At 44.9% G+C, this 144,179-nt stretch overlaps 3 protein-coding genes across 4 annotated transcripts in view; 1 reads left to right on the top strand and 2 right to left on the bottom strand.

The window, feature by feature from the left end:
- Positions 1-8,826, bottom strand: part of nompB (intraflagellar transport protein 88-like protein nompB) — an 88,686-nt gene extending 79,860 nt beyond the window's left edge. Inside the window, exons 1-3 of one of the 2 annotated variants that reach the window (XM_070079856.1) lie at positions 8,724-8,826; positions 703-1,026; positions 301-381 (exon numbers count right to left, since the gene is read on the bottom strand). In XM_070079856.1, the coding sequence (XP_069935957.1) occupies positions 301-381; positions 703-867 (246 nt within the window). In that variant the 5' untranslated portion in view covers positions 868-1,026; positions 8,724-8,826. The remainder of the gene's footprint in view (positions 1-300; positions 382-702; positions 1,027-8,723) is intronic. The other variant, XM_070079857.1, reaches the window with a different exon arrangement.
- Positions 8,827-10,219: 1,393 nt separating this feature from the next.
- Positions 10,220-26,530, top strand: eIF1A (eukaryotic translation initiation factor 1A). The gene is made up of 6 exons (XM_053794450.2): positions 10,220-10,348; positions 14,357-14,451; positions 15,877-15,972; positions 18,275-18,407; positions 23,987-24,093; positions 25,938-26,530. The coding sequence occupies exons 1-6, from the start codon at positions 10,333-10,335 to the stop codon at positions 25,941-25,943; spliced, it is 453 nt and encodes a 150-aa protein (XP_053650425.1). The 5' UTR covers positions 10,220-10,332; the 3' UTR covers positions 25,944-26,530.
- A 31,478-nt stretch (positions 26,531-58,008) lies between these two features.
- Positions 58,009-130,772, bottom strand: LOC128701037 (protein Wnt-5b-like). The gene is made up of 7 exons (XM_070079865.1): positions 130,627-130,772; positions 115,856-116,112; positions 114,333-114,513; positions 85,812-85,923; positions 77,215-77,317; positions 65,861-66,028; positions 58,009-60,803 (listed from the first exon to the last, which is right to left on the bottom strand). The coding sequence occupies exons 1-7, from the start codon at positions 130,770-130,772 to the stop codon at positions 60,616-60,618; spliced, it is 1,155 nt and encodes a 384-aa protein (XP_069935966.1). The 3' UTR covers positions 58,009-60,615.
- Positions 130,773-144,179: the final 13,407 nt, after the last annotated feature.

Below are 144,179 nucleotides of genomic sequence, written 5' to 3'. Positions count from 1 at the left end.
TAGTGCCAGTATTTGTTACAGCAGTGCCTAGGGACTACTAGTGCCAGTATTACTTACAGCAGTGCCTAGGGACTACTAGTGCCAGTATTACTTACTAGTGCCATTATTACATACAGCAGTGCCTAGGGACTACTAGTGCCAGTATTACTTACAGCAGAGCCTAGGGACTACTAGTGCCAGTATTACTTACAGCAGTGCCTAGGGACTACTAGTGCCAGTACTACTTGCAGCAGTGCCTAGGGACTACTAGTGCCAGTATTACAACACTGCCTAGGGACTACTAGTGCCAATATTACTTACAGCCGTGCCTAGGGAGGTGCCAAGACGCGGTGGTGCAGCAGAGTTGAGTCTGGCAGCGGTGGTTGGAATTCTGCTCTGCGTCTACAATAACAAGTCGAATCGAGAGAGACAATTACAAAAAAAATATTTAAAGTACATTGAGAAATTTTGATACCAGTGCAAAGCCACTTTCTTACAGAGTTTAAATAATATTTGTGTTATATCTATGTACAAGTGCATGGAGGTATGATGTGACAGGGACGGTGGTACATCATACCTCTGTGTTTACAACAGCAAGTCAAACTGAGAGCCAATTACCTAAAATAATTGTCAAAAGACATTTAGAAATTTTTTAAGAGTGCAAAGCAATTTTTACAGAGGTTAGAGACGTGTATGGAGGTACGGTGCAGAGGTGCAACATACCGGTGGACGGCGACCATAGCTGGTGCGAACGGCTTCTTGGAAGCCATGGTCGGCCTCCAGGTTCTTGATGTCGAGTGCTGGGTGAACTGTGTCGAAGCCTGAGTATAAGTCCCCATCGTCGTCGTCGCCACCAGTGCCACTGCTGGCAAACCTAAGCGTCTCCATTCTTGTCTAATGTCCTCTAGCCACTGTCTATTCCACTCCAGCCATTGTTTATTATGGATGGCCGTTGTCTATGGTGCCAGCCGTCATCTATTCCACTCCAACCATAGTTTATTAAGCCATTGTCTATTAAGTCATCTAAATACTTCACAGTGGATGTTCCTGTAAATCACGTAAAAGAACAATTTAAATTGTTCCTGCAAATCATGCAAAAAATGTTGATGCATTCTTGTTGTATTGTACCAAGGTACAATAGTTTTGGACCCAGCATGTTAACTTGACTCTGGCTTAACTTAACCCTAGGATATTAAGATAACTCTAGGATAATACTAACTTAGGATAATACTAAGATAACTTACCATAACCCTATGATAACCTTAAGATAACTTAGTATAATCTGGAGTATACCTGGAGAGGGTTTCGGGGGTCAACGCTCCCATGGCCTGGTGTGTGACCAGGCCTCATGGTGGATAAGTGCTTGATCAACCAGGCTGTTACTGCTGGCTGCAGATAGACTGATGTATGAACCACAGCCCAGCTGATCAGGTACTGACTTTAGTTGGCTGTCCAGTGCCGCCTTGAAGACAGCCAGGGGTCTTGAAGACAGCCAGGGGTCTTGAAGACAACCAGGGGTCTTGAAGACAACCAGGGGTCTTGAAGACAACCAGGGGTCTTGAAGACAGCCAGGGGTCTTGAAGACAACCAGGGGTCTTGAAGACAGCCAGGGGTCTTGAAGACAGCCAGGGGTCTTGAAGACAACCAGGGGTCTTGAAGACAGACAGGGGTCTTGAAGACAACCAGGGGTATTGAAGACAACCAGGGGTCTTGAAGACAACCAGGGGTCTTGAAGACAGCCAGGGGTCTTGAAGACAGGCAGGGGTCTTGAAGACAAACAGGGGTCTTGAAGACAGCCAGGGGTCTTGAAGACAACCAGGGGTCTTGAAGACAGCCAGGGGTCTTGAAGACAGACAGGGGTCTTGAAGACAAACAGGGGTCTTGAAGACAGCCAGGGGTCTTGAAGACAGACAGGGGTCTTGAAGACAACCAGGGGTCTTGAAGACAACCAGGGGTCTTGAAGACAACCAGGGGTCTTGAAGACAGCCAGGGGTCTTGAAGACAGCCAGGGGTCTTGAAGACAGCCAGGGGTCTTGAAGACAGCCAGGGGTCTTGAAGACAACCAGGGGTCTTGAAGACAGCCAGGGGTCTTGAAGACAAACAGGGGTCTTGAAGACAAACAGGGGTCTTGAAGACAGCCAGGGGTCTTGAAGACAGCCAGGGGTTTTGAAGACAGCCAGGGGTCTTGAAGACAACCAGGGGTCTTGAAGACAACCAGGGGTCTTGAAGACAGCCAGGGGTCTTGAAGACAGCCAGGGGTCTTGAAGACAACCAGGGGTCTTGAAGACAACCAGGAGTCTTGAAGACAACCAGGGATCTTGAAGACAACCAGGGATCTTGAAGACAACCAGGAGTCTTGAAGACAACCAGGGGTCTTGAAGACAACCAGGAGTCTTGAAGACAACCAGGGGTCTTGAAGACAACCAGGGATCTTGAAGACAACCAGGAGTCTTGAAGACAACCAGGGGTTTTGAAGACAGCCAGGGGTCTTGAAGACAGACAGGGGTCTTGAAGACAACCAGGGATCTTGAAGACAACCAGGGATCTTGAAGACAACCAGGAGTCTTGAAGACAACCAGGAGTCTTGAAGACAACAAGGGGTCTTGAAGACAGCCAGGGGTCTTGGAGACAACCAGGAGTCTTGAAGAAAACCAGGGGTCTTGAAGACAACCAGGGGTCTTGAAGACAACCAGGAGTCTTGAAGACAACCAGGGGTCTTGAAGACAGCCAGGGGTCTTGAAGACAACCAGGAGTCTTGAAGACAACCAGGGGTCTTGAAGACAGCCAGGGGTCTTGAAGACAACCAGGAGTCTTGAAGACAACCAGGGGTCTTGAAGACAGTCAGGGGTCTTGAAGACAGACAGGGGTCTTGAAGATAGTCAGGGGTCTTGAAGACAACCAGGGATCTTGAAGACAACCAGGGGTCTTGAAGACAACAAGGAGTCTTGCAACCAAAGGTCTTGAAGACAACCAGGAGTCTTGAAGACAACCAGGGGTCTTGAAGACAACCAGGGGTCTTGACAACCAGGGGTCTTGAAGACAACCAGGAGTCTTGAAGACAACCAGGGGTCTTGAAGACAGCCAGGAGTCTTGAAGACAGCCAGGAGTCTTGAAGACAGCCAGAGATCTTGAAGACAACCAGGGGTCTTGAAGACAACCAGGGGTCTTGAAGACAACCAGGAGTCTTGAAGACAACCAGGGGTTTTGAAGACAGCCAGGGGTCTTGAAGACAGACAGGGGTCTTGAAGACAACCAGGGATCTTGAAGACAACCAGGGATCTTGAAGACAACCAGGAGTCTTGAAGACAACCAGGAGTCTTAAAGACAACCAGGGGTCTTGAAGACAGCCAGGGGTCTTGGAGACAACCAGGAGTCTTGAAGACAACCAGGGGTCTTGAAGACAACCAGGGGTCTTGAAGACAACCAGAAGTCTTGAAGACAACCAGGGGTCTTGGAGACAGCCAGGGGTCTTGAAGACAACCAGGAGTCTTGGAGACAACCAGGGGTCTTGAAGACAGCCAGGGGTCTTGAAGACAACCAGGAGTCTTGAAGACAACCAGGGGTCTTGAAGACAACCAGGAGTCTTGAAGACAACCAGGGGTCTTGAAGACAGTCAGGGGTTTTGAAGACAGGGGTCTTGAAGATAGTCAGGGGTCTTGAAGACAACCAGGGATCTTGAAGACAACCAGGGGTCTTGAAGACAACCAGGAGTCTTGAAGACAACCAGGGGTCTTGAAGACAGCCAGGGGTCTTGAAGACAACCAGGAGTCTTGAAGACAACGAGGAGTCTTGAAGACAACCAGAGGTCTTGAAGACAACCAGGAGTCTTGAAGACAACCAGGGGTCTTGAAGACAACCAGGGGTCTTGACAACCAGGGGTCTTGAAGACAACCAGGAGTCTTGAAGACAACCAGGGGTCTTGAAGACAGCCAGGGGTCTTGAAGACAACCAGGAGTCTTGAAGACAACCAGGGGTCTTGAAGACAGCCAGGAGTCTTGAAGACAGCCAGGAGTCTTGAAGACAGCCAGAAATCTTGAAGACAACCAGGGGTCTTGAAGACAACCAGGGATCTTGAAGACAACCAGGAGTCTTGAAGATAACCAGGAGTCTTGAAGACAACCAGGGATCTTGAAGACAACCAGGGGTCTTGAAGACAACCAGGAGTTTTGAAGACAACCAGGGGTCTTGACGACAACCAGGGGTCTTGAAGACAACCAGGGGTCTTGAAGACAACCAGGGGTCATGAAGACACCCAGGAGTCTTGAAGACAACCAGGGGTCTTGAAGACAGCCAGGAGTCTTGAAGACAGCCAGAGATCTTGAAGACAACCAGGGGTCTTGAAGACAACCAGGAGTCTTGAAGACAACCAGGAGTCTTGAAGACAACCAGGAGTCTTGAAGACGACCAGGAGTCTTGAAGACAACCAGGAGTCTTGAAGACAACCAGGAGTCTTGAAGACAACCAGGAGTCTTGAAGAGAGCCAGTGATCTTGAAGACAGCCAGGGGTCTTGAAGACAACCAGGGGCCTTGAAGACAACCAGGAGTCTTAAAGACAACCAGGGGTCTTGAAGACAACCGGGAGTCTTGAAGACAATCAGGGATCTTGAAGACAGCCAGGGGTCTTGAAGACAGCCAGGAGTCTTGAAGACGACCAGGAGTCTTGAAGACAACCAGGAGTCTTGAAGACAACCAGGAGTCTTGAAGACAACCAGGAGTCTTGAAGAGAGCCAGGGATCTTGAAGACAGCCAGGGGTCTTGAAGACAGCCAGGGGTCTTGAAGACAGCCAGGAGTTTTGAAGACAACCAGGGGTCTTGAAGACAACCGGGAGTCTTGAAGACAATCAGGGATCTTGAAGACAGCCAGGGGTCTTGAAGACAGCCAGGAGTCTTGAAGACATCCAGGAGTCTTGAAGACAGCCAGAGATCTTGAAGACAACTAGGGACCCTGAAGACAACCAGGGGTCTTGAAGACAGACAGGGGTCTTGAAGACAACCAGGGATCTTGAAGACAACCAGGGTCTTGAAGACAACCAAGGATCTTGAAGACAACCAGAGGTCTTGAAGACAGCCAGGGATCTTGAAGACAGCCAGGAGTCTTGAAGACAGCCAGGAGTCTTGAAGACAGCCAGGGATCTTGAAGACAGCCAGGGGTCTTGAAGACAGCCAGGGGTCTTGAAAAGAGCCAGGGGTTGAAGACAACCAGGGGTCTTGAAGACAACCATAGGTCTTGAAGACAGCCAGGAGTCTATTGGTAATCCACCTTATGTATGCTGGGAGGCAGTTGAACAGTCTTGGGCCCCTGACACTTATTGTGTTGTCTCTCAGTGTACCATAAGATAATTTAGAATAACTCAACCCCAGGATAACTCAAGATAACCCCAGGAAAAATCAGGATAACCCCAGGATAACTCAGGATAACCCCAAGATAACTCAGGATAACCCCAGAATAACTCAACACCAGAATAACTCAACACCAGAATAACTCAACCCCAGGATAACTCAACCCCAGGATAACTCAACCCCAGGATAACTCAACACCAGAATAACTCAACCCCAGGATAACTCAACCCCAGAATAACTCAACCCCAGAATAACTCAATCCCAGGATAACGCAACCCCAGGATAACTCAACCCCAGGATAACCCAACCCCAGTATAACTCAACCCCAGAATAACTCAACCCCATAATAACTCAACCCTAGAATAACTCAACCCCAGAATAACTCAACCCCAGAATAACTCAACCCCAGAATAACTCAACCCCAGAATAACTCAACCCCAGGATAACTTAACCCCAGGAGAACTCAACCCCAGGAAACTCAACCCCAGGAGAACTCAACCCCAGGAGAACTCAACACCAGAATAACTCAACACCAGAATAACTCAACGCCAGGATAACTCAACCCCATGATAACTCAACCCCATGATAACTCAACCCCAGAATAACTCAACCCCAGAATAACTCAATCCCAGGATAACTCAACCCCAGAATAACTCAACCCCAGGATAACTCAACCCCAGGATAACTCAACTCCAGAATAACTCAACCCCAGGATAACTCAACCCCAGAATAACTCAACCCCAGAATAACTCAACCCAAGGATAACTCAACACCAGAATAACTCAACCCCAGAATAACTCAACCCCAGAATAACTCAACCCCAGAATAACTCAATCCCAGGATAACTCAACCCCAGGATAACTCAACCCCAGGATAACCCAACCCCAGTATAACTCAACTCCAGAATAACTCAACCCCAGGATAAGAACATAAGAACGAAGAAACACTGCAGAAGGCCTACTGGCCCATGCGAGGCAGGTCCAAGTCTCCTACCGGCTTAAGCCAATGCACCCAACCTAGTCAGGTCAGGTCACACTGACTTAAGGGAGGAACACGGCAACCGACCTGGTAGCACAAGCTAGTCAGGTCCAACTCACACCCACCCACATCCACTCATGTATTTATCCAACCTATTTTTAAAGCTACACAACGTTTTAGCCTCAATAACTGTACTCGGGAGTTTGTTCCACTCATCCACAACTCTATTACCAAACCAGTACTTTCCTATATCCTTCCTGAATCTGAATTTTTCCAACTTAAAACCATTGCTGCGAGTCCTGTCTAGGCTAGATATTTTCAGCACACTATTTACATCCCTTTATTTATTCCTGTCTTCCATTTATACACCTCAATCATATCCCCCCTAATTCTACGTCTTTCGAGAGAGTGCAGATTCAGGGCCCTTAGTCTATCCTCATAACTCAACCCCAGAATAACTCAACCCCAGAATAACTCAAAACCAGAATAACTCAAGCCCAGAATAACTCAACCCCAGAATAACTCAAAACCAGAATAACTCAAGCCCAGAATAACTCAACCCCAGAATAACTCAAAACCAGAATAACTCAACCCCAGAATAACTCAACCCCAGGATAACTCAACCCCAGGATAACAACCCCAGAATAACTTAACTCAACTCAACTTAACTCAACCCAACCCCAGGATAACTCAACACCAGAATAACTCAACACCAGAATAACTCAACGCCAGGATAACTCAACCCCAGGATAACTCAACCCCAGGATAACTCAACACCAGAATAACTCAACCCCAGGATAACTCAACCCCAGAATAACTCAACCCCAGAATAACTCAATCCCAGGATAACTCAACCCCAGAATAACTCAACCCCAGGATAACTCAACCCCAGAATAACTCAACCCCAGAATAACTCAACCCCAGAATAACTCAACACCAGAATAACTCAACCCCAGAATAACTCAATCCCAGAATAACTCAACCCCAGAATAACTCAACACCAGAATAACTCAACCCCAGAATAACTCAACCCCAGAATAACTCAACCCCAGAATAACTCAACACCAGAATAACTCAACCCCAGAATAACTCAACACCAGAATAACTCAACCCCAGAATAACTCAACCCCAGAATAACTCAACCCCAGAATAACTCAACCCCAGAATAACTCAACACCAGAATAACTCAACACCAGAATAACTCAACCCCAGAATAACTCAACCCCAGAATAACTCAACACCAGAATAACTCAACCCCAGAATAACTCAACCCCAGAATAACTCAACACCAGAATAACTCAACACCAGAATAACTCAACCCCAGAATAACTCAACCCCAGAATAACTCAACCCCAGAATAACTCAACACCAGAATAACTCAACACCAGAATAACTCAACCCCAGAATAACTCAACCCCAGAATAACTCAACACCAGAATAACTCAACCCCAGAATAACTCAACCCCAGAATAACTCAACACCAGAATAACTCAACACCAGAATAACTCAACCCCAGAATAACTCAACACCAGAATAACTCAACACCAGAATAACTCAACACCAGAATAACTCAACACCAGAATAACTCAACACCAGAATAACTCAACCCCAGAATAACTCAACCCCAGAATAACTCAACACCAGAATAACTCAACACCAGAATAACTCAACCCCAGAATAACTCAACACCAGAATAACTCAACACCAGAATAACTCAACACCAGAATAACTCAACACCAGAATAACTCAACACCAGAATAACTCAACACCAGAATAACTCAACACCAGAATAACTCAACACCAGAATAACTCAACACCAGAATAACTCAACCCCAGAATAACTCAACACCAGAATAACTCAACACCAGAATAACTCAACACCAGAATAACTCAACACCAGAATAACTCAACCCCAGAATAACTCAACACCAGAATAACTCAACCCCAGAATAACTCAACACCAGAATAACTCAACACCAGAATAACTCAACACCAGAATAACTCAACCCCAGAATAACTCAACACCAGAATAACTCAACACCAGAATAACTCAACACCAGAATAACTCAACACCAGAATAACTCAACCCCAGAATAACTCAACACCAGAATAACTCAACCCCAGAATAACTCAACCCCAGAATAACTCAACCCCAGAATAACTCAACACCAGAATAACTCAACACCAGAATAACTCAACCCCAGAATAACTCAACCCCAGAATAACTCAACACCAGAATAACTCAACCCCAGAATAACTCAACCCCAGAATAACTCAACCCCAGAATAACTCAACACCAGAATAACTCAACACCAGAATAACTCCTCACTGTTATACGAGACAAACACGTTCCAAAATCCTATTAATTAGAGTTCACAAAGCTGTCTAAGGGTTCTAAGCTTACAGACACCCAGGATAAAGCTTACCACATAAATCAGCAAAGTTTCAAAAGCTTACTTAAAGCTTGAGGCTCAGTTTTAATATATAAATAACAAGACGTCTGCCTCAGTCACCATTGTTTGTTTACACTTTAGGAATGTTTGTACAAATTATAATCTTACTGATATTTAACCTTAAATAATTAAACTTTAACGTAATTTATGTCAGAATTAAACCAATTTGTTAGTTATTAAGGTAATTACTACATTGTATTTATATTATTTTATTCATGCTTCCTATATTTTATTTATAAGTTGAGATTTTTGATTGCTTATAAATTTGACGCATTGTACCACAAATTATAATCTTAGTCATATGTTAATCTCAAAATAATTCACATTAAATTAAATAGTGTCAAAATTTTAACATGCTGTTAAAAGAAATTTTATTTATGTATTATATCTAACAAATAATCCCATTTTTGTAATTTTTATTAATAAAATGTGATTTTTTTTTTATTGCTAGTAGACTTGACGCATAATCCAGATTTAACTTTTTAGAAGACCTAAGTACTATTATTAATGCCTTAATTGCGCTTTATAAATAATAATTAAATTATTTTATGCATTAGAAACACATAATTTAATTCTATCTGTCTACTTTGCATTTTTAATAAGGGTATTTTGACGAATTATCTACTGATGTTTCCATTAAAAGAAATTTGAATAATTTTTAGAAACATTATAAATATTATAAATAAATATAAAAAAAATACAATAAAAAATTACATATTTTTTTATATATAATTATACCTTCAAATTATAGTTAAATTATAGTTTATGTTCTGAGTTTATTATTGTTTAAATAAAAGATTTATTAAGAATAAATATAAAATAATTTACTAAAAAATTATAGATTTTTAATTAGATGATTATACTGTTAAATTATAGATTAATTATAGTTTATAATTTGACTTCATTGCAAGTTTCTTTTGAAAACTGTAAAATATATGTCAAATATATCTTTAAAATAATCCACTAAAAATTATAGATATTTCGGGATACGTAATTATATTTTTAAATTATAGCTGAATTATATTTTAGATCGCAAATTCATTACTAAAATATTTTCTCCCCAGATAAAAGATTCATGTCAAACAAATATAAAAAATCCACTAAAAAAATCATAGAATTTCCCGGATACTGAATTATATTTTTAAATTATAGCTGAATTATATATTTAAATTATAACTAAATTATATTTTAGATCGCAAATTCAGTACAATAATATCAACTCTCCAAATAAAACATTCACGTCAAATAAATATAAAAAATCAACTAAAATAAATTATAGAATTTCCCCAATACTCAATTATATTTTTAAATTATAGTTGAATTATAGTTTAGATCGCAAATTCAGTACAATAATATCAACTCTCCAAATAAAACATTCACGTCAAATAAAGATAAAAAAAATCAACTAAAATAAATCATTGAATTTTTCCAATACTCAATTATATTTTTAAATTATAGTTGAATTATAGTTTAGATTCTGAGTTGTATAATTATTGGTCCTTGTTGATGGTGTCTCCAGCTGGTGCCAACACCTGCTCCTCCTCGCCACTTTTACTGCCCACAACGCCACAAATACGCTATTATGCCTAAGAATAAGGGTTTGTAATTATAGTACAGTGATGGCTGTATAATTTGAGGTATAATTTGCGGGGATAATTGCTATAATTTGGGGGAAAATTGACGAAATGAGGATTTTTTTGTTTGGTAATGGCCGATTCTGAGTCCTGCGTCTTGGTTATTTTAATGCCCAAAATGTCTTCAAATACCCAATTATGGTCGGAAATAAGGTTGTATAATTATTCTAGACTCATGGCTCTATAATTTGAGGTATAATTTGTTGGGATAATTGCTATAATTAGGGGAAAAATGGACGGAATTGAGTCTTGTCTCGTAATGGCGACCTAATTCATGCCCCTCATCGCCTTATTTAATGCCCAAAATACCCAAAAATACCCCAAAATACCAGGAAATAACGACGGTCAGCCCATCTAGGACCACCCCTCTATAATCCCAGGTATAATTCATGGGTATAATTCCAGTAATTGTCGAATAAATTAATAAAATTAAAATCCATAAGACGTAAATGGATAAAATTCAGAATTTTTTAGTTTAAATTAATATTGTCATAGGCCTATAATGTGGTATAATAGGCCTCTGTGGTATAATAGGCCTATGTGGTATAGGCCTATGTGGTATAATAGGCCTATAATGTATAATAGGCCTATGTGGTATAATAGGCCTATGTGGTATAATAGGCCTCTGGAATTATACCACACTTAATCTGGGGTCAAAATTATAGGTGGAATTAGTTATAATTTTTTTTTTAATTGAAATAAATTTTTATATCGGTAATAAATTATTTAAAATTATATATAATAAATATTTACTAAAGTGATAATATTTCTACTTATTATTAACATTACTTACTACTACTACTAATATTACTAATAATGATATTACTATTATTATTACTAATAATAATGGTAATAATAATAGTACTAATATTACTAATAATATTAATATTACTAATAATATTAATATTACTAATAATATTAATATTACTAATAATATTAATATTACTAATAATATTAATATTACTAATAATATTAATATTACTAATAATATTAATATTACTAATAATATTAATATTACTAATAATATTAATATTACTAATAATATTAATATTACTAATAATATTAATATTACTAATAATATTAATATTACTAATAATATTAATATTACTAATAATATTAATATTACTAATAATATTAATATTACTAATAATATTAATATTACTAATAATATTAATATTACTAATAATATTAATATTACTAATAATATTAATACTACTAATAATATTAATACTACTACTACTAATAATGATAATATTACTAATATTTTTACTATTAATAATAATGGTAATAATAATAATATTACTACTAACTACTAATAATAATACTAATATTATCAGTAATATTATTACAGTCTCTCCTCACATAGCGGCGTGCTCGTTTACCGTCGACTCGGACGTACGATGGTCTCTGTGACCAATATTTATACCTAAATACAGTGGAACCTCGACTTACGAGTGTCCCAACGCACGAGTTTTTTGAGATACGAGCCGTCGCTGAGTCAATTTTTTGCTCCGAGTTACGAGCAAGCTTCCCTTCCCCCCGACACAAAACCTGTGCATCTCGCTTGTTTGATTTCTGCTTTAATTCCATGGGAATCGTCTTTTTTTTCTCTGCTTTGTCCTTTACACTTCCTTAGGACCCACGCTTAAAAAATGGAATTTGGCCAAATGACTGTCAAATGTCAGCAAAGCCGGAGAAAAATATTCCCACACCGAGGTAAACAGTGTACCGAGTTGGTGGCGTTCTGAAGCTCTCATTATTATTATTATTATTATTATTATTATTATTATTATTATATTACTGATGAGCTTCAGTTCTCTAAATTAATAATAATAATGCATAGTATGTAATAATACAGAATGCTGCCGCTAGTTGGTGCAGGTGATGCCAAAACATCGGGTAAGCAGTACACATGTTTACGTCGCTGTGGGAGCAGTTTTCTCGTGCTTGCTTGTATTTTTTTAATTTGGCCAAATTTCTTTTTTCTAACCATGGGTCCTAAGAAAATAAAAGCGAAGGACAGTACTGAAAAGACGATGACGACTTCTACGGACTTAGCCAGGCAGTACCAGCTTCGTACATGTACGATGTGTAAATATTAAAGCTCTACCAGTTATGTTCAACAATAAAGTAGCATTGAGAGTGTACTTAGTTAAGCGATTAAGCAATAGAAATAGGACGGAACACAGACGCTGCCGCTGCTTCCACTGCCTTCATCACTCGTCATATTAATTTATTTATTTATTTATTTATAAATTTTAGCATACATACAGAGGTACAAAAAATACAGGTCAGAGCAGCATGCCAAAGCCACTTATATACATAGCATTACGGGCTGGCTTAAAATTAACTTAAGATTAACTAAGCAATGATGAAATCAGTGATAAAACATTATTGTAAACAGATAACTATAAAATACAAATGAGTATTACAAAGACAGGTCATGTGGTTGCTTGCATTGCTGTTCATTCAGGTAGTGTATTTAAAAAAAAAATAACAAAGTTAGGTTTAACATTTGTGTGATATAATTGTGAGAAACATTTAGGATATACAATTTATATGGTTCAGTTATTCAGTATTTACAGTGGACTCCCGGTTAACGATATTTTTTCACTCCAGAAGTATGTTCAGGTGCCAGTACTGACCGAATTTGTTCCCATAAGAAATATTGTGAAGTAGATTAGTCCATTTCAGACCCCCAAACATACACGTACAAACGCACTTACATAAATACACTTACATAATTGGTCGCATTCGGAGGTAATCGTTATGCGGGGGTCCACTGTATTTGGTTTTGGGTGAGTAAGTGATCTTTGAGAAGAGACTTGAATTTATAAACAGGTTGTGTTTCTTTTATATTTACAGGTAATGAATTCCAGATTTTAGGGCCTTTTATGTGCATTGAGTTTTTGCATAGCGTGAGATGGACACGAGGAACATCAAAGAGTGATCTGTGCCTTGTGTTATGGTCATGTGTTCTGTTGAGGTTGGCAAGGAGATGTTTGAGGGGAGGGTTAATATCAGAGTTAAGTGTTCTATGTATGTAGTAGGTACAATAATAAGTATGGATGTTTTGTATGGTGAGTAGGTTGAGTGTTTTGAATATTGGTGGAGTGTGCTGCCTATTTTATTCATTCTAGAATATATATCGTGTTTCTCTCTTAATCACATTGTTTATTATGTCATATTAGATGAATTGTGATAAATAAGCTGTAGAGTTATATTGAAATATTTTGTCCTGCCGCTGGGATGGGTTAATGGCATTTGGATTAATTTAAATGGGGAAAATTGATTTGATTTACGAGCAAATTGAGTTACGAGCTCGGTCACGGAACGGATTAAACTCCTAAGTCAAGGTTCAACTGTAATGTATATTAGAGCTGATTTCCTCTATTCTATGTATTACAATATACACTACTGTATAAACATTTAAAAATATACCAGAAATGTTTAAATGGTGCAAAAGTGACATAGACAATATCAAAGATGGTCGACACACTCGCTACCATTATAGTATGCTCCTCACTTAGCCACGACTTCGTTTACCGACGTGGTCTTAGGACCGCAACTCTGTCGTTAAGTGACGAGATGCCGTAATATTACGTGTACTATTACAGGTCCACATCCCTTTATACGAAGTTCTGAAATTCAAAAAGTTCCGAAAACCAAAGTTTATTCGTGGAGTGTGGAGCGTCGGTCATCTCCGTGCTGGGTCACGCCACCATGCGGCGGCACCAACTCTTTCTGAAATATGAAACAATACAGGCCCCCAAGGGTTTCATATAAAGGGATATGCACGTGTATTACATATACATATACTGTTATTACTAATACTATTATTACTAATACTACTACTACATATTATTAATACTATTAGTATCACTAATACTATTACTATCAGTAATACTATTACTAATACTTTAATATTGGTGATGATACTACTTCGACTACTGATATAAGATTGATGTACAGGAAAGGGAGGTAAGAACAGGCGGCGAGGTAAGAACGAGAACGAAGCCGAGAAGAGAGAACTGATCTTCAAGGAAGAAGGTCAAGAATATGCCCAGGTTAGTGATACCCTGGTGCTGTGTATACTACCCTGGTGCTGTGTATACTACCCTGGTGCTGTGTATACTACCCTGGTGCTGTGTATACTACCCTGGTGCTGTGTATACTACCCTGGTGCTGTGTATACCACCCTGGTGCTGTGTATACCACCCTGGTGCTGTGTATACTACCCTGGTGCTGTGTATACTACCCTGGTGCTGTGTATACCACCCTGGTGCTGTGTATACTACCCTGGTGCTGTGTATACTACCCTGGTGCTGTGTATACTACCCTGGTGCTGTGTATACTACCCTGGTGCTGTGTATACTACCCTGGTGCTGTGTATACTACCCTGGTGCTGTGTATACCACCCTGGTGCTGTGTATACTACCCTGGTGCTGTGTATACTACCCTGGTGCTGTGTATACTACCCTGGTGCTGTGTATACTACCCTGGTGCTGTGTATACTACCCTGGTGCTGTGTATACTACCCTGGTGCTGTGTATACTACCCTGGTGCTGTGTATACTACCCTGGTGCTGTGTATACCACCCTGGTGCTGTGTATACTACCCTGGTGCTGTGTATACTACCCTGGTGCTGTGTATACTACCCTGGTGCTGTGTATACCACCCTGGTGCTGTGTATACTACCCTGGTGCTGTGTATACTACCCTGGTGCTGTGTATACTACCCTGGTGCTGTGTATACCACCCTGGTGCTGTGTATACTACCCTGGTGCTGTGTATACTACCCTGGTGCTGTGTATACTACCCTGGTGCTGTGTATACCACCCTGGTGCTGTGTATACGTACTCTAGCGCGGTATGCGCGTACTCTAGCGCGGTATGCGCGTACTCTAGCGCGGTATGCGCGTACTCTAGCGCGGTATGCGCGTACTCTAGCGCGGTATGCGCGTACTCTAGCGCGGTATGCGCGTACTCTAGCGCGGGATGCGCGTACTCTAGCGCGGGATGCGCGTACACACGTACAGTTGTAGTACGCAGTGATGCGTCACAGTCAACTCGTACAACAGTTACCTTGGTCAATGTGATCACAATAATTCATTCAACATCTTTTCTTCAATTATTTAAATTCACTAGAATTATTTTTGTAACAATTTGAATTATTTATATGTAACGATTAACTATAATTATGTACTAACTAGAATTATGTAACGAATTATATAACGAGAATTGTGTAACGAATTATTAAACTAGAATTATTTACACATTTCACAAGATTCATTTACATTGTTTTTTAAAGTCATTACAATTTAATTATTTTATTAGAATTATGTAATTTAATAATTTCAGATTTGCACAAATCACTTAATTCACAGATAATTTAAATTCACACGAATCGTTCAAACCAAACAATTCACAAAAATCACATTATGATGGTTTTCTTGGGCTTTGGCGATTGGCTGAAATTGTTGACAATTTTCAGGTGACGAAAATGCTGGGTAACGGCAGATTGGAAGCTCTGTGTTTTACAGACGGTATGAAGCGGCTCTGTCATATTAGAGGCAAGCTACGTAAGAAGGTGAGTCTTACTGGTGGTTAAGTAAGCCAGGGTAACCCAGGGTTGGTTGTTAGTGAGCCAGGGTAACCCAGGGTTGGTTGTTAGTGAGCCAGGGTAACCCAGGGTTGGTTGTTAGTGAGCCAGGGTAACCCAGGGTTGGTTGTTAGTGAGCCAGGGTAACCCAGGGTTAGTTGTTAGTGAGCCAGGGTAATCCAGGGTTGGTTGTTAGTGAGCCAGGGTAACCCAGGATTAGTTATTAGTGAGTGAGGGTAACCCAGGGTTGGTTGTTAGTGAGCCAGGGTAACCCAGGGTTGGTTGTTAGTGAGCCAGGGTAACCCAGGGTTGGTTGTTAGTGAGCCAGGGTAACCCAGGGTTGGTTGTTAGTGAGCCAGGGTAACCCAGGGTTGGTTGTTAGTAAGCCAGGGTAACCCAGGGTTGGTTGTTAGTGAGCCAGGGTAACCCAGGGTTGGCTGTTAGTGAGCCAGGGTAACCCAGGGTTGGTTGTTAGTGAGCCAGGGTAACCCAGGGTTGGTTGTTAGTGAGCCAGGGTAACCCAGGGTTGGTTGTTAGTGAGCCAGGGTAACCCAGGGTTGGTTGTTAGTGAGCCAGGGTAACCCAGGGTTGGTTGTTAGTGAGCCAGGGTAACCCAGGGTTGGTTGTTAGTGAGCCAGGGTAACCCAGGGTTGGTTGTTGGCAAGCCAGGGTAACCCAGGGTTGGTTATTAGTGAGGCAGGGTAACCCAGGGTTGGTTGTTAGTGAGCCAGGGTAACCCAGGGTTGGTTGTTAATGAGCCAGGGTAACCCAGGGTTGGTTGTTAGTGAGCCAGGGTAACCCAGGGTTGGTTGTTGGCAAGCCAGGGTAACCCAGGGTTGGTTGTTAGTGAGCCAGGGTAACCCAGGGTTGGTTGTTGGCAAGCCAGGGTAACCCAGGGTTGGTTATTAGTGAGGCAGGGTAACCCAGGGTTGGTTGTTAGTGAGCCAGGGTAACCCAGGGTTGGTTGTTAGTGAGCCAGGGTAACCCAGGGTTGGTTGTTGGCAAGCCAGGGTAACCCAGGGTTGGTTGTTAGTGAGCCAGGGTAACCCAGGGTTGGTTGTTGGCAAGCCAGGGTAACCCAGGGTTGGTTGTTAGTTGGTTACTAGGGGGGGCTATCTGTTTATAACCAGACTCTAGGGGACTAGTTTTAAAGCTGTGTTAATTTATATTGGGCTTTTGAGGGGGCTGTAGACCCCCCTAGCCCTCCTTGGGGGTGACTCCCATTTGACACTGCAATGTTTTAATTTTTTTTTTTCTAAATTTGATAAGATTAGTGATGAGCCTGTGTGCCTGGGTGGTAGGCTGTGTGCCTGGGTGGTAGGCTGTGTGCCTGGGTGGTAGGCTGTGTGCCTGGGTGGTAGGCTGTGTGCCTGGGTGGTAGGCTGTGTGCCTGGGTGGTAGGCTGTGTGCCTGGGTGGTAGGCTGTGTGCCTGGGTGGTAGGCTGTGTGCCTGGGTGGTAGGCTGTGTGCCTGGGTGGTAGGCTGTGTGCCTGGGTGGTAGGCTGTGTGCCTGGGTGGTAGGCTGTGTGCCTGGGTGGTAGGCTGTGTGCCTGGGTGGTAGGCTGGGTGGTAGGCTGGGTGGTAGGCTGGGTGGTAGGCTGGGTGGTAGGCTGTGTGCCTGGGTGGTAGGCTGTGTGCCTGGGTGGTAGGCTGTGTGCCTGGGTGGTAGGCTGGGTGGTAGGCTGTGTGGTAGGCTGTGTGCCTGGGTGGTAGGCTGTGTGCCTGGGTGGTAGGCTGTGTGCCTGGGTGGTAGGCTGTGTGCCTGGGTGGTAGGCTGTGTGCCTGGGTGGTAGGCTGTGTGCCTGGGTGGTAGGCTGTGTGCCTGGGTGGTAGGCTGTGTGCCTGGGTGGTAGGCTGTGTGCCTGGGTGGTAGGCTGTGTGCCGGGGTGGTAGGCTGTGTGCCGGGGTGGTAGGCTGTGTGCCGGGGTGGTAGGCTGTGTGCCGGGGTGGTAGGCTGTGTGCCGGGGTGGTAGGCTGTGTGCCGGGGTGGTAGGCTGTGTGCCGGGGTGGTAGGCTGTGTGCCGGGGTGGTAGGCTGTGTGCCCGGGTGGTAGGCTGTGCGCCCGGGTGGTAGGCTGTGGGCCCGGGAGGTAGGCTGTGCGTCCGGGTGGGAGGGTGTGCGCCCGGGTGGTAGGCTGTGCGCCCGGGTGGTAGGCTGTGCGCCCGGGTGGGAGGGTGTGCGCCCGGGTGGGAGGGTGTGCGCCCGGGTGGGAGGGTGTGCGCCCGGGTGGGAGGGTGTGCGCCCGGGTGGGAGGGTGTGAACCCAGCCTATACTATTTTGAATCTTTCAGGTTTGGATCAACCAAGGCGACATCATTCTCCTAGGCCTACGTGACTACCAGGACAAGAAAGCCGACGTCATCCTCAAATACAACGCTGACGAGGCCCGCAACCTGAAATCTTATGGCGAGATCCCAGAGTCCGGTAAGTCTACGCTCGGTTTTTGGTAGGTGAAACATGTCCGTTGGGTGAAAAATAGTGAATGTGCCTTTCTTCTTTCAGTGGCCTTGCCGCTGTAGGAAGCTGGCCATTGGGTTTAAAATCTATTGGCGTTTAGGTGGTCCTGCCTTGGCAGAGGACGGCCATCGGGTTTCAAATGTATCGGTGGTCGTTGTGAATTTTGCCGCTGCATTTGAGTTTGTATTTTCAGAAGTTGGCACTTGATGATCACCTGACGGCAACATTGAGTGCTACTGCTTGCAGAAATTATACATATTTATAGTTTTTTTTTTTTTTTTATGGTACAATATTTGTTTTATAGTAATTCTTTTGATTTAATGGCCAATGCATAAAGTTCGTACATTGGATTGCATGCAGCCAACAGTAACAGCCTGGTTGATCAGGCCCTGATCCACCATGAGGTTTGGTCACAGTCCGGGCTGCGGGGGCGTTGACCCCCGGAACTCTCTCCAGGTAAACTCCAGGTAATTGTTGTTTATACACAAATATTATATACGAAATTTTAATCATACTGTCACAAACACGCATGTACACACTGATAGGTGATTTTGCACACCTGGCTGAATCACATTCTATTATCGACAACTATGTACAAGTGCGTATTTACTTGTCCCACTTATGCTTCTAGAACTCCAGGATTGTATGATACTCCATGAAGCGTGAATTCATACGGAGTGCCACCCTACGTTGCTGACACATGAATTGTGTGTCCTTCCGCTGTTGGGGTCATTTTGTGGTGGTAGCACACGCCACACACTTTTTTTGCGAATACTTCTTTGGGGTAGGTGGTATTGGTATTAAATAGTGACAGTTAGGGATGATTCGGTCTGGCACTTTCCTACTGGTTGTTGTTGGGGAACATGTTGCTGTTGAGGGGCAGGTATAGGTGTGGTACCATACTTACTTGGTATCTGTTTTATGACGGGGAGAATTCTGCGAAATGTTGTCATTTTTCAGTATTTCGTACAAATTGAACACATTGAGCACTGCAATGTGTACAAAGTGGAAAAACACTTATATACCACTTGCGACTCCTACGTACACAGTCGGCAAACCCTACCATCATGTCACACTTGTTGACTAGTCGCATATTGTTCGTATAGTCGACCACAACAGCTGGCTTGACAATACGTTCATTGGTGTCCCGGTTCACTTTCTCTGTACCATCTCGTTTTTGTGGATGGTTGACAGCAATGTCACGTCCCGTTTGTCATGGCACGTCAGTGCCATGATGTCATTAGCATGAAACGCTTGCACTGCACCTTCAACACTGCCTCCACTGAACCTTGGCATATGTTTTCTATTCCTTCTCACTGTTCCACATATAACAGTATTGTTCACACGTAGGAAATCAGCGAGCATAGGGCTTGTATACCAGTTGTCTGTGTACAATGTATGGCCCTTGCCAAGGTATGGTTCTATCATCCTGCAAACAACATCACCAGAAATGCCCAACATCTGTCTGTCATCATTGTTTCTCCTGGTGTATACAGTGACATCCAACACAAGACCACTCTCACAGTCACACTCAAAAAGTTTTATACCAAAGATTACGATTGCTTGGTATATATTGCTTGAATGACAGGCACGCCCCCTTGAACAGAATCAGGGACTTGTCGATGACATGTTCTTAAGGGGATAAAAGTATGCACTGAATTTCTATTTCATATACATAAACACTGCCTGGATTTTCTATAGATCATTTCTCTTGGGCCTATTCCTGTCTGAGAAGTGCAACATTTGTAGCAACAGAGTGAATCTGTTGCAGGGAAGGAGGTCATGGAAGACAGGAGTACTGATGTAGTCTCTGGACCAGTAATGTTCTATGTTGTACTTATATGTATGTGGCATAAGCATGACAGTGGCAAGGAATAAATACATTTCAGCCACAGTTGTATCTTTCCACCTAGTCAGCCGTGATGATTCTGCAACCGTTGTCCATGATATATCGGTGATAATTGCTTGTCTGGGTCACTGTCAAGTTCATCAGAGGCTCGTCAAAGTATAACTGGAGTGCTGCCGCTTGCAGAAATTCTACATATATTTATTGTTTTTTTTTTTTCCATTTTTTTTTTATTTTTTTATGGTACGATAATTGTTTTATAGTAATTCTTTTGATTTAATGGCCAATGCATAAAGTTCATACGTTGGATTGCGTGCAGCCAACAGTTAATTATGGGACATTCTGGCAGGATGCCACTTCCACTCGCATCAAAATCAAAAGGCTGTGGCACTAATATACTTTGTGTCCAGTTCCACTCACGGTCACGTGGTGCAGGGTGGACCTGTGGCATGGGGTATGGGGGGAGCTGGAGGAGTGGAGGAAACACATGGCTGAAGGGGTGCCACGCGGTTCTTTGTGTGTCCACCCACCGCGCCATGTGCTCCAGGCACCGTGCCACCCGCCACCACCACTACCTCCATCCCCTCATATTCTCCTTCATGATCACTATCAGCGGCCGGGGTTTTGGATCATGACCTCCCACGACCCTTGGGGACCGAATATGGCACACTGCCTGAACGTAGGTGGCGACACCTTAATGTACACTTCACTGGTGAATAATGAACATCACTGTCACTAGACAAATTCTTTAATGGCATAAAATCAATCTTATTGTCACTTACATCACTTTCACTATCGCTAAAACACCGCGAAAATGATAGTTTCCTCTTGTGTAGTTGCCTATGGGTAGTAACACTGGCCACACTGGCCACCCCAGAAATGTTTGGCCCAGGGTCTGGTGTGGCCACACTGGCCACCCCAGAAGTGCTTGGCTAGTGGTATGGCATAGCCACACTGGCCAACCCAGAGGAGATGGGCTGAGTGTCAACCGGGTTATCGTCAATATTTTCACTAATTCCTTGATCATTAGTGCCCACATCGGTGTCGGATCCACTAAAGTCGCATTCTATATCACTTTCCTCGAATAAGTGTGTTAATGCAATGAGGCACGAGTGAATCATGAGTGTTTGCCATGATGTTAACCCAAGATGGAGCTGAATGTAACTGGTGCTACCATGCAGTACTATGGGGTCCCCGATTTTTTCTTAGGGCACAGAGTGCGCAGACCCATTCTCTCATATCTAGGCCTCTCAGGCCTATCGCACCAAATTTGAAGCCAGGAAAAATAAAACTTGGATCTACGTTTAGAGCACTAGCGGCAAGACCGTAGATCTACGTTTGGACAGTTAATGGGTTAAATGTCGTAGTATATTACGTGTGAGTGGGTTGGCCAGGTGGGCTACCGTACCTACCACGCTTGACTTCTTACAATGAACACTGTTCACTTCTCGCCCTACATTAAGACTACAAATAGTATTTTAAGGTAAGTAATGAGTATACTGTACTGTGTGTGTATTTTTCTTTTTATTATTTTTAATGCCTAGTTCTATTGCTAACTTAATATACACCTACCATCCGACTTACGACAGTGTTTTTTATGCCAAATTTCTGTGAAATAAACAAGTGTTTGTGTTGTACACAGTGTTTATCCTAAACCTTACAGTATAAAATACAATACTAACAACATAAAAAGTAAAGTAAAACATGAAATACCAAAATAAAACAATAAAATAAGTCATTTCAAAAATTCTTTCTTTCTTTCAACACACCGGCTGTATCCCACCAAGGCGGGGTGGCCCAAAAGGAAAAACGAAAGTTTCTCCTTTTACATTTAGTAATATATACAGGAGAAGAGGTTACTAGCCCCTTGCTCCCGGCATTTTAGTCGCCTCTTACAACACGCATGGCTTACGGAGGAAGAATTCTGTTCCACTTCCCCATGGAGATAAGAGGAAATAAACAAGAATAAGAACTAGAAAGAAAATAGAAGAAAACCCAGAGGGGTGTGTATATATGTGCTTGTACATGTATGTGTAGTGTGACCTAAGTGTAAGTAGAAGTAGCAAGACGTACCTGAAATCTTGCATGTTCATGAGACAGAAAAAAGGACACCAGCAATCCTACCATCATGTAAAACAATTACAGGCTTTCGTTTTACACTCACTTGGCAGGACGGTAGTACCTCCCTGGGCGGTTGCTGTCTACCAACCTACTACCTAGGCCATTTCAAAAATGTGATGTTGATATTCAGTAGTAAAGTTCGACTTGCGTCCATTTTGACTTACGACCGGTTGGTCGGAACCAAGCTCGGTCGTAAGTCGGATGGTAGGTGTATATTAGTGTAAACTTATCTGACATTTATGAATGGAAACAAATGGCATTCCACTTTGTACCTGGTTATGTGGAAATTGGTCAGGATCCGGGAAGAGCAACGTTCACTGTCTTAAACAGTCAGGTACAACTTAGTCACTGTACCTACCTCCATCTGTTACTCTCACAATTACTCCTTCAGTTTCTATGGTAATTTCTGTGCCTTAAATTTGTCAGCCACTTCAATTTATTATTTTTTGCTTGATGATAGCAGAGATGATTAATGACAGCCATAGTAGCTTGCCAGGACACCGAATTCTTGATCGTCGGAGAAACTGTGTTTACTGCGTACCTTAGGGTCCATGATGACTTGGTGGGGTTACAACACAAATGCAGTAATGGAAGATAAATGTTCCAGAGTTGGCGTATGCCAGTCGTTGTAGTAGTAGTAGTAATGATGATTAATAATGATAGTTTTACAAGTATACCTCATTAACCCTTTCAGGGCCCTGACCTGAAAATTTCTCTCAGGGTCCAAAAATTTATAAAAAAAAATTTCTCATGGAATGAGAGAATCTTTTTCTGCTGGAAACGACACCAAAAGTATGAAATTGATGGAAAACACTGGGAATTACGCTTTTGCAAAGTTAGCAGTCTTGGCAATATTTATGCACTAGCGAATTTGCCCACTTATATTATCCAAGAAATGGAGTAATTCTTCTGCTTTTGTATGATTTTGAATTCCGTGTGATAAAGGAAAGACCTGGAGACGCGCCTAATGTACAGAGGAAATGTTACTTTAGTACCAGTAATGTTTACATTATGACTTCTTAAATTAACTGTTTTAATTTTGTGAGAAATGGGTCAAATTGCCAAATTCTGAGCGTTTTATTGGGTAGTTGAAATAGTTGGATATAGTGGTTTCTTGTGCTTGATAGTGGAAGACACACCGGTGAAATAGCTTAGAATTTGGTCGACTGGAACAGTGGAATTGACCTACAATAGGTCTCAGGGTGGGTGAAATCGCCAGTGCGTAAGTATCAGAGACTGCTAACTTGCACAAGCGTAATTCCCTCAGTTTTTCATCAAATTTCATACTTTTGGAGTCATTACCTTCAGAAAACATTCTCTACCATTTTTTTTTTTTTTTTTTTGCAAGGGGCAATTTTTGGCCCCCTGAGAAAAAGTTTTAGCTCAGGGGTCTGGACCCTGAAAGGGGTTAGTCTTACTAGAAATATTGACTTGTTCCATTATTCTTACTAGAAATAGAAGATTGTTCCATTAGATAATAGTTTTACCAGAAATGTTGACTATTGTTCCATTATTGTTGTAATTCTTATTACAGTTATAATGATTATTATTACTGTTATAATGATTGTTATTCTTACAGTGAAGGTGAACGAGAACGCCACCTTCGTGGAGGACGGTATGGATGACGACATTGAGTTCGATGACTACTCTGAGGAGGAGGAGGATGTCGTCAATGATATTGATGCTGTGAGTCTTCTCAGCGATGATGCTGCTGCGTCTTTGTCACTGTGTAGAAACACTGGCTTGTTTTTATGTTTAAGTAGTGTGTGGGTGTATGGTTGTGTGTGTGGTTGTGTGTGTGTGGTTGTGTGTATGGTTGTATGTATGGTTCTGTGTATGGGGTGTATGGTACTGTGTATGGGGTGTATAGTTGTGTGTATGGGGTGTATGATTGTGTGTATGGGGTGTATGATTCTGTTGTGTGTATGGGGTGTATGATTCTGTTGTGTGTATGGGGTGTATGATTCTGTTGTGTGTATGGGGTGTATGATTCTGTTGTGTGTATGGGGTGTATGATTCTGTTGTGTGTATGGGGTGTATGATTCTATTGTGTATGGGGTGTATGATTCTGTTGTGTGTATGGGATGTATGGTTGTGTGTGTATGGAAGAGTTTGGTTGTGTATGTGTATGGGGGTTTATGGTTGTGTGTATGGGGTGTATGGTTCTGTGTATGGGCTGAAGAAATACTGTGGCTCATCACTGTCTTTAACTTCCACTTGTGACTGTTCCCATTTCTCTACACCTAACCTGTCCCTCAATATTGTGACATCTGCAGGCGTAGTGCTTAGTTTTCATTGTAAATTTTTTCATCACACCGGCCAAATCGTACCAAGGCAGGGTGGCCTAAAAAGAAAAACGAAAGTTTCTCTTTTTAATTTTAGTAATGTATACAGGAGAAGGCGTTGCTAGCCCCTTGCTCCCGGCATGTTAGTCACCTCTTACGACACATGGCTTACACAGGTATTCTGTTCCACTTCCCCGTGGAGATAAGCGGAAATAAACAAGAACTAGTAAGAAAATTGAAGAAAACCCAGAGGTGTGTGTGTGTGTATGTATATATGTGCATGTTTAGCGTGACCTAAGTGTAAGTAGAAATAGCAAGACGTCCCTGAAATCTTTCATGTTTATGAGACCGGAAAAAGACACCAGCAATCCTACCATCATGTATAGGCTTCTGTTTTACACTCGCTTGATAGGATGGTAGTACCTCCCTGCGTGGTTGCTATCTATCAAACTACTATCACACGATGGTAGTACACCTCTGGGTAGTTTCTGTCTACCAACCTACTACCACAGGATAGTAGTACCTCCCTGGGTGGTTGCTATCTACCAACCTACTACCACAGGACAGTAGTACCTCCCTGGGTGGTTGCTATCTACCAACCTACTACCACAGGACAGTAGTACCTCCCTGGGTGGTTGCTATCTACCAACCTACTACCACAGGATAGTAGTACCTCCCTGGGTGGTTGCTATCTACCAACCTACTACCACAGGACAGTAGTACCTCCCTGGGTGGTTGCTATCTACCAACCTACTACCACAGGACAGTAGTACCTCCCTGGGTGGTTGCTATCTACCAACCTACTACCACAGGATAGTAGTACCTCCCTGGGTGGTTGCTATCTACCAACCTACTACCACAGGACAGTAGTACCTCCCTGGGTGGTTGCTATCTACCAACCTACTACCACAGGATAGTAGTACCTCCCTGGGTGGTTGCTATCTACCAACCTACTACCACAGGACAGTAGTTCCTCCCTGGGTGGTTGCTATCTACCAACCTACTACCACAGGACAGTAGTACCTCCCTGGGTGGTTGCTATCTACCAACCTACTACCACAGGACAGTAGTACCTCCCTGGGTGGTTGCTATCTACCAACCTACTACCACAGGACAGTAGTACCTCCCTGGGTGGTTGCTGTTAAAATCTACATATGACTGTCATTCTTGCCAGACACATTAAGACGTGACCAATTCAGCCCTAGAATATTTAATTCGTGTCTAAAACCTGTTTTATTTTTTCAGATATAAAGCAGTTGATGGCTGTGTGTGTAACGGACGGTACAGGCGATAGGCTCCGAGGGTGGCCATTAGATCAACTCGTTCCGGGAGTGCCATTGGAAATTCGAGTGGGACTTCCCATCAATCCTCGGAGATTGACTCGAGGCAGTTCAGTAGAAATATAAACCGGAATAAACTTAGTTTCCTATTATTTTTTTTTTTCTTGGTAAACCATCCTGTTGGAATAATTTATATCCAGTCAGCTTTATAAAGCGTCTATATCAAACCACTTTATATAAAGCCCCTCTATAGAAAGCCAGTTCTTTGTAAATGCCACTGATAAAGTTTGAGAATTGAACAGCACTTGCTTTAGATGCCCTTTTTGCCCGCTGTTCAATTTGACTATCCTTTTTCAGTCCCATTTACAAAATAAGGCAGTGTATGGAGAGAAGGTTTACAAGCAGTGAGTGCGGTAAAGCTGGGTGTTGCATGCTTGGTTCCTAGTGTTGAACTTTAACCATGGTTAGTGTGTTTGAACTTATCCTTCTCTCACTACCCAGTTGTCACCAAGCTTAATGGAACCTATAATTGATATTTTATATAAAGAATATTATCCAGTGTTATTTTTTTTATCCTTTGTAATAGAATGAAAGTTATTGTACAGTGAGTTCTCTTATGTTTCTCTATATTCGGTCAGATCTGACGGTGTCGGGTTTGCAGCAGTATTTCTGGACAGTGTTGTGTAAGGACGTTTATTAGACTGCTAACATTTTCACAGCTGAACTGTTGCATTACTACACACTCAGATGATGCCTCTAGCACTCCCCTCGGTCCTTTCTACCCCAATCTCTTGCTACCCTCTACCCCTGCACTATCCACTGCCCCGCTGTACTCCATAGCCTATTCATCATCCCTCTCCCTCTTGCTACCCAATACCCCTGCTTCCTTCTTTGCCCTGCTGTGCTGTATGACCCTTGTGGTTTAACACTATTTTATTGTTATAATGAACTGTATGCAGTTCTCATTGCAATTATCCGTATTGTGACCAGACCCACCTCATCATTTGTGATAGTCTCGGACTCCTTTAGTGCTTTGCAAGCTGTTAAAAAATTGGATTAGTCTCATCCCCTAGTTCTTGATATACAACTTTGGTTGTTCCGCATTTCTAGCATAAACAAAGAAACTGTTTTCTGTTGGGTCCCCGGTCATGTTCAGGGCAACGAGCAAGCAGACTGCTGCACGGTCAGTGGTACATGATCTTCGGTTTCATATCGAGGTATTCCATACTCAGACTATCTTGCTGTAATCTCTAACCACCTTCGTAACCGTTGGCAACAACATTGTTCCGATATGACTTAACAAATTACATTCTATCAAACCAAGTTGGGGTTTCTAGCCTTGTTATTGATGCTGAGGTTGGAAGACTCGTGCTCTAACACACTTTATCTTCCCTCCTTACTGATGGGTCCACCTTTGACTTGAACTCCTTCACTTGACTTTTCCTGTAGCACTCCTCACAGCTCTTTCTAACTCTCCCTTTGTTGTCCTCTCCACCCTTGCTACTGTATAATCCTGCACTATTCCCTGCCCCACTGCACTAACCCTTGTAGGTTTAGCACTTCTTTTTGATTACAATACGCTCTCCCGTCTTCACATCAGGCACACCCATCTAACTCGTGGGTATCTCATGGAGAGGCGCCCTGTTCCACTCTGAGTATTGTCAGGTTCCAATTTCAGTTTGCCATATTCTACTGGACTGTCCTGTCTACCAGTGAGCACGCGGAATTTACCTCAGTCACTGCACTAAACCCTTACTTTGTCTTCCCACCTTTGACACACTCCCGCTTTGACTTTTGACAGCAACAGATTTATCACACAAACTTTACTTCAAGTGTCAGATCAACCAGGCTGTGATGAAGACCTCTTGGTCTGAAGAATTTGACCTTTTGCCCCTGGCTGGTGAGGGGCTCTTGATCTAGGAAATTGGATCTGTGCTCCAGTTCCCTGAATTGAACCTGAATACCTTCCATCCCCCCCCCCACAGGTGCTATATAATCTTATGGGTTTAGTGCTCCCTCATTATTATTATAATGCTCCCTCATGATTATAATAATGCTCCCTGCTGTATAGCCCTTGTGGCTTAGCGCTTCTTTTTGATTATAATATAATGCTCCCTCATTATTATTATTATACTACCTCATGATTATTATAATAATGCTCCCTCATGATTATTATAATAATGCTCCCTCATGATTATTATAATAATGCTCCCTCATGATTATTATAATAATGCTCCCTCATGATTATAATAATAATGCTCCCTCATGATTATAATAATAATGCTCCCTCATGATTATTATAATAATGCTCCCTCATGATTATTATAATAATGCTCCCTCATGATTATTATAATAATGCTCCCTCATGATTATTATAATAATGCTCCCTCATGATTATTATAATAATGCTCCCTCATGATTATAATAATGCTCCCTCATGATTATTATAGACTTTTTGATCTTTCTGTTAAGATCAAGCTCTTGAAAGGGGAAGGTCTTTGGCGTGGTGAAGAGGCTCTTGGTTGGAGGAATTAGACCTTTTGGTCTCCTTCAGACCAAATCTAATAACCCCCCAAGCCCCCCTTCTCTATCCTATCCTCCCCAGCCCCCCTTTCCCTTTCCTACCCCTCCCATCCCTCCCTCTTCACTGTCCTGTCCTCTTCACTGTCCTGTCCTCTTCACTGTCCTGTTTATAGCCTCTGGGCTTCCCTCTGACATTATGGGTTCTAGGTAGGGGGAAGTGTGGCGGGTTCTCCCGCTCCGTGGGGTTCCTCGGGAGTTGCAAGCTGTATAGTCCTTGTGGCTTAGCGCTTCTTTTTGATTATAATAATAATCGGGAGTTGCATAGTTTGCCTTGGAACCGGGATCATCTGTAGGTGCCCTGCCCCCTTCCGGGGTTTCCAGGAGGTGTGGCAGTGTGTCCTGCAGGTGATGGGTGCATCTCCAGAGGCTGCCTGTTGGTTCTGGGAGGTGGCAAGCGATGGAGGTAACAAGGCGGGACTCTGACCCCCCTCTCTTGTCCGCCGAGGTGGCTTGGTAGATGTGAGGTTGCTATCCCGGAGTGCTGGTTTACTGGTGTCAAGGGTAAGGTTTGCATGGGTTCCACACTGTATCTCCCCTCAAGGGAGGTTCCTTGATGCTGTTGAGGGGCTCTTGATCTAGGGAATTGAATCTGTGCTCCAGTTTCCCGAATTAAGCCTGAATACCTTCCACATCCCCCCACACGCTGTATAATCCTACTGGTTTAGCGTTCCCAATGATTATATAAATCCACTCTGCATCTGCACTGCTGGTCCCCTCAAGGAAGGTTCCTTGATGTTGGTGAGGGGCTCTTGATTTAGGGAATTTGATCTGTGCTCCAGTTCCCCAAATTAAGCCTGAATGCCTTCCACATCCCCCCCCCCCAGGCGCTGTATAATCCTCCGGGTTTAGCGCTTCCCCCTTGATTATAATAATAATAATCCCCAAATTAAGCCTGAATGCCTTCCACATCCCCCCCCAGGCGCTGTATAATCCTCCGGGTTTAGCGCTTCCCCCTTGATTATAATAATAATAATAAGAATGCACTGCTGGTGGTCTCGAGGTCCTCTTGGATGAGAGGGGGAACTTCCGGCCTTTTCGTGCCTTCTAGTAACAATAAAATAGAAAGTACCACCATCATGACGTATACGTTCCGTCCCTTCAAGGGAGGTTCCTTGACGCTGGTGAGGGGCTCTTGATCTAGGGAATTGGATCTGTTCTCAGGTTCCCTGAATTGAGCCTGAATACCTTCCATCTCCCCCACATGCGCTGTATAATCCTACGGGTTTAGCGTTTCCCTGTGATCATAATGATAATAATAATAATATAGGTTCTGTGACCCTCCTTCCTTTTTGTTACTGCATCCTGGTCTGACTGCTTTATGGGACCATTCTTCAGACTTTTCCCACACCCTTGTACCTCCTGCTGGTGACACTACGTCACCTGCTGTAGGTGCCAAGGCTCCACCCATTTCGTTAGTGACTCTGCCTCTTGCATGCCTTTAACTATACGTCCGGCTTCCCCATACGGTGCGACAGTTTTTGGATCGCCTCGCCTACCTCAGGTTGGGCTGCCCGCGGTCCTATGCCTAAACGTTCTAGACCATATGCTGACCACGGTTTTTCAATTTCTGCTCATTCCACCCAGAAATGACCTACACAACATCCACTTCCTTTACACATTGTTTACCAGTACACAGTCGACCAAATTCTTTTCCCTACAACCGACATCTCCAACTGATTATCTTTCAGACCATAGTATTGGTAAAGTTCTTTCACAACACGTTGGTCAAAATATATCCTTTCACGACTTCAGACCCCTCAAGGAAGGTTCCTTGATGTTGGTGAGGGGCTCTTGATTATAATAATAATCACGACTTCAGAGCTCATGATCTTTGCCATCTTAATTCCATTGATAACGTTCCTATCACAGTTCCCCTCAAAGAAGGTTCCTTGATGCTGGTGGGGGCTCTTGATCAGGGAATTGGGTCTGTGCTCCAGTTCCCTGAATTAAGCCTGAATAGCTTCCAAATCATCCCCCCCCCACAGGCGCTGTATAATCCTACGGGTTCAGTGCTCCCCTCTTGATTATAATAATCCTATCACAGTTCACAAGTACGCTACTCTCAATTCTTGCAGTGGTACGGTGGTCTTACCGTGTACCATTGTACAGTGTGATTTTCTGTCTTGCAGTGACGATATTTTAGACGAATTAGCCCTTCAGGACCTTCCGATTCTCAAAGTGGATACATATGTCCTGCCTGCCCATGAGTGAGGCACTTTCCCAGTAACATTGCCATCTTAATCTTTTGATTCCCGTGAACTCCCGTCCTCCATTTATATCGCGGGACATCGCCTAGGGGTCTGAAAAGTGGTCCCTACACCCCAACAGCGTCAAAATTGTTGGCGCTTTGGACATCCACCCCTCAAGGAAGGTTCCTTGATGTTGGTGAGGGGCTCTTGATTTAGGGAATTGGATCCGTGCTCCAGTTCCCCAAATTAAGCCTGAATGCCTTCCACATCCCCCCCAGGCGCTGTCTAATCCTCTGGGTTTAGCGCTTCCCCCTTGATTATAATAATAATAATAATTTGGACATCCAGCTAAATACTGCAGGTCTGCGAAAGAGTGCCAGTCTGCAGTGCCACAGTTTATGCCAATACATCTTCCCCCCCACTTGTTTTAACTGCAATGAAGCCCGCACTTCTTTTTCCTGCCGATGTCAGGTCTGTCTTAATGAACGTGAAATCCTTGTCTTAAGGAGAGTGAAGGCCTTACGCAATGGCTGTCTCTCGGCTCTGCCTTCAGGGTAATATTCCCCAAGTTCCTTATTCTCGAGTAGCTAGGAGACCTCCAACCTTGGTGGTCCCCCCACCCACCAGCTCCTTCGGTGCCGTGTCTTCCGAGGTCACCCCCATCTCTAATTTTTTTGCAGTTGTACCCTCTGAACCCCTCATGGAAGGTTCCTTGATGTTGGTGAGGGGCTCTTGATTTAGGGAATTGGATCTTTGCTCCAGTTCCCCGAATTAAGCCTGAATGCCTTCCACATCCCCCCCCCCCGGGCGCTGTATAATCCTATGGGTTTAGCGCTTCCCCCTTGATTATAATAATAATAATGTACCCTCTGAAACCCCCACCTCCTTACCTCTTCCTCTCTCTAATTCTCACCCGCTAGTTTCTCAGTCTGCGAGGCCTCGCACGCCTGCATCATCTTCGTGCCTATCACCTGCGAAGTTGAACCTGTCTCCTAAGCCCAAATCTCATTGCATTCCTCCAGTGCTTACAATTCTCCAGCAGTTTTCCTTTTCGGCCTCGGTGCCTAGTTCTCACTCCCTTTCTAACTCTCACACGAAGGTGGAGGTTCACTACCCTCATGTGGTCCCCTCCTCTCCTGTTCCCCTCCTTAGGACTTCTTCCCCAGTCAACCTTCCAGCCTCCTTCCTCTCCTGTTCCATCACAGGACTCTTCTGTCTCTGCTGGCACATCTCTCCAGGTTCATACTCCCTGCCCCTCTCAAACATCTTTGGTTCCCTTCATAGTCTCCCCGATCTCTACTTGCTCTACCTCACCTGTCTCTGAAGTCATGGTATCGGCATCTTCCTTGTCCACTGAGACACTTGGCGCTATATCCGACTGTATTGCGGAAACAAAACCCTTGATGGACACCAGTGCACCTCCCTCTACCCGCTTCCTATTTTTCACAACCCTCGCAGCAATCTTTTCCTTCACAGCATTCTGATTCCTCTTTGCCTACACGCTTTCCGCTGCCTCCCCACATTGACTTCTCTGACCCTATTCGCCCGTAGATTTTGTTGCTTCTTATTTTTGGCATACCTGACTATTGTGACCAGGTGTGGACGTATCAGTGGCTCATTACTTTGTAATTTGTTCAAGAATGTAACCATGTATAGGAGTGAGGCTGATTCATTACCTCTGTAACTTGCCATGATTGTGACCAGATCTACCCGGAGTTTATTACCTTTGTAACTAGTTCAGCTATCATAACTTTGGGGTCCAGTCACTGGACCCATTATGTACCTTTGTAGTCTTTTGACTACGGCCCACAGGATGGGTATGGGGTGCATAATAAAGATATTAAACTAACTGACTTTGTAATCGGGAGAGCTCTAAGTGTTGCTCTCCCAGTTTTCCCCAGTATGTGTCGGGTTACAAGAACTCAAAATTCGTTCAGCTTTTTTATGTCCCGTTTCGGGCTATGTGCTGTTGCATTCTTCTGATCCCTTTCCTGACGAATCATTTCATGAGAGTGTGCGTTGGTGTACCATATTAACAGGCCTTTATTCATGCTCTACTGCATTATACTGCAGCCCGTATTTACTTGCACAGATGGTATACAGTTTGCTCTCTATATCTTTCCCCTTCCCGTGCATTCTGTATCTCTAATATTGCGTTCTTAATTTCTTCTCTTCTGCCGCCCATCTTGTTAGGTGATTTTAAATCTCATCATCATCTTTGGGGAGGGTCCCACTGTTGGGTGGGTGCATAATGGATGTGTTCTATTATGGTAATGATACCAGATTTAATTTTGTGTCTAACAAATGCAATTTAGCACAGTTACCCTTTAGCAATGATAATATTGATTTTCCTAATTTTAATACAAATGACCCCTTGCCATATACTGGAAGGAAGGCGGGGTAGGGGTCGGCCTAGGAAAGGTTGGAGAGAGGGGGTAAAGGAGGTTTTGTGTGCGAGGGGCTTGGACTTCCAGCAGGCATGCGTGAGCGTGTTTGATAGGAGTGAATGGAGACAAATGGTTTTTAATACTTGACGTGCTGTTGGAGTGTGAGCAAAGTAACATTTATGAAGGGGTTCAGGGAAACCGGCAGGCCGGACTTGAGTCCTGGAGATGGGAAGTACAGTGCCTGCACTCTGAAGGAGGGGTGTTAATGTTGCAGTTTAAAAACTGTAGTGTAAAGCACCCTTCTGGCAAGACAGTGATGGAGTGAATGATGGTGAAAGTTTTTCTTTTTCGGGCCACCCTGCCTTGGTGGGAATCGGCCAGTGTGATAATAAAAAAAATAAAATATAATTATTTTATGAAAACATGCCTTCACTTTATTCATGTCAACTCAAGATCAGTGGGATTCTAGCTAACAGAACTAGGGCGGCAGTTATAACTATCTCTGAATCCTGGTTGGATGATACGGTGACTGACGACCAGGTCAAAATAGAAGGTTACAATATAAAACACTTAGATAGGAACAGAAAGGGTGGTGGAGTATGTGCCTACATTAGAAATGACTTATCTTACAACCCAAGACTTAATTTAAATAACAATAAACTGGAGATTCTATGGTTTGAAGTGTTACTTCCCAAGACCAAACCCATCTTAGTAGGAACTAGCTGTATAGCCCTTGTGGCTTAGCGCTTCTTTTTGATTATAATAATAATAATTAGTAGGAACTAGTTACCGCCCTCCTACCCAGGACCAGTTCGTAGAAGACTTTTCCAGAGTCTTGTCTGGACTTGAAAACAATTGCGAGACAATAATACTGGGCCACTTCAATATCTGTTTTCAGCAGCAAATTAATGGGCTATGCAAAAGGTATAAGCAAATTCTATATTTAAATAGGTACACTCAACTAATTAATACACCAACCCGGATCACACAGTTCTCAGCCACCATAATTGACCACATACTTTGTAACCGCTCTGAGAACATTAGTCAGTCAGGCGTCATTACCACAGGTCTTAGTGATCATTTCATCATTTACTGCACCAATAGACCCCTGGTGGTCTTCAGGACCCCTGGCTGTCTTCAAGACCCCTGGTTGTCTTCAAGACCCCTGGTTGTCTTCAAGACCCCTGGCTGTCTTCAAGACCCCTGGTTGTCTTCAAGACTCCTGGCTGTCTTCAAGACCCCTGGTTGTCTTCAAGACCCCTGGTTGTCTTCAAGACCCCTGGCTGTCTTCAAGACCCCTGGTTGTCTTCAAGACCCCTGGTTGTCTTCAAGACCCCTGGCTGTCTTCAAGACCCCTGGTTGTCTTCAAGACCCCTGGCTGTCTTCAAGACCCCTGGTTGTATTCAAGACCCCTGACTGTCTTCAAGACCCCTGGTTGTCTTCAAGACCCCTGGTTGTCTTCAAGACCCCTGGCTGTCTTCAAGACCCCTGGTTGTATTCAAGACCCCTGGTTGTCTTCAAGACCCCTAGCTGTCTTTAAGACCCCTGGTTGTATTCAAGACCCCTGGTTGTCTTCAAGACCCCTGGCTGTCTTCAAGACCCCTAGCTGTCTTTAAGACCCCTGGTTGTCTTCAAGACCCCTGGTTGTCTTCAAGACCCCTAGCTGTCTTTAAGACCCCTGGTTGTCTTCAAGACCCCTGGTTGTCTTCAAGACCCCTGGCTGTCTTCAAGACCCCTGGCTGTCTTCAAGACCCCTGGTTGTCTTCAAGACCCCTGGTTGTCTTCAAGACCCCTGGCTGTCTTCAAGACCCCTGGTTGTATTCAAGACCCCTGGCTGTCTTCAAGACCCCTGGTTGTCTTCAAGACCCCTGGTTGTCTTCAAGACCCCTGGTTGTCTTCAAGACCCCTGGCTGTCTTCAAGACCCCTGGCTGTCTTCAAGACCCCTGGTTGTCTTCAAGACCCCTGGTTGTCTTCAAGACCCCTGGCTGTCTTCAAGACCCCTGGTTGTATTCAAGACCACTGGCTGTCTTCAAGACCCCTGGTTGTCTTCAAGACCCCTGGCTGTCTTCAAGACCCCTGGTTGTATTCAAGACCCCTGGTTGTCTTCAAGACCCCTGGCTGTCTTCAAGACCCCTGGCTGTCTTCAAGACCCCTGGTTGTCTTCAAGACCCCTGGTTGTCTTCAAGACCCCTGGTTGTATTCAAGACCCCTGGCTGTCTTCAAGACCCCTGGTTGTCTTCAAGACCCCTGGCTGTCTTCAAGACCCCTGGTTGTATTCAAGACCCCTGACTGTCTTCAAGACCCCTGGTTGTCTTCAAGACCCCTGGTTGTCTTCAAGACCCCTGGCTGTCTTCAAGACCCCTGGCTGTCTTCAAGACCCCTGGCTGTCTTCAAGACCCCTGGCCGTCTTCAAGACCCCTGGTTGTCTTCAAGACCCCTGGTTGTCTTCAAGACTCCTGGTTGTCTTCAAGACCCCTGGTTGTATTCAAGACCCCTGGCTGTCTTCAAGACCCCTGGTTGTCTTCAAGACCCCTGGCTGTCTTCAAGACCCCTGGTTGTATTCAAGACCCCTGGTTGTCTTCAAGACCCCTGGCTGTCTTCAAGATCCCTGGTTGTATTCAAGACCCCTGGTTGTCTTCAAGACCCCTGGCTGTCTTCAAGACCCCTGGCTGTCTTCAAGATCCCTGGTTGTCTTCAAGATCCCTGGCTGTCTTCAAGACCCCTGGCTGTCTTCAAGACCCCTGGTTGTCTTCAAGACCCCTGGCTGTCTTCAAGACCCCTGGTTGTCTTCAAGACCCCTGGTTGTCTTCAAGACCCCTAGCTGTCTTTAAGACCCCTGGTTGTCTTCAAGACCCCTGGTTGTCTTCAAGACCCCTGGCTGTCTTCAAGACCCCTGGTTGTCTTCAAGACCCCTGGTTGTCTTCAAGACCCCTGGCTGTCTTCAAGACCCCTGGTTGTATTCAAGAACCCTGGCTGTCTTCAAGACCCCTGGTTGTCTTCAAGACCCCTGGTTGTCTTCAAGACCCCTGGTTGTATTCAAGACCCCTGGCTGTCTTCAAGACCCCTGGTTGTCTTCAAGACCCATGGTTGTCTTCAAGACCCCTGGTTGTCTTCAAGACCCCTGGTTGTCTTCAAGACCCCTGGCTGTCTTTAAGACCCCTGGTTGTCTTCAAGACCCCTGGTTGTCTTCAAGACCCCTGGCTGTCTTCAAGACCCCTGGCTGTCTTCAAGACCCCTGGCTGTCTTCAAGACCCCTGGTTGTCTTCAAGACCCCTGGTTGTCTTCAAGACCCCTGGTTGTATTCAAGACCCCTGGCTGTCTTCAAGACCCCTGGTTGTCTTCAAGACCCCTGGCTGTCTTCAAGACCCCTGGTTGTATTCAAGACCCCTGACTGTCTTCAAGACCCCTGCTTGTCTTCAAGACCCCTGGTTGTCTTCAAGACCCCTGGCTGTCTTCAAGACCCCTGGCTGTCTTCAAGACCCCTGGCTGTCTTCAAGACCCCTGGTTGTATTCAAGACCCCTGACTGTCTTCAAGACCCCTGACTGTCTTCAAGACCCCTGGTTGTCTTCAAGACCCCTGGTTGTCTTCAAGACCCCTGGCTGTCTTCAAGACCCCTGGCTGTCTTCAAGACCCCTGGCTGTCTTCAAGACCCCTGGTTGTCTTCAAGACCCCTGGTTGTCTTCAAGACTCCTGGTTGTCTTCAAGACCCCTGGTTGTATTCAAGACCCCTGGCTGTCTTCAAGACCCCTGGTTGTCTTCAAGACCCCTGGCTGTCTTCAAGACCCCTGGTTGTCTTCAAGACCCCTGGTTGTCTTCAAGACCCCTGGCTGTCTTCAAGATCCCTGGTTGTATTCAAGACCCCTGGTTGTCTTCAAGACCCCTGGCTGTCTTCAAGACCCCTGGCTGTCTTCAAGATCACTGGTTGTCTTCAAGATCCCTGGTTGTCTTCAAGACCCCTGGCTGTCTTCAAGACCCCTGGCTGTCTTCAAGACCCCTGGCTGTCTTCAAGACCCCTGGCTGTCTTCAAGACCCCTAGCTGTCTTTAAGACCCCTGGTTGTATTCAAGACCCCTGGTTGTCTTCAAGACCCCTAGCTGTCTTTAAGACCCCTGGTTGTATTCAAGACCCCTGGTTGTCTTCAAGACCCCTGGCTGTCTTCAAGACCCCTAGCTGGCTTTAAGACCCCTGGTTGTCTTCAAGACCCCTGGTTGTCTTCAAGACCCCTAGCTGTCTTTAAGACCCCTGGTTGTCTTCAAGACCCCTGGTTGTCTTCAAGACCCCTGGCTGTCTTCAAGACCCCTGGCTGTCTTCAAGACCCCTGGTTGTCTTCAAGACCCCTGGTTGTCTTCAAGACCCCTGGCTGTCTTCAAGACCCCTGGTTGTATTCAAGACCCCTGGCTGTCTTCAAGACCCCTGGTTGTCTTCAAGACCCCTGGTTGTCTTCAAGACCCCTGGTTGTCTTCAAGACCCCTGGTTGTCTTCAAGACCCCTGGCTGTCTTCAAGACCCCTGGTTGCCTTCAAGACCCCTGGTTGTCTTGAAGACACCTGGTTGTCTTGAAGACCCCTGGTTGTCTTGAAGACCCCTGGTTGTCTTGAAGACCCCTGGTTGTCTTGAAGACCCCTGGTTGTCTTCAAGATCCCTGGTTGTCTTGACCCCTGGTTGCCCTCAAGACCCCTGGTTGTCTTCAAGACCCCTGGTTGTCTTCAAGACCCCTGGTTGTCTTCAAGACCCCTGGTTGTCTTCAAGACCCCTGGTTGTCTTCAAGACTCCTGGTTGTCTTCAAGACCCCTGGATGTCTTCAAGACCCCTGGTTGTCTTCAAGACCCCTGGCTGTCTTCAAGATCCCTGGTTGTCTTGAAGACCCCTGGTTGCCCTCAAGACCCCTGGTTGTCTTCAAGACCCCTGGTTGTCTTCAAGACCCCTGGTTGTCTTCAAGACCCCTGGTTGTCTTCAAGACGCCTGGTAGTCTTCAAGAACCCTGGTTGTCTTCAAGACCCCTGGTTGTCTTGAAGACCCCTGGTTGTCTTCAAGACCCCTGGTTGTCTTCAAGACCCCTGGTTGTCTTCAAGACCCCTGGTTGTCTTCAAGACCCCTGGTTGTCTTCAAGACCCCTGGCTGTCTTCAAGACCCCTGGTTGTATTCAAGACCCCTGGCTGTCTTCAAGACCCCCGGTTGTCTTCAAGACCCCTGGCTGTCTTCAAGACCCCTGGTTGTATTCAAGACCCCTGGTTGTCTTCAAGACCCCTGGCTGTCTTCAAGACCCCTGGCTGTCTTCAAGACCCCTGGTTGTCTTCAAGACCCCTGGTTGTCTTCAAGACCCCTGGTTGTATTCAAGACCCCTGGCTATCTTCAAGACCCCTGGTTGTCTTCAAGACCCCTGGCTGTCTTCAAGACCCCTGGTTGTATTCAAGACCCCTGACTGTCTTCAAGACCCCTGGTTGTCTTCAAGACCCCTGGTTGTCTTCAAGACCCCTGGCTGTCTTCAAGACCCCTGGCTGTCTTCAAGACCCCTGGCTGTCTTCAAGACCCCTGGCTGTCTTCAAGACCCCTGGTTGTCTTCAAGACCCCTGGTTGTCTTCAAGACTCCTGGTTGTCTTCAAGACCCCTGGTTGTATTCAAGACCCCTGGCTGTCTTCAAGACCCCTGGTTGTCTTCAAGACCCCTGGCTGTCTTCAAGACCCCTGGTTGTATTCAAGACCCCTGGTTGTGAAAATAAATGGTATAAAATACCGACACAATGGAAACATAAACACATATGCAGTTTAATGTGATCCTTTATTGACAACGTTTCGCCCACACAGTGGGCTTTTTCAAGTCACACACAGATCTACCTGGGGTGGAAGGTACGGGAGTATTTATAGTCAGGTTCAGAATGTTGAGGTCAGGTGGAGAATGCTGCATCTGATGATCTACCGGGTGGGGTTATAGAGTCTTGGGTAGCTTGGCAGGGGTATTGGACAAGTTGTGAGTAGACCTTCTGCAGTGTTCTATGTTCTTATGTGGGATAGCGATGAAGAAGTTTCTTGGCGAGTGGTTCAGCTATGTTATAGAAGCCATTGTTCTGGTTGAAATTGTTGGTTATAGAGATAAGCGATGACTCCAGGATTCTTCGGTATTGAGTGTTGTCTTCTGTGGCGATAAGTCTTGAGTTTCTGTAGTTAATTAAATGGTTGTGTGAATTGCGATGTTGTACACAGGCATTCCTTGTATTGTCAGTCCTGCTTGCATATTGGTGTTCTGAAATACGTGTTTGGAGGTCTCTTGATGTTTCGCCCACATATAATTTGTAGCAGTCATTACAAGGGATTATGTATACCCCTGCAGAGGATGGAGGCTTGTCCTGTCTACTACTGGTGATGTCCTTGATGGTCGTGGTTGTGGAGGTAGATACTTGGAATGATGTTTTGGCAAAGATGTTGGAAACATGTTTGGCAATGGAGATGGTGGGGAGGACTATGTATCTCTTCTCGACAGTGTCTTCTCTGGGTGTGTTGAAGATGTTTAATGCCCGTCGTCTGCAGTCTCTGATGAAGTGACGAGGATGGTCGTGGTTGTGGAGGTAGATACTTGGAATGATGTTTTGGAAAAAATGTGATGAATGGTTCAGAAAACCGACAAGTTGGAGAATTGAGATACTTATGCAACACATGGGAATCTTTATTGAGGAAACGTTTCGCCACACAGTGGCTTCATCAGTCCAATACAAAGTAGAAATGGGTAAGGAGTGGAGAAGTTCGAGGTTACCTCACTTCTGGGTACCTCACTCATGGGTACCTCACTCCTGGGTACCTCGCTCCTGGGTATCTCCTGGGTTCCTCACTCCTGGGTACCTGACACCTGGGTACCTCACTCCTGGGTACCTGACACATGGGTATCTCACTCCTGGGTACCTGACACCTGGGTACCTCACTCCTGGGTACCTCACTCCTGGGTACCTCACTCCTGGGTACCTCCTGGTACTTCACTCCTGGGTACCTGACACCTGGGTACCTCACTCCTGGGTACCTCACTCCTGGGTACCTCAATCGTGGGTACCTGACACCTGGGTACCTCACTCCTGGGTACCTGACACCTGGGTACCTCACTCCTGGGTACCTCCTGGGTACCTCACTCCTGGGCACCTGACATCTTGGTACCTCACTCCTGGGTACCTCACTCCTGGGTACCTCCTGGGTACCTTACTCCTGGGTACCTGACACTTGGGTACCTCACTCCTGGGTACCTCACTCCAGGGTACCTCACTCCTGGGTACCTCCTGGGTACCTCACTCCTGGGTACCTGACACCTGGGTACCTCACTCCTGGGTACCTGACACCTGTGTACCTCACTCCTGGGTACCTCACTCCTGGGTACCTGACATCTGGGTACCTCACTCCTGGGTACCTCACTCCTGGGTACCTGACACCTGGGTACCTCACTCCAGGGTACCTCACTCCTGGGTACCTGACACCTGGGTACCTCACTCCTGGGTACCTGACACCTGTGTACCTCACTCCTGGGTACCTCACTCCTGGGTACCTGACACCTGGGTACCTCACTCCTGGATACCTCACTCCTGGGTACCTCCTGGGTACCTTACTCCTGGGTACCTGACACTTGGGTACCTCACTCCTGGGTACCTCACTCCAGGGTACCTCACTCCTGGGTACCTCCTGGGTACCTCACTCGTGGGTACCTGACACCTGGGTACCTCACTCCTGGGTACCTGACACCTGGGTACCTCACTCGTGGGTACCTGACACCTGGGTACCTCACTCCTGGGTACCTCACTCCTGGGTACCTCACTCCTGGGTACCTCCTGGGTACCTCACTCCTGGGTACCTGACACCTGGGTACCTCACTCCTGGGTACCTCACTCCTGGGTACCTGACGCCTGGGTACCTCACTCCTGGGTACCTGACACCTGGGTACCTCACTCGTGGGTACCTGACACCTGGGTACCTCACTCCTGGGTACCTCACTCCAGGGTACCTCACTCCTGGGTACCTCCTGGGTACCTCACTCCTGGGTACCTGACACCTGGGTACCTCACTCGTGGAGAAGCGCCCAACGCAGCTGTAACAATTATCATATATCGTTTGCAGTTGAGCATCTACTAAGAGACTTGGTGTACCAGAGATCACACAGAACAGACATCCAGCATCCTCACCGCTCTAACACACTTTATCTGACCACGCTGACAGCCCCACCTGTGACACAGACTCTCTCTTGGACTGTCAGCGACCTCTTGATAATACCATCCACGATGTCCCTTTAGCAGCCCTCAACGCCCTTACTGGCTCTGCCCCTGGCGTCATCTCCCTCCCCCTCGCTGGTCCCTGATCTGTCATGTTACGTCTTCAGCACATCCTGCCTCGCAGTGCTGCATGACTCTTGTGGGTTTAGCGCTTAGTTTTTATTGTAATAACAACGTTATTGGCACCAGGGTCCCTCACATAGATCAATGTTATTGGCACCAGGGTCCCTCACATAGATCAATGTTATTGGCACTAGGGTCCCTCACATAGATCAATGTTATTGGCACTAGGGTCCCTCACATAGATCAATGTTATTGGCACTAGGGTCCCTCACATAGATCAATGTTATTGGCACTAGGGTCCCTCACATAGATCAATGTTATTGGCACTAGGGTCCCTCACATAGATCAATGTTATTGGCACTAGGGTCCCTCACATAGATCAATGTTATTGGCACTAGGGTCCCTCACATAGATCAATGTTATTGGCACTAGGGTCCCTCACATAGATTAATGTTATTGGCACCAGGGTCCCTCACATAGATCAATGTTATTGGCACCAGGGTCCCTCACATAGATCAATGTTATTGGCACTAGGGTCCCTCACATAGATCAATGTTATTGGCACTAGAGTCCCTCACATAGATCAATGTTATTGGCACTAGGGTCCCTCACATAGATCAATGTTATTGGCACCAGGGTCCCTCACATAGATCAATGTTATTGGCACCAGGGTCCCTCACATAGATCAATGTTATTGGCACCAGGGTCCCTCACATAGATCAATGTTATTGGCACCAGGGTCCCTCACACAGATCAATGTTATTGGCACCAGGGTCCCTCACATAGATCAATATTATTGGCACCATGGTCCCTCACACAGATCAATGTTATTGGCACCACGGTCCCTCACATAGATCAATGTTATTGGCACCACGGTCCCTCACATAGATCAATATTATTGGCACCACGGTCCCTCACATAGATCAGTGTTACTGGCACCTTGGTCCCTCACACAGATCAATGTTATTGGCACCACGGTCCCTCACATAGATCAATATTATTGGCACCACGGTCCCTCACATAGATCAATAATATTGGCACCAGGGTCCCTCACATAGATCAATGTTATTGGCACCACGGTCCCTCACACAGATCAATGTTATTGGCACCACGGTCCCTCACACAGATCAATATTATTGGCACCAGGGTCCCTCACATAGATCAATATTATTGGCACCACGGTCCCTCACATAGATCAATATTATTGGCACCACGGTCCCTCACATAGATCAATGTTATTGGCACCAGGGTCCCTCACATATATAAACCCTGCCCCAAAATTCCGACTGTATCTTTGGTTTAAAATAGCAACTTTGAGGCGTTCCCTAGGATGGTTTTCACGGTTTTATTGGCTGTTTCTTGATGTCATTGGATAGAATGGAAGACGAGCGACTTAAATAGCGATGAGTTTGGTTGATTTAAAGAATGAAATCAGCTTTAAATTAAGCTCAAAGTAGCGAAAATACTATATATTTGCTGATATTCCTGAGGACAGGTAAACCTTAGCTAAAAACCCCAGTTTGGTTTATGGGTTTGTAATATATCTGGTTCAGTTTCTGGGGCTTTGTAAACCGCGAACGATTATTCCTGGTTTCATTTCATTATTTTTGTGCGAATAAGAACTGAAAATGGCAGACAATTATAATATATGAGAGACCTAGACACGTGAGTAATGTACAGAGGAAATATTTTAATGTCTTTAAATGGCATTTTCTTTTCATTTTGCTTAAAATTGGCCAAATTACCAAATTTTGGGCACTGAATAGGGCAGTTGAAATAGTTAAATGGGCGATGTATTGTGCTTAATCCACAGAATTGGAGACGTACTGCGGAAACACCTAAGAATCTAACCAAATGGGACAATAAATTTGGCCTAAAATAGGCCTCAAAGTGGGTGAAATCGTCGGCCGGTCCAGAGGCGCTGACAACATTGTCTCTCAGTTATGTATCAGATTCTGAAAAAAATTCTGTATCATATCAGAAGACAAAATATATTAAAAAAAAGGAGTGGGGGGGAGGGGGGTTACTGGGGATAATATTACTTTCTGGGGTCTTGACAGTGAAACAGTTACATTCTGGGGTCTGGACAGTGAAACAGTTACTTTCTGGGGTCTGGACAGTGAAACAGTTACTTTCTGGGGTCTGGACAGTGAAACAGTTACTTTCTGGGGTCTGGACAGTGAAACAGTTACTTTCTGGGGTCTGGACAGTGAAACAGTTACTTTCTGGGGTCTGAACAGTGAAACAGTTACTTTCTGGGGTCTGGACAGTGAAACAGTTACTTTCTGGGGTCTGAACAGTGAAACAGCTACTTTCTGGGGTCTGGACAGTGAAACAGTTACTTTCTGGGGTCTGAACAGTGAAACAGTTACTTTCTGGGGTCTGGACAGTGAAACAGTTACTTTCTGGGGTCTGAACAGTGAAACAGCTACTTTCTGGGGTCTGGACAGTGAAACAGTTACTTTCTGGGGTCTGAACAGTGAAACAGCTACTTTCTGGGGTCTGGACAGTGAAACAGTTACTTTCTGGGGTCTGAACAGTGAAACAGTTACTTTCTGGGGTCTGGACAGTGAAACAGTTACTTTCTGGGGTCTGAACAGTGAAACAGCTACTTTCTGGGGTCTGGACAGTGAAACAGTTACTTTCTGGGGACTGAACAGTGAAACAGCTACTTTCTGGGGTCTGGACAGTGAAACAGTTACTTTCTGGGGTCTGAACAGTGAAACAGCTACTTTCTGGGGTCTGGACAGTGAAACAGTTACTTTCTGGGGTCTGAACAGTGAAACAGTTACTTTCTGGGGTCTGGACAGTGAAACAGTTACTTTCTGGGGTCTGAACAGTGAAACAGCTACTTTCTGGGGTCTGGACAGTGAAACAGTTACTTTCTGGGGTCTGAACAGTGAAACAGCTACTTTCTGGGGTCTGGACAGTGAAACAGTTACTTTCTGGGGTCTGAACAGTGAAACAGTTACTTTATGGGGTCTGGACAGTGAAACAGTTACTTTCTGGGGTCTGAACAGTGAAACAGCTACTTTCTGGGGTCTGGACAGTGAAACAGTTACTTTCTGGGGTCTGGACAGTGAAACAGTTACTTTCTGGGGTCTGGACAGTGAAACAGTTACTCTCTGGGGTCTGGACAGTGAAACAGTTACTTTCTGGGGTCTGGACAGTGAAACAGTTACTTTCTGGGGTCTGGACAGTGAAACAGTTACTTTCTGGGGTCTAGACAGTGAAACAGTTACTCCTTGGGGTCTGGACAGTGAAACAGTTACTTTCTGGGGTCTGGACAGTCAAACAGTTACTTTCTGGGGTCTGGACAGTGAAACAGTTACTTTCTGGGGTCTGGACAGTGAAACAGTTACTTTCTGGGGTCTGAACAGTGAAACAGTTACTTTCTGGGGTCTGGACAGTGAAACAGTTACTTTCTGGGGTCTGGACAGTGAAACAGTTACTTTCTGGGGTCTGGACAGTGAAACAGCTACTCTCTGGGGTCTGGACAGTGAAACAGTTACTTTCTGGGGTCTGGACAGTGAAACAGTTACTCTCTGGGGTCTGGACAGTGAAACAGTTACTTTCTGGGGTCTGGACAGTGAAACAGTTACTTTCTGGGTTCTGGACAGTGAAACAGTTACTTTCTGGGGTCTGGACAGTGAAACAGTTACTTTCTGGGGTCTGGACAGTGAAACAGTTACTCTCTGGGGTCTGGACAGTGAAACAGTTACTTTCTGGGGTCTGGACAGTGTAATAGTTACTTTCTGGGGTCTGGACAGTGAAACAGTTACTTTCTGGGGTCTGGACAGTGAAACAGTTACTTTCTGGGGTCTGGACAGTGAAACAGTTACTTTCTGTGGTCTGGACAGTGAAACAGTTACTCTCTGGGGTCTGGACAGTGAAACAGTTACTTTCTGGGGTCTGGACAGTGAAACAGTTACTTTCTGGGGTCTGGACAGTGAAACAGTTACTTTCTGGGGTCTGGACAGTGAAACAGTTACTTTCTGGGGTCTGGACAGTGAAACAGTTACTTTCTGGGGTCTGGACAGTGAAACAGTTACTTTCTGGGGTCTGGACAGTGAAACAGTTACTTTCTGGGGTCTGGACAGTGAAACAGTTACTTTCTGGGGTCTGGACAGTGAAACAGTTACTTTCTGGGGTCTGGACAGTGAAAGTTACTTTCTGGGGTCTGGACAGTGAAACAGTTACTTTCTGGGGTCTGGACAGTGAAACAGTTACTTTCTGAGGTCTGGACAGTGAAACAGTTACTTTCTGGGGTCTGGACAGTGAAACAGTTACTTTCTGGGGTCTGGACAGTGAAACAGTTACTTTCTGGGGTCTGGACAGTGAAACAGGTACTTTCTGGGGTCTGGACAGTGAAACAGTTACTTTCTGGGGTCTGGACAGTGAAACAGTTACTTTCTGGGGTCTGGACAGTGAAACAGTTACTTTCTGGGGTCTGGACAGTGAAACGGTTACTTTCTGGGGTCTGGACAATGAAACAGTTACTTTCTGGGGTCTGGACAGTGAAACAGTTACTTTCTGGGGTCTGGACAGTGAAACAGTTACTTTCTGGGGTCTGGACAGTGAAACAGTTACTTTCTGGGGTCTGGACAGTGAAACAGTTACTTTCTGGGGTCTGGACAGTGAAACAGTTACTTTCTGGGGTCTGGACAGTGAAACAGTTACTTTCTGGGGTCTGGACAGTGAAATAGTTACTTTCTGGGGTCTAGACAGTGAAACAGTTACTTTCTGAGGTCTGGACAGTGAAACAGTTACTTTCTGGGGTCTGGACAGTGAAACAGCTACTTTCTGGGGTCTGGACAGTCAAACAGTTACTTTCCGGGGTCTGGACAGTGAAACAGTTACTTTCTGGGGTTTGGACAGTGAAACAGTTACTTTTTGGGGTCTGGACAGTGAAACAGTTACTTTCTGGGGTTTGGACAGTGAAACAGTTACTTTTTAGGGTCTGGACAGTGAAACAGTTACTTTTTGGGGTCTGGACAGTGAAATAGTTACTTTCTGGGGTCTGGACAGTGAAACAGCTACTTTCTGGGGTCTGGACAGTGAAACAGTTACTTTCTGAGGTCTGGACAGTGAAACAGTTACTTTCTGGGGTCTGGACAGTGAAACAGCTACTTTCTGGGGTCTGGACAGTGAAACAGTTACTTTCTGGGGTCTGGACAGTGAAACAGTTACTTTCTGGGGTCTGGACAGTGATACAGTTACTCTCTGGGGTCTGGACAGTGAAACAGTTACTTTCTGGGGTCTGGACAGTGAAACAGTTACTTTCTGGGGTCTGGACAGTGAAACAGTTACTTTCTGGGGTCTGGACAGTGAAACAGTTACTTTCTGGGGTCTGGACAGTGATACAGTTACTCTCTGGGGTCTGGACAGTGAAACAGTTACTTTCTGGGGTCTGGACAGTGATACAGTTACTCTCTGGGGTCTGGACAGTGAAACAGTTACTTTCTGGGGTCTGGACAGTGAAACGGTTACTTTCTGGGGTCTGGACAATGAAACAGTTACTTTCTGGGGTCTGGACAGTGAAACAGTTACTTTCTGGGTTCTGGACAGTGAAACAGTTACTTTCTGGGGTCTGGACAGTGAAACAGTTACTTTCTGGGGTCTGGACAGTGAAACAGTTACTTTCTGGGGTCTGGACAGTGAAACAGTTACTTTCTGGGGTCTGGACAGTGAAACAGTTACTTTCTGGGGTCTGGACAGTGAAATAGTTACTTTCTGGGGTCTAGACAGTGAAACAGTTACTTTCTGAGGTCTGGACAGTGAAACAGTTACTTTCTGGGGTCTGGACAGTGAAACAGCTACTTTCTGGGGTCTGGACAGTGAAACAGTTACTTTCCGGGGTCTGGACAGTGAAACAGTTACTTTCTGGGGTCTGGACAGTGAAACAGTTACTCTCTGGGGTCTGGACAGTGAAACAGTTACTTTCTGGGGTTTGAAACAGTTACTTTTTAGGGTCTGGACAGTGAAACAGTTACTTTGTGGGGTCTGGACAGTGAAACAGTTACTTTCTGGGGTCTGGACAGTGAAACAGTTACTTTCTGGGGTCTGGACAGTGAAACAGTTACTTTCTGGGGACAGTGAAACAGTTACTTTCTGGGGTCTGGGGTCTGGACAGTGAAACAGTTACTTTCTGGGATCTGGACAGTGAAACAGTTACTTTCTGGGGTCTGGACAGTGATACAGTTACTCTCTGGGGTCTGGACAGTGAAACAGTTACATTCTGGGGTCTGGACAGTGATACAGTTACTCTCTGGGGTCTGGACAATGAAACAGTTACTTTCTGGGGTCTGGACAGTGAAACAGTTACTTTCTGGGGTCTGGACAGTGAAACAGTTACTTTCTGGGGTCTGGACAGTGATACACAGTGAAACAGTTACTTTCTGGGGTCTGGACAGTGATACAGTTACTCTCTGGGGTCTGGACAGTGAAACAGTTACTTTCTGGGGTCTGGACAGTGAAACAGTTACTTTCTGGGGTCTACAGGGGTCTGGACAGTGAAACAGTCAGTTACTCTCTGGGGTCTGGACAATGAAACAGTTACTTTCTGGGGTCTGGACAGTGAAACGGTTACTTTCTGGGGTCTGGACAATGAAACAGTTACTTTCTGGGGTCTGGACAGTGAAACAGTTACTTTCTGGGGTCTGGACAGTGAAACAGTTACTTTCTGGGGTCTGGACAGTGAAACAGTTACTTTCTGGGGTCTGGACAGTGAAACAGTTACTTTCTGGGGTCTGGACAGTGAAACAGTTACTTTCTGGGGTCTGGACAGTGAAACAGTTACTTTCTGGGGTCTGGACAGTGAAATAGTTACTTTCTGGGGTCTAGACAGTGAAACAGTTACTTTCTGAGGTCTGGACAGTGAAACAGTTACTTTCTGGGGTCTGGACAGTGAAACAGCTACTTTCTGGGGTCTGGACAGTGAAACAGTTACTTTCCGGGGTCTGGACAGTGAAACAGTTACTTTCTGGGGTCTGGACAGTGAAACAGTTACTCTCTGGGGTCTGGACAGTGAAACAGTTACTTTCTGGGGTTTGGACAGTGAAACAGTTACTTTTTAGGGTCTGGACAGTGAAACAGTTACTTTTTGGGGTCTGGACAGTGAAATAGTTACTTTCTGGGGTCTGGACAGTGAAACAGCTACTTTCTGGGGTCTGGACAGTGAAACAGTTACTTTCTGAGGTCTGGACAGTGAAACAGTTACTTTCTGGGGTCTGGACAGTGAAACAGCTACTTTCTGGGGTCTGGACAGTGAAACAGTTACTTTCTGGGGTCTGGACAGTGAAACAGTTACTTTCTGGGGTCTGGACAGTGATACAGTTACTCTCTGGGGTCTGGACAGTGAAACAGTTACTTTCTGGGGTCTGGACAGTGAAACAGTTACTCTCTGGGGTCTGGACAGTGAAACAGTTACTTTCTGGGGTCTGGACAGTGATACAGTTACTCTCTGGGGTCTGGACAGTGAAACAGTTACTTTCTGGGGTCTGGACAGTGAAACAGTTACTTTCTGGGGTCTGGACAGTGAAACAGTTACTTTCTGGGGTCTGGACAGTGATACAGTGACTCTCTGGGGTCTGGACAGTGAAACAGTTACTTTCTGGGGTCTGGACAGTGAAACAGTTACTCTCTGGGGTCTGGACAGTGAAACAGTTACTTTCTGGGGTCTGGACAGTGATACAGTTACTTTCTGGGGTCTGGACAGTGATACAGTTACTCTCTGGGGTCTGGACAGTGAAACAGTTACTTTCTGGGGTCTGGACAGTGAAACAGTTACTTTCTGGGGTCTGGACAGTGAAACAGTTACTTTCTGGGGTCTGGACAGTGAAACAGTTACTTTCTGGGGTCTGGACAGTGAAACAGTTACTTTCTGGGGTCTGGACAGTGAAACAGTTACTTTCTGGGGTCTGGACAGTGAAACAGTTACTTTCTGGGGTCTGGACAGTGAAACAGTTACTTTCTGGGGTCTGGACAGTGAAATAGTTACTTTCTGGGGTCTAGACAGTGAAACAGTTACTTTCTGAGGTCTGGACAGTGAAACAGTTACTTTCTGGGGTCTGGACAGTGAAACAGCTACTTTCTGGGGTCTGGACAGTGAAACAGTTACTTTCCGGGGTCTGGACAGTGAAACAGTTACTTTCTGGGGTCTGGACAGTGAAACAGTTACTCTCTGGGGTCTGGACAGTGAAACAGTTACTTTCTGGGGTTTGGACAGTGAAACAGTTACTTTTTAGGGTCTGGACAGTGAAACAGTTACTTTTTGGGGTCTGGACAGTGAAATAGTTACTTTCTGGGGTCTGGACAGTGAAACAGCTACTTTCTGGGGTCTGGACAGTGAAACAGTTACTTTCTGAGGTCTGGACAGTGAAACAGTTACTTTCTGGGGTCTGGACAGTGAAACAGCTACTTTCTGGGGTCTGGACAGTGAAACAGTTACTTTCTGGGGTCTGGACAGTGAAACAGTTACTTTCTGGGGTCTGGACAGTGATACAGTTACTCTCTGGGGTCTGGACAGTGAAACAGTTACTTTCTGGGGTCTGGACAGTGAAACAGTTACTCTCTGGGGTCTGGACAGTGAAACAGTTACTTTCTGGGGTCTGGACAGTGATACAGTTACTCTCTGGGGTCTGGACAGTGAAACAGTTACTTTCTGGGGTCTGGACAGTGAAACAGTTACTTTCTGGGGTCTGGACAGTGAAACAGTTACTTTCTGGGGTCTGGACAGTGATACAGTGACTCTCTGGGGTCTGGACAGTGAAACAGTTACTTTCTGGGGTCTGGACAGTGAAACAGTTACTTTCTGGGGTCTGGACAGTGAAACAGTTACTTTCTGGGGTCTGGACAGTGAAACAGTTACTTTCTGGGGTCTGGACAGTGATACAGTTACTCTCTGGGGTCTGGACAGTGAAACAGTTACTTTCTGGGGTCTGGACAGTGATACAGTTACTCTCTGGGGTCTGGACAGTGAAACAGTTACTTTCTGGGGTCTGGACAGTGAAACAGTTACTTTCTGGGGTCTGGACAGTGAAACAGTTACTTTCTGGTGTCTGGACAGTGAAACAGTTACTTTCTGGGGTCTGGACAGTGAAACAGTTACTTTCTGGGGTCTGGACAGTGAAACAGTTACTTTCTGGGGTCTGGACAGTGAAATAGTTACTTTCTGGGGTCTAGACAGTGAAACAGTTACTTTCTGAGGTCTGGACAGTGAAACAGTTACTTTCTGGGGTCTGGACAGTGAAACAGCTACTTTCTGGGGTCTGGACAGTCAAACAGTTACTTTCCGGGGTCTGGACAGTGAAACAGTTACTTTCTGGGGTTTGGACAGTGAAACAGTTACTTTTTGGGGTCTGGACAGTGAAACAGTTACTTTCTGGGGTTTGGACAGTGAAACAGTTACTTTTTAGGGTCTGGACAGTGAAACAGTTACTTTTTGGGGTCTGGACAGTGAAATAGTTACTTTCTGGGGTCTGGACAGTGAAACAGCTACTTTCTGGGGTCTGGACAGTGAAACAGTTACTTTCTGGGGTCTGGACAGTGAAACAGCTACTTTCTGGGGTCTGGACAGTGAAACAGTTACTTTCTGGGGTCTGGACAGTGAAACAGCTACTTTCTGGGGTCTGGACAGTGAAACAGTTACTTTCTGGGGTCTTGACAGTGAAACAGCTACTTTCTGGGGTCTGGACAGTGAAACAGTTACTTTCTGGGGTCTGGACAGTGATACAGTTACTCTCTGGGGTCTGGACAGTGAAACAGTTACTTTCTGGGGTCTGGACAGTGAAACAGTTACTTTCTGGGGTCTGGACAGTGAAACAGTTACTTTCTGGTGTCTGGACAGTGAAACAGTTACTTTCTGGGGTCTGGACAGTGATACAGTTACTCTCTGGAGTCTGGACAGTGAAACAGTTACTTTCTGGGGTCTGGACAGTGAAACAGTTATTTTCTGGGGTCTGGACAGTGAAACAGTTACTTTCTGGGGTTTGGACAGTGAAACAGTTACTTTTTAGGGTCTGGACAGTGAAACAGTTACTTTTTGGGGTCTGGACAGTGAAATAGTTACTTTCTGGGGTCTGGACAGTGAAACAGCTACTTTCTGGGGTCTGGACAGTGAAACAGTTACTTTCTGAGGTCTGGACAGTGAAACAGTTACTTTCTGGGGTCTGGACAGTGAAACAGCTACTTTCTGGGGTCTGGACAGTGAAACAGTTACTTTCTGGGGTCTGGACAGTGAAACAGTTACTTTCTGGGGTCTGGACAGTGATACAGTTACTTTCTGGGGTCTGGACAGTGAAACAGTTACTTTCTGGGGTCTGGACAGTGAAACAGTTACTCTCTGGGGTCTGGACAGTGAAACAGTTACTTTCTGGGGTCTGGACAGTGAAACAGTTACTTTCTGGGGTCTGGACAGTGAAACAGTTACTTTCTGGGGTCTGGACAATGAAACAGTTACTTTCTGGGGTCTGGACAGTGAAACAGTTACTTTCTGGGGTCTGGACAGTGAAACAGTTACTTTCTGGGGTCTGGACAATGAAACAGTTACTTTCTGGGGTCTGGACAGTGAAACAGTTACTTTCTGGGGTCTGGACAGTGAAACAGTTACTTTCTGGGGTCTGGACAGTGAAACATTTACTCTCTGGTGTCTGGACAGTGAAACAGTTACTTTCTGGGGTCTGGAAAGTGAAACAGTTACTTTCTGGGGTCTGGACAGTGAAACAGTTACTTTCTGGGGTCTGGTCAATGAAACAGTTACTTTCTGGGGTCTGGACAGTGAAACAGTTACTCTCTGGGGTCTGGACAGTGAGAGGATAATAACAGAGTTTGTACTAATGACTAATATTGAGTATCTTTATTACACAGAGTATCTTTATTACACGAAAAAGTATCTTTATTACACGAAAAAGTATCTTTATTACACAGAGTATCTTTATTACACGAAAAAGTATCTTTATTACACGAAAAAGTATCTTTATTACACGAAAAAGTATCTTTATTACACGAAAAGTATCTATATTACACAGTATCTTTATTATACTATATTAGACAAAGTATCTATATTACACAGCAGACTATTAGACAAAAGTATCTATATTACACTACGTTTATTAGACTATTAAAGTATCTATATTACACAGTATCTTTACTGAAACATTAGACAGTATCTTTATTACAAAGTATTTTTATTAGACAAAGTATCTTTATTATACAGTATATTAAATTATCTTTTTGTCTAATATAGATGCTTTGGTATCTTTTGTCTAGAGTATCTTTTTGTCTAATCGAGTAACTTTATGTAACAGTATCTTTATTTGGCTATTAGACAGTATTTATTAGACAAAGTATCTTTTGTTTACTAGATCCTTCATTAGACAAAGTATCTTTTGTCTACTAGATCCTTCATTAGACAAAGTATCTTTTGTCTACTAGATCCTTCATTAGACAAAGTATCTTTTGTCTACTAGATCCTTCATTAGACAAAGTATCTTTTGTCTACTAGATCCTTCATTAGACAAAGTATCTTTTGTCTACTAGATCCTTCATTAGACAAAGTATCTTTTGTCTACTAGATCCTTCATTAGACAAAGTATCTTTTGTCTACTAGATCCTTCATTAGACAAAGTATCTTTTGTCTACTAGATCCTTCATTAGACAAAGTATCTTTTGTCTACTAGATCCTTCATTAGACAAAGTATCTTTTGTCTACTAGATCCTTCATTAGACAAAGTATCTTTATTAAACAAATAGTATTTTTACTAGATACTTTATTGAGAGATACTATATCTTTTTGCCTAAAAAGTATCTTTTTGCCTAATAAAGTATCTTTTTGCCTAAAAAGTATCTTTTTGCCTAATAAAGTATCTTTTTGCCTAATAAAGTACCTTTTTGTCTAATAAAGTATCTTTTTGCCTAATAAAGTATCTTTTTGTCTAATAAAGTATCTTTTTGTCTAATAAAGTATCTTTTTTGGTCTAGTAAAGTTTATTAGAGAATATCTTTATTAAACTATTAAACGATATCTTCATTAGACAAGGTATCTTTATTAAACAAAGTATCTTTATCAGACAAAGTATCTTTATTAGACAGTATCTTTATCAAAGTATCTTTATTAGACAGTATCTTTATTTGACAAAGTATCTTTATCAGACAAAGTATCTTTATTAGACAGTATCTTTATCAAAGTATCTTTATTAGACAGTATCTTTATCAGACAAAGTATCTTTATTAGACAGTATCTTTATCAGACAAAGTATCTTTATTAGACAGTATCTTTATCAGACAAAGTATCTTTATTAGTCAGTATCTTTATCAGACAAAGTATCTTTATTAGACAGTATCTTTATCAGACAAAGTATCTTTATTAGACAGTATCTTTATCAGACAAAGTATCTTTATTAGACAGTATCTTTATCAGACAAAGTATCTTTATTAGACAGTATCTTTATCAGACAAAGTATCTTTATTAGACAGTATCTTTATCAGACAAAGTATCTTTATTAGACAGTATCTTTACCAGACAAAGTATCTTTATTAGACAGTATCTTTATCAGACAAAGTATCTTTATTAGACAGTATCTTTATCAGACAAAGTATCTTTATTAGTCAGTATCTTTATCAGACAAAGTATCTTTATTAGACAGTATCTTTATCAGACAAAGTATCTTTATTAGACAGTATCTTTATCAGACAAAGTATCTTTATTAGACAGTATCTTTATCAGACAAAGTATCTTTATTAGACAGTATCTTTATCAGACAAAGTATCTTTATTAGTCAGTATCTTTACCAGACAAAGTATCTTTATTAGACAGTATCTTTATCAGACAAAGTATCTTTATTAGACAGTATCTTTATCAGACAAAGTATCTTTATTAGACAGTATCTTTATCAGACAAAGTATCTTTATTAGACAGTATCTTTATCAGACAAAGTATCTTTATTAGACAGTATCTTTATCAGACAAAGTATCTTTATTAGACAGTATCTTTATCAGACAAAGTATCTTTATTAGACAGTATCTTTATCAGACAAAGTATCTTTATTAGACTATTAGATAAATAGTATCTATTAGATTTATGTACATTAGAGATAATTTAGATAATTAACATAATAATGTTTATAAGTTAATGTTAAGCGAGGTTCACTGTATCTCAGTGGATGCTGGTTACTGTGTCACCTGCTGCTTACTGGCAGCAGGATACATGGAGGGGATACATAGCAGGACACATGGAGGGGGATACATAGCAGGATACATGGAGGGGGATACATAGCAGGACACATGGAGGGGGATACATAGCAGGACACATGGAGGGGTAACCAAACCCGGAAACATGATGGGGATACATAGCAGGATACATGGAGGGGGATACATAGCAGGATACATGGAGGGGATACATAGCAGGATACATGGAGGGGGATACATAGCAGGACACATGGAGGGGGATACATAGCAGGACACATGGAGGGGGATACATAGCAGGACACATGGAGGGGATACATAGCAGGATACATGGAGGGGGATACATAGCAGGACACATGGAGGGGGATACATAGCAGGACACATGGAGGGGGATACATAGCAGGACACATGGAGGGGGATACATAGCAGGACACATGGAGGGGGATACATAGCAGGATACATGGAGGGGGATACATAGCAGGACACATGGAGGGGGATACATAGCAGGACACATGGAGGGGGATACATAGCAGGATACATGGAGGGGGATACATAGCAGGATATATGGAGGGGGATACATAGCAGGATACATGGAGGGGATACATAGTAGGACACATGGAGGGGGATACATAGCAGGATACATGGAGGGGGATACATAGCAGGACACATGGAGGGGGATACATAGCAGGACACATGGAGGGGATACATGGAGGGGGATACATAGCAGGATACATGGAGAGGATACATGGAGGGGGATACATAGCAGGATACATGGAGGGGGATACATAGCAGGATACATGGAGGGGGATACATAGCAGGATATATGGAGGGGATACATAGTAGGACACATGGAGGGGGGTACATAGCAGGACACATGGAGGGGGATACATAGCAGGACACATGGAGGGGGATACATAGCAGGACACATGGAGGGGGATACATAGCAGGATACATGGAGGGGGATACATAGCAGGACACATGGAGGGGGATACATAGCAGGACACATGGAGGGGGATACATAGCAGGACACATGGAGGGGGATACATAGCAGGATACATGGAGGGGGATACATAGCAGGATACATGGAGGGGATACATAGCAGGACACATGGAGGGGAATACATAGCAGGACACATGGAGGGGGATACATAGCAGGATACATGGAGGGGATACATAGCAGGACACATGGAGGGGAATACATAGCAGGACACATGGAGGGGGATACATAGCAGGATACATGGAGGGGGATACATAGCAGGATACATGGAGGGGATACATAGCAGGACACATGGAGGGGGATACATAGAGGGGATACATAGCAGGATACATGGAGGGGGATACAAAGGATACATGGAGAGGGATACATAGGAGGATACATGGAGGAGTATACAGGAAGGATACATGTGGGGGATACATAGGAGGATACATGGAGGAGCATACAGGAAGGATACATGTGGGGTATACATAGGAGGATACATGAAAGAGCATAGAGGAAAGACACATGGAGAGGGAGACATAGGAGGATACATGGAGCAGAATACAGGAAGGATACATGGAGGATACATGAAGGATACACAGATGATTCAAGAAGGATATATGGTGGGTACAGGAAAGATACATGAAAGATATAGGAAGGATACATAGGGAACACATAAAGGATTCAAAGAGGATACATGAAGGATATAGAAAGGATACAGGAAGGATACATGGAATATACAGAAAGGAAACATAGAGGATTTAAGGATACAGGAAGGATACGTGTAAGATATAGGAAGGATACATGGAGGATAGAGGAAGGATACATGGAGAACACAGGAAAGATACATAGAGAACACAGGAAGGATACATGGAGAACACAGGAAAGATACATAGAGGACACAGGAAGGATACATAGAGAACACAGGAAGGATACATAGAGAACACAGGAAGGATACATGGAGAACACAGGAAAGATACATAGAGAACACAGGAAGGATACATAGAGAACACAGGAAGGATACATGGAGAACACAGGAAAGATACATAGAGAACACAGGAAGGATACATGGAGAACACAGGAAGGATACATGGAGAACACAGGAAAGATACATAGAGAACACAGGAAGGATACATGGAGAACACAGGAAAGATACATAGAGAACACAGGAAGGATACATAGAGAACACAGGAAGGATACATGGAGAACACAGGAAGGATACGTGGAGAACACGGGAAGGATACATAGAGAGCACAGGAAAGATACATAGAGAACACAGAAAGGATACATAGAGAACACAGGAAGGATACATGGAGAACACAGGAAGGATACATAGAGAACACAGGAAGGATACATAGGGAACACAGGAAGGCTACATAGAGAACACAGGAAGGATACATAGAGAACACAGGAAGGATACATAGGGAACACAGGAAGGCTACATAGAGAACACAGGAAGGATACATAGAGAACACAGGAAGGATACATAGAGAACACAGGAAGGATACATAGAGAACACAGGAAGGATACATGGATAACACAGGAAGGCTACATAGAGAACACAGGAAGGATACATGGAGAACACAGGAAGGATACATGGAGAACACAGGAAGGATACATAGAAAACACAGGAAGGATACATAGAGAACACAGGAAGGATACATAGAGAACACAGGAAGGATACATGGAGAACACAGGAAGGCTACATAGAAAACACAGGAAGGATACATGGAGAACACAGGAAGGATACATGGAGAACACAGGAAGGATACATGGAGAACACAGGAAGGATACATAGAGAACACAGGAAGGATACATGGAGAACACAGGAAGGATACATGGAGAAAGCAGGAAGGATACATAGAGAACACAGGAAGGATACATGGAGAACACAGGAAGGATACATGGAGAACACAGGAAGGATACATGGAGAACACAGGAAGGATACATGGATAACACAGGAAGGATACATGGATAACACAGGAAGGATACATAGAGAACACAGGAAGGATACATGGAGAACACAGGAAGGATACATGGATAACACAGGAAGGATACATAGAGAACACAGGAAGGATACATGGAGAAAGCAGGAAGGATACATAGAGAACACAGGAAGGATACATGGAGAACACAGGAAGGATACATGGAGAAAGCAGGAAGGATACATAGAGAACACAGGAAGGATACATGGAGAACACAGGAAGGATACATGGAGAACACAGGAAGGATACATGGAGAACACAGGAAGGATACATGGAGAAAGCAGGAAGGATACATAGAGAACACAGGAAGGATACATGGAGAACACAGGAAGGATACATGGAGAAAGCAGGAAGGATACATAGAGAACACAGGAAGGATACATGGAGAACACAGGAAGGATACATGGAGAACACAGGAAGGATACATGGAGAACACAGGAAGGATACATGGATAACACAGGAAGGATACATGGATAACACAGGAAGGATACATAGAGAACACAGGAAGGATACATGGAGAACACAGGAAGGATACATGGATAACACAGGAAGGATACATAGAGAACACAGGAAGGATACATGAAGAAAGCAGGAAGGATACATAGAGAACACAGGAAGGATACATAGGGAACACAGGAAGGATACATAGAGAACACAGGAAGGATACATGAAGAAAGCAGGAAGGATACATAGAGAACACAGGAAGGATACATAGGGAACACAGGAAGGATACATAGAGAACACAGGAAGGATACATGGAGAACACCGGAAGGATACATAGAGAACACAGGAAGGATACATAGAGAACACAGGAAGGATACATAGAGAACACCGGAAGGCTACATGGAGAACACCGGAAGGATACATGGAGAACACCGGAAGGAAACATAGAGAACACAGGAAGGATACAGGGAGGATACAACCTCCACATAACTGATACAGTAGCAAGGAATCATCTCCTCCTCGCATCAAACTACATATATACACACACATATATATGTGACTTAACGATAGCTTGAAAAGTTAAGTACAAGTCTGGCACTTGTTACGACCCCTCAGAGTCGTCTTCTGTAACCACCTCGTTGAGTCGTTATGTTCAACGACTGACGTCACACTAGCCATAACACCTCTGGTTAACGACAGTGTCGTTAATACAGTGTCAGGGACCAAGATTGCAGTGTTTATAGTGTCAGGGACCAAGATTGCAGTGTTTATAGTGTCAGGGACCAAGATTACAATGTTTATAGTGTCAGGGACCAAGATTACAGTGTTTATAGTGTCAGGGACCAAGATTGCAGTGTTTATAGTGTCAGGGACCAAGATTACAATGTTTATAGTGTCAGGGACCAAGATTGCAGTGTTTATAGTGTCAGGGACCAAGATTGCAATGTTTATAGTGTCAGGGACCAAGATTACAATGTTTATAGTGTCAGGGACCAAGATTGCAATGTTTATAGTGTCAGGGACCAAGATTACAATGTTTATAGTGTCAGGGACCAAGATTGCAATGTTTATAGTGTCAGGGACCAAGATTACAATGTTTATAGTGTCAGGGACCAAGATTACAATGTTTATAGTGTCAGGGACCAAGATTACAATGTTTATAGTGTCAGGGACCAAGATTGCAGTGTTTATAGTGTCAGGGACCAAGATTGCAATGTTTATAGTGTCAGGGACCAAGATTGCAATGTTTATAGTGTCAGGGACCAAGATTGCAATGTTTATAGTGTCAGGGACCAAGATTGCAGTGTTTATAGTGTCAGGGACCAAGATTGCAATGTTTATAGTGTCAGGGACCAAGATTGCAATGTTTATAGTGTCAGGGACCAAGATTGCAATGTTTATAGTGTCAGGGACCAAGATTGCAATGTTTATAGTGTCAAGGACCAAGATTGCAATGTTTATAGTGTCAGGGACCAAGATTGCAGTGTTTATAGTGTCAGGGACCAAGATTGCAATGTTTATAGTGTCAGGGACCAAGATTGCAATGTTTATAGTGTCAGGGACCAAGATTACAATGTTTATAGTGTCAGGGACCAAGATTACAATGTTTATAGTGTCAGGGACCAAGATTGCAATGTTTATAGTGTCAGGGACCAAGATTGCAATGTTTATAGTGTCAGGGACCAAGATTGCAATGTTTATAGTGTCAGGGACCAAGATTGCAATGTTTATAGTGTCAGGGACCAAGACTAAAGTGTTCATGGTCTTGCTGACAGTCCTTCACACTGTTGTACATGTATGTGCTGACAGTCCCACACTCACGTGCTGACAGTCCTCCACACACTGTCGTGCACAAGTGCTGAGAGTCCTCTACGCTAGCGTACATGTATGTCCCTGACAGTGCTGACAACAGCCGTTTACTTGATGGTGAGAAGTCACAAGCTGACAGCCCTCCCACTACCAGCAAACACACAGATTTTGACAGTGCTGACAGCAGTATTTATCTTACAAGTGTGAAGACGCAGTCAGCCTTCACTCTAGGGCACATATAAGTCCATGACAGTGCTGACAGTTCACTTACAGATGTGAAGACAGTCAGGTCTCCCACTAGCGTACACACAGGTGCTGACAGCTCACTTACAGATGTGAAGACAGTCAAGCCTCCCACTAGCTTACACAGGCACTGACAGTTCACTTACAGATGTGAAGACAGTCAGGCCTCCCACTAGCTTACACAGGTGCTGACAGTTCACTTACAGATGTGAAGACAGTCAGGCCTCCCACTAGCTTACACAGGCACTGACAGTTCACTTACAGATGTGAAGACAGTCAGGCCTCCCACTAGCTTACACAGACACTGACAGTTCACTTACAGATGTGAAGATAGTCAGGCGTCCCACTAGCTTACACAGGCACTGACAGTTCACTTACAGATGTGAAGACAGTCAGGCGTCCCACTAGCTTACACAGGCACTGACAGTTCACTTACAGATGTGAAGACAGTCAGGCGTCCCACTAGCTTACACAGGCACTGACAGTTCACTTACAGATGTGAAGACAGTCAGGCGTCCCACTAGCTTACACAGGTGCTGACAGTTCACTTACAGGTGTGCAGGTCGACCACCCTGACACACGTCTTACACTCAACAAAACAACACCAGTGGAACTTACAATGGCACCTTTCTCTGACTGTCACTTTCTGAGAGTTATACCCTCGTCCACAGCACAACAGTCCACATCCATCCATACCCTCAGAGCTCTTGTTACAGATCCTCTCCTGTGTACCTGTGGCAGACAGTCACACAGGTTAAACTTGACGTATGGTGGTAAAAACCTGACTTATGGGGGTTAAAACCTGACTTATTGGGGTTAAAACATGACTTATGGGAGTTAAAACATGACTTATGGGAGTTAAAACATGACTTATAGGGGTTAAAACATGACTTATGGGAGTTAAAACATGACTTATGGGGGTTAAAACATGACTTATGGGGGTTAAAACATGACTTATGGGGGTTAAAACATGACTTATGGGAGTTAAAACCTGACTTATGGGGGATGAAATCTGACTTGTGGGGGTTAAAACCTGACTTATGGGGGTTAAAATGTGACTTATGGGGTAAAAACCTGACTTATGGGGGTTAAAACCTGACTTATGGGGGTTAAAACCTGACTTATGGGGGTTAAAATGTGACTTATGGGGGTTAAAATGTGACTTATGGGGGTTAATATGTGGCTTATGGCGGATAAAACCTGACTTATGGGGGTTAAAACATGACTTATGGGAGTTAAAACATAACTTATGGGAGTTAAAACATGACTTATGGGAGTTAAAACATGACTTATGGGAGTTAAAACATGACTTATGGGAGTTAAAACATAACTTATGGGAGTTAAAACATGACTTATGGGAGTTAAAACATAACTTATGGGAGTTAAAACATGACTTATGGGAGTTAAAACATGACTTATGGGAGTTAAAACATGACTTATGGGAGTTAAAACATAACTTATGGGAGTTAAAACATGACTTATGGGAGTTAAAACATGACTTATGGGAGTTAAAACATAACTTATGGGAGTTAAAACATGACTTATGGGAGTTAAAACATGACTTATGGGGGTTAAAACATGACTTATGGGGGTTAAAACATGACTTATGGGAGTTAAAACATGACTTATGGGGTTAAAACATGACTTATGGGAGTTAAAACATGACTTATGGGGGTTAAAACATGACTTATGGGAGTTAAAACATGACTTATGGGGGTTAAAACATGACTTATGGGAGTTAAAACATGACTTATGGGAGTTAAAACATGACTTATGGGAGTTAAAACATGACTTATGGGAGTTAAAACATGACTTATGGGAGTTAAAACATGACTTATGGGGGTTAAAACATGACTTATGGGAGTTAAAACATGACTTATGGGAGTTAAAACATGACTTATGGGAGTTAAAACATGACTTATGGGAGTTAAAACATGACTTATGGGAGTTAAAACATGACTTATGGGAGTTAAAACATGACTTATGGGAGTTAAAACATGACTTATGGGAGTTAAAACATGACTTATGGGAGTTAAAACATGACTTATGGGGGTTAAAACATGACTTATGGGAGTTAAAACATGACTTATGGGAGTTAAAACATGACTTATGGGAGTTAAAACATGACTTATGGGAGTTAAAACATGACTTATGGGAGTTAAAACATGACTTATGGGGGTTAAAACATGACTTATGGGAGTTAAAACATGACTTATGGGAGTTAAAACATGACTTATGGGAGTTAAAACATGACTTATGGGGGTTAAAACATGACTTATGGGAGTTAAAACATGACTTATGGGAGTTAAAACATGACTTATGGGGGTTAAAACATGACTTATGGGAGTTAAAACATGACTTATGGGAGTTAAAACATGACTTATGGGAGTTAAAACATGACTTATGGGAGTTAAAACATGACTTATGGGGTTAAAACATGACTTATGGGAAAAACATGACTTATGGGGGTTAAAACATGACTTATGGGGGTTAAAACATGACTTATGGGGGTTAAAACATGACTTATGGGAGTTAAAACATGACTTATGGGGGTTAAAACATGACTTATGGGGGTTAAAACATGACTTATGGGGGTTAAAACATGACTTATGGGGGTTAAAACATGACTTATGGGGGTTAAAACATGACTTATGGGGGTTAAAACATGACTTATGGTCCCCAGGGTACACTCACACAGGGTACACTCACCCAGAGTACACTCACCCAGAGTACACTCACACAGGGTACACTCACACAGGGTACACTCACCCAGAGTACACTCACCCAGAGTACACTCACCCAGAGTACACTCACACAGGGTACACTCACACAGGGTACACTCACACAGGGTACACTCACACAGGGTACACTCACCCAGGGTACACTCACCCAGGGTACACTCACACAGGGTACACTCACCCAGGGTACACTCATCCAGGGTACACTCACCCAGGGTACACTCACCCAGGGTACACTCACCCAGGGTACACTCACCCAGGGTACACTCACACAGGGTACACTCACCCAGGGTACACTCACACAGGGTACACTCACACAGGGTACACTCACACAGGGTACACTCACCCAGGGTACACTCACCCAGGGTACACTCACCCAGGGTACACTCACACAGGGTACACTCACCCAGGGTACACTCATCCAGGGTACACTCACCCAGGGTACACTCACACAGGGTACACTCACCCAGGGTACACTCATCCAGGGTACACTCACCCAGGGTACACTCACACAGGGTACACTCACCCAGAGTACACTCACCCAGAGTACACTCACCCAGAGTACACTCACCCAGGGTACACTCACCCAGAGTACACTCACCCAGGGTACACTACCCAGGGTACACTCACCCAGGGTACACTCACCCAGGGTACACTCACACAGGGTACACTCACACAGGGTACACTCACCCAGAGTACACTCACCCAGGGTACACTCACACAGGGTACACTCACCCAGGGTACACTCACTCAGGGTACACTCACCCAGGGTACACTCACACAGGGTACACTCACACAGGGTACACTCACACAGGGTACACTCACCCAGGGTACACTCACCCAGGGTACACTCACCCAGGGTACACTCACACAGGGTACACTCACCCAGGGTACACTCACCCAGGGTACACTCACCCAGGGTACACTCACCCAGGGTACACTCACCCAGGGTAAACTCGCACAGGGTACACTCACACAGGGTACACTCACCCAGGGTACACTCACACAGGGTACACTCACCAAGGGTACACTCACACAGGGTACACTCACCCAGGGTACACTCACTCAGGGTACACTCACCCAAGGTACACTCACACAGGGTACACTCACACAGGGTACACTCACACAGGGTACACTCACCCAGGGTACACTCACCCAGGGTACACTCACCCAGGGTACACTCACACAGGGTACACTCACCCAGGATACACTCACCCAGGGTACACTCACCCAGGGTACACTCACACAGGGTACACTCACCAAGGGTACACTTACCCAGGGTACACTCGCACAGGGTACACTGTACACTCACCCAGGGTACACTCACCAAGGGTACACTCACCCAGGGTACACTCGCACAGGGTACACTCACCCAGGGTACACTCACCCAGGGTACACTCACCCAGGGTACACTCACACAGGGTACACTCACCAAGGGTACACTCAGACAGGGTACACTCACACAGGGTACACTCACCCAGGGTACACTCACACAGGGTACACTCACACAGGGTACACTCACACAGGGTACACTCACACAGGGTACACTCACCCAGGGTACACTCACCCAGGGTACACTCACCCAGGGTACACTCACCCAGGGTACACTCACACAGGGTACACTCACACAGGGTACACTCACCCAGGGTACACTCACACAGGGTACACTCACACAGGGTACACTCACCCAGGGTACACTCACCCAGGGTACACTCACACAGGGTACACTCACCAAGGGTACACTCACACAGGGTACACTCACACAGGGTACACTCACCCAGGGTACACTCACACAGGGTACACTCACACAGGGTACACTCACACAGGGTACACTCACCCAGGGTACACTCACCCAGGGTACACTCACACAGGGTACACTCACACAGGGTACACTCACCCAGGGTACACTCACACAGGGTACACTCACACAGGGTACACTCACCCAGGGTACACTCACCCAGGGTACACTCACCCAGGGTACACTCACCCAGGGTACTCTCACCAAGGGTACACTCACCCAGGGTACACTCGCACATGGTACACTCACCCAGGGTACACTCACCCAGGGTACACTCACCCAGGGTACACTCACCCAGGGTACACTCACACAGGGTACACTCACACAGGGTACACTCACACAGGGTACACTCACCCAGGGTACACTCACCCAGGGTACACTCACCCAGGGTACACTCACACAGGGTACACTCACCCAGGGTACACTCACACAGGGTACACTCACACAGGGTACACTCGCACAGGGTACACTCACCAAAGGTACACTCACCCAGGGTACACTCACCCAGGGTACACTCACACAGGGTACACTCACCCAGGGTACACTCACCCAGGGTACACTCGCACAGGGTACACTCACCAAAGGTACACTCACCCAGGGTACACTCACCCAGGGTACACTCACCCAGCTTACACTCACCCAGGGTACACTCGCACAGGGTACACTCACCAAAGGTACACTCACCCAGGGTACACTCGCACAGGGTACACTCACCAAAGGTACACTCACCCAGGGTACACTCACCCAGGGTACACTCACCCAGGGTACACTCACCCAGGGTACACTCACCGAGGTACACTCACCCCGGGTACACTCACCCAGGGTACACTCACACAGGGTACACTCACACAGGGTACACTCACCCAGGGTACACTCACCCAGGGTACACTCACCCACTGTACACTCACCCAGGGTACACTCACCCAGGGTACACTCACCCAGGGTACACTCACCCACTGTACACTCACCCAGGGTACACTCACCCAGGGTACACTCACCCACTGTACTCTCACCCACTGTACACTCACCCAGGGTACACTCACCCAGGGTACACTCACCCAGGGTACACTCACCCAGGGTACACTCACCCAGGGTACACTCACCCAGGGTACACTCACACAGGGTACACTCACCCAGGGTACACTCACCCAGGGTACACTCACACAGGGTACACTCACCCAGGGTACACTCACACAGGGTACACTCACCCAGGGTACACTCACACAGGGTACACTCACCCAGGGTACACTCACCCAGGGAACCCACAGTGTTGTTCCTCTTGCAGTAGTCGGGAGACTCGTGCAGGTACACTAGGTCCTCCCCGGTGGGGACGTTAAATTGGGCGTGTTTAACCTGTAGTTTACCTCTGCGGTTAATTTTAACCTCCGTAGCCCCGTCGTACTTGTCCTTTAACAAGTCTCCTGTAAGTTAGCATTGTTAGGTTAAATTCCTGTGGTTAACTTGTATACAACGTTGTTAGTTATGATAACTTGGTACACATGACTTGTTAGCAAGACAAACATGGTATAATACCATGACTGGTATAATACCATGACTGGAACATACAATGACTGGTATAATACCATGACTGGAACATACAATGACTGGTATAATACCATGACTGGAACAATACGATGTCTGGAAGAATACCATGACTGGTATAATACCATGACTGGAACAATACGATGTCTGGAACAATACCATGACTGGTATAATACCATGACTGGAACAATACGATGTCTGGAACAATACCATGACTGGTATAATACCATGACTGGAACAATACGATGTCTGGAACAATACCATGACTGGTATAATACCATGACTGGAACAATACGATGTCTGGAACAATACCATGACTGGTATAATACCATGACTGGAACAATACACACATAACCCACGTTGTTTTGGTCTAACTTAGACCATTACAAGTCACACTAACACTCGAAGGTGACGGGGGACAGTGAATATAGTTGAGGGGGACATAATGTAGGTGAAGGGGACAGGGAGGGACCAAGAGAGGAAGAAGAAGAAGTGGTGGTAATGGTGGTAGTGATAGTAGTAGTGGTAGTGATAGTAGAAAGCAGGGGGAGTAGTTGTGGTGGGACAAGAGATAGGAAGGGGGAATGAAGGCTGAAGTCACTTGTTCTCGGAAGATAGCATTTGGTGCACCACTTACTCTTCTCTCAGACTGATTAGCATCCTCGTGCAGTACCTCTGGATATAATCCAGGTGGGAGTCGGTAACGCAGGTTAGGGCGGAGAGTTTCGGCAATCGGTCCGCCTGCGGGTAAAGCTGCACAAAATGCCACGTGCAGAGCCTTTTATACTGAATTTAGCTTTTACGGGTTGTAATAGGAGTGGGTGTGTCCCATTCTAGTTCTGTACGTGGCAAAAGATTCTGTTGAGTTGTCCTCAATAATGATGGCGGTTGATAATGGAGCTCCATTTCGATGTCTTGTGTGTGGTGTAGTGTGTCGGAGCAAGAGTGGGTTGTCCATCGACATGCGTAGCAAGCATCCCAAAGGGGGCGGTTGCCCATGTGAAGACCAGATGGTCTAAAGAGGAAGAGTAGGTGTTGGCTATGGCCGAGGTGAAGATTCTGAGAGGCCAGGGGTGCTGGCCTCTCAGAGAGTCCACACCGGGAGATCGGTGGAGGCAATTAAAGGCCACAGGAGAGTGGCCACATGTAGAAGTCTTGTTGATAGATTTATGTCGGAAGTAATTGTTGAAGGTGGTGGTATGTATGGGATTCGAGATGTTGACCGCCAGGAGGCGCCAAGCAATGAAATTGGGGGTGGGGAAGGGTTGTTGGGAATTGAAATCTCCCACAATCTAAGTGTTCCAACAGTACATGCACTAACAGCACCTACTAGATACAATTAACACTAGTGCATACGTGAACACATGTCAGAAACTACAGAACATGATACGTTTCGTCACACTTTGTGTGGAGAAGATGTGGAAGGGATATGGGGAGTTTGGTCTTAATGTTTCTAATGATGAGTGTGTTACCTCTGTTCAGAGTGCATTGGACGAAATGGCGGAGGCTATGATTACATATGTGTCCAACAATGAAGGTGATGCTGCTTGAAGAGGAAATTCCCCCATCATAACAACAACAGGGGTGGTAGAAGAGCTCAAAGAAGACAACTGTATAGAGATCTGCAGAAGCTGTACAATAAGGATAGAACCAAATGTGCGAAGATGGTTCTTGAAGGAAGATGGCGGCACTTGGGTGCCCCTGAGCAGCAAGTTGTGGTTAAGGAGCAATTGCAGGATTTTGGGTTGAATTTGTTTGCTAGACCATCTGAAGAAGATGCAAAACCAGGAAGGACACTTGTTGAAGAACAATTATGGCAATTGCAGTTGCCTATTGAAGTTGATGAGTTTAAGAGAGCGGTAACTGCGTCCAATGACAGTTCTGCGCCAGGTCCTGATGGACGGAAGCTTAAAGATCTAAGGATGTTTCCGGAACAATTCTGGGTTGATTTGTTTAACATCTGGTTGTATATTGGATATCTACCGAAGGTATTCATGAAGGCCAGAACTGTCTTGCTGCCTAGGATTGATCGTCCGGAAGAACCAGGTCAGTATGGACCCATCACTATATCTAGTATCATCGTTGGAGTATTTCATAAAATATTGGCAGCAAGATGTGTCCATTGGGTTCCTCTCCATATGACACAGAGAGCGTTCCTACCCACAGATGGCCTGGCTCAGAATGTGATGTTGTTGGATGCAATAATTAGTGAGAGTAAAGAGAGAATTAAGCCGCTTTATGCAATATTTTTAGATGTAAAGAAAGCCTATGACTCGGTTAACCATTCCTCGGTGAGGAGGGCACTTCAGATTTATAATGTGCCGCCCTTGGTAATCAGTTATATTATGTCAACGTATAAGGACGCGTCTACTGACGTTATGGGAAAAGAGGGGACGTGCGTAGAGGTGTGAAGCAAGGGGACCCTCTATCATGTATCCTCTTTAATATAGTAAAGAATGAAGCACTGTTGGCATTATTTGAGCAAGTTGTATGACCAATACGTGATGCCAAGTCTAAAGTGTCTGCCTTGGCTTTTGCTGATGATGTGGTCTTGGTTGCTGAGTCGGAGCAGAGCCTTCATGCACAACTGCAGCTGTTTTTGAAGTATTTAGAAGCGTCGGGTTTGGAAATAGATCCACAGAAGTGTGCCACGTTGAAGATCGAAATAGTTTCAAGAATGAAGAAGTGGTGTGTAGATACGACGCACAAAACAGAGATTTATGGAGCTCAAGTCCGTTCCTTGCAGCCAACAGCAGTGTACAAGTATTTGGGAACGTACTTTTCTTCAGCTGGTAGGGGAAAGCCGGATATACAAAAGTTGCCAGAGAAGCTTACAGTGCTTGACGAGGTACCCCTGAAACCACAACAACGGTTATATATATTGAATAAGCATCTGATTCCTGGCATCATACATATTATGGTGCTAGGTGGCATCTCTCAGAATACCTCGAGGACGTCGGTCAAAGTAATCAGGCAGATGGTGAGAAAATGGCCGAAGTCACCAAAAGACACATCAGTTGGTGTGTTCTCTGCTCCAGCAGCTGTGGGAGGTTTGGGATGTATTTGTCAACAAGGGTTCCTATATTGCAAAGAAACAGGTTGGATGCATTTCACAACTCTGAGGATCGCATTATAAGGAATCTCGCGTTGCACCCAAGCACCCTGAAGGCATTAAGGTTTGTAGGGAAAAGTAGAGTGAAAAATGTGGTGGTGACAACTAGAAGGAAGGAGCTCAAGGAATGGACGAATGTCTTGGTGAGTTTATTGGATGGGGCTGGACTGAAAGAACATCATTTGGTTCCGCAAGTTTATCGATGGATGACTAATGGAACAAGTTTGATTAAGGGAGCCACGTATATTGATGCCTTGAAGATTAAACACAATTTGATGCCAACTAAGACAAGGCGTGCGAGAGGGTGAAGACAGATTAACACAACCTGTGAGGGTTGTGAGCAGTATGAGTCCCTAGGACACCTTCTCCAGGTTTGTCCACGGCTTCATGGACAGCTGGTCCAACGACATGATAACATCGTGGAGGCTATCGCCTCTGTATAGCGAAAAAGCATACAGTCGCCAAGGAGCCGCAAATTCCAATAGCCCTTGGCACGCGTAAGCCTGATTTGTTAATTTGTGATTTGGAAAATAAGAAGGCTTACGTGCTCGACGTAAAGATAGCAAGTGACTCCAGCATGTCAACTATGGCGGACCAGTATTGATGGAAGGCCGAGTAGTATGATACTGGCTAGATTAGATGTTGGGCGACCCAGCAACTTCATCTCTACAACGAATCGCAGGACAACGCTGTGTCACCATCTACTACATCAACATACAGCCCATTGACCCTCAAGAAGTTGTCCTTGCAGCAGTGGTAATTACCTGGAGAGGAGTTATGCCCCCCAAAACGTGCAAAATTCTAAATAAAGAATTTCATCTACTAGCTTCGAAAATTGAGTTGTACGTAGTTAAGGCCTTTGAAGGTTCCATAGTGCAGTGGAGAATACATAACCAGTGGGGTGGCCTAAGGGCGCCTTAGTTCTCGTTAGAAAGAGTCATAAGATCTGACTAGTATTGAAGGACTTCTCAACGGGATAGCGGAGTGAGAAGAGACCGAGCGGCAAGGCGTCCGTGCTCTTAACATCACGGCGAACAGGACCAAAAAAAAAAAAAAAAAATATTAGCAATACTGAGTGGTAAATGAAGTAGTTGTTGTAGTTAAAGTATGGTGAGTTAAGGAGAAATAAATAATCACTGCAGGAGAGTTAAGGGACTCTCAGAGGGCAGCACCATAAACACAGGGGTAATACTGGAGGACTGAACGCATGTAGACAGAAGAAAGGAAGACAAAGGAAATAGGAAAGAAGAAGAGGTAGAGAGAGGAGAAAATATGAGGTCAAGTCAGGAGAGTTGTGAAGTTTGGAACATTTAACAATGTAATGAGAAAGGTAGACATCTACAGTGACAAAGTCACCACTAAGATTTATACAAGGAGAAATATCAGGTTTATGAGTTTTAGGAAGACCATAGAAATAAAGCAGAGATGGATAGATAAAACTGATAAACCTGATATCACTCTACGTCCCATCATATCCTCCAGAGGTTCTGTCTATTATTCTCTTCCTTCATGAGTGGACAAAACTCCCACTCTCTTTCTTGGTACTTTATCTGTCACCTTCTCACTCTCAAGACTTCATGGTACGTGATCGTCCTCTCCCGACCTGTAAGATGCTGTGAAATCTCCTGTTCTCTGCCTTCCCTATATTTCCAGTCTTTCTAATCTCAACAACTTTCTATGTTCCTTAAACATTAAACTTACTATTCACCAAACTAACAACCTTCACAGTAATCTAGTTGGTACTTCTCCTCCCGCTATAGATGCCTCTGGTGTCTACTATATTCCCTGCTTCTCTTGTTCTCTTCAATACTTTGGAGAAACTGGCAGCTCTCTTTCTGACAGACTTAAAGAACACACAAGTAGTGTTAGACTTGACGACACCAATAATGTTCTCTTCTGTCATGTTAGAGATCACAGTCATCTTATTGACTGGTCCTCTGCTAGAACTGTCTAACCTACTGCTGACATCACAGTCACCATCTACACTACTGCTAGTCTTCACAGCCACCATCTACAGTACTACTAGTCTTCACAGTCACCATCTACACTTTTTCTAGCCTTCACAGTCACCATCTGTACTACATCTAACCTTCACAGTCACCATCTACCTTCACAGTCACCATCTACACTACTTCTAGCCTTCACAGACACCATCTACATTACATCTAGCCTTCACAGTCACCATCTACACTACTTCTAACCTTCACAGTCACCATCTACACTACTTCTAGCCTTCACAGTCACCATCTACACTACTTCTAGCATTCACAGTCAACATCTACACTAATTCTAGCATTCACAGTCACCATCTACACTACTTCTAACCTTCACAGTTACCATCTACACTATTTCTAGCCTTCACAGTCACCATTTACACTACTTCTAGCATTAAGAGTCACCATGTACACTACTTCTAGCCTTCACAGTCACCATCTACACTACTTCTAGCATTCACAGTCACCATCTACACTACTTCTAGCCTTCACAGTCACCATTTACACTACTTCTAACCTTCACAGTCACCATCTACACTATTTCTAACCTTCACAGTCACCATCTACACTACTTCTAACCTTCACAGTCACCATCTACACTACTTCTAGCCTTCACAGTCACCATTTACACTACTTCTAACCTTCACAGTCACCATCTACACTATTTCTAGCCTTCACAGTCACCATCTACACTACTTCTAACCTTCACAGTCACCATCTACACTACTTCTAACCTTCACAGTCACCATTTACACTACTTCTAGCATTAAGAGTCACCATCTACACTACTTCTAGCCTTCACAGTCACCATCTACACTACTTCTAGCATTCACAGTCACCATCTACACTACTTCTAGCCCTCACAGTCACCATTGACACTACTTCTAACCTTCACAGTCACCATCTACACTATTTCTAGCCTTCACAGTCACCATCTACACTACTTCTAGCATTCACAGTAACCATCTACACTACTTGTAGCCTTCAGAGTCACCATCTACATTACTTCTAGCCTTCACAGTCACCATCTACACTACTTCTAACCTTCACAATCACCATCTACACTACTTCTAACCTTCACAATCACCATCTACACTACTTCTAGCCTTAACAGTCACCATCTACACTACTTATAGGCTTCACAGTCACCATCTACACTACTTCTAGCCTTCACAGTCAATATCTACACTACTTCCAACCTTCACAGTAACCATCTACACTACTTCTAGCCTTCACAGTCACCATCTACACTACTTCTAGCCTTCACAGTTACCAATACACTACTTCTAACCTTCACAGTCACCATCTACACTACTTATAGCCTTCACAGTCACCATCTACACTACTTCTAACCTTCACAGTCACCATCTACACTACTTATAGCCTTCACAGTCACCATCTACACTACTTCTAACCTTCACAGTCACCATCTACACTACTTCTAGCCTTCACAGTCACCATCTACACTACTTCTAGCCTTCACAGTCACCATCTACACTACTTCTAACCTTCACAGTCACCATCTACACTACTTCTAACCTTCACAATCACCATTTACACTACTTCTAGCCTTCACAGTCACCATCTACACTACTTCTAACCTTCACAGTCACCATCTACACTAAATAACAAAAAGGCACAATACCGTGACTGGAACGATACACAAATAACCCGTCTTTTATGTGCGGGTTATTTGTGTACCATCTACACTACTTCTAACCTTCACAGTCACCATCTACACTACTTCTAACCTTCACAGTCACCATCTACACTACTTCTAACCTTCACAATCACCATTTACACTACTTCTAACCTTCACAGTCACCATCTACATTACTTCTAGCCTTCACAGTCGCCATCTACACTACTTATAGGCTTCACAGTCACCATCTACACTACTTCTAGCCTTCACAGTCACCATCTACACTACTTCTAACCTTCACAGTCACCATCTACACTACTTCTAGCCTTCACACACTATCTACACTACTTCTAGCCTTCAGAGTCACCATCTACACTACTTCTAGCATTCAGAGTAACCACCATCTACACCTCTTCTAGCATTCACAGTCACCTTCTACACTACTTTTAACCTTCACAATCACCATCTGCACTACTTCTAGCATTCACAGTCACCTTCTACACTACTTTTAACCTTCACAATCACCATCTGCACTACTTTTAGGTTTCACAGTCACCATCTACACTACTTCTAACCTTCACAGTCTCCATCTACACTACTTCTAACCTTCACAGTCACCATCTACACTAATTCTAGCTTTAGCAGTCACCATCTGCACTACTTCTAGCCTTCACAGTCACCATCTACACTACTTCTAGCCTTAGCAGTCACCATCTACACTACTTCTAACCTTCACAGTCACCATCTACACTACTTCTAACCTTCACAGTCACCATCTCCACTACTTCTAACCTTCACAGTCACCATCTACACTACTTCTAACCTTCACAGTCATCATCTACACTACTTCTAACCTTCACAGTCACCATCTACACTACTTCTAACCTTCACAGTCACCATCTACACTACTTCTAGCATTCACAGTCACCATCTACTCTACTTCTAGCCTTCACAGTCACCATCTACACTACTTTTAGCCTTCACAGTCACCATCTACACTACTTCTAACCTTCACAATCACCATCTACACTACTTCTAACCTTCACAGTCACCATCTACACTACTTCTAGCCTTAGCAGTCACCATCTGCACTACTTCTAGCCTTCACAGTCACCATCTACACTACTTTTAGCTTTCACAGTCACCATCTACACTACTTCTAACCTTCACAGTCTCCATCTACACTACTTCTAACCTTCACAGTCACCATCTACACTAATTCTAGCTTTAGCAGTCACCATCTGCACTACTTCTAGCCTTCACAGTCACCATCTACACTACTTCTAGCCTTAGCAGTCACCATCTACACTACTTCTAACCTTCACAGTCACCATCTACACTACTTCTAACCTTCACAGTCACCATCTCCACTACTTCTAACCTTCACAGTCACCATCTACACTACTTCTAACCTTCACAGTCATCATCTACACTACTTCTAACCTTCACAGTCACCATCTACACTACTTCTAACCTTCACAGTCACCATCTACACTACTTCTAGCATTCACAGTCACCATCTACTCTACTTCTAGCCTTCACAGTCACCATCTACACTACTTTTAGCCTTCACAGTCACCATCTACACTACTTCTAACCTTCACAATCACCATCTACACTACTTCTAACCTTCACAGTCACCATCTACACTACTTCTAGCCTTAGCAGTCACCATCTGCACTACTTCTAGCCTTCACAGTCACCATCTACACTACTTTTAGCTTTCACAGTCACCATCTACACTACTTCTAACCTTCACAGTCTCCATCTACACTACTTCTAACCTTCACAGTCACCATCTACACTACTTCTAGCCTTCACAGTCACCATCTACACTACTTCTAACCTTCACAGTCACCATCTACACTACTTCTAGCCTTCACAGTCACCATCTACACTACTTCTAACCTTCACAGTCACCATCTACACTACTTCTAACCTTCACAGTCACCATCTACACTACTTCTAACCTTCACAGTCACCATCTACACTACTTCTAACCTTCACAGTCTCCATCTACACTACTTCTAACCTTCACAGTCACCATCTACACTACTTCTAGCCTTCACAGTCACCATCTACACTACTTCTAACCTTCACAGTCACCATCTACACTACTTCTAGCCTTCACAGTCACCATCTACACTACTTCTAACCTTCACAGTCACCATCTACACTACTTCTAACCTTCACAGTCACAATCTACACTACTTCTAACCTTCACAGTCACCATCTACACTACTTCTAACCTTCACAGTCACCATCTACACTACTTCTAACATTCACAGTCACCATCTCCACTACTTCTAACCTTCACAGTCACCATCTACACTACTTCTAACCTTCACAGTCACCATCTACACTACTTCTAACCTTCACAGTCATCATCTACACTACTTCTAACCTTCACAGTCACCATCTACACTACTTCTGACCTTCACAGTCACCATCTACACTACTTCTAACCTTCACAGTCACCATCTACACTACTTCTAGCCTTCACAGTCACCATCTACACTACTTCTAACCTTCACAGTCACCATCTACACTACTTCTAACCTTTACAGTCACCTCTACTACTACTACTACTACTACTACCACTACCACCACCACTACTACTACTACTACTACTACTACTACTACTGCTCTGCCGCCTGCTGCTGCCTGCCTGCTGCCACCTGCCTACCTACCACTACCTGCCTAAGCTACCTGCCTTTTTCTGCCTCCGCTGCCTGACCACTGCTACTTACCACCACAACTACTACTACCTACCTACCAACTAACTGGCAGTGGCCTGGTAATTGGTTAACGCTCTCCGCTTCACACGGTGAGGGACCTGGGTTCGATTCCCAGCCCAGAGTTAGAAAGTGATTGGGACGTGTTTCTTTCCACCTGTTATCTATGTTCCCCATCAGTAAAATGGGTACCTCAGGGAATTGTTAGTCGACTGGTGTCAGGGTCGCATCCTGGGACACTGGACCTAAGGGGAGGCCTGGTCACAGACCGGGCCGGGCCCGGGGCCAGGGGGTACCCATTGACCCCCGGAACTCTCTCCGAGGTAAACTCCAGGAGTGGCTTCTACCACCAATACTACTGCTACCACCGCCACTGCTACCACCACACTACTACTGCTTCTACCACCTACTGCCCTGCTGCCTGCCTGCTGGTGTGCTGCTGCTGCTGCCACCGCACTGCTGCTGCTGCTGCCGCTGCTCTGCCTGCTGCTGCCTGTTTCTGCCACTGCCACTGCCTTGCCTACTGGTGCTGTAACACTGCTGCCTGCTGCTGCTGCCTGCACTCCACTGCTGCTGCTGGCTGCTGCTGCCACTGCTGCTGCTGCCTTGCCTGCTGCTGCTGCTGCCGCTGCCTGCTGCCTGCTGGCTGCTGCTGCCTGCCGCCTGCCTGCTGCTGCCTGCACTGCTGCTGCTGCCTGCCACCTGCTGCCTGCTGCCTGCCACTGCTGGCCTGCTGCTGCCACTGCGCCGCTGCTTGCCTGCTGCCGCCACTGCTGCTGCTGCTGCCCTTTCTGCTGCTGCTACTGCTGCATGCCTGCCACTGCCACTGCTGCATGCGCTGCCTTGCCACTGCTGCTGCTGCTGCCTGCCTGCTGCTGCTGCCTGCCTTGCCTACTGCTGCCACCACTGCTGCTACTACTACTACGACCAATAATACTACTTCCACTACTGTTGCCTCCCTGCACCCAACACTCCCCTCTTGTACCACTCTACTCCCCCTAGTTTCTACAACTACAACCACTACTACTACCACTACTGCTACTACTACTACTACTACTACCACCACCACTACTACCACTACTACTACTGCTACTACTACTACTACTACTACTACTACTACCACCACCACCACTACTACCACTACTACTACTGCTACTACTACTACTACCACTACTACTACTACTACCACTACTACTACTACCACTACCAGCATTACCTCTACTTCTTGTTCTTCCTCTCTTGGTCCCGTCCCTGACCTATATACACTCTCCCTCTCAGCTATATATACTGTGTCCGTCACTCTCGTGTGTCAGTGTGACTTGTAAATGATCCAAGTTGTATCAAAACATTGTTATAAGTTTCTCTTTCTCTTATGTCTGGGTTATTTATGTATTATTTGGAATATTAAATCGGTAAATAACACTTGAAAAATAACATAATAATGTAGAGGGTTATTTAATACTTGTGAACAACAGTGCAGCCAAGGGAAATATATTCGGGATAAGAATGCCATGTGTTATGCCGCCTGTCGGGGTATGGCACTGAAGGTGGTAATGGGGTGTAGAGGGGTGATGGCACTCACCTATCTCTCTGAAGGGTGCCAGCTGCTGCCAGCAGGTAATGAGGGAACAAGAGCCAGACACACCGTGGCACTTACAGTTGACCCGAGTCTTACGAATCACAGCCTGTTGGGGAATACTGTATGTGATACCACTCCAATATTATTAATAAAAATTAGATTATTACACTTGTTTCTCTTAGCAAGTTCCACTATATGCACTCAGTTACTCTATACACAGTCAGTTCTCTTATAGAGTTCCACTATATACAGTCAGTTCTATTAGGCTCAATTACGTTGTACATTGTATAAATTTTTGAGAAAAATGCAATACATTATGAATCAGTCTGACGAAATACAGAGATAATACTCCTTAAGTTGTATACACAGCACGTCCTGGTATGTCCAGTATCCTGTTGTATACTATGTATATCCTGCTGTATATTGTGTATATCCTGGTGTATATTGTGTATATATTGCTGTATACTGTCTATATATATTGTTGTATACTGTATATATATATATATATATATATATATATATATATATATATATATATATATATATATATATATATATATATATATATATATATATATATATATTTATATATATATATATATATATATATATATATATATATATATATATATATATATATATATATATATATATATATATATATATATATATTGTTGTATACTGTGTATATATATTGCTGTATACTGTGTATATTTTGGTGTATACTCGACACTGCTATGTATATACTGAATTATGTATAATACATGTGTATTACACACCTCTCAGTGTGTATACTCTGAGATATATACCTCTCAGTGTGTATACTCTGAGATATATACCTCTCAGTGTGTATACTCTGAGATATATACCTCTCAGTGTGTATACTCTGAGATATATACCTCTCAGTGTGTATACTCTGAGATATATACCTCTCAGTGTGTATACTCTGAGATATATACCTCTCAGTGTGTATACTCTGAGATATATTCCTCTCAGTGTGTATACTCTGAGATATATACCTCTCAGTGTGTATACCCTGAGATATATACCTCTCAGTGTGTATACTCTGAGATATATACCTCTCAGTGTGTATACCCTGAGATATATACCTCTCAGTGTGTATACTCTGAGATATATACCTCTCAGTGTGTATACTCTGAGATATATACCTCTCAGTGTGTATACTCTGAGATATATACCTCTCAGTGTGTATACTCTGAGATATATACCTCTCAGTGTGTATACTCTGAGATATATACCTCTCAGTGTGTATACTCTGAGATATATACCTCTCAGTGTGTATACCCTGAGATATATACCTCTCAGTGTGTATACTCTGAGATATACCTCTCAGTGTGTATACTCTGAGATATATACCTCTCAGTGTGTATACTCTGAGATATATACCTCTCAGTGTGTATACTCTGAGATATATACCTCTCAGTGTGTATACTCTGAGATATATACCTCTCAGTGTGTATACTCTGAGATATATACCTCTCAGTGTGTATACTCTGAGATATATACCTCTCAGTGTGTATACTCTGAGATATATACCTCTCAGTGTGTATACTCTGAGATATATACCTCTCAGTGTGTATACTCTGAGATATATACCTCTCAGTGTGTATACTCTGAGATATATACCTCTCAGTGTGTATACTCTGAGATATATACCTCTCAGTGTGTATACTCTGAGATATATACCTCTCAGTGAGTATACCCTGAGATATATACCTCTCAGTGTGTATACTCTGAGATATATACCTCTCAGTGTGTATACTCTGAGATATATACCTCTCAGTGTGTATACTCTGAGATATATACCTCTCAGTGTGTATACTCTGAGATATATACCTCTCTGTGTGTATACTCTGAGATATATACCTCTCAGTGAGTATACCCTGAGATATATACCTCTCAGTGTGTATACTCTGAGATATATACCTCTCAGTGTGTATACCCTGAGATATATACCTCTCAGTGTGTATACTCTGAGATATATACCTCTCAGTGTGTATACTCTGAGATATATACCTCTCAGTGTGTATACTCTGAGATATATACCTCTCAGTGTGTATACTCTGAGATATATACCTCTCAGTGTGTATACTCTGAGATATATACCTCTCAGTGTGTATACTCTGAGATATATACCTCTCAGTGTGTATACCCTGAGATATATACCTTTCAGTGTGTATACTCTGAGATATATACCTCTCAGTGTGTATACTCTGAGATATATACCTCTCTGTGTGTATACTCTGAGATATATACCTCTCAGTGTGTATACTCTGAGATATATACCTCTCTGTGTGTATACTCTGAGATATATACCTCTCAGTGAGTATACCCTGAGATATATACCTCTCAGTGTGTATACTCTGAGATATATACCTCTCAGTGAGTATACCCTGAGATATATACCTCTCAGTGTGTATACTCTGAGATATATACCTCTCAGTGTGTATACTCTGAGATATATACCTCTCAGTGAGTATACCCTGAGATATATACCTCTCAGTGTGTATACTCTGTTAAGTTATATATAACATGAACAGTATACCTTAATAGGGATATTCAAAACAGAAAGGTTACATCTAACAAAAAAATGGATACCAGAAACAGAAGAGGGATATCTAATCCAAAAAGGGATACTTAAGACAAATTTATCAAATGACACCCTAAGAGAAAAGGGATACTAAATACCCACCCTTCTGGTGAAAGGGAGATACCTAACGCAGTAGAGGGATACTTACACTGTAGAGGAATACCTAGCAAACTTACAGGTATACCAATAATTGATGTCAGTAGATGGTTACCAGACACAGTTGAGATATACTTAACATAGAAGAGGGATACCTAGCATAATTGTAGAATTCCTAACACAGCAGAGGGATACCTAACACAGCAGAAAGATTCCAAACAACTCAGTAGAAGGACACATCACACATTTGAGGAATACTTAACACATTTGAGGGATACTTAACACAGCTGGGGATACTTAACACAGCTGATGGATACCTAAAACAATTGGGGGATACCTAACACAGATAGGGATACCTAACACAGCTGGGAGTACCAAACACAGCTGGTGGATACCCAACATACCTGAGGGATACCTAACACACCTGTTGGCGGATACCTAGGACAGCTCGGGGATGCCTAACACAGCTGAGGGATACTCACCCTCCTGCCAATCTCGTTATTATGAAGATTCATCAAAATAGCTGAGGGATACCTAAAACAGCAGGGGATACCTAGAACAGCTGAGGGATACCTAACACAGCTGGGGATACCTAGATCAGCTGAGGGATACCTAACACAGCTGGGGATACCTAAAACAGCTGAGGGATACCTAATATAGCTGAGGATACCTAGATCAGCTGAGGGATACCTAGAACAACTAGGGATACCTAGATCAACTGAGGGATACCTAACACAGCTTGGGATACCTAGATCACCTGAGGGATACCTAGATCAGCTGAGGGATACCTAACACAGATAGGGATACCTAGATCAGCTGAGGGATACCTAACACACCTGGGAATACCTAGATCACCTGAGGGATACCTAACACAGCTGGGAATACCTACATCAGCTGAGGGATACCTAGAACAACTGGGGATACCTAGACCAGCTGAGGGATACCTAACACAGCAGAATATACCTAGATCAACTGAGGGATACCTAACACAGCGGGGGATACCTAGATCAGCTGAGGGATACCTAACACAGATGGGGATACCCAGATCAGCTGAGGGATACCTAACAGAGCTAAGAATACTTAGATCAGCTGAGGGATACATAACACATCTGGGGATACCAAGATCTGCTGGGGGATACAAAACACAGCTGGGGATACCTAGAACAACTGGGGATACCTAGATCAGCTGAGGGATATTTAACACAGCAGGGGATATCTAGAACAACTGGGGATACCTAGATCAACTGAGGGATACCTAACACAGCAGGGGAAGCCTAGAACAACTGATGATACCTAGATCAGCTGAGGGATACTTAACACAGCAGGGGATACCTATAACAGCTGGGGATACCTAACACAGCTGAGGGATACATAACAAAGCTGAGGGATACCTAACACAGCTGGGGTATACATAACAAGCAGAGGGATATCTAAACCAGCTGAGAGATGCCTATCACAGCTGTGGGATACCTAAAACAGCTGGGAGATACCTAACACAACAGGAGGATACCAATCACAGCAGAGGGATACCTAGGACAACTGTGGGATACCTACCAGAGTAGGAGGATACCTAACACAGCTGGGGAATACTTAACACAGCTGGGGATACCTAACACAGCTGGGGATACCTACCACATCTGGGGATACCTAACACAGCTGGGGGATACCTACCACATCTGGGGGAAACCTAACACAGCTGAGGGATACCAAACACAGCTGGGAATGCCTAACACAGCTGCATGATACCTAATACAGCTGGGGATACCTAACACAGCTGAAGGGATACCTAAGACAGCTGGGGATACCTAAGACAGCTGGGAATACCTAAGACAACTGGGGGATACCTAACACAGCTGGGGATATCTAAGACAGCTGGGGGATACCTAAAACAGCTGGGTGAACCTAAGACAGCTGGGGATCCCAAAGACAGCTGGGGGATACCTAAGACAGCTGGGGGATATTTAAGACAGTTGAGGGGATAACTTAGACAGCTGAGGGATACATAAGACAGCTGGGGGATAATTAAGACTGCTGGGGGATACCTAGAACAGCTGGAGGATATCTAACACAGCTGAGGGATACCTAAGACAGCTGGGGGATACCTAAGACAGCTGGGGGATACGTAAGACAGCTGGTGATAACTAAGACAGCTGAGGGATACCTAACACAGCTGAGGGATACCTAAGACAGCAGGGGGATACCTAAGACAGCTGGGGGATACGTAAGACAGCTGGTGATAACTAAGACAGCTGAGGGATGCCTAAGAGAGCTGGAGGATACTCAACACAGCTGGAGGGATACCTAAGACAGCTGGGGGTGCACCTAAGACAGCTGGAGGGATACCTAAGACAGTTGGAGGTATACCTAAGACAGTTGGAGGTATACCTAAGACAGCTGGGGGTACCTAAGACAGCTGGGGATACATAAGACACCTGGGGGATACTTAAGACTGCTGGAAGATACCCAAGACAGCTGGGGGATACCTAAGACTGCTGGGGGATTCCTAAGACAGCTGTGGGGATACCTAAGACTGCTGGGGGATACCTATGACAGCTTGCTGATACCTAAGACAGCTGGGGGAAACCTAAGACTGCTGGGGGATACCTAAGACAGCTGAGGGACACCTAAGTCTGCTGGGGATACCTAAGACAGCTGGGGGATACCTAAGACAGCTGGGGATAAATAAGACAGCTGGGGATGCCTAAGACAGCTGGGGGATACCTAACACAGTTGGGGATACCTAAGACAGCTGGGGGATACGTAAGACAGCTGGGGGATACCTAAGACAGCTGAAGGATACCTAAGACAGCTGGGGGATAACTAAGACAGCTGGGGGATAAGACAGCTTAAGACAGCTGGGGGATACCAAGAGACAGCTGGGGATACCTAAGACAGCTGGGGGATAAGACAGCTAAGACAGCTGGGGGATACTTAAGATAAGACAGCTGGGGGATACTAACACAGCTAATACAGCTAACACAGCTGGGGGATACTTAAGACAGCTGGGCTATACCTAAGACAGCTGGGGGATACCTAAGACAGCTGGGGGATACCTAAGACTGCTGGGGGATACCTAAGACTGCTGAGGGATACCTAAGACAGCTGGGGGATACCTAAGACAGCTGGGGGATACCTAAGACAGCTGGGGATACCTAAGGCAGCAGAGGGATACCTAAGACAGCTGGAGGATACCTAAGACAGCTGGGGGATACCTAAGACAATTGGAGGGATACCTAAGACAGCTCGGGGATAGCTAAGACGGCTAAGACAGCTGAGGGATGCCTAAGACAGCTGGGGGATACCTAAGACAGCTGGGGGTGCACCTAAGACAGCTGGAGGGATAGCTAAGACAGTTGGAGGTATACCTAAGACAGTTGGAGGTATACCTAAGACAGTTGGAGGTATACCTAAGACAACTGGGGGTACCTAAGACAGCTGGGGGATACATAAGACACCTGGGGGATACATAAGACTGCTGGGGGGCTACCTAAGACAGACAGCTGGGGGAAACCTAAGACTGCTGGGGGATACCTAAGACAGCTGAGGGACACCTAAGTCTGCTGGGGATACCTAAGACAGCTGAGAGGATACCTAAGACAGCAGGGGGATACCTAAGACAACTGGGGGATACCTAAGACAGCTGGGGGATAAATAAGACAGCTGGGGATGCCTAAGACAGCTGGGGGATACCTAACACCGTTGGGGATACCTAAGACAGCTGGGGGATACGTAAGACGGCTGGGGGATACCTAAGACAGCTGAAGGATACCTAAGACAGCTGGGGGATAACTAAGACAGCTTGGGGATACTTAAGACAGCTGGGGGATACCAAAGACAGCTGGGGATACCTAAGACAGCTGGGGGATAGCTAAGACAGCTTGGGGATACTTAAGACAGCTGGGGGATACTTAATACAGCTGGGGGATACTTAAGACAGCTGGGCTATACCTAAGACAGCTGGGGGATACCTAAGACTGCTGGGGGATACCTAAGACTGCTGAGGGATACCTAAGACAGCTGGGGGATACCTAAGACAGCTGGGGGATACCTAAGACAGCTGGGGATACCTAAGGCAGCAGAGGGATACCTAAGACAGCTGGGGGATACCTAAGACAGCTGGGGGATACCTAAGACAATTGGAGGGATACCTAAGACAGCTCGGGGATACCTAAGACGGCTGGGGGATGCCTAAGACAGCTGGGGGATACCCAAGACAGCTGGGGGATACGTAAGACAGATGGGGGATACCTAAGACAGCTGGAGGATTACCTAAGACAGCTGGGGATACCTAAGGCAGCATAGGGATACCTAAGACAGCTGGGGGATACCTAAGACAGCTGGGGGATACCTAAGACAATTGGAGGGATATCTAAGACAGCTCGGGGATACCTAAGACGGCTGGGGGATGCCTAAGACAGCTGGGGGATACCTAAGACAGCTGGGGATACGTAAGACAGATGGGGGATACCTAAGACAGCTGGAGGAATACCTAAGACAGCTGGGGGACACCTAAGATAGCTGGGGGATACCTAAGACAGCTGGCGGGCTACCTAAGACAGATGGGGGATACCTAAGACAGATGGGGGATACCTAAGACAGCTGGAGGATTACCTAAGACAGCTGGGGGACACCTAAGATAGCTGGGGGATACCTAAGACAGCTGGGGGGCTACCTCAGACAGCTGGGGGATACCTAAGACAGCTGGGGATACCTAAGACAGCTGGAGGGTTACCTAAGACAGCTGTGGGATACCTAAGATAGCTGGGGGATACCTAAGACAGCTGGGGGCTACCTAAGACAGCTGGGGATACCTAAGACAGCAGGAGGGATACCTAAGACTGCTGGGGGATACCTAAGACAGTTGGGGGATACCTAAGACAGCTAGGGGATACCTAAGACAGCTGAGGGGATACCTAAGACAGCTGGAGGGATACCTAAGACAGCTGTGGAATACCTAAGACAGTTGGAAGGATACCTAAGGCAGCTGGGGGATACCTAAGACAGCTGGGGATACCTAAGACAGCTGGAGGGATACCTAAGACAGCTGGAGGGATGCCTAAGACAGCTGGAGGGTTACCTAAGACAGCTGTGGGATACCTAAGATAGCTGGGGGATACCTAAGACAGCTGGGGGCTACCTAAGACAGCTGGGGATACCTAAGACAGCAGGAGGGATACCTAAGACTGCTGGGGGATACCTAAGACAGTTGGGGGATACCTAAGACAGCTAGGGGATACCTAAGACAGCTGAGGGGATACCTAAGACAGCTGGAGGGATACCTAAGACAGCTGTGGAATACCTAAGACAGTTGGAAGGATACCTAAGGCAGCTGGGGGATACCTAAGACAGCTGGGGATACCTAAGACAGCTGGAGGGATACCTAAGACAGCTGGAGGGATACCTAAGACAGCTGGAGGGATACCTAAGACAGCTGGGGGATACCTAAGACAGCTGGGGGATACCTAAGACAGCTGGGGGATACCTAAGACAGCTGGGGGATACCTAAGACAGCTGGAGGGATACCTAAGACAGCTGGAGGGATACCTAAGACAGCTGGGGGATACCTAAGACAGCTGGGGGATACCTAAGACAGCTGGGGGATACCTAAGACAGCTGGGGGATACCTAAGACAGCTGGATGGATACCTAAGACAGCTGGATGGATACCTAAGACAGCTGGAGGGATACCTAAGACAGCTGGAGGGATACCTAAGACAGCTGGAGGGATACCTAAGACAGCTGGGGGATACCTAAGACAGCTGGGGGATACCTAAGACAGCTGGGGGATACCTAAGACAGCTGGGGGATACCTAAGACAGCTGGGGGATACCTAAGACAGCTGGGGGATACCTAAGACAGCTGGGGGATACCTAAGACAGCTGGGGGATACTCACCCTCCTGCCAGCTTCGTTATTATGAAGGTTCATCAGTTGTCTTCCCTGCTTCATTGAACCTCGTTTATAATTCCTCTCACGTTCACGAACATCAACGAAACCCTGAGTGAACCTGTAACACGTTGAACACTACTTAAAACACTCGTTAAACACCACTTAAAACACTCGTTAAACACCACTTAAAACACTCGTTAAACACCACTTAAAACACTCGTTAAACACAACTTAAAACACTCGTTAAACACCACTTAAAACACTCGTTAAACACTACTTAAAACACTCGTTGAACACCACTTAAAGCACTCGTTAAACACCACTTAAAACACTCGTTGAACACCACTTAAAACACTCGTTGAACACCACTTAAAACACTCGTTGAACACCACTTAAAACACTCGTTGAACACCACTTAAAACACTCGTTGAACACCACTTAAAACACTCGTTAAACACCACTTAAAACACTCGTTGAACACCACTTAAAACACTCGTTGAACACCACTTAAAACACTCGTTAAACACAACTTAAAACACTCGTTGAACACCACTTAAAACACTCGTTGAACACCACTTAAAACACTCGTTAAACACAACTTAAAACACTCGTTAAACACCACTTAAAACACTCGTTAAACACAACTTAAAACACTCGTTGAACACCACTTAAAACACTCGTTGAACACCACTTAAAACACTCGTTAAACACAACTTAAAACACTCGTTAAACACAACTTAAAACACTCGTTAAACACCACTTAAAACACTCGTTAAACACAACTTAAAACACTCGTTAAACACCACTTAAAACACTCGTTAAACACAACTTAAAACACTCGTTGAACACCACTTAAAGCACTCGTTAAACACCACTTAAAACATTCGTTAAACACAACTTAAAACACTCGTTAAACACCACTTAAAACACTCGTTAAACACCACTTAAAACACTCGTTAAACACCACTTAAAACACTCGTTAAACACCACTTAAAACATTCGTTAAACACCACTTAAAACACTCTTTAAACACCACTTAAAACACTCGTTAAACACCACTTAAAACACTCGTTAAACTAAACTTAAAACACTCGTTAAACACCACTTAAAACACTCGTTAAACACAACTTAAAACACTCGTTAAACACAACTTAAAACTCTCGTTAAACACCACTTAAAACACTCGTTAAACACAACTTAAAACTCTCGTTAAACACCACTTAAAACACTCGTTAAACACAACTTAAAACTCTCGTTAAACACCACTTAAAACACTCGTTAAACACCACTTAAAACACTCGTTAAACACCACTTAAACATTCGTTAAACACAACTTAAAACTCTCGTTAAACACCACTTAAAACACTCGTTGACCATTTAAAGTACTCGTTAAACACCACTTAAAACACTCGTTAAATACCAATTAAAACGTTCGTTAAACACCACTTAAAACACTCGTTAAACACCACTTAAAACACTCGTTAAACACCACTTGAAACACTCGTTGACCATTTAAACTACTCGTTAAACATCACTTAAAACACTCGTTAAACACCACTCAAAACACTCGTTAAACATCACATAAAACATTCGTTGAACACAACTTAAAACACTCGTTGAACACCAATTGAAACACTCGTTAAACACCACTTAAAACACTCGTTAAACACCACTTAAAACACTCGTTAAACTAAACTTAAAACACTCGTTAAACACCACTTAAAACTCTTATTAAACACCACTTTAAACACTCGTTAAGCACCACTGAAAACACTCGTTAAACACCACTTAAAACTCTTATTAAACACCACTTTAAACACTCGTTAAGCACCACTGAAAACACTCGTTAAACACCACTTAAAACTCTTATTAAACACCACTTTAAACACTCGTTAAGCACCACTGAAAACACTCGTTAAACACCACTTAAAACACTCGTTAAACGCTAATTAAAAAACTCGTTAAACACCACATAAAGCACTCGTTAAGCACCACTAAAGACACTCGCTAAACACCACTTAAATACTCGTTAAACGCCACTTAAAAATACTTACAAATACTTAAAACACCACGTAAACACTCTTTAAACACGACTTAAAACTCTCGTTAAACACCACTTAAGAGAATCACTGAACACCACTTAAGAGAATCACTGAATACCACTTAAAAGAATTACTGGATACCACTTAAGAGAATCACTGAATACCACTTAAAAGAATTACTGGATACCACTTAAGAGAATCACTGAATACCACTTAAGAGAATCACTGAATACCACTTAAGAGAATCACTGAATACCACTTAAAAGAATTACTGAATACCACTTAAAAGAATTACTGAATACCACTTAAAAGAATTACTGAATACCACTTAAGAGAATCACTGAATACCACTTAAAAGAATTACTGAATACCACTTAAAAGAATCACTGAATACCACTTAAGAGAATCACTGAATACCACTTAAAAGAATTACTGAATACCACTTAAAAGAATTACTGAATACCACTTAAGAGAATCACTGAATACCACTTAAAAGAATCACTAAATACCACTTAAGAGAATCACTGAATACCACTTAAGAGAATCACTGAATACCACTTAAAAGAATCACTGAATACCACTTAAGAGAATCACTGAATACCACTTAAAAGAATCACTGAATACCACTTAAAAGAATCACTGAATACCACTTAAGAGAATCACTGAATACCACTTAAAAGAATTACTGAATACCACTTAAGAGAATCACTGAATACCACTTAAGAGAATCACTGAATACCACTTAAGAGAATCACTGAATACCACTTAAGAGAATCACTGAATACCACTTAAGAGAATCACTGAATACCACTTAAGAAGGAAGATGAATGGCTGGGAGAAGAACAGGTCGATAAACTGGACAAGTGGAACATATCAGGTCATGACCTGTAGTCATGACCTGCTTCCACCTGTGTGTGTCTAACCTGTAGTCATGACCTGCTTCCACCTGTGTGTGTCTAACCTGTAGTCATGACCTGCTTCCACCTGTGTGTGTCTAACCTGTAGTCATGACCTGCTTCCACCTGTGTGTGTCTAACCTTTAGTCATGACCTGCTTCCACCTGTGTGTGTCTAACCTGTAGTCATGACCTGCTTCCACCTGTGTGTGTCTAACCTGTAGTCATGACCTGCTTCCACCTGTGTGTGTCTAACCTGTAGTCATGACCTGCTTCTACCTGTGTGTGTCTAACCTGTAGTCATGACCTGCTTCCACCTGTGTGTGTCTAACGTGTAGTCATGACCTGCTTCCATTTGTGTGTGTATGTGTGTCTAACCTGTAGTCATGACCTGCTTCCACCTGTGTGTGTCTAACCTGTAGTCATGACCTGCTTCCACCTGTGTGTGTCTAACCTGTAGTCATGACCTGCTTCCACCTGTGTGTGTCTAACCTGTAGTCATGACCTGCTTCCACCTGTGTGTGTGTGTCTAACCTGTAGTCATGACCTGCTTCCACCTGTGTGTGTCTAACGTGTAGTCATGACCTGCTTCCACTTGTGTGTGTGTGTGTGTCTAACCTTTAGTCATGACCTGCTTCCACCTGTGTGTGTCTAACCTGTAGTCATGACCTGCTTCCACCTGTGTGTGTCTAACCTGTAGTCATGACCTGCTTCCACCTGTGTGTGTCTAACCTGTAGTCATGACCTGCTTCCACCTGTGTGTGTCTAACCTGTAGTCATGACCTGCTTCCACCTGTGTGTGTCTAACCTGTAGTCATGACCTCCTTCCACCTGTGTGTGTCTAACCTGTAGTCATGACCTGCTTCCACCTGTGTGTGTCTAACCTGTAGTCATACCTGCTTCCACCTGTGTGTGTCTAACCTGTAGTCATGACCTGCTTCCACCTGTGTGTGTCTAACCTGTAGTCATGACCTGCTTCCACCTGTGTGTGTCTAACCTGTAGTCATGACCTGCTTCCACCTGTGTGTGTCTAACCTGTAGTCATGACCTGCTTCCACCTGTGTGTGTCTAACCTGTAGTCATGACCTGCTTCCACCTGTGTGTGTCTAACCTGTAGTCATTGCTTCCGCCTGTGTGTGTCTAACCTGTAGTCATGACCTGTTCCACCTGTGTGTGTCTAACCTGTAGTCACAACCTGCTTCCACCTGTGTGTGTCTTGTAGTCATGACCTGCTTCCACCTGTGTGTGTCTAACCTGTAGTCATGACCTGCTTCCACCTGTGTGTGTCTAACCTGTAGTCATGACCTGCTTCTACCTGTGTGTGTCTAACCTGTAGTCATGACCTGCTTCCACCTGTGTGTGTCTAACGTGTAGTCATGACCTGCTTCCACTTGTGTGTGTGTGTGTGTCTAACCTGTAGTCATGACCTGCTTCCACCTGTGTGTCTAACCTGTAGTCTGACCTGCTTCCACCTGTGTGTGTCTAACCTGTAGTCATGACCTGCTTCCACCTGTGTGTGTCTAACCTGTAGTCATGACCTGCTTCCACCTGTGTGTGTGTGTCTAACCTGTAGTCATGACCTGCTTCCACCTGTGTGTGTCTAACGTGTAGTCATGACCTGCTTCCACTTGTGTGTGTGTGTGTGTCTAACCTGTAGTCATGACCTGCTTCCACCTGTGTGTGTCTAACCTGTAGTCATGACCTGCTTCCACCTGTGTGTGTCTAACCTGTAGTCATGACCTGCTTCCACCTGTGTGTGTCTAACCTGTAGTCATGACCTGCTTCCACCTGTGTGTGTCTAACCTGTAGTCATGACCTGCTTCCACCTGTGTGTGTCTAACCTGTAGTCATGACCTGCTTCCACCTGTGTGTGTCTAACCTGTAGTCATGACCTGCTTCCACCTGTGTGTGTCTAACCTGTAGTCATGACCTGCTTCCACCTGTGTGTGTCTAACCTGTAGTCATGACCTGCTTCCACCTGTGTGTGTCTAACCTGTAGTCATGACCTGCTTCCACCTGTGTGTGTCTAACCTGTAGTCATGACCTGCTTCCACCTGTGTGTGTCTAACCTGTAGTCATGACCTGCTTCCACCTGTGTGTGTCTAACCTGTAGTCATGACCTGCTTCCACCTGTGTGTGTCTAACCTGTAGTCATGACCTGCTTCCACCTGTGTGTGTCTAACCTGTAGTCATGACCTGCTTCCACCTGTGTGTGTCTAACCTGTAGTCATGACCTGCTTCCACCTGTGTGTGTCTAACCTGTAGTCATGACCTGCTTCCACCTGTGTGTGTCTAACCTGTAGTCATGACCTGCTTCCACCTGTGTGTGTCTAACCTGTAGTCATGACCTGCTTCTACCTGTGTGTGTCTAACCTGTAGTCATGACCTGCTTCCACCTGTGTGTGTCTAACGTGTAGTCATGACCTGCTTCCACTTGTGTGTGTGTGTGTGTCTAACCTGTAGTCATGACCTGCTTCCACCTGTGTGTCTAACCTGTAGTCATGACCTGCTTCCACCTGTGTGTGTCTAACCTGTAGTCATGACCTGCTTCCACCTGTGTGTGTCTAACCTGTAGTCATGACCTGCTTCCACCTGTGTGTGTGTGTCTAACCTGTAGTCATGACCTGCTTCCACCTGTGTGTGTCTAACGTGTAGTCATGACCTGCTTCCACTTGTGTGTGTGTGTGTGTCTAACCTGTAGTCATGACCTGCTTCCACCTGTGTGTGTCTAACCTGTAGTCATGACCTGCTTCCACCTGTGTGTGTCTAACCTGTAGTCATGACCTGCTTCCACCTGTGTGTGTCTAACCTGTAGTCATGACCTGCTTCCACCTGTGTGTGTCTAACCAGTAGTCATGACCTGCTTCCACCTGTGTGTGTCTAACCTGTAGTCATGACCTGCTTCCACCTGTGTGTGTCTAACCTGTACTCATGACCTGCTTCCACCTGTGTGTGTCTAACCTGTAGTCATGACCTGCTTCCACCTGTGTGTGTCTAACCTGTAGTCATGACCTGCTTCCACCTGTGTGTGTCTAACCTGTAGTCATGACCTGCTTCCACCTGTGTGTGTCTAACCTGTAGTCACAACCTGCTTCCACCTGTGTGTGTCTAACCTGTAGTCATGACCTGCTTCCTCCTGTGTGTGTCTAACCTGTAGTCATGACCTGCTTCCACCTGTGTGTGTCTAACCTGTAGTCATGACCTGCTTCCACGTCTGGATTTGCAAAGAATCAGACACAGGTGCAACATCCGGACATCTTTCATGTAGACGTTTAACTCACCTGTGGATTTATCAATACAATACAAGGATCATGAAGACTGTAGAAGTCTGTACAAACGACGAGGTAAACAGTCCCTCAGTCTTGGTGTTGGTGAAGATCACTGTAGTCTGTTACCTGGAGTTTACCTGGAGAGAGTTCCGGGGGTCAACGCCCCCGCGGCCCGGTCTGTGACCAGGCCTCCTGGTGGATCAGAGCCTGATCAACCAGGCTGTTACTGTTGGCTGCACGCAAACCAACGTACGAGCCACAGCCCGGCTGGTCAGGAACCGACTTTAGGTGCTTGTCCAGTGCCAGCTTGAAGACTGCCAGGGCTCTGTTGGTAATCCCCCTTATGTATGCTGGGAGGCAGTTGAACAGTCTCGGGCCCCTGACACTTATTGTATGGTCTCTTAACGTGCTAGTGACACCCCTGCTTTTCATTGGGGGGATGTTGCATCGTCTGCCAAGTCTTTTGCTTTCGTAGTGAGTGATTCTCGTGTGCAAGTTCGGTACTAGTCCCTCTAGGATTTTCCAGGTGTATATAATCATGTATCTCTCCCTCCTGCGTTCCAGGGAATACAGGTTTAGGAACCTCAAGCGCTCCCAGTAATTGAGGTGTTTTATCTCCGTTATGCGCGCCGTGAAGGTTCTCTGTACATTTTCTAGGTCAGCAATTTCACCTGCCTTGAAAGGTGCTGTTAGTGTGCAGCAATATTCCAGCCTAGATAGAACAAGTGACCTGAAGAGTGTCATCATGGGCTTGGCCTCCCTAGTTTTGAAGGTTCTCATTATCCATCATGTCATTTTTCTAGCAGATGCGATTGATACAATGTTATGGTCCTTGAAGGTGAGATCCTCCAACATGATCACTCCCAGGTCTTTGACGTTGGTGTTTCGCTCTATTTTGTGGCCAGAATTTGTTTTGTACTCTGATGAAGATTTAATTTCCTCGTGTTTGCCATATCTGAGTAATTGAAATTTCTCATCGTTGAACTTCATATTGTTTTCTGCAGCCCACTGAAAGATTTGGTTGATGTCTGCCTGGAGCCTTGCAGTGTCTGCAATGGAAGACACTGTCATGCAGATTCAGGTGTCATCTGCAAAGGAAGACATGGTGCTGTGGCTGACATCCTTGTCTGTGTTGGATATGAGGATGAGGAACAAGATGGGAGTGAGTACTGTGCCTTGTGGAACAGAGCTTTTCACCGTAGCTGCCTCGGACTTTACTCTGTTGACGACTACTCTCTGTGTTCTGTTAGTGAGGAAATTATAGATCCATCGACCGACTTTTCCTGTTATTCCTTTAGCACGCATTTTGTGCGCTATTACGCCATGGTCACACTTGTCGAAGGCTTTTGCAAAGTCTGTATATATTACATCTGCATTCTTTTTGTCTTCTAGTGCATTTAGGACCTTGTCGTAGTGATCCAATAGTTGAGACAGACAGGAGCGACCTGTTCTAAACCCATGTTGCCCTGGGTTGTGTAACTGATGGGTTTCTAGATGCGTGGTGATCTTGCTTCTTAGGACCCTTTCAAAGATTTTTATGATATGGGATGTTAGTGCTATCGGTCTGTAGTTCTTTGCTGTTGCTTTACTGCCCCCTTTGTGGAGTGGGGCTATGTCTGTTGTTTTTAGTAACTGTGGGACGACCCCCGTGTCCATGCTCCCTCTCCATAGGATGGAAAAGGCTCGTGATAGGGGCTTCTTGCAGTTCTTGATGAACACGGAGTTCCATGAGTCTGGCCCTGGGGCAGAGTGCATGGCCATGTCATTTATCGCCTGTTCGAAGTCATCTGGTGTCAGGATAACATCAGATAGAACATCAAAATGGTATACAATACCGACAGGTTGTTAGGTAAGACACATATGCAACAGTTAGACATCTTTATTCCGAAACGTTTCGCCTACACAGTAGGCTTCTTCAGTCGAATACAGAAAGTAGGCAGGAGCAGTAGAGATGTGAAGACGATGTAATCAGTCCATCACCCTTAAAGTCGTAGAATTTGAGGTTGTCAGTCCCTCGGCCTGGAGAAGTTCAGTTCCATAGTCAGGAACTATCTGAAGATCAAGCGACAGTGCGGAGGCTTAGATACTGTCGGAAGGAGAGGTGCAGGGTAGTAGTAGTAGTAGTAGTAGTAGTGAGAGGCAACTGAGAGGTCTTGTCCCTCTCAGATCCAACCCTTCTCACTTGAAAAGCTTGTCCAAGGTGTTTTCTGTACCAAGATGCCACGTGTTGCAGTGTCTTGTCAGACACTGCAACACGTGGCATCTTGGTACAGAAAACACCTTGGACAAGCTTTTCAAGTGAGAAGGGTTGGATCTGAGAGGGACATGACCTCTCAGTTGCCTCTCACTACTACTACTACTACTACTACTACCCTGCACCTCTCCTTCCGACAGTATCTAAGCCTCCGCACTGTCGCTTGATCTTCAGATAGTTCCTGACTATGGAACTGAACTTCTCCAGGCCGAGGGACTGACAACCTCAAATTCTACGACTTTAAGGGTGATGGACTGATTACATCGTCTTCACATCTCTACTGCTCCTGCCTACTTTCTGTATTCGACTGAAGAAGCCTACTGTGTAGGCGAAACGTTTCGGAATAAAGATGTCTAACTGTTGCATATGTGTCTTACCTAACAACATCAGATAGGCTTGTGTTAACCAAATTTTGTGGCTCTCTCATAAAAAATTCAGTCTGGTTAGCGGCTTGCTTAAAACTGAGTCATATTGGGACTTGAGTAGCTCACTCATTTCCTTGCTGTCATCTGTGTAGGACCCATCTTGTTTAAGTAGGGGCCCAATACTGGACGTTGTTCTCGATTTTGATTTGGCATAGGAGAAGAAATACTTTGGGTTTCTTTCGATTTCATTTATGGCTTTTAGTTCTTCCCGCGATTCCTGACTCATAAAGGATTCTTTTAGCTTAAGTTCGATGCTTGCTATTTCTCTGACCAGTGTCTCCCTACTCATTTCAGATATATTGACCTCTTTTAGCCGCTCTGTTATTCTTTTCCGTCGCCTGTAAAGGGAGTGCCTGTCTCTTTCTATTTTACATCTACTCCTCCTTTTTCTTAGAGGAATAAGCCTTGTGCATACATCGAGTGCCACCGAGTTAATCTGTTCTAGGCATAAGTTGGGGTCTGTGTTGCTTAGTATATCTTCCCAGCTTATATCGGTTAGGACTTGGTTTACTTGGTCCCACTTTATGTTTTTGTTATTGAAGTTGAATTTGTTGAATGCTCCCTCGTGACTAGTCTCATTATGTCGGTCTGGGGCTCCGCGCATACATGTCTGAACCTCAATTATGTTGTGATCTGAGTATATTGTTTTTGATATGGTGACATTTCTTATCAGATCATCATTGTTAGTGAATATGAGGTCTAGTGTATTCTCCAGTCTAGTAGGCTCTATTATTTGCTGGTTTAAATTGAATTTTGTGCAGAGATTTAAAAGCTCGTGTGAGTGTGAGTTTTCGTCTATGTTGTTAGGTAAGACACATATGCAACAGTTAGGTATCTTTATTTCGAAACGTTTCGCCTACACAGTAGGCTTCTTCAGTCGAGTACAGAAAAGTTGATAGAAGCAGAAGAGACTTGAAGACGATGTAATCAGTCCATCACCCTTGAAGTTTTGAGGTGGTCAGTCCCTCAGTCTGGAGAAGATTATTGTTCCATAGTCTGAAACAATATGGAGTTGAAGTGACAGGATGTAGCCTTATATACTGCCAGGTGGTGAGATGTAGGCCACTAGTAGAGGTAAGAATGTAGTCGTTGAGAGGGACCTGACCTCCCAACGTCTACATTCTTACCTCTACTAGTGGCCTACATCTCACTTCCTGGTGGAATATAAGGCTCCATCCTGTCACTTCAACTCCACATTGTTTCAGACTATGGAACAATAATCTTCTCCAGACTGAGGGACTGACCACCTTGTTCCAGACCATGGAGCTGAACTCTTCTCCAGGCTGAGGGACTGACCACCTTGTTCCAGACCATGAAGCTGACCTCTTCTCCAGGCTGAGGGACTGACCACCTTGTTCCAGACCATGAAGCTGACCTCTTCTCCAGGCTGAGGGACTGACCACCTTGTTCCAGACCATGGAGCTGAACTCTTCTCCAGGCTGAGGGACTGACCACCTTGTTCCAGACCATGGAGCTGAACTCTTCTCCAGGCTGAGGGACTGACCACCTTGTTCCAGACCATGGAACTGAACTCTTCTCCAGGCTGAGGGACTGACCACCTTGTTCCAGACCATGGAGCTGAACTCTTCTCCAGGCTGAGGGACTGACCACCTTGTTCCAGACCATGGAACTGAACTCTTCTCTAGGCTGAGGGACTGACCACCTTGTTCCAGACCATGGAACTGAACTCTTCTCCAGACTGAGGGACTGACCACCTTGTTCCAGACAATGGAACTGAACTCTTCTCCAGGCTGAGGGACTGACCACCTTGTTCCAGACCATGGAGCTGAACTCTTCTCCAGACTGAGGGACTGACCACCTTGTTCCAGACCATGGAGCTGAACTCTTCTCCAGACTGAGGGACTGACCACCTTGTTCCAGACCATGGAACTGAACTCTTCTCCAGACTGAGGGACTGACCAACCAGACTTAGGCTTGGTTGCAAGTACTGACTGATGTTGTAGTGGCCAGACTTAGGCTTGGTTGCAAGTACTGACTGATGTTGTAGTGGCCAGACTTAGGCTTTGTTACAAGTACTGACTGATGTTGTAGTGGCCAGGCTTAGGCTTGGTTACAAGTACTGCCTGATGTTGTAGTGGCCAGACTTAGGCTTGGTTACAAGTACTGACTGATGTTGTAGTGGCCAGACTTAGGCTTGGTTACAAGTACTGACTGATGTAGTGGCCAGACTTAGGCTTGGTTACACTGAACTACGATGTGTAGTGGCCAGACTTAGGCTTGGTTACAAGTACTGACTGATGTAGTGGTCAGACTTAGGCTTGGTTACAAGTACTGACTGATGTTGTAGTAGCCAGACTTAGGCTTGGTTACAAGTACTGACTGATGTTGTAGTGGCCAGACTTAGGCTTGGTTACAGGTACTGACTGATGTTGTAGTGGCCAGGCTTAGGCTTGGTTACAAGTACTGACTGATGTTGTAGTGGCCAGACTTAGGCTTGATTACAAGTACTGACTGATGTTGTAGTGGCCAGACTTAGGCTTGGTTACAAGTACTGACTGATGTTGTAGTGGCCAGACTTAGGCTTGGTTACAAGTACTGACTGATGTTGTAGTGACCAGACTTAGGCTTGGTTACAAGTACTGACTGATGTTGTAGTGACCAGACGTAGGCTTGGTTACAAGTACTGACTGATGCTTGTAGTGACCAGACTTAGGCTTGGTTACAAGTACTGACTGATGTTGTAGTGGCCAGACTTGAGGCTTGATTACAAGTACTGACTGATGTTGTAGTGGCCAGACTTAGGCTTGGTTGCAAGTACTGACTGATGTTGTAGTGGCCAGACTTAGGCTTGCTACAAGTACTGACTGATGTTGTAGTGGCCAGGCTTAGGCTTGGTTACAAGTACTGACTGATGTTGTAGTGGCCAGGCTTAGGCTTGGTTACAAGTACTGACTGATGTTGTAGTGGCCAGACTTAGGCTTGCCTTACAAGTACTGACTGATGTTGTAGTGGCCAGACTTAGGCTTGGTTACAAGTACTGACTGATGTTGTAGTGGCCAGACTTAGGCTTGGTTACAAGTACTGACTGATGTTGTAGTGGCCAGACTTAGGCTTGGTTACAAGTACTGACTGATGTTGTAGTGGCCAGACTTAGGCTTGGTTACAAGTACTGACTGATGTTGTAGTGGCCAAACTTAGGCTTGGTTACAAGTACTGACTGATGTTGTAGTGGCCAGACTTAGGCTTACCTGGAGTTTACCTGGAGAGAGTTCCGGGGGTCAACGCCCCCGCGGCCCGGTCTGAGACCAGGCCTCCTGGTGGATCAGAGCCTGATCAACCAGGCTGTTGCTGCTGGCTGCACGCAAACCAACATACGAGCCACAGCCCGGCTGATCCGGAACTGACTTTAGGTGCTTGTCCAGTGCCAGCTTGAAGACTGCCAGGGGTCTGTTGGTAATCCCCCTTATGTGTGCTGGGAGGCAGTTGAACAGTCTCGGGCCCCTGACACTTATTGTATGGTCTCTTAACGTGCTAGTGACACCCCTGCTTTTCATTGGGGGGATGGTGCATCGTCTGCCAAGTCTTTTGCTTTCGTAGTGGGTGATTTTCGTGTGCAAGTTCGGTACTAGTCCCTCTAGGATTTTCCAGGTGTATATAATCATGTATCTCTCCCTCCTGCGTTCCAGGGAATACAGGTTTAGGAACCTCAAGCGCTCCCAATAATTGAGGTGTTTTATCTCCGTTATGCGCGCCGTGAAAGTTCTCTGTACATTTTCTAGGTCGGCAATTTCACCTGCCTTGAAAGGTGCTGTTAGTGTGCAGCAATATTCCAGCCTAGATAGAACAAGTGACCTGAAGAGTGTCATCATGGGCTTGGCCTCCCTAGTTTTGAAGGTTCTCATTATCCATCCTGTCATTTTTCTAGCAGATGCGATTGATACAATGTTATGGTCCTTGAAGGTGAGATCCTCCGACATGATCACTCCCAGGTCTTTGACGTTGGTGTTTCGCTCTATTTTGTGGCCAGAATTTGTTTTGTACTCTGATGAAGATTTAATTTCCTCATGTTTACCATATCTGAGTAATTGAAATTTCTCATCGTTGAACTTCATATTGTTTTCTGCAGCCCACTGAAAGATTTGGTTGATGTCTGCCTGGAGCTTTGCAGTGTCTGCAATGGAAGACACTGTCATGCAGATTCGGGTGTCATCTGCAAAGGAAGACACGGTGCTGTGGCTGACATCCTTGTCTATGTCGGATATAAGGATGAGGAACAAGATGGGAGCGAGTACTGTGCCTTGTGGAACAGAGCTTTTCACCGTAGCTGCCTCGGACTTTACTCTGTTGACGACTACTCTCTGTGTTCTGTTAGTGAGGAAATTATAGATCCATCGACCGACTTTTCCTGTTATTCCTTTAGCACGCATTTTGTGCGCTATTACGCCATGGTCACACTTGTCGAAGGCTTTTGCAAGGTCTGTATATATTACATCTGCATTCTTTTTGTCTTCTAGTGCATTTAGGACCTTGTCGTAGTGGTCCAATAGTTGAGACAGACAGGAGCGACCTGTTCTAAACCCATGTTGCCCTGGGTTGTGTAACTGATGGGTTTCTAGATGCGTGGTGATCTTGCTTCTTAGGACCCTTTCAAAGATTTTTATGATATGGGATGTTAGTGCTATTGGTCTGTAGTTCTTTGCTGTTGCTTTACTGCCCCCTTTGTGGAGTGGGGCTATGTCTGTTGTTTTTAGTAACTGTGGGACGACCCCCGTGTCCATGCTCCCTCTCCATAGGATGGAAAAGGCTCGTGATAGGAGCTTCTTGCAGTTCTTGATGAACACAGAGTTCCATGAGTCTGGCCCTGGAGCAGAGTGCATGGGCATGTCATTTATCGCCTGTTCGAAGTCATTTGGCGTCAGGATAACATCGGATAGGCTTGTGTTAATCAAATTTTGTGGCTCTCTCATAAAAAATTCATTTTGATCTTCGACTCTCAGTCTGGTTAGCGGCTTGCTAAAAACTGAGTCATATTGGGACTTGAGTAGCTCACTCATTTCCTTGTTGTCATCTGTGTAGGACCCATCTTGTTTAAGTAGGGGCCCAATACTGGACGTTGTTCTCGATTTTGATTTGGCATAGGAGAAGAAATACTTTGGGTTTCTTTCGATTTCATTTATGGCTTTTAGTTCTTCCCGCGATTCCTGACTCCTAAAGGATTCTTTTAGCTTAAGTTCGATGCTTGCTATTTCTCTGACCAGTGTCTCCCTACGCATTTCAGATATATTGACCTCTTTTAGCCGCTCTGTTATTCTTTTCCGTCGCCTGTAAAGGGAGCGCCTGTCTCTTTCTGTTTTACATCTACTCCTCCTTTTTCTTAGAGGAATAAGCCTTGTGCATACATCGAGTGCCACCGAGTTAATCTGTTCTAGGCATAAGTTGGGGTCTGTGTTGCTTAGTATATCTTCCCAGCTTATATCGGTTAGGACTTGGTTTACTTGGTCCCACTTTATGTTTTTGTTATTGAAGTTGAATTTGGTGAAGGCTCCCTCGTGACTAATCTCATTATGTCGGTCTGGGGCTCCGCGCATACATGACTGAACCTCAATTATGTTGTGATCTGAGTATATTGTTTTTGATATGGTGATATTTCTTATCAGATCATCATTGTTAGTGAAGATGAGGTCTAGTGTATTCTCCAGTCTAGTAGGCTCTATTATTTGCTGGTTTAAATTGAATTTTGTGCAGAGATTTAAAAGCTCGCGTGAGTGTGAGTTTTCATCAGAGCTGCCTCCTGGTGTTATTACTGCAACAATATTATTTGCTATATTCCTCCATTTTAGGTGCCTTAAGTTGAAATCCCCCAGGAGCAAGATGTTGGGTGCAGGAGCTGGAAGGTTTTCCAGACAGTGGTCAATTTTTAACAGCTGTTCCTGGAATTGCTGGGATGTTGCATCCGGAGGCTTGTAGACTACCACAATGACTAGGTTTTGCTTCTCGACCTTTACTGCTAAAACTTCCACTACATCATTTGAGGCATTTAGCAGTTCTGTGCAAACAAGTGACTCTGCAATGTACAGGCCAACCCCCCCCCCTTTTGCCTGTTCACTCTGTCACATCTGTATAGGTTGTAACCTGGGATCCATATTTCGTTGTCCAAGTGATCCTTTATGTGGGTCTCAGTGAAAGCCGCGAACATTGCCTTTGCCTCTGCAAGCAGTCCACGGATGAAAGGTATTTTGTTGTTTGTTGCTGGCTTTAGACCCTGTATATTTGCAAAGAAGAATGTTATCGGACTGGTGGTATTGTTGGTACTGGGGGGGGATTTTTTTTCCGGCATTAGTATCTGTATCTGTCGGTTTGGAGTGGAGGCCATCGACTGTGGTTCCGCTCCAGGAATGACTGGATTTGGTGTACGATTTCTGCCATTTCCTGCCAGTTTTTTTTCCTTCCTGGCACTAAAAAACCTCTCCCTCTTGAGTGGTTGTGGCTACCCAGGTTTTCCCATGGCCTGGATGTTTTGTATCTTTTTGTCCCCTTTAGATGGTATGCCTGGCAATTTAAGTTATAGCACAGTCTTTCCTGTACTGAAGAGGTACACAGTTCAGGGTGAAAAAGCTTACAGGAAGGGAGTTTGCATTTTCCTGTTGTCATATGGGCATGGCATTTCCTAGGGTGGTCATAGTTGCACGTCCCATCTGTTTTTCCAGATTTCCCATGCCAGCAGATACCGAGTGCATAGTATGTGCACAGGCTTGGTTTCCGTTTGCCTTGGGTTTCTGTGTCTGTATTCCCTGTTGGTGCATGTTTCCCTGTCTTACTTCTATCCTCCCTAGCACCAACAATGGAGCTCCCACCATTTGTTTTTGGTAATATATCCTCACTATTGCTAGTGGAGTCCTCTTGTTTGCTATTTCCTGCGGTATTTCTAGTTTGCAATATTGGTTTTATCTTATCTTTGACTACACTTGTTTCCCTACTATGGCTCCTGTCCCCTATGCGGTCATTCATATGTATTCCTTCCTGCGTATAATTCCCGACTACCTGGACAAAATCTCCAGCTTCACCATTACTGTCTCCCAGGACAGCATCTCCAGCTTCCCCATTACTGTCTCCCAGGACAGCATCTCCAGCTTCACCATTACTGTCTCCCAGGACAGCACCTCCAGCTTCACCATTACTGTCTCCCAGGACAGCACCTCCAGCTTCCCCATTACTGTCTCCCAGGACAGCACTATCAGCCCCCCATTTACTGACTACCAGGACATCATCTCCAGCCTTACAGTTTCTGACTACATGGCCAGTATCAAGGGCAGTACCATTCAGCCCGGACTTTTTATGTTCCCATCTGTTGTAGAAAGCTTCCAGGTTTTCTATGAAAGCAGCTTTGATGTTGACCTCTTTTAATACCCTTGTGATTTTAGTCCACAGATTTATCTCATTTGGGCATACCCAAAAACACTTCCCTGTTTTAATACTGCTTGTAGCTAGTTCTTGGATATCTGCACAAGGGGCGTGACACCAATTTCCACAGAAATGACAATTTATGCATGTGGAAGCCCGTTTGTTTGACTGACCACAGACTACACACAGCTTCATAATGATTTGAATGGTTGATTTACTGCAATTCTACTAGCAACCTCTTGAATATTCTATTAATAACCTGCTAGGTGGTGCACAACGAAACCGTTTGAAACCAGTCCAGGGTTCGGACCAGTCAAGGGTTCGGACCAGTCAAGGGTTTGGACCAGTCTATCTGATCTGATCAGTGGGTCACTTATTTAAACCATACTGGTCGGTGATTTGAGCTAACACATGAAGGATCTACTGGAAATTATCTACCCGAGTAATATGTGATTTGATTGATACAAAAGTATAACTTGCGTGTTGAAGAGCCGGTGACTGCTGGCACTCCTACAGTGACGAACGGTCGAGCCTCCACCTTTGTTTATCAATCGCTGTATCTAGCTTCTCTATTTTTTTTTTCCGTCTCCACCACAATAAATGCTATATTATCACTATAGTTGACTGGTGCAAATTTTGGAGGAAGGACGCTTTTTCTGTAGTAATAATTGCTTCTGGTTGTGTATATTGCGACCGCTGGTAACTACAGGTTATATGAAATTCACAGTAACGTCTGGTATTTCAAGAAAAAGAAACTAATGAAAGTCACTCCACTCCACTAAGTACCATTATAATACTGGTTAGTTGCTACTACAGCACTGTATTCTGCTATTCACTGGTATCACTAGATTATATGCGAGTACACTAGCAAGCCAGGAAGATTATTAAAAACAGCTGACCTGTGGTAAGTTCTGGCGACTTCTGGCACCTGCCTCTATAGGCTTATCACTTCATTTACAAATTCACCTGTTTTCAAATGACACTTTAGCCTTTATCATCAATATACTAGGGAGCCACTGTAGTATACACTATACACTATGTATACTCAATGCTTTCAGGGAGACTTTCTTTCCTCTGACACAAAGTTCAATATTATTATTTTTTCACACGGGACAGGCCTATGATTCCCCTCTGGCAGTAAACTCTGCTAGGAAGTGCACACTAATTCTCCTTTTTTTACTCAGTATATAATGTTTTCCGCCCAAGATTGGTTCCAGGCGCTAGAGGGATGTATCGTATAGGATTGATGACACAAATTAAAGTTCTAGCACGTAAGAGCGACCGTGAAAACACTAGAAAACCCGGAGCACAACGAGGCACGTTGACACGCTATGCCTGCACTCTGAAGGACTTGGTTACAAGTACTGACTGATGTTGTAGTGGCCAGGCTTAGGCTTGGTTACAAGTACTGACTGATGTTGTAGTGGCCAGGCTTAGGCTTGGTTACAAGTACTGACTGATGTTGTAGTGGCCAGGCTTAGGCTTGGTTACAAGTACTGACTGATGTTGTAGTGGCCAGACTTAGGCTTGGTTACAAGTACTGACTGATGTTGTAGTGGCCAGACTTAGGCTTGGTTACAAGTACTGACTGATGTTGTAGTGGCCAGACTTAGGCTTGGTTACAAGTACTGACTGATGTTGTAGTGGCCAGACTTAGGCTTGGTTACAAGTACTGACTGATGCTGTAGTGACCAGACTTAGGCTTGGTTACAAGTACTGACTGATGTTGTAGTGACCAGACTTAGGCTTGGTTACAAGTACTGACTGATGTTGTAGTGGCCAGACTTAGGCTTGGTTACAAGTACTGACTGATGTTGTAGTGGCCAGGCTTAGGCTTGGTTACAAGTACTGACTGATGTTGTAGTGGCCAGGCTTAGGCTTGGTTACAAGTACTGACTGATGTTGTAGTGACCAGACTTAGGCTTGGTTACAAGTACTGACTGATGTTGTAGTGACCAGACTTAGGCTTGGTTACAAGTACTGACTGATGTTGTAGTGGCCAGACTTAGGCTTGGTTACAAGTACTGACTGATGTTGTAGTGGCCAGGCTTAGGCTTGGTTACAAGTACTTCTGGCAGTTTGGGAGACGCACAGATGATGATCAAACTAAATGTAAATTATGTGGTCAGACATATGGTCACTGTCTTGAACACTATGTGCTTAATTGTCCACTTATTGAGGAACACAGATAGACAACATAATAACCTATGTGACATGTCAACATATCTTATTAATGAAAATAAGATACCAGATATACTGAGCAAATTTCCTAAATCTGCTTGTAACAGATAAGTGAACTGTGGATATAAATCCATATGTTAACCCTTTTGGGGTCTAGCTCCTGGGCCTTTTGTGTATCCATATGTTCTTGTTCTACCATCCACAGGATGGATATGTTCTTGTGCTACCATCCACAGGATGGATATGTTCTTGTACTACCATCCACAGGATAGATATGTTCTTGTACTACCATCCACAGGATGGATATGTTCTTGTACTACCATCCACAGGATGGATATGTTCTTGTACTACCATCCACAGGATGGATATGTTCTTGTGCTACCATCCACAGGATGGATATGTTCTTGTTCTACCATCCACAGGATAGATATGTTCTTGTTCTACCATCCACAGGATGGATATGTTCTTGTTCTACCATCCACAGGATGGATATGTTCTTGTTCTACCATCCACAGGATAGATATGTTCTTGTTCTACCATCCACAGGATGGATATGTTCTTGTTCTACCATCCACAGGATAGATATGTTCTTGTTCTACCATCCACAGGATGGATATGTTCTTGTTCTACCATCCACAGGATAGATATGTTCTTGTTCTACCATCCACAGGATGGATATGAGGTGCACAATAAACTAGCCACTTCGGTGTCGAAATCTAAAAAAATCTAATGAGAAACTGCAGGCGCGGGGCACGTAACATGTTTAACTCGCCCAGGCATAACACCAGACACAAACATCTCTACGACATTCCCCGTGTCCGACTAAATCTTTACAAAAATTCAATGTATGTCAAAGGCCCTAAAATCTGGAACACCCTACCTGAGAACTCTAGAACTGCAGACACATTCATCACCTTCAAAACTACCATTAGAAAACATCTTATCTCCCTGATACACCCCGTCAACTAACTACACGAATACCACCTGGTGGTTCACACTTACACTCGCTCACTCATTTGACCATAAACAGAAATATTAATCTCAGTCTTAAAATAATGAATCCTGTGATACTCCAATACTGAAACTATGTACTGTGCCAAAACAAAAACATTCACATTGCTAAACTCACAAACTAGTATTTAGTCACTTAGCCATAATACCAACTTACCTTATAATTTGTAATATTTTACAATTAAGAATTAAACTAAGTGTTCTAGTGGTACACTGTGTAATGCCTAGCCATGCTAGGTGTTCTAGTGGTACACTCTGTAATACCTAGCCATGCTAGGTGTTCTAGTGGTGCACTGTGTAATGCCTAGCCATGCTAGGTGTTCTAGTGGTACACTGTGTAATGCCTAGCCATGCTAGGTGTTCTAGTGGTACACTGTGTAATGCCTAGCCATGCTAGGTGTTCTAGTGGTACACTGTAATGCCTAGCCATGCTAGGTGTTCTAGTGGTACACTGTAATGCCTAGCCATGCTAGGTGTTCTAGTGGTACACTGTAATGCCTAGCCATGCTAGGTGTTCTAGTGGTACACTCTGTAATCACAATTTTACTACATGTAAACCAAACAATAACCAAATTTCTGTAAACTCAGCATTGTAATCCTTATAGAGAATAAACTTTGAATAGAGATGACGCTGCTTAAAAGTGATCCATAGTCATCCCTACCAACTCCGTTTCCATGCATTTTTCCAGCATCTTTCCCTAAACATCATTCCATGTGTCTTTCTCCACACCACTACCTTCAAAGACATCACTAATAATAGACAGGACAAGGTTCAATCCTCTACAAGGGTATACGTAATCCTCTGCAACGGTTGCAACCAATTATACATGGGTGAGACATCCAGAGACCTCCAAACACGTATTCCAGAACACCAGTACGCAGGCAGGACGGTCGATTTAAGGAACTCCTCCGATACCTTCACAACCATCAGCTGTCAGAACTTAGGCGCCCAGTCCCAGGACCCATTATGTACCTCTGTAATCTTTTGACTGCCACCCACAAGATGAGTATTGGGTCCATAATAAACTTATTAAACTAAAAACCGTTTAATTAAGTAGAGAGACACAAGACTCATCGTCAGGGAGGAAGAGAATACCGCAGAATCCTGGAATCCTGGAAGCGGCTTCTACAACATAGGTGAACCACTTGCCAAGACACCTCTTTATCGTTACCCAACATAACAACATACTCGCCCGTTCCTCGCTGGTTCGTCTCAGATCCAACCTACCAACATTCTCAGCAGCCACAGGTCGTCTCAGACACAACCTACCAACATTTTCCCCCGTCCCTCGCAGGGTCCTTCTCAGACCCAACCTACCAACATTATTCCATGTCCCTCGCAGGGTCGTCTCAGACACAACCTACCAACATTATTCCCTGTCCCTCGCAGGGTCGTCTCAGACACAACCTCCTCAACATTCTCCCTTGTCCCTCGCAGGGTCGTCTCAGACACAACCTACCCAACATTCTCCCTTGTCCCTCGCAGGGTCGTCTCAGACACAACCTACCCAACATTCTCCCTTGTCCCTCGCAGGGTCGTCTCAGACACAACCTACCCAACATTCTCCCTTGTCCCTCGCAGGGTCGTCTCAGACACAACCTCCTCAACATTCTCCCTTGTCCCTCGCAGGGTCGTCTCAGACACAACCTACCAACATTCTCCCTTGTCCCTCGCAGGGTCGTCTCAGACACAACCTCCCCAACATTCTCCCTTGTCCCTCGCAGGGTCGTCTCAGAAACAACCTCCTCAACATTCTCCCTTGTCCCTCGCAGGGTCGTCTCAGACACAACCTACCCAACATTCTCCCTTGTCCCTTGCAGGGTCGTCTCAGACACAACCTACCCAACATTCTCCCTTGTCCCTCGCAGGGTCGTCTCAGACACAACCTCCTCAACATTCTCCCTTGTCCCTCGGAGGGTCGTCTCAGACACAACCTCCTCAACATTCTCCCTTGTCCCTCGCAGGATCGTCTCAGACACAACCTACCAACATTATTCCATGTCCCTCGCAGGGTCGTCTCAGACACAACCTACCAACATTATTCCCTGTCCCTCGCAGGGTCGTCTCAGACACAACCTACCCAACATTCTCCCTTGTCATTCGCAGGGTCGTCTCAGAAACAACCTCCTCAACATTCTCCCTTGTCCCTTGCAGGGTCGTCTCAGACACAACCTACCAACATTATTCCCTGTCCCTCGCAGGGTCGTCTCAGACACAACCTACCCAACATTCTCCCTTGTCCCTCGCAGGGTCGTCTCAGACACAACCTCCTCAACATTCTCCCTTGTCCCTCGCAGGGTCGTCTCAGACACAACCTACCCAACATTCTCCCTTGTCCCTCGCAGGGTCGTCTCAGACACAACCTACCCAACATTCTCCCTTGTCCCTCACAGGGTCGTCTCAGACACAACCTCCTCAACATTCTCCCTTGTCCCTCGCAGGGTCGTCTCAGACACAACCTACCCAACATTTTCCTTTGTCCCTCGCAGGGTCGTCCCTCGTCAGGGTCGTCTCAGACACAACCTCCTCAACATTCTCCCTTGTCCCTCGCAGGGTCGTCTCAGACACAACCTACCCAACATTCTCCCTTGTCCCTCGCAGGGTCGTCTCAGACACAACCTACCCAACATTCTCCCTTGTCCCTCGCAGGGTCGTCTCAGACACAACCTCCTCAACATTCTCCCTTGTCCCTCGCAGGGTCGTCTCAGACACAACCTCCTCAACATTCTCCCTTGTCCCTCGGAGGGTCGTCTCAGACACAACCTCCTCAACATTCTCCCTTGCAGGGTCGTCTCAGACACAACCTCACAACCTCCCAACATTCTCCCTTGTCCCTCGCAGGGTCGTCTCAGACACAACCTCCTCAACATTCTCCCTTGTCCCTCGCAGGGTCGTCTCAGACACAACCTCCTCAACATTCTCCCTTGTCCCTCGAATGGGTCGTCTCAGACACAACCTACCCAACATTCTCCCTTGTCCCTCGCAGGGTCGTCTCAGACACAACCTCCTCAACATTCTCCCTTGTCCCTCGCAGGGTCGTCTCAGACACAACCTCCTCAACATTCTCCCTTGTCCCTCGCAGGGTCGTCTCAGACACAACCTCCTCAACATTCTCCCTTGTCCCTCGCAGGGTCGTCTCAGACACAACCTCCTCAACATTCTCCCTTGTCCCTCGCAGGGTCGTCTCAGACACAACCTCCTCAACATTCTCCCTTGTCCCTCGCAGGGTCGTCTCAGACACAACCTCCTCAACATTCTCCCTTGTCCCTCGCAGGGTCGTCTCAGACACAACCTCCTCAACATTCTCCCTTGTCCCTCGCAGGGTCGTCTCAGACACAACCTCCTCAACATTCTCCCTTGTCCCTCGCAGGGTCGTCTCAGACACAACCTACCCAACATTCTCCCTTGTCCCTCGCAGGGTCGTCTCAGACACAACCTCCTCAACATTCTCCCTTGTCCCTCGCAGGGTCGTCTCAGACACAACCTACCCAACATTCTCCCTTGTCCCTCGCAGGGTCGTCTCAGACACAACCTCCTCAACATTCTCCCTTGTCCCTCGCAGGGTCGTCTCAGACACAACCTCCTCAACATTCTCCCTTGTCCCTCGCAGGGTCGTCTCAGACACAACCTCCTCAACATTCTCCCTTGTCCCTCGCAGGGTCGTCTCAGACACAACCTCCTCAACATTCTCCCTTGTCCCTCGCAGGGTCGTCTCAGACACAACCTACCGGAACATTCTCCCTTGTCCCTCGCAGGGTCGTCTCAGACACAACCTCCTCAACATTCTCCCTTGTCCCTCGCAGGGTCGTCTCAGACACAACCTCCTCAACATTCTCCCTTGTCCCTCGCAGGGTCGTCTCAGACACAACCTCCTCAACATTCTCCCTTGTCCCTCGCAGGGTCGTCTCAGACACAACCTACCCAACATTCTCCCTTGTCCCTCGCAGGGTCGTCTCAGACACAACCTCCTCAACATTCTCCCTTGTCCCTCGCAGGGTCGTCTCAGACACAACCTCCTCAACATTCTCCCTTGTCCCTCGCAGGGTCGTCTCAGACACAACCTCCTCAACATTCTCCCTTGTCCCTCGCAGGGTCGTCTCAGACACAACCTCCTCAACATTCTCCCTTGTCCCTCGCAGGGTCGTCTCAGACACAACCTCCTCAACATTCTCCCTTGTCCCTCGCAGGGTCGTCTCAGACACAACGTCCTCTCCCTTGTCCCTCGCAACATTCTCCCTTGTCCCTCGCAGGGTCGTCTCAGACACAACCTCCTCAACATTCTCCCTTGTCCCTCGCAGGGTCGTCTCAGACACAACCTACCCAACATTCTCCCTTGTCCCTCGCAGGGTCGTCTCAGACACAACCTCCTCAACATTCTCCCTTGTCCCTCGCAGGGTCGTCTCAGACACAACCTCCTCAACATTCTCCCTTGTCCCTCGCAGGGTCGTCTCAGACACAACCTCCTCAACATTCTCCCTTGTCCCTCGCAGGGTCGTCTCAGACACAACCTCCTCAACATTCTCCCTTGTCCCTCGCAGGGTCGTCTCAAACAACCTTCAACATTCTCCCTTGTCCCTCGCAGGGTCGTCTCAGACACAACCCAACAACATTCACCCTTGTCCCTCGCAGGGTCGTCTCAGACACAACCTCCTAAACATACTCACTTGTCCCTCGCAGCGTCGTCTCAGACACAACCTCCATCAACACAACCTTCTTCTCCCTTGTCCCTCGCAGGGTCGTCTCAGACACAACCTCCTCAACATTCTCCCTTGTCCCTCGCAGGGTCGTCTCAGACACAACCTCCTCAACATTCTCCCTTGTCCCTCGCAGGGTCGTCTCAGACACAACCTACCCAACATTCTCCCTTGTCCCTCGCAGGGTCGTCTCAGACACAACCTCCTCAACATTCTCCCTTGTCCCTCGCAGGGTCGTCTCAGACACAACCTCCTCAACATTCTCCCTTGTCCCTCGCAGGGTCGTCTCAGACACAACCTCCTCAACATTCTCCCTTGTCCCTCGCAGGGTCGTCTCAGACACAACCTCCTCAACATTCTCCCTTGTCCCTCGCAGGGTCGTCTCAGACACAACCTCCTCAACATTCTCCCTTGTCCCTCGCAGGGTCGTCTCAGACACAACCTCCTCAACATTCTCCCTTGTCCCTCGCAGGGTCGTCTCAGACACAACCTCCTCAACATTCTCCCTTGTCCCTCGCAGGGTCGTCTCAGACACAACCTCCTCAACATTCTCCCTTGTCCCTCGCAGGGTCGTCTCAGACACAACCTCCTCAACATTCTCCCTTGTCCCTCGCAGGGTCGTCTCAGACACAACCTCCTCAACATTCTCCCTTGTCCCAACCTCGCAGGGTCGTCTCAGACACAACCTCCTCAACATTCTCCCTTGTCCCTCGCAGGGTCGTCTCAGACACAACCTCCTCAACATTCTCTCTTGTCCCTCGCAGGGTCGTCTCAGACACAACCTCAACATTCAACATTCAACATCCCTTGTCCCTCGCAGGGTCGTCTCAGACACAACCTCCTCAACATTCACCCTTGTCCCTCGCAGGGTCGTCTCAGACACAACCTCCTCAACATTCTCCCTTGTCCCTAGCAGGGTCGACTCAGACATTCTTTGTCCCTCGCAGGGTCGTCCCACAACCTCCTCAACATTCTCCCTTGTCCCTCGCAGGGTCGTCTGAGACACAACCTCCTCAACATTCTCCCTTGTCCCTCGCAGGGTCGTCTCAGACACAACCTCCTCAACATTCTCCCTTGTCCCTCGCAGGGTCGTCTCAGACACAACCTCCTCAACATTCTCCCTTGTCCCTCGCAGGGTCGTCTCAGACACAACCTCCTCAACATTCTCCCTTGTCCCTCGCAGGGTCGTCTCAGACACAACCTCCTCAACATTCTCTCTTGTCCCTCGCAGGGTCGTCTCAGACACAACCTCTTCAACATTCCCCCTTGTCCCTCGGAGGGTCGTCTCAGACACAAACAATTCAACATTCTCCCTTGTCCCTCGCAGGGTCGTCTCAGACACAACCTCCTCAACATTCTCCCTTGTCCCTCGCAGTGTCGTCTCAGACACAACCTCCTCAACATTCTCCCTTGTCCCTCGCAGGGTCGTCTCAGACACAACCTCCTCAACATTCTCCCTTGTCCCTCGCAGGGTCGTCTCAGACACAACCTCCTCAACATTCTCCCTTGTCCCTCGCAGGGTCGTCTCAGACACAACCTCCTCAACATTCTCCCTTGTCCCTCGCAGGGTCGCCTCAGACACAACCCCAACATTCTCTTGTCAAGACACAACCTTCCCAACATTCTCCCTTGTCCCTCGCAGGGTCGTCTCAGACACAACCTCCTCAACATTCTCCCTTGTCCCTCGCAGGGTCGTCTCAGACACAACCTCCTCAACATCCTCCCTTGTCCCTCGCAGGGTCGTCTCAGACACAACCTCCTCAACATTCTCCCTTGTCCCTCGCAGGGTCGTCTCAAACAACCTTTCTCCCTTGTCCCTCGCAGGGTCGTCTCAGACACAACCTCCTCAACATTCTCCCTTGTCCCTCGCAGGGTCGTCTCAGACACAACCTCCTCAACATTCTCCCTTGTCCCTCGCAGGGTCGTCTCAGACACAACCTCCTCAACATTCTCCCTTGTCCCTCGCAGGGTCGTCTCAGATACAACCTCCTTCTCCCTTGTCCCTCGCAGGGTCGTCTCAGACACAACATTTTCCCTTGTCCCTCGCAGTGTCGTCTCAGACACAACCTCCTCAACATTCTCCCTTGTCCCTCGCAGGGTCGTCTCAGACACAACCTCCTCAACATTCTCCCTTGTCCCTCGCAGGGTCGTCTCAGACACAACCTCCTCAACATTCTCCCTTGTCCCTCGCAGGGTCGTCTCAGACACAACCTCCTCAACATTCTCCCTTGTCCCTCGCAGGGTCGTCTCAGACACAACCTCCTCAACATTCTCCCTTGTCCCTCGGAGGGTCGTCTCAGACACAAACTCTTCAACATTCTCCCTTGTCCCTCGCAGGGTCGTCTCAGACACAACCTCCTCAACATTCTCCCTTGTCCCTCGCAGTGTCGTCTCAGACACAAACTCCTCAACATTCTCTCTTGTCCCTCGCTGGGTCGTCTCAGACACAACCTCCTCAACATTCTCCCTTGTCCCTCGCAGGGTCGTCTCAGACACAACCTCCTCAACATTCTCCCTTGTCCCTCGCAGGGTCGTCTCAGACACAACCTCCTCAACATTCTCCCTTGTCCCTCGCAGGGTCGTCTCAGACACAACCTCCTCAACATTCTCCCTTGTCCCTCGCAGGGTCGTCTCAGACACAACCTCCTCAACATTCTCCCTTGTCCCTCGCAGGGTCGTCTCAGACACAACCTCCTCAACATTCTCCCTTGTCCCTCGCAGGGTCGTCTCAGACACAACCTCCTCAACATTCTCCCTCTTGTCCCTCGCAGGGTCGTCTCAGACACAACCTCCTCAACATTCTCCCTTGTCCCTCGCAGGGTCGTCTCAGACACAACCTACCCAACATTCTCCCTTGTCCCTCGCAGGGTCGTCTCAGACACAACCTCCTCAACATTCTCCCTTGTCCCTCGCAGGGTCGTCTCAGACACAACCTCCTCAACATTCTCCCTTGTCCCTCGCAGGGTCGTCTCAGACACAACCTCCTCAACATTCTCCCTTGTCCCTCGCAGGGTCGTCTCAGACACAACCTCCTCAACATTCTCCCTTGTCCCTCGCAGGGTCGTCTCAGACACAACCTCCTCAACATTCTCCCTTGTCCCTCGCAGGGTCGTCTGAGACAAAACCTCCTCAACATTCTCCCTTGTCCCTCGCAGGGTCGTCTCAGACACAACCTCCTCAACATTCTCCCTTGTCCCTCGCAGGGTCGTCTCAGACACAACCTCCTCAAGACATTCTCCCTTGTCCCTCGCAGGGTCGTCTGAGACAAAACCTCCTCAACATTCTCCCTTGTCCCTCGCAGGGTCGTCTCAGACACAACCTCCTCAACATTCTCCCTTGTCCCTCGCAGGGTCGTCTCAGACACAACCTCCTCAACATTCTCCCTTGTCCCTCGCAGGGTCGTCTCAGACACAACCTCCTCAACATTCTCCCTTGTCCCTCGCAGGGTCGTCTCAGACACAACCTCCTCAACATTCTCCCTTGTCCCTCGCAGGGTCGTCTCAGACACAACCTCCTCAACATTCTCCCTTGTCCCTCGCAGGGTCGTCTCAGACACAACCTCCTCAACATTCTCCCTTGTCCCTCGCAGGGTCGTCTCAGACACAACCTCCTCAACATTCTCCCTTGTCCCTCGCAGGGTCGTCTCAGACAAAACCTCCAGACACAACATTCTCTCTTGTCCCACGCCGGGTCGTCTCAGACACAACCTCCCCAACATTCTCCCTTGTCCCTCGCAGGGTCGTCTCAGACACAACCTCCTCAACATTCTCCCTTGTCCCTCGCAGGGTCGTCTGAGACAAAACCTCCTCAACATTCTCCCTTGTCCCTCGCAGGGTCGTCTCAGACACAACCTCCTCAACATTCTCCACCTGACTCTCCTCACTATATACACTCATGTACTCTTCACTCAGGTAGATCTGTTTGTGACTTGATAAGTTCCACAGTGTGGGCGAAACGTTGTCGATAAAGGATCACATTATACTGCTTATGTGTTTAGTTTCCCATCATGTCGACATATCCTACTTCTAGCCATACTAATAACACTATAACAAACAAACTATGGTATGGATGGGGATCAAACTCGCGGCAAGTGAGTGCTGAAACTCCCGGCCACTGGACCAGCTGGCTACAATGTGATTCAAGCAATTAGGTATATTTTTACAGATGTATCTCCCTCCAGCGTGTCCGTGACGACCTCCCCTGGCTCAGTGGTCTTACGACTCACTAACCGCGAGTTCGAGCTCCACCAGTACCCTGGTTTATAGGCTAATACGAAGAAATCCGAGAAATGACTATTTTAAAGGCCTTAAAACGAATCTTTTAGACAGAAATGATAACTTCAGTCATTTAAACGGCCGAAACATCGTTCGAAACGTGGCCAGGGAGGTCTTACTTGTAGCCATACTCCACATTGTCTCCGCAGCCTCCCCAGATCCACTCCTTGTTGAGGTCTTTGGGTCTAGTGGCTGGTGAACATCCACAAGTGGTCAGCTGACCATCTCTACACGACCTGGAGACACTGTGGACCACCCCAGCTGACGCTATAGCGTGGGCGAAAGCTGCTTCTCTGCTGGCTGTGGGCGAAACATTGTGGTGAGTACTGGTAGATGGTGGTTCTGGAAGGTGGTTGATAGTGGTTGGTGGTGGTAGAGATTTATAAAGGGATAGAGAGTATGTAGGGGATGTAAGTTGGAACTGTTCCACTCTTAGTGGAACACTTCCACTGTTAGTGGAACACTTCCACTGTTAGTGGAACACTTCCACTGTTAGTGGAACACTTCCACTGTCAATGGAACAATATTACCCACAGTGGAACAGTTCCACTGTCAATGGAACAATATTACCCACAGTGGAACAGTTCCACTGTCAATGGAACAATATTACCCACAGTGGAACAGTTCCACTGGCAATGGAACAATATTACCCACAGTGGAACAGTTCCACTGTCAATGGAACAATATTACCCACAGTGGAACAGTTCCACTGGCAATGGAACAATATTACCAACAGTGGAACAGTTCCACTGGCAATGGAACAATATTACCCACAGTGGAACAGTTCCACTGGCAATGGAACAATATTACCCACAGTGGAACAGTTCCACTGGCAATGGAACAATATTACCCACAGTGGAACAGTTCCACTGGCAATGGAACAATATTTCCCACAGTGGAACAGTTCCACTGGCAATGGAACAATATTACCCACAGTGGAACAGTTCCACTGTCAATGGAACAATATTACCCACAGTGGAACAGTTCCACTGGCAATGGAACAATATTACCCACAGTTGAACAGTTCCATTGGCAATGGAACAATATTACCCACAGTGGAACAGTTCCACTGGCAATGGAACAATATTACCCACAGTGGAACAGTTCCACTGGCAATGGAACAATATTACCCACAGTTGAACAGTTCCACTGTCAATGGAACAATATTACCCACAGTGGAACAGTTCCACTTACACACAACTAAGGATTCTAGACAGGTACTAATTGCTCTCATATGCTAATTACTGCAGGTAGTTAAGGTAATTAGGTACTCATGTATCTGGAGTACTGGACCAGACAGTTGAATCATCCACCGTGGAACAGTTCCACCTACTTACTACACATACTTATTACACCTACTTAATACACCTACTTACAGCACCTACTTACTACACATTTACTACACCTACTTACTACACCTATTTACTACACCTACTTACTACACCTATTTACAACACCTACTTAGTACACCTACTTACAACACCAACTTACTATACACATTTACTACACCTACTTACAACACCTACTTACTGCACATACTTAATACCCCTACTTGCTACACCTACTTACAACACCTAATTACTACACCTACTTACAACACATACTATAGGTAATTAATTAATTGAGGTAATTAGGTACTCACGTATCTGGAGAACTGGACCAAAGACAGTTGAATCATCCACTGTGGAACAGTTCCACCTGCGGTGCCTAAACTGCCACTGGCACTCGTTAATGCCAGTCTTGGCACCCCTGCCCACACTGCCCATGTGATCCTGGTACAACTGGCACAACTTGGTTTGTCCCAGGGACAACCCGGGGATCTGGGTACATAGTGGCTGGGCTCCTATTAGGTAGATCTGTGGGTTCCTCCACACCTCGTAGCCCTGGAGACCTAGGTTCCTACGTAAGAGCAGTGAGAGGGCAGGTAATTAGGTACTGGTGACTAGTAGTGGATATTAGAGTGTTTATAGGCTGAGAAATTAGGTACTAGTTACTAGTAGCAGGTGTGACAATACCTGAGAATCTAGGTTCCTACGTAGGAGCGGTGAGAGGGCAGGTAATTAGGTACTGGTGACTAGTAGTTGATATTAGAGTGCTTATAGGCTGAGAAATTAGGTACTAGTTACTAGTAGTAGGTGTGACAATACCTGCCAATCTAGGTTCCTACGTAGGAGCGGTGAGAAGGCAGGTGACTAGTAGCAGACGTTAAAGAACTTAAAGACTGAGTAATTAGGTACTGATTACTGGTAGTTTGAGTGACAGTACCTGGAGAAGGGGTGATATAACGGGTTATGTACTGGTTATTAGTAGCGGAAATGACAGAAAATGAGGACTGAGTAATTAGGTACTGGTTACTAGTAGTGGGCATGACAGAAAATGGGGACTGAGAAATTAGGTACTGGTTACTAGTAGTGGGCATGACAGAAAATGGGGACTGAGAAATTAGGTACTGATTACTAGTAGTGGACATGACAGAAAATGGGGACTGAGTAATTAGGTACTGGTTACTAGTAGTGGGCATGACAGAAAATGGGGACTGAGTAATTAGGTACTGGTTACTAGTAGTGGACATGACAGAAAATGGGGACTGAGAAATTAGGTACTGGTTATTAGTAGTGGACATAACAGAAAATGGGGACTGAGTAATTAGGTACTGGTAAATAGTGGACATGACAGAAAATGGGGACTGAGTAATTAGGTACTAGTTACTAGAAGTGGATATGACAATACCTGAGGAATACATAATGAATACCTAATTAGAATAGGGAGCAGGTGCAAGGTTTATAATAATTAGGTACCTCTGCTGGTAAATAAAGTGGCATTAACAGGTATACGTACATATGTATACATATCTGCATACACACTGTGGATAATCCTACGAGAGTGGTGCCGGGTGTCGAACCTAGTTGACGGTATGTTGTATTGTGTATTTCTCAACAGTTGTATACATGTACACGTTCTCACGTAATGGGCTGGGTGGGTCGGTACAGGGTGGGCAGGAATCGACCCACCCCTCTGAGATAATTGCCCACCCTTTGTGAAGATGAGAGGCCTGGGGATATCCCTCAGGGGTATCCCTAATCCAGGATCCCATCCCTCCTACCCCAACCCCCAGACACTAGGTCTATTGTGAGAGGAACTGTAGCAGCAGCAGTGGTAGTTACTGTACCATAGTAACTGTAGCAGTGGTAGTTACTGTACCATAGTAACTGTAGCAGTGGTAGTTACTGTACCATAGTAACTGTAGCAGCAGCAGTGGTAGTTACTGTACCATAGTAACTGTAGCAGTGGTAGTTACTGCACCATAGTAACTGTAGCAGTGGTAGTTACTGTACCATAGTAACTGTAGCAGTGGTAGTTACTGCACCATAGTAACTGTAGCAGTGGTAGTTACTGCACCATAGTAACTGTAGCAGTGGTAGTTACTGTACCATAGTAACTGTAGCAGTGGTAGTTACTGCACCATAGTAACTGTAGCAGTGGTAGTTACTGTACCATAGTAACTGTAGCAGTGGTAGTTACTGTACCATAGTAACTGTAGCAGTGGTAGTTACTGTATCATAGTAACTGTAGCAGTGGTAGTTACTGCACCATAGTAACTGTAGCAGTGGTAGTTACTGCACCATAGTAACTGTAGCAGTGGTAGTTACTGTACCATAGTAACTGTAGCAGTGGTAGTTACTGCACCATAGTAACTGTAGCAGTGGTAGTTACTGTACCATAGTAACTGTAGCAGTGGTAGTTACTGCACCATAGTAACTGTAGCAGTGGTAGTTACTGTACCATAGTAACTGTAGCAGCAACAGTGGTAGTTACTGTACCATAGTAACTGTAGCAGTGGTAGTTACTGTACCATAGTAACTGTAGCAGTGGTAGTTACTGTACCATAGTAACTGTAGCAGTGGTAGTTACTGTATCATAGTAACTGTAGCAGTGGTAGTTACTGCACCATAGTAACTGTAGCAGTGGTAGTTACTGCACCATAGTAACTGTAGCAGTGGTAGTTACTGTACCATAGTAACTGTAGCAGTGGTAGTTACTGCACCATAGTAACTGTAGCAGTGGTAGTTACTGTACCATAGTAACTGTAGCAGTGGTAGTTACTGCACCATAGTAACTGTAGCAGTGGTAGTTACTGTACCATAGTAACTGTAGCAGCAACAGTGGTAGTTACTGTACCATAGTAACTGTAGCAGTGGTAGTTACTGTACCATAGTAACTGTAGCAGTGGTAGTTACTGTACCATAGTAACTGTAGCAGTGGTAGTTACTGTACCATAGTAACTGTAGCAGTGGAAGTTACTGTACCATAGTAACTGTAGCAGTGGTAGTTACTGTACCATAGTAACTGTAGCAGCAGCTGTGGTAGTTACTGTACCATAGTAACTGTAGCAGTTGTAGTTACTGTACCATAGTAACTGTAGCAGTGGTAGTTACTGTACCATAGTAACTGTAGAAGTGGCAGTTACTGTACCATAGTAACTGTAGCAGTGGTAGTTACTGTACCATAGTAACTGTAGCAGTGGTAGTTACTGTTCCATAGTAACTGCAGCAGCAGAAGTGGTAGTTACTGTACCATAGTAACTGTAGCAGTGGTAGTTACTGTACCATAGTAACTGTAGCAGAAGCAGTGGTAGTTACTGTACCATAGTAACTGTAGCAGTGGTAGTTACTGTTCCATAGTAACTGCAGCAGCAGCAGTGGTAGTTACTGTACCATAGTAACTGTAGCAGTGGTAGTTACTGTACAATAGTAACTGTAGCAGCAGCAGTGGTAGTTACTGTACCATAGTAACTGTAGCAACAACAGTGGTAGTTACTGTACCATAGTAACTGTAGCAGCAGCAGTGGTAGTTACTGTACCATAGTAACTGTAGCAGTGGTAGTTACTGTACCATAGTAACTGTAGCAGTGGTAGTTACTGTACCATAGTAACTGTAGCAGTAGTAGTTACTGTACCATAGTAACTGTAGCAGTGGTAGTTACTGTACCATAGTAACTGTAGCAGTGGTAGTTACTGTACCATAGTAACTGTAGCAGTAGCAGTGGGAGTTACTGTACCATAGTAACTGTAGCAGCAACAGTGGTAGTTACTGTACCATAGTAACTGTAGCAGTAGCAGTGTTAGTTACTGTACCATAGTGACTGTAGCAGTAGCAGTGGTAGTTACTGTACCATAGTAACTGTAGCAGCAGCAGTGGTAGTTACTGTACCATAGTAACTGTAACAGTGGTAGTTACTGTACCATAGTAACTGTAGCAGCAGCAGTGGTAGTTACTGTACCATAGTAACTGTAGCAGTGGTAGTTACTGTACCATAGTAACTGTAGCAGTGGTAGTTACTGTACCATAGTAACTGTAGTAGCAACAGTGGTAGTTACTGTACCATAGTAACTGTAGCAGCAACAGTGGTAGTTACTGTACCATAGTAACTGTAGCAGTAGCAGTGGTAGTTACTGTACCATAGTAACTGTAGCAGTGGTAGTTACTGTACCATAGTAACTGTAGCAGTAGCAGTGGTAGTTACTGTGCCATAGTAACTGTAGTAGTGGTAGTTACAGTACCATAGTAACTGTAGCAGTAGCAGTGGTAGTTACTGTACCATAGTAACTGTAGCAGTGGTAGTTACTGTACCATAGTAACTGTAGCAGTAGCAGTGGTAGTTACTGTACCATAGTAACTGTAGCAGTGGTAGTTACTGTACCATAGTAACTGTAGCAGCAGCAGTGGTAGTTACTGTACCATAGTAACTGTAGCAGTGGTAGTTACTGTACCATAGTAACTGTAGCAGCAGCAGTGGTAGTTACTGTACCATAATAACTGTAGCAGCAGCAGTGGTAGTTACTGTACCATAGTAACTGTAGCAGTAGCAGTGGTAGTTACTGAACCATAGTAACTGTAGCAGCAGCAGTGGTAGTTACTGTACCATAGTAACTGTAGCAGTGGTAGTTACTGTACCATAGTAACTGTAGCAGCAGCAGTGGTAGTTACTGTACCATAGTAACTGTAGCAGTGGTAGTTACTGTACCATAGTAACTGTAGCAGGGGTAGTTACTGTACCATAGTAACTGTAGCAGTGGTAGTTACTGTACCATAGTAACTGTAGCAGTGGTAGTTGCTGTACCATAGTAACTGTAGCAGCAGCAGTGGTAGTTACTGTACCATAGTAACTGTAGCAACAACAGTGGTAGTTACTGTACCATAGTAACTGTAGCAGCAGCAGTGGTAATTACTGTACCATAGTAACTGTAGCAGTAGCAGTGGTAGTTACTGTACCATAGTAACTGTAGCAGCAGCAGTGGTAGTTACTGTACCATAGTAACTGTAGCAGCAGCAGTGGTAGTTACTGTACCATAGTAACTGTAGCAGCAGCAGTGGTAGTTACTGTACCATAGTAACTGTAGCAGCAGCAGTGGTAGTTACTGTACCATAGTAACTGTAGCAGTAGCAGTGGTAGTTACTGTACCATAGTAACTGTAGCAGCAGCAGTGGTAGTTACTGTACCATAGTAACTGTAGCAGTGGTAGTTACTGTACAATAGTAACTGTAGCAGCAGCAGTGGTAGTTACTGTACCATAGTAACTGTAGCAGTGGTAGTTACTGTACCATAGTAACTGTAGCAGTGGTAGTTACTGTACCATAGTAACTGTAGCAGTGGTAGTTACTGTACCATAGTAACTGTAGCAGTGGTAGTTACTGTACCATAGTAACTGTAGCAGCAGCAGTGGTAGTTACTGTACCATAGTAACTGTAGCAACAACAGTGGTAGTTACTGTACCATAGTAACTGTAGCAGTGGTAGTTACTGTACCATAGTAACTGTAGCAGCAGCAGTGGTAGTTACTGTACCATAGTAACTGTAGCAGCAGCAGTGGTAGTTACTGTACCATAGTAACTGTAGCAACAACAGTGGTAGTTACTGTACCATAGTAACTGTAGCAGCAGCAGTGGTAGTTACTGTACCATAGTAACTGTAGCAGCAGCAGTGGTAGTTACTGTACCATAGTAACTGTAGCAGCAACAGTGGTAGTTACTGTACCATAGTAACTGTAGCAGTGGTAGTTACTGTACCATAGTAACTGTAGCAGCAACAGTGGTAGTTACTGTACCATAGTAACTGTAGCAGCAGCAGTGGTAGTTACTGTACCATGGTAACTGTAGCAGCAGCAGTGGTAGTTACTGTACCATAGTAACTGTAGCAGCAGAAGTGGTAGTTACTGTACCATAGTAACTGTAGCCGCAGCAGTGGTAGTTACTGTACCATAGTAACTGTAGCAGCAGCAGTGGTAGTTACTGTACCATAGTAACTGTAGCAGCAGCAGTGGTAGTTACTGTACCATAGTAACTGTAGCAGCAACAGTGGTAGTTACTGTACCATAGTAACTGTAGCAGTGGTAGTTACTGTACCATAGTAACTATAGCAGCAACAGTGGTAGTTACTGTACCATAGTAACTGTAGCAGCAGCAGTGGTAGTTACTGTACCATAGTAACTGTAGCAGCAGCAGTGGTAGTTACTGTACCATAGTAACTGTAGCAGCAGAAGTGGTAGTTACTGTACCATAGTAACTGTAGCCGCAGCAGTGGTAGTTACTGTACCATAGTAACTGTAGCAGCAGCAGTGGTAGTTACTGTACCATAGTAATTGTAGCAACAGCAGTGGTAGTTACTGTACCATAGTAAATGCAGCAGCAGCAGTGGTAGTTACTGTACCATAGTAACTGTAGCAGCAGCAGTGGTAGTTACTGTACCATAGTAATTGTAGCAGCAGCAGTGGTAGTTACTGTACCATAATAACTGTAGCAGCAGCAGTGGTAGCTACTGTACCATAGTAACTGTAGCAGCAGCAGTGGTAGTTACTGTACCATAGTAACTGTAGCAGCAGCAGTGGTAGTTACTGTACCATAGTAACTGTAGCAGCAGCAGTGGTAGTTACTGTACCATAGTAACTGTAGCAGCAGCAGTGGTAGTTACTGTTCCATAGTAACTGTAGCAGTAGCAGTGGTAGTTACTGTACCATAGTAACTGTAGCAATGGTAGTTACTGTACCATAGTAACTGTAGCAGCAGCAGTGGTAGTTACTGTACCACAGTAACTGTAGCAGCAGCAGTGGTAGTTACTGTTCCATAGTAACTGTAGCAGTAGCAGTGGTAGTTACTGTACCATAGTAACTGTAGCAGTGGTAGTTACTGTACCATAGTAACTGTAGCAGCAGCAGTGGTAGTTACTGTACCATAGTAACTCTAGCAGTGGTAGTTACTGTACCATAGTAACTGTAGCAGCAGCAGTGGTAGTTACTGTACCATAGTAACTGTAGCAGTAGCAGTGGTAGTTACTGTACCATAGTAACTGTAGCAGTGGCGGTTACTGTACGATAGTAACTGTAGCAGCAACAGTGGTAGTTCCTGTACCATAGTAACTGTAGCAGCAGCAGTGGTAGTTACTGTACCATAGTAACTGTAGCAACAGCAGTGGTAGTTACTGTACCATAGTAACTCTAGCAGTGGTAGTTACTGTACCATAGTAACTGTAGCAGCAGCAGTGGTAGTTACTGTACCATAGTAACTGTAGCAGCAACAGTGGGAGTTACTGTACCATAGTAACTGAAGCAGCAGCAGTGGTAGTTACTGTACCATAGTAACTCTAGCAGCAGCAGTGGTAGTTACTGTACCATAGTAACTGTAGCAGCAACAGTGGTAGTTCCTGTATCATAGTAACTGTAGCAGCAGCAGTGGTAGTTACTGTACCATAGTAACTGTAGCAGCAGCAGTGGTAGTTACTGTACCATAGTAACTCTAGCAGTGGTAGTTACTGTACCATAGTAACTGTAGCAGCAGCAGTGGTAGTTACTGTACCATAGTAACTGCAGCAGCAACAGTGGTAGTTACTGTACCATAGTAACTGTAGCAGCAACATTGGTAGTTACTGTACCATAGTAACTGTAGCAGCAGCAGTGGTAGTTACTGTACCATAGTAACTGTAGCAGCAGCAGTGGTAGTTACTGTTCCATAGTAACTGTAGCAGTGGTAGATACTGTACCATAGTAACTGTAGCAGCAACAGTGGTAGTTACTGTACCATAGTAACTCTAGCAGTGGTAGATACTGTACCATAGTAACTGTAGCAGCAGCAGTGGTAGTTACTGTACCATAGTAACTGTAGCAGCAGCAGTGGTAGTTACTGTTCCATAGTAACTGTAGCAGTGGTAGTTACTGTACCATAGTAACTGTAGCAGCAGCAGTGGTAGTTACTGTACCATGGTAACTGTAGCAGCAGCAGTGGTAGTTACTGTACCATAGTAACAGAAGCAACAACAGTGGTAATTACTGTACCATAGTAACTGTAGCAACAACAGTGGTAGTTACTGTACCATAGAAACTGTAGCAACAACAGTGATAGTTACTGTACCATAGTAACTGTAGCAACAGCAGTTGTAGTTATTGTACCATAGTAACTGTAGCAATGGTAGTTACTGTACCATAGTAACTGTAGCAGCAACAGTGGTAGTTACTGTACCATAGTAACGGTAGCAGTGGTAGTTACTGTACCATAGTAACTGTAGCAGCAACAGTGGTAGTTACTGTACCATAGTAACTCTAGCAGTGGTAGTTACTGTACCATAGTAACTGTAGCAGCAACAGTGGTAGTTGCTGTACCATAGTAACTCTAGCAGTGGTAGTTACTGTACCATAGTAACTGTAGCAGCAACAGTGGTAGTTACTGTACCATAGTAACTCTAGCATTGGTAGTTACTGTACCATAGTAACTGTAGCAGCAGCAGTGGTAGTTACTGTACCATAGTAACTGTAGCAGCAGCAGTGGTAGTTACTGTACCATAGTAACGGTAGCAGCAGCAGTGGTAGTTACTGTACCATAGTAACTGTAGCAGCAGCAGTGGTAGTTACTGTACCATAGTAACTGTAGCAGCAACAGTGGTAGTTACTGTACCATAGTAACTGTAGCAGCAACAGTGGTAGTTACTGTACTATAGTAACTGTAGCAGCAGCAGTGGTAGTTACTGTACCATAGTAACGGTAGCAGAAGCAGTGGTAGTTACTGTACCATAGTAACTGTAGCAGCAGCAGTGGTAGTTACTGTACCATAGTAACTGTAGCAGCAACAGTGGTAGTTACTGTACCATAGTAACTGTAGCAGTAGCAGTAGTAGTTACTTTACCATAGTAACTGTAGCAGCAGCAGTGGTAGTTACTGTACCATAGTAACTGTGGCAGCAGCAGTGGTAGTTACTGTTCCATAGTAACTGTGGCAGCAGCAGTGGTAGTTACTGTACCATAGTAACTGTAGCAGCAGCAGTGGTAGTTACTGTACCATAGTAACTGTAGCAGTAGCAGTGGTAGTTACTGTACCATAGTAACTGTAGCAGCAGCAGTGGTAGTTACTGTACCATAGTAACTGTAGCAGTGGTAGTTACTGTACCATAGTAACTGTAGCAGCAGCAGTGGTAGTTACTGTACCATAGTAACTGTAGCAGCAGCAGTGGTAGTTACTGTACCATAGTAACTGTAGCAGCAGCAGTGGTAGTTACTGTACCATAGTAACTGTAGCAGCAGCAGTGGTAGTTACTGTACCATAGTAACTGTAGCAGCAGCAGTGGTAGTTACTGTACCATAGTAACTGTAGCAGCAGCAGTGGTAGTTACTGTACCATAGTAACTGTAGCAGCAGCAGTGGTAGTTACTGTACCATAGTAACTGTAGCAGCAGCAGTGGTAGTTACTGTACCATAGTAACTGTAGCAGCAGCAGTGGTAGTTACTGTACCATAGTAACTGTAGCAGCAGCAGTGGTAGTTACTGTACCATAGTAACTGTAGCAGTAGCAGTGGTAGTTACTGTACCATAGTAACTGTAGCAGCAGCAGTGGTAGTTACTGTACCATAGTAACTGTAGCAGCAGCAGTGGTAGTTACTGTACCATAGTAACTGTAGCAGCAGCAGTGGTAGTTACTGTACCATAGTAACTGTAGCAGCAGCAGTGGTAGTTACTGTACCATAGTAACTGTAGCAGTAGCAGTGGTAGTTACTGTACCATAGTAACTGTAGCAGCAGCAGTGGTAGTTACTGTACCATAGTAACTGTAGCAGCAGCAGTGGTAGTTACTGTACCATAGTAACTGTAGCAGCAGCAGTGGTAGTTACTGTACCATAGTAACTGTAGCAGCAGCAGTGGTAGTTACTGTACCATAGTAACTGTAGCAGCAGCAGTGGTAGTTACTGTACCATAGTAACTGTAGCAGCAGCAGTGGTAGTTACTGTACCATAGTAACTGTAGCAGTAGCAGTGGTAGTTACTGTACCATAGTAACTGTAGCAGCAGCAGTGGTAGTTACTGTACCATAGTAACTGTAGCAGCAGCAGTGGTAGTTACTGTACCATAGTAACTGTAGCAGCAGCAGTGGTAGTTACTGTACCATAGTAACTGTAGCAGCAGCAGTGGTAGTTACTGTACCATAGTAACTGTAGCAGTAGCAGTGGTAGTTACTGTACCATAGTAACTGTAGCAGCAGCAGTGGTAGTTACTGTACCATAGTAACTGTAGCAGCAGCAGTGGTAGTTACTGTACCATAGTAACTGTAGCAGCAGCAGTGGTAGTTACTGTACTGTTGCAACCCCTGAATGGGTTACAATGATTATTATGTATATATATAATGTATATTACCTTTTCATATAATTTTATATTGCTTATATTTGCGATAATAGCTAAATCGTAAATGTATGACTTTATATTATTATTTGACTTTTATATTGTTATTTGACTTATGTTGTTAGGATGTACATAATATGTGCTCAGTTAGTCTTGATTGTCAAACTACTGTAATTATCGTTTGTCGCTCGTTATACTGCCGGCTTCTGAGCTGTGCTGTCCACGGGGCTATCACGTGATCGAGGGGGGGGGGGTGTCCTCACCTCTCGTGAAGTATTCAGTCTGGTCTAGACTCTCTTGGTGGTTGGACAGATTGTCTGTCTCATTATTCTTGTTAGTTCTGTAGAACTCTGTTCACAGAACATTGTATAGACTTAGTGATTTTCGACGTTGTACTGAGGTTGTGTGTCGCTTAGACACTCTGAACATCTCAGGTCCTTAGCTATAGCTTCTTACCTAATTTTGTACTGGTTTCTGTGTATTGTCACAGTCGGGTTTTTCCTATGCTGAACTTAGATTCAGTAGTATGGGAGTTTTGTAACTTTTGTGGAGGATCTGCTGATGGTCCCTACTTAGTGTCGTTATATTATCTCCTTGATCCTGATTGTGTCGCAGTCGCTTGTTATATGGCTATTGGGCTTAGCATTCTTTTCATTGTTCAAGCAGACTGTTCTGGTTGCCAGTCGGTCAAGAAGTTAGTTTATGTGAGGACTTTGTCAGTCACTTGTTTAAGTCTAGTCGAGTCGTGAGACATAGCGAACTACTTAGAGCACTTACACACATACATACACACTTGTACATATTTGTAATATCTTATTAAATGTTAATGTACCAGACGGTACTTAAGAATTATAAATGTGATATGTGCTTTCAGCACAATAATATTAAACTCGAGAGATTGATTCTATTTTGATTGCTGTGATTAATTTAATTTGATAATATACCTCTAGACTTAATAAATTTATTAAATTTTAATTTCTCTAGTTAGTAGCCTACCAGTTGTAATCCTGAAGCACTATTGAATCTTAATGAATTCTAATGGATAATTGGACAAGGATACTGACTACTTGTTACGAAAACCCAGTAACAGGCTGGATGCTAGAAGGACAGTCCTTTCTAGTATTCACTGGAGATCTCTAAGCTTTTAGAATCGCGTTTTTTGTAACATTGGGTATCTTTATTGAGGAAACGTTTCGCCACACAGTGGCTTCATCAGTCCATACGTAGGAGAAACTTGAAGAACAGGAGGAGAATGAGGTAATCAGTCCCTCAACCTTGAGTCGATGTGGTCAGTCCATCAATCTTGATGGACTGACCACATCGACTCAAGGTTGAGGGACTGATTACCTCATTCTCCTCCTGTTCTTCAAGTTTCTCCTACGTATGGACTGATGAAGCCACTGTGTGGCGAAACGTTTCCTCAATAAAGATACCCAAGAGTTGCACATGTGTCTAATTTATCAACATCTTCCGTTACTTCCGCCCGACAACAGCAGCCGATGGACCCAGTTCTCCAGAAGAGACTACAGCCAAGGAGTCAACCCCAGCACCACAGCAGTCACCACTGAGGAGCACTGGAACCCAATGATGTCAACTCTCACGCTCTTCACCGGCACCACATGCGACCTGATACACTCAGAAGGAAACAAGAAGACATTCAGGACTATTGTGAAGGCTTGAGTGAACATATACATGACGGACAAAAACGAACCCAACACAGGGTCCAGAGACAATGTTTTTCTGTGGAACGCACATGGACCATAGCAACACCCTGATCACGACCACAGAACACCTGAATTAGATCGACTTCTTCCAGGTGGTCCTCAAACGGGTCATTCTAGCATCAATACCAGAGTCAGGACGCAGTTCTTAACGAATCTAACAACCAATAAAACTCTTTTGTGTTATTGTGGCTTTGTAAATGGTGCAAGTCGGACCAATAGTTGGTCATAAGCTCCTGTCCCCTATGTGCGGGTTAGTTGTGTATTATTGCAGTCACGGTATTATGCTGTTATGTTCTTTATGGATCCTGTAGGTAAGGGTCTTATTCTTTTAAATGTTTTTATTGTTGTTTCTTGTTTTAAATCCGTCTTTTGTTTTTATGTGAGTGATCTTCCAGGAGTTTAAGATCCATCTTTACTTTCTACGTTACTGTCTTACTGAACCTGTGTTGTCACCTTCCTTCTTCTGGTTCCTCTAACCCGACACCTCGGGTACTCACTTTCCTGATAATGTCCACCTCGGATACTCACTTTCCTGATAATGTCCACCTCGGGTACTCACTTTCCTGATAATGTCCACCTCGGGTACTCACTTTCCTGATAATGTCCACCTCGGGTACTCACTTTCCTGATAATGTCCACCTCGGGTACTCACTTTCCTAATAATGTCCACCTCGGGTACTCACTTTCCTGATAATGTCCACCTCGGATACTCACTTTCCTGATAATGTCCACCTCGGGTACTCACTTTCCTGATAATGTCCACCTCGGGTACTCACTTTCCTGATAATGTCCACCTCGGATACTCACTTTCCTGATAATGTCCACCTCGGATACTCACTTTCCTGATAATGTCCACCTCGGGTACTCACTTTCCTGATAATGTCCACCTTGGATACTCACTTTCCTGATAATGTCCACCTCGGGTACTCACTTTCCTGATAATGTCCGCCTCGGGTACTCACTTTCCTGATAATGTCCACCTCGGATACTCACTTTCCTGATAATGTCCGCCTCGGGTACTCACTTTCCTGATAATGTCCACCTCGGGTACTCACTTTCCTGATAATGTCCACCTCGGATACTCACTTTCCTGATAATGTCCACCTCGGATACTCACTTTCCTGATAATGTCCGCCTCGGGTACTCACTTTCCTGATAATGTCCACCTCGGGTACTCACTTTCCTGATAATGTCCACCTCGGATACTCACTTTCCTGATAATGTCCGCCTCGGGTACTCACTTTCCTGATAATGTCCACCTCGGGTACTCACTTTCCTGATAATGTCCACCTCGGGTACTCACTTTCCTGATAATGTCCACCTCGGATACTCACTTTCCTGATAATGTCCGCCTCGGGTACTCACTTTCCTGATAATGTCCACCTCGGGTACTCACTTTCCTGATAATGTCCACCTCGGATACTCACTTTCCTGATAATGTCCACCTCGGGTACTCACTTTCCTGATAATGTCCACCTCGGGTACTCACTTTCCTGATAATGTCCACCTCGGATACTCACTTTCCTGATAATGTCCGCCTCGGGTACTCACTTTCCTGATAATGTCTACCTCGGATACTCACTTTCCTGATAATGTCTACCTCGGGTACTCACTTTCCTGATAATGTCTACCTCGGGTACTCACTTTCCTGATAATGTCTACCTCGGGTACTCACTTTCCTGATAATGTCTACCTCGGGTACTCACTTTCCTGATAATGTCTACCTCGGGTACTCACTTTCCTGATAATGTCTACCTCGGGTACTCACTTTCCTGATAATGTCTACCTCGGGTACTCACTTTCCTGATAATGTCCACCTCGGGTACTCACTTTCCTGATAATGTCCACCTCGGGTACTCACTTTCCTGATAATGTCCACCTCGGATACTCACTTTCCTGATAATGTCCACCTCGGGTACTCACTTTCCTGATAATGTCCACCTCGGGTACTCACTTTCCTGATAATGTCCACCTCGGATACTCACTTTCCTGATAATGTCCACCTCGGGTACTCACTTTCCTGATAATGTCCACCTCGGGTACTCACTTTCCTGATAATGTCCACCTCGGATACTCACTTTCCTGATAATGTCCACCTCGGGTACTCACTTTCCTGATAATGTCCACCTCGGGTACTCACTTTCCTGATAATGTCCACCTCGGATACTCACTTTCCTGATAATGTCCACCTCGGGTACTCACTTTCCTGATAATGTCCACCTCGGATACTCACTTTCCTGATAATGTCCGCCTCGGGTACTCACTTTCCTGATAATGTCCACCTCGGATACTCACTTTCCTGATAATGTCCACCTCGGGTACTCACTTTCCTGATAATGTCCACCTCGGGTTCTCACTTTCCTGATAATGTCCACCTCGGGTACTCACTTTCCTGATAATGTCCACCTCGGGTTCTCACTTTCCTGATAATGTCCACCTCGGGTACTCACTTTCCTGATGATGTCCACCTCGGGTTCTCACTTTCCTGATAATGTCCACCTCGGGTTCTCACTTTCCTGATAATGTCCACCTCGGGTTCTCACTTTCCTGATAATGTCCACCTCGGGTTCTCACTTTCCTGATAATGTCCACCTCGGGTTCTCACTTTCCTGATAATGTCCACCTCGGGTTCTCACTTTCCTGATAATGTCCACCTCGGGTTCTCACTTTCCTGATAATGTCCACCTCGGGTACTCACTTTCCTGATAATGTCCACCTCGGGTTCTCACTTTCCTGATAATGTCCACCTCGGGTTCTCACTTTCCTGATAATGTCCACCTCGGGTTCTCACTTTCCTGATAATGTCCACCTCGGGTTCTCACTTTCCTGATAATGTCCACCTCGGGTACTCACTTTCCTGATAATGTCCACCTCGGGTTCTCACTTTCCTGATGATGTCCACCTCGGGTTCTCACTTTCCTGATAATGTCCACCTCGGGTACTCACTTTCCTGATGATGTCCACCTCGGGTACTCACTTTCCTGATAATGTCCACCTCGGGTACTCACTTTCCTGATAATGTCCACCTCGGGTACTCACTTTCCTGATAATGTCCACCTCGGGTACTCACTTTCCTGATAATGTCCACCTCGGGTACTCACTTTCCTGATAATGTCCGCTTCTAACTTTCTCTCATTCTTTCTACTGAGTCTCACGTTGATGTCTTGTTTACTCTCCGTCAACATCAACGTGATCTCTTTTCTTCTCTCCCAGGAGATTTATGTCACCTTCTCACTACCATTGTTTTTCGCATTGCTCGACTTAATTTACAAATTCGTTCTGCTAAACTACAGGACAAACTTCAGCGTGTTATGTCAGATCTTGGTCAAAATTGTGCCTTACTGACTGTGTTAGTAACTGTCTTGTGTCACACTCTACCAGCATCACCTTGAACTGTTTGGTGGTTCTGATTCCTTTACCACTCACCTGACCTTTGTGCTGGCACTGACCTGATGACCTCCTGTGATTCCTTGGGTCACTCTCACTCTTGGAATCTTCCTGACCTGTACAAGTCTTGGTGTTGCTCTCCTTCCTGGTCTTGTCTAAGAATTACCACCTTCCTGGACACTATCAACTTCCCCTTTATTCTCTTAAATCTACTAACAACATTGTCATCCTCTCTTCCAACAAAGACAGTTTGTTTGTTGTCCTTGATCGTCAGAAATCCTGAAGTTTTGCTCACTGACTCACGTACCTAAACTTCTCTTGTTTCCAACCCTCTTGATCGTATCAAGAGAACTTGATCGTATCAAGAGAACTGGATCGTATCAAGAGAACTGGATCGTATCAAGAGAACTTGATCGTATCAAGAGAACTGGATCGTATCAAGAGAACTGGATCGTATCAAGAGAACTTGATCGTATCAAGAGAACTTGATCGTATCAAGAGAACTTGATCATATCAAGAGAACTTGATCGTATCAAGAGAACTTGATCGTATCAAGAGAACCTGATCGTATCAAGAGAACTTGATCATATCAAGAGAACTTGATCGTATCAAGAGAACTTGATCGTATCAAGAGAACTTTCAACAATAAACTTTGGACTCTCTGGTCTTTGTCCTCATGACTTTGACCTTATTCAACATTTCTGTGTTACTTGTCTCTCTCTGTTTTATTTCTATGGTCTTGATAAAACTGATAAACCTGATGTCACTCTACATCCCATCATAAAACTGATAAACCTGATGTCACTCTACGTCCCATCATAAAACTGATCAACCTGATGTCACTCTACGTCCCATCATATCGTCCAGAGGTTCTGTCTATTATTCTCTGGCTTCATGACTGGACAAAACTCTCACTCTCTTTCTTGGTAGTTTTTCTGTTGCTCACCTTCCTCACTCTCAAGACTTCATGGTACATGTTGCTCACCTTCCTCACTCTCAAGACTTCATGGTACATGTTGCTCACCTTCCTCACTCTCAAGACTTCATGGTACATGTTGCTCACCTTCCTCACTCTCAAGACTTCATGGTACATGTTGCTCACCTTCCTCACTCTCAAGACTTCATGGTACATGTTGCTCACCTTCCTCACTCTCAAGACTTCATGGTACATGTTGCTCACCTTCCTCACTCTCAAGACTTCATGGTACATGTTGCTCACCTTCCTCACTCTCAAGACTTGATGGTACATGTTGCTCACCTTCCTCACTCTCAAGACTTCATGGTACATGTTCGTCCTCTCCCGACCTTTAAGATGCCTAGTCTTGACCTTGAGTCTCTCTTCACTATTGTCCCTCTTAATGATGATAATTTTCTCAGAGTGAAGGTCAGTGAAGGGTTACTTCATCTCTCAGAGTGAAGGTCAGTGAAGGGTTACTTCATCTCTCAGAGTGAAGGTCAGTGAAGGGTTACTTCATCTCTCTCTCAGAGTGAAGGTCAGTGAAGGGTTACTTCATCTCTCTCTCAGAGTGAAGGTCAGTGAAGGGTTACGTCATCTCTCTCTCAGAGTGAAGGTCATTGAAGGGTTACTTCATCTCTCAGAGTGAAGGTCAGTGAAGGGTTACTTCATCTCTCTCTCAGAGTGAAGGTCAGTGAAGGGTTACTTCATCTCTCAGAGTGAAGGTCAGTGAAGGGTTACTTCATCTCTCAGAGTGAAGGTCAGTGAAGGGTTACTTCATCTCTCTCTCAGAGTGAAGGTCAGTGAAGGGTTACTTCATCTCTCTCTCAGAGTGAAGGTCAGTGAAGGGTTACGTCATCTCTCTCTCAGAGTGAAGGTCAGTGAAGGGTTACTTCATCTGTCTCTCAGAGTGAAGGTCAGTGAAGGGTTACTTCATCTCTCTCTCAGAGTGAAGGTCAGTGAAGGGTTACTTCATCTCTCTCTCAGAGTGAAGGTCAGTGAAGGGTTACTTCATCTCTCTCAGAGTGAAGGTCAGTGAAGGGTTACTTCATCTCTCTCAGAGTGAAGGTCAGTGAAGGGTTACTTCATCTCTCTCAGAGTGAAGGTCAGTGAAGGGTTACTTCATCTCTCTCTCTGAGTGAAGGTCAGTGAAGGGTTACTTCATCTCTCTCAGAGTGAAGGTCAGTGAAGGGTTACTTCATCTCTCTCTCAGAGTGAAGGTCAGTGAAGGGTTACGTCATCTCTCTCTCAGAGTGAAGGTCAGTGAAGGGTTACTTCATCTCTCTCAGAGTGAAGGTCAGTGAAGGGTTACTTCATCTCTCTCTCTGAGTGAAGGTCAGTGAAGGGTTACTTCATCTCTCTCTCAGAGTGAAGGTCAGTGAAGGGTTACGTCATCTCTCTCTCAGAGTGAAGGTCATTGAAGGGTTACTTCATCTCTCTCAGAGTGAAGGTCAGTGAAGGGTTACGTCATCTCTCTCTCAGAGTGAAGGTCATTGAAGGGTTACTTCATCTCTCTCAGAGTGAAGGTCAGTGAAGGGTTACTTCATCTCTCTCTCTGAGTGAAGGTCAGTGAAGGGTTACTTCATCTCTCTCTCAGAGTGAAGGTCAGTGAAGGGTTACTTCATCTCTCTCAGAGTGAAGGTCAGTGAAGGGTTACTTCATCTCTCTCTCTGAGTGAAGGTCAGTGAAGGGTTACTTCATCTCTCTCTCAGAGTGAAGGTCAGTGAAGGGTTACTTCATCTCTCTCAGAGTGAAGGTCAGTGAAGGGTTACGTCATCTCTCTCTCAGAGAGAAGGTCAGTGAAGGGTTACTTCATCTCTCTCTCAGAGTGAAGGTCAGTGAAGGGTTACGTCATCTCTCTCTCAGAGTGAAGGTCAGTGAAGGGTTACTTCATCTCTCTCTCAGAGAGAAGGTCAGTGAAGGGTTACTTCATCTCTCTCTCAGAGTGAAGGTCAGTGAAGGGTTACTTCATCTCTCAGAGTGAAGGTCAGTGAAGGGTTACTTCATCTCTCTCTCAGAGTGAAGGTCAGTGAAGGGTTACTTCATCTCTCTCTCAGAGTGAAGGTCAGTGAAGGGTTACGTCATCTCTCTCTCAGAGTGAAGGTCAGTGAAGGGTTACGTCATCTCTCTCTCAGAGTGAAGGTCAGTGAAGGGTTACGTCATCTCTCTCTCAGAGTGAAGGTCAGTGAAGGGTTACTTCATCTCTCTCTCAGAGTGAAGGTCAGTGAAGGGTTACTTCATCTCTCTCTCAGAGTGAAGGTCAGTGAAGGGTTACGTCATCTCTCTCTCAGAGTGAAGGTCAGTGAAGGGTTACTTCATCTCTCTCTCAGAGTGAAGGTCAGTGAAGGGTTACGTCATCTCTCTCTCAGAGTGAAGGTCAGTGAAGGGTTACTTCATCTCTCTCTCAGAGAGAAGGTCAGTGAAGGGTTACTTCATCTCTCTCTCAGAGTGAAGGTCAGTGAAGGGTTACGTCATCTCTCTCTCAGAGTGAAGGTCAGTGAAGGGTTACTTCATCTCTCTCTCAGAGAGAAGGTCAGTGAAGGGTTACTTCATCTCTCTCTCAGAGTGAAGGTCAGTGAAGGGTTACTTCATCTCTCTCTCAGAGTGAAGGTCAGTGAAGGGTTACTTCATCTCTCTCTCAGAGTGAAGGTCAGTGAAGGGTTACGTCATCTCTCTCTCAGAGTGAAGGTCAGTGAAGGGTTACGTCATCTCTCTCAGAGTGAAGGTCAGTGAAGGGTTACTTCATCTCTCTCTCAGAGTGAAGGTCAGTGAAGGGTTACTTCATCTCTCTCTCAGAGTGAAGGTCAGTGAAGGGTTACTTCATCTCTGTACCTACTGATATATTTCTTGATCTTATCCGCCTCTGTGTGGATTCTTCTTATCATTATTCTCAAACTTTCGGTGTTGTTATGCGTTCTCCTGTATCCCCTGTTCTTGTTATTATTTATATGGAATACTTCAAGACTGTTCTTGTTGCTACTACTGATGTGCGACCTTCACTCTGGCTGGTGACTGTGAAGGCTAGGAGGGTAGACAGGTTTTAGCAGAAGATCGGTCAATACCCGTCGTTATAGGCTCTCTAGGGGTTCTCCTCTCTCCCCTGTTCTTTCTGTTATTTATATGGAATACTCTCAGTAGTAGTAACCAGTTACCAGTAACCAGTGTACCAGTAGATGACTCACTACCAACCGTCTCTGCCTGAGTCACTGTCTGTATTCATATTGTGCTGACCACAGCAGTATTCAAAGACCCCCTCACATATGGGTACTGTGGGCGGTCAGTCTTACGAGAGTGAGCAAGGAGGCAAGGTTACGGCTGTTAGTAGACATTGCAGGGATAGGCTCAGCACTCAAGGTAGTCAGAGCGTCCTCGGACACTTGAGGTAACTGGACACTATCTTGCAAGTCTGAAGTTGCAGGAACACAGACAGAAGTGACAGGATCATCAGTGCCTGACCGCTTGGGTACACTACTGGAAAATGCACTGGCCTGTAAGGACTTAATTCGAGTGTCATACTCTGCGGCAGTATGGCAGATCTCGGATCCAAGCTGGTAACCCCAAAATGGTACGATCAAGTCATCAATTTGGGCATGCCATCGATAAGGGTCGAGCACAATGCGTAAGTCTCGCATGGAAGCAAAGCCCAGTAGAAGGTCACCAGGGAAAGTAATCTGGTCGACAACAAGGAAGGAAGCAGTGAAGTCTCTACCTTGGATAGAAAAGGTTAGGGAAGTCCGACCTCGGACACGCAGGTGAGAACCAGCTACTCCACTAAGGGAGGACACATGAGTCGGTTCTACGAGAAGGACATGTCGTAACTGCTTATCCTTAAACAAACTAGACCTAATAATATTGACTTGCGCACCAGAGTCCATGAACAAATGAACGGGCGCATTATGAACAGATGCTTGCACTATAGGGCCTATGGTTGCATTGGAAGTTATGTGCAAACAAAAAGGTGGATTGTCATCAGAAAAGACTTGTTCCACTTCATCCCCAAAATCATCTATGTCAGAGACATGTGAAGCAACATCATCAGCAGGATTGTCATTCTCGAGACTGCTTAAGGCTTCAAAGGAATTGTGAACGGGGATGGTGTACTCATTATCACCTACTGTCACCATGGGACGGTTTGACTGGGGCGCTCGAATTCCCCCGAATTGGAAGAATGAACCTGGTTCTGGTTATTTTGAGAATTGGAAGAATGAGCCTGGTTCTGGTTATTTTGAGAACGACGATATCTGTTTCCTCTACGGGTTCTGCGGTTGGAACGGCCACGGAAAGACCTAGAGTACTGAAGGTTATAGAGAGCATTGCACTCAGATGTGTCATGTCCATGTATTCTATGATAAGTACAGTAGGGAAGATCTGGGTACTCATCATCAGTACGACGTCTCTTAGGTTAACTATCAGGACAATTAATTGCAATATGGCCACGGAAACCGAGCTCTCAGTAGTAGTAACCAGTTACCAGTAACCAGTGTACCAGTAGATGACTCACTACCAACCGTCTCTGCCTGAGTCACTGTCTGTATTCATATTGTGCTGACCACAGCAGTATTCAAAGACCCCCTCACATATGGGTACTGTGGGCGGTCAGTCTTACGAGAGTGAGCAAGGAGGCAAGGTTACGGCTGTTTGGGCGCTCCCCACATTATCCGTAATTATACGTACTTCCAGCCTACGTGAGTATTACTTTACCCTATCCACGTGTTCGAATCCCACATGATAATACTTCAAGACTGTTCTTGTTGCTAGTACTGATGTGCGACCTTCACTCTGGCTGGTGACTGTGAAGGCTAGGAGGGTAGACAGGTTTTAGCAGAAGATCGGTCAATACCCGTCGCTATAGGCTCTCTAGGGGTTCTCCTCTCTCCCCTGTTCTTCCTGTTATATATATGGAATACTTCAAGACTGTTCTTGTTGCTAGTACTGATGTGCGACCTTCACTCTGGCTCCGCTATGTAGATGACATCTTTGATCTCCGGTCTCATGACTCTTGTCTCTTCCAGTCATTTCTCGATGACCTTAACAATCTTGGTCCTTCCTTCAAGTTTAAAGTTGAATGGGAATCTAAATCTTTGCTTCCTTCCCGTGACGTACATGTCCACCGCTCGTAAGTCTATGTACAGTGACATGTCCACCGCTCGGCTACAGGCTTTTCTTTTTCCTGACTCACGAGATTGCAAACAATTGCAAACAAGCCATATCATGGGCGGGATTAGAACCCGCGATCAGAGAGTTTTAAATCTCCAGACCGACGCGTTGGCTCACTGGGTTAACGCGTTGATCTTCAGTATTAAGACTCTGATCGTGGGTTCTAACCCCGTCCATGCTATGGTTTTCTTTTTCCCATTTATCGCAAGTATGTTAATTTCATTCAGTATATGTCACACTTCTATTTATGCTACCAGATGCTAAGGGTTTAGCGACCAACAGGGGTGCCATTATTATATCTACCTCGGAACATCGGCCAATCACACACAAGTCTGCTAAAGCTGTGAAGCGATGTGGTTCACTTGTGACACGCAACCTGGCAGACTTGTCTGGGGCTGCTGGTCGTACACGGTGCAGTCTGTAACTTTTGCTTTGCTTCCTTTGTTCACCATATTGTACATTACTGTACAAATTGTATATAGTGTACATAGTGAAAATACCAACTTGTCAATTCGGTGAAGGAAATACAAGATATATAGAGCTTCTCACGGTTCCGTTTTGATCATATTACAACCAGGTGCACAGACCCTACACTGTGTGTTGGATCTGTCCACTACTTTTCTCAGCATGTTCCCTCTGTCAAGAGAAGTGTTCTTATTTCTGTCTTTCTCTGTGTTCTCCACATTTGTGACCAACGGTTCCTTGACACAGTAATTTCCAGTGGTCGTAATTGGTTCTCTGGTCTGGGTTACACTTCCCACTACATAAACTCTGTCTTCCCACCTGCTAAACTGACTTTCTTCTCTCCCAGACTCATCAGTTCTCTGTCTTTCCTATATTTCCAGATCACAGTCATCCTATAGACTGGTCCTCTGTTAAAACTGTCACCATCGACACTACTTCTAACCTTCACAGTCACCATCTACACTACTTCTAACCTTCACAGTCACCATCTACACTACTTCTAGATTTCACAGTCACCATCTACACTACTTCTAACCTTCACAGTCACCATCCACACTACTTCTAGCCTTCACAGTCACCATCTACACTACTTCTAGATTTCACAGTCACCATCTACACTACTTCTAACCTTCACAGTCACCATCTACACTACTTCTAGATTTCACAGTCACCATCTACACTACTTCTAACCTTCACAGTCACCATCCACACTACTTCTAGCCTTCACAGTCACCATCTACACTACTTCTAACCTTCACAGTCACCATCCACACTACTTCTAGCCTTCACAGTCACCATCTACACTACTTCTAACCTTCACAGTCACCATCCACACTACTTCTAGCCTTCACAGTCACCATCTACACTACTTCTAACCTTCACAGTCACCATCCACACTACTTCTAGCCTTCACAGTCACCATCTACACTACTTCTAGATTTCACAGTCACCATCTATACTACTTCTAACCTTCACAGTCACCATCTACACTACTTCTAGATTTCACAGTCACCATCTACACTACTTCTAACCTTCACAGTCACCATCCACACTAATTCTAGCCTTCACAGTCACCATCTACACTACTTCTAACCTTCACAGTCACCATCCACACTACTTCTAGCCTTCACAGTCACCATCTACACTACTTCTAACCTTCACAGTCACCATCTACACTACTTCTAACCTTCACAGTCACCATCTACACTACTTCTAACCATCACAGTCACCATCTACACTACTTCTAACCTTCACAGTCACCATCTACATTACTTCTAACTTTCACAGTCACCATCTACACCACTTCTAGCCTTCACAGTCACCATCAACACTACTTCTAACCTTCACAGTCACCATCTACACTACTTCTAACCTACACAGTCACCATATACACTACTTCTAACCTTCACAGTCACCATCTACACTACTTCTAACCTTCACAGTCACCATCTGCACTACTTCAAACCTTCACAGTCACCATCTACACTACTTCTAACCTTCACAGTCACCATCTACACTACTTCTAACCTTCACAGTCACCATCTACACTACTTCTAACCTACACAATCACCATCTACACTACTTCTAACCTTCACAGTCACCATCTACACTACTTCTAGCCTTCACAGTCACCATCTACACTACTTCTAACCTTCATAGTCACCATCTAAACTACTTCTAGCCTTCAGAGTCACCATCTACACTACTTCTAGCCTTCACAGTCACCATCTACACCACTTCTAGCCTTCACAGTCACCATCAACACTACTTCTAACCTTCACAGTCACCATCTACACTACTTCTAACCTACACAGTCACCATATACACTACTTCTAACCTTCACAGTCACCATCTACACTACTTCTAACCTTCACAGTCACCATCTGCACTACTTCTAACCTTCACAGTCACCATCTACACTACTTCTAGCCTTCACAGTCACCATCTGCACTACTTCTAACCTTCATAGTCACCATCTACACTACTTCTAACCTTCACAGTCACCATCTGCACTACTTCTAACCTTCACAGTCACCATCTGCACTACTTCTAACCTTCATAGTCACCATATACACTACTTCTAACCTTCACAGTCACCATCTACACTACTTCTAACCTTCACATTCAGCATCTACACTACTTCTTACCTTCAGAGTCACCATCTACACTACTTCTAACCTTCACAGTCACCATCTACACTACTTCTAACCTTCACAGTCACCATCTACACTACTTCTAACCTTCACAGTCACCATCAACACTACTTCTAACCTTCACATTCAGCATCTACACTACTTCTAACCTTCACAGTCACCATCTACACTACTTCTAACCTTCACATTCAGCATCTACACTACTTCTTACCTTCAGAGTCACCATCTACACTACTTCTAACCTTCACATTCAGCATCTACACTACTTCTTACCTTCAGAGTCACCATCTACACTACTTCTAACCTTCACAGTCACCATCTACACTACTTCTAACCTTCACAGTCACCATCAACACTACTTCTAACCTTCACAGTCACCATCTACACTACTTCTAACCTTCACATTCAGCATCTACACTACTTCTTACCTTCAGAGTCACCATCTACACTACTTCTAACCTTCACATTCAGCATCTACACTACTTCTAACCTTCACAGTCACCATCTACACTACTTCTAACCTTCACAGTCACCATCAACACTACTTCTAACCTTCACAGTCACCATCAACACTACTTCTAACCTTCACAGTCACCATCTACACTACTTCTAACCTTCACATTCAGCATCTACACTACTTCTTACCTTCAGAGTCACCATCTACACTACTTCTAACCTTCACATTCAGCATCTACACTACTTCTTACCTTCAGAGTCACCATCTACACTACTTCTAACCTTCACATTCAGCATCAACACTACTTCTTACCTTCAGAGTCACCATCTACACTACTTCTAACCTACACAGTCACCATCTACACTACTTCTTACCTTCAGAGTCACCATCTACACTACTTCTAACCTTCAGAGTCACCATCTACACTACTTCTAGCCTTCACAGTCACCATCTACACTACTTCTAGCCTTCACAGTCACCATCTACACTACTTCTAACCTTCACAGTCACCATCTACACTACTTCTAACCTTCACAGTCACCATCTACACTACTTCTAACCTTCACAGTCACCATCTACACTACTTCTAACCTTCACAGTCACCATCTACACTACTTCTTACCTTCAGAGTCACCATCTACACTACTTCTAACCTTCACAGTCACCATCTACACTACTTCTTACCTTCAGAGTCACCATCTACACTACTTCTAACCTTCACATTCAGCATCTACACTACTTCTTACCTTCACAGTCACCATCTACACTACTTCTAACCTTCACATTCAGCATCTACACTACTTCTTACCTTCAGAGTCACCATCTACACTACTTCTAACCTTCACATTCAGCATCTACACTACTTCTTACCTTCAGAGTCACCATCCACACTACTTCTAACCTTCACAGTCACCATCCACACTACTTCTAACCTTCACAGTCACCATCTACACTACTTCTAGCCTTCACAGTCACCATCTACACTACTTCTAACCTTCACAGTCACCATCCACACTACTTCTAACCTTCACAGTCACCATCTACACTACTTCTAGCCTTCACAGTCACCATCTACACTACTTCTAACCTTCACAGTCACCATCTACACTACTTCTTACCTTCACAGTCACCATATACACTACTTCTTACCTTCACAGTCACCATCTACACTACTTCTAACCTTCACAGTCACAATCTACACTACTTCTAACCTTCAGAGTCACCATCTACACTACTTCTAGCCTTCACAGTCACCAACTACACTACTTCTAACCATCACAGTCACCATCTACACTACTTCTTACCTTCAGAGTCACCAACTACACTACTTCTAACCTTCACAGTCACCATCTACACTACTTCTAGCCTTCACAGTCACGATCTACACTACTTCTAACCTTCACAGTCACCATCTACACTACTTCTAACCTTCACAGTCACCATCTACACTACTTCTAACCTTCACAGTCACCATTTACACTACTTCTAACCATCACAGTCACCATCTACACTACTTCTAACCTTCACAGTCACCATCCACACTACTTCTAACCTTCACAGTCACCATCCACACTACTTCTAGCCTTCACAGTCACCATTTACACTACTTCTAGCCTTCACAGTCACCATCTACACTACTTCTAACCTTCACAGTCACCATCCACACTACTTCTAACCTTCACAGTCACCATCCACACTACTTCTAGCCTTCACAGTCACCATCTACACTACTTCTAACCTTCACAGTCACCATCTACACTACTTCTAACCTTCACAGTCACCATCTACACTACTTCTAACCTTCACAGTCACCATTTACACTACTTCTAACCATCACAGTCACCATCTACACTACTTCTAACCTTCACAGTCACCATCCACACTACTTCTAACCTTCACAGTCACCATCCACACTACTTCTAGCCTTCACAGTCACCATCTACACTACTTCTAACCTTCACAGTCACCATCTACATTACTTCTAACCTTCACAGACATCATCTACACTAATTCTAACCTTCACAGTCACCATCTACACTACTTCTAACCTTCACAGTCACCATCTACACTACTTCTAGCCTTCACAGTCACCATCTACACTACTTCTAACCTTCACAGTCACCATCTACACTACTTCTAACCTTCACAGTCACCATATACACTACTTCTAACCTTCACAGTCACCATCTACACTACTTCTAACCTTCACAGTCACCATCCACACTACTTCTAGCCTTCACAGTCACCAACTACATTACTTTTAACCTTCACAGTCACCATCTACACAACTTCTAACCTTCACAGTCACCATCGACACTACTTCTAACCTTCACAGTCACCGTCTACACTAATTCTAACCTTCACAGTCACCATCTACACTACTTCTAACCTTCACAGTCACCATCTACACTACTTCTAACCTTCACAGTCACCATCCACACTACTTCTAGCCTTCACAGTCACCAACTACATTACTTTTAACCTTCACAGTCACCATCGACACTACTTCTAACCTTCACAGTCACCGTCTACACTAATTCTAACCTTCACAGTCACCATCTACACTACTTCTAACCTTCACAGTCACCATCTACACTACTTCTAACCTTCACAGTCACCATTTACACTACTTCTAACCTTCACAGTCACAATCTACACTTCTTCTAACCTTCACAGTCACCATCGACACTACTTCTAACCTTCACAGTCACCATTTACACTACTTCTAACCATCACAGTCACAATCTACACTACTTCTAACCTTCACAGTCACCATCGACACTACTTCTAACCTTCACAGTCACCGTCTACACTAATTCTAACCTTCACAGTCACCATCTACACTACTTCTAACCTTCACAGTCACCATCTACACAACTTCTAACCTTCACAGTCACCATCTACACTACTTCTAACCTTCACAGTCACCATCTACACTACTTCTAACCTTCACAGTCACCATCCACACTACTTCTAGCCTTCACAGTCACCATCTACACTACTTCTAACCATCACAGTCACCATCTACACTACTTCTAACCTTCACAGTCACCATCCACACTACTTCTAGCCTTCACAGTCACCATCCACACTACTTCTAGCCTTCACAGTCACCATCTACACTACTTCTAAACATCACAGTCACCATCCACACAACTTTTAGCCTTCACAGTCACCATCTACACTACTTCTAACATTCAGAGTCACCATCTACACTACTTCTAACCTTCACAGTCACCATCTACACTACTTCTAACCTTCAAAGTCATCATCTACACTACTTCTAACCTTCACAGTCATCATCTACACTACTTCTAACCTTCACAGTCACCATCTACACTACTTCTAACCTTCACAGTCACCATCTACACTACTTCTAACCTTCACAGTCACCATCTACACTACTTCTAACCTTCACAGTCACCATCTACACTACTTCTAACCTTCACAGTCACCATCTACACTACTTCTAACCTTCACAGTCACCATCTACACTACTTCTAACCTTCACAGTCACCATCTACACTACTTCTAACCTTCACAGTCACCATCTACACTACTTCTAACGTACACAGTCACCATCTACACTACTTATAACATTCACAGTCACCATCTACACTACTTCTTAGCTTCACAGTCACCATCTACACTACTTCTTACCTTCAGAGTCACCATCTACACTACTTCTAACCTTCATAGTCACCATCTACACTACTTCTAGCCTTCACAGTCACCATCTACACTACTTCTAGCCTTCACAGTGACCATCTACACTACTTCTAACCTTCACAGTCACCATCTACACTACTTCTAACCTTAAAAGTCACCATCTACACTACTTCTAACCTTCACAGTCACCATCCACACTTCTTCTAGCCTTCACAGTCACCATCTACACTACTTCTAACCTTCACAGTCGCCATCTACACTACTTCTAACCTTCACAGTCACCATCTACACTACTTCTAACCTTCACAGTCACCATCTACACTACTTCTATCTACACAGTTACACTACT

Source organism: Cherax quadricarinatus, unplaced genomic scaffold (assembly GCF_038502225.1).
Source record: "Cherax quadricarinatus isolate ZL_2023a unplaced genomic scaffold, ASM3850222v1 Contig30, whole genome shotgun sequence".
NCBI classification, from domain to species: domain Eukaryota; kingdom Metazoa; phylum Arthropoda; class Malacostraca; order Decapoda; family Parastacidae; genus Cherax; species Cherax quadricarinatus.
This window is presented reverse-complemented; position numbering and strand designations above follow the sequence as displayed.

Excerpts from the sequence above, each read along its gene's own strand:
- eIF1A (XM_053794450.2), top strand. Across the intron at positions 15,973-18,274 it reads GAGGCAAGCTACGTAAGAAG|GTTTGGATCAACCAAGGCGA; the intron begins GTGAGTCTTACT and ends TGAATCTTTCAG. Across the intron at positions 18,408-23,986 it reads TGGCGAGATCCCAGAGTCCG|TGAAGGTGAACGAGAACGCC; the intron begins GTAAGTCTACGC and ends TTATTCTTACAG.
- LOC128701037 (XM_070079865.1), bottom strand. The coding sequence starts at position 130,772 with ATGTTGACGGAGAGTAAACAAGACATCAACGTGAGACTCAGTAGAAAG. Across the intron at positions 114,514-115,855 it reads TGGTCCAGTTCTCCAGATAC|CCAGCAGAGAAGCAGCTTTC; the intron begins GTGAGTACCTAA and ends TTTCGCCCACAG. Across the intron at positions 60,804-65,860 it reads CAACACTGTGGGTTCCCTGG|GTACACAGGAGAGGATCTGT; the intron begins GTGAGTGTACCC and ends TGTCTGCCACAG.